Below are 124,809 nucleotides of genomic sequence, written 5' to 3'. Positions count from 1 at the left end.
AGGGACAAACATCCTAATGCGACAATTCTTAAGTAAAACGTCCTAAAATTTTTCAAAAGTTAAAAACTAAAAAAATCTTCCAAAGAAGTTGTATCAACTTTTTTGCTTTTTATTTAAGATAGCTAGCCGGTTCTTTTACCAAGTAGTAGATGTAAAATTTTTCATAGAATTCATATATGCAATCGGTTTTTTGTAGACCTCTTATTTTTTAAGTAATTTAAGTTTTTTAAAAAAATAATTAAGTCGGTTTTAAGGTACTAAAACGCAACAAAATAAAAGAAGAAAATAGCCAGTATGAACAAAAATAGTAAGATCTTTAATTTGACACCTTACTTTTAAAATTCTGTTGAGTAATTGTTAAAAAAATCTATTTTTTTAACCTCGGTTTAATCAAAACATTAAACCTAAATATTTTCTCATACAGACATAAAAAATATGGGTTCATATATACCATTAGAATGAGAAAAATAATATGAATCTATTCTAAGCAAAATTGAAAAAGTTTAAAAAAATTGTAATAAAAAATAGAAAAAATAAAAAGTTTATTTTAAGAATTGTAACTTCTAAACTAGCCAATCACAAATCGCAAAAATTGACGAATCGGGAAGCTCAACCTATAAAATTAACCTATAGAATTGCCAGTAAAAAAGGAGAACGTTCATACAATATATACAATAGATACTACAATAAATATAGTGATGTTAAAGAACATGTAAAGAATGAAAAATTATGAACAAATATGCATCAGTCTGTTTATAAACTTCAAAACAATGCAGTTAAAAATACATTATTGTTTCTTGTGTTTTAAAAATATCTGCTACATTGCATTGTCTTTTGTTTAGGTTTGGTTCAGGTTTGGTTCAAGCTAACCCTTTAAAGCCGAAAATTATGATTCTTAAAATAAACTTATTTTTTTATTATAGTTTTATAAAACTTTTTCAATTTTGCTTAGAATAGATTCGTAATATTTTTCTGATTCTAAAGGTATATATGAACCCATGTTTTTTATGTCTGTTTGAGAAAATATTTAGGTCTAAAGTTTTTATTAAACCGAGGTTAAAAAAATAGATTTTTTCAATAATTACTCAACAGAATTTTAAAAGTAAGGTGTCAAATTAAAGATCTTACTATTTTTGTTCATACTGGCCATTTTCTTCTTTTATTTTGTTGCGTTTTAGTACCTTAAACCCGACTTAATTATTTTTTTTAAAAACTTTAATTACTTAAAAAATAAGAGGTCTACAAAAAAACCGATTGCATATCTGAATTCTATGAAAAATTTTACATCTACTACTTGGTAAAAGAACCGGCTAGCTATCTTAAATAAAAAGCAAAAAAGTTGATACAACTTCTTTAAGGACAAAATCCACCACTGCTGTTAAAAAAGTTGAACAATAAAATCCAATATGGCGATAAAACACACAGGGACGAAATTCAAAACCGAAATTTCTTTCTTGAATAACTTTGTCCACAGGGTGAAATTTAAAAATCCGTCCGACAGTTGTCCCAAAGTCTGTGTTGGCTACCCAACGGCATGGTTTCGAACAACCTTGCATTAAAAATATCGACCCTTACCTCACACTTAATAAATGTGATATCACTTGAAAAGTTTTTAAGAGGTTTTACTTAAGAGATGTCGCATTAGGAGGTTTTTCATTTAGGAGGTTTGTCGCTTAGGACGTTTGTCGTTTAGGAGGTTTGTCGGATTAGGAGGTTTGTCGCATTAGGACGTTTATCGAAGTTTTACATAGGCGTCCAAGGGGGGGGGGGGTAATGGGCCATTTGGAACCCCCAAACGATTTTGGGGGTACCGTAGGCACCCCCAAAATTTTTTGAACAATACCCCCCCCAAAAAAAAATTACCCCTACCTTGGGGGTGCCGTAGGCACCCCCAACGATTTTGGGGGGGGTATTTACCCCCCCAAACGATTTTGGGGGGGGTAATTACCCCCCCCCAAAATAAATGTTCTTTAAAAAAATTTTTTTGAGGGGGTATTTACCCCCCCCAAATTGAATGTTCTTTAAAAAAAAATTTTACTGAAAATTTTTTTGGGGGGGGGATCTATGATGTAATTGTAAAGCACTGAAGATTCCATAAAATAGATACCTAACTAAATTAAATATTTCATTAAATAATGAAAAAGAATTTCTATAGGCGATTTCTTTTGGGAGGATGTCAGGGTGTCTCAAAACTAGTTATAAAACTTACCAGGACCTATAAGACGCTTCACTTTAAAGTATAATCATATTGGTTCATTGGTTAGTGAGTTAATTATTGTATTTTTATGTTCTAAAGAATGAGATACTACTATATATTTGAATAGTAGTGGCGCCCTTAGCATCTAAGAACTCGTGTTTTCTAAAGGGTAAAAAGGGAGGAGAAAAATAGCCTAAAACCACTCAAAGGATTGACCTATAATAGTGTGGAACCATCATGGGATCTATGTGAAGCTTTCCTTAAAAGGAGAACTCAGTATTAAAAGTAATGAAATCTGAAGCTATAGTCAAATAAACCTTACTTACTACTTTATGTTATAGGATAGTACTTATTAACTTAATAGATTAGGTAGGTGCTTTTTTTACATAATTAAATTACCCCCCCCCAAAAATTTTACCCCCGGGGTAAATTAGTTTGGGGGGGGGTAATTACCCCCCCCCCCAACAGATTTGGGGGGAGTATTTACCCCCTCCAACAGACTTTAGGGGGGGTAATTACCCCCCCCCCCCAATCAAATTTTACCCCCGGGGTAAAAATTTTGGGGGGGGTAAAAAAAAATTTCGGCGTGCTTCGCGCGCCATTTTACCCCCCCCAAACACGAATTACCCCCCCCCCTAAAATTTTTTACCCCCCCCCAAAAAAAAAAGCTTGGACGCCCCTGCGAGGTTATATTTAAATTTTCTGATAACTTCACTTATGGGTGTTATCATACACCGGTGTCCTGGATAGGAAATAGGTTTTTTTTGAGTTACGTATGACAAGACCTATATTTCTATGACCAGGCGTGTATGACGGTTCAGCACATAACTTTCATTAAATCACAGCTGATCATTTTTGTGGATTTTTTTGAAAATTACTTTTTTACCCATATTTTAATAGTTTTTCCAAAAAAACAATCACAATATTCTCACATTTCCAGCTTAGTTATTCTAAATTCATGCAAAAAAAGTATAATAGATGACAGCTATAACAAGATCAATAACCTCAATTGACTAATCTAAGATTTGTAGGTAAAACATAGATCCTGGATGTGATACAAGGTTCCTCTGAGGTTCCACCAAAAAATTTTAAACAAATCAGAATCAGCAATGATTTTGTACAATGTTTTCATTGTAGTATTGACAAGTAAATCACTTCTAGACAACAAGCATATGGAGGACTGGTAAAATTATTTCATTACTGAAACCAGGGAAACTTGACAATTAGGGTTTTAGCTACTACCCTGTCTCACTTCTTTATCATGCCTGCATGATTCGTTCTTACCTGAATGATGCTGACCAACATAATGGCTTTTAACACAGGCAGGTTCACCACCACTGCCTTACAGAGTATTAAAACCTTAATCAACAACAGCCTAAACAATAAGAAACCAGTTATCAGAACAGTGCTAGTTGCCATTTGTCTTTCAAAGGCTTTTGACACTGTAAACAATGAGGTACTACTGCATAATATTAATGCACTAGTATGCACTATATGAATGAGTACATGTAACGTTTTTATGTGAATACCTAAGAGGTAGACAACAATTTGTTGTTATCAGAGGATCTAAATAGTCATACAAATCTGCCAAACAGGCTGTCCTACAAGGGAGGGTCCTATACCATATACTATTCGAACTGTAATTTTCATAAATGCCAACACCTAACTCTAATTACATCTAGTTTCCTCTGCTGACAACTCCAACAGCATAGGTCCCCTTATTTATCCTTATGTCAAGGACATAAAAGCTTACTTAGCAGTTCTTAATGATTGGTTTAAAAGTCAGAACCCATTCATTTCTCCAGCCAAATCATCTACAATAGTCTTTACTCTTTACCACCTTTTGAATGAAGCACTGTAGTCATAGTTGAAACAGTACCATAAGTCAGACATCCTAAGTTCTTAGGTGTTACATGTGACAATCTTTTCTATATCGACCATCTTGTTAAGGAGCCTAGAAACAAACTAAAACCCATAAAAATGCTTTAAAAAATGCTTTAAGCTCTCTCCACTAGGGGGAAAGAAAAGTAAGTCATAGTAAATACATAAAAAGCAATTTGCAAGTCCCTGATATTCTACTGCAGTTCCATATTTAGTAATGCCAGCTGGGACAGCCTACTGTTTGCTGGAAAAACTGCTCTGAGAACAGCCATCTACTCTCACGTCATGAACCAAGAGCATTCGTTATCAGAAATATTTTACCATGGACTGCAGTAGATCTAAAATCATTACCCAGACCAGCTAAAACCACCCTGTCCAATACTATTAGGTTACAATGTTTACCTAAATAACTTAAAGGCCAGAGTAAACAAGAATCTGTTGCAGTTTGTGTCTGACACTAGCAAGAATTTCACACAACCACCATCATTTCAACTGCAACCACAGCCCATCTAAACCTTTAAAAGCAGCCACAATACTGAACTGACTGTTTCAAATGATGATGAGCAGGAACAAACAATAACACAGGAACTATTTAGACATCAAGTCAGCAAGAAACCAATATTGAGCAAGATAACTTGTCAATATTACAAGGAAAACTTTATACAGAATCATTGCTGATTCTCAAGCATGTTAGTTTAAATTTTTTTGGTGGAACCTCAGAGGGACATCTTATTACAGCCAGGAACTATGCTATAACAATTCATGAGGCATTCATGAGGGACTTAACAAGTGAGTATTTTTTTTGTGTTAACTACCAAAACAAACTTAAGTTTTGTTTAACTGTTTAGACATTAATTCAAATAACAACTTCAAATAACTTTTACCCAACTTCTAGACTACAAATCTTAGATTAGTTAGTTGATTCTGATCTTGTTATTGATAATAACATAATCTTTGGTTCAGCTGTCATCTATTATACTTTTTTTTGAATAAATTTATATTAACTAAGCTGTAAATATGAGAACATTGTGATTTTTGGGGGAAAAACTATGAAAATCTGGGTAAAAAAGTAATTTTCAAAAAAATCCACAGAAATGATCAGCTGTGATTTAATGGAAGTTATGTGCTGAACCGTCATACACGCCCGGTCATAGAAATATAGGTCTTGTCATACGTAACTCAAAAAAACCTGTTTTCTATCCAGGACACCAGTGCATACTTTCCTAAATCTAAAGCTTTCAGCGGAATAAGAAAATCTTACATAATATGTAGTGATAAAAAAATCAGGGAATTCCTCAGCTTTTTAGCTTTCAAATTAACTTTTAAATTAAGAGTCACATTTTAGAGCACGTTTTACGGAAATCTGAATATTTTTTTGGAGGACAGTTACTATATAATTTACATTGTCTTTAAATCCGTAACACTATAGTGAAATGAGATTTTTTCTGCTGCTATTAAGATTGACCGCTAGTTTTGTTTGTTTGTGAAGATACACCTTACCAAAAAGCAACCAGTATGTAACATACTTGGTTAGTCTTTAGATTTTGCTAAAAAAGGCTCCAATATTCATTAACTATTTACTTCGCCTTTAGCCTCTAGAGGAGCAATGAAGAGGTCAGAAAAAAGCATAAAACAAACTTCAAGATTGTAATAAAGCTTTCCTGAAAAGTACAACCCATTGGGACCAGCCTCTTCTGACACCTTAAGCTTTACTACTTTTTATTATAGGGTATGTGCGTAAAGGTTTCGTGATCATATACTTTTCTACCTTTTTTTATTTTATTTTATAATTATTTTACATTTGATCTATAACCTTGACGTTTGTTAATCCACATCTTTTTTTATTTGCAACTTATGAATGTTTTCATCCTTGTTCATTTATTAGAAGGTACTGCATTGAAAAGGATAGATTTAACTTCTTTTGTGAATAAACAAAAAGTGTTTTGTTAAAGTTAAATACAGGGTGGGGCACATAAATCCGGACTTTTTTTAAACCACCATAGCGTCAAGACTACATGACCGATCAGGACGTTTGACCCCACTATAAAAAGCTTAGGTAATGACCTTTTTACCCATAAAAATCTTTGAACGATGTAGGACGTGTACTCCAAGCTGACCGTGCATATGTTCAACCAGGCAAATTAAAAATGCGCACGTTGCTCATGAAACTTGCTAAAGGTACTGTTAGATACATAAGTTAGGTACTAGAAATTACTAATGCTCTCCAGCCATGTTAGCTTGGCCGTAGTACTTTGGAAAATTGACACATAGCAGATTGTGAGATGTCAAAAACGTTAAAATCTTGAAAATTTCACGATTCTCCTCTTCAGGGGCCCATATGGAACCTTGATTCTCGTTTTAGACTATAGGTTGCGTTGACAACCCTAGCTAAATCTTCATGCCATTTCCAAAAATGTAAAGAACGTCGTTTTAGCTCAACTGTGGCCCAAATAAGAGCCGCCGTGTAGAAGGGTAGCTTGAAAGATATTAATTTGGATCCTGCGATTACTCACCTCCCTAAGGAAATGTGGCCTCCCAGCAGCCCGATCTTAATTCAATGAACTTTTGGGCCTGGGGCTACTTTAAAGCATGCACCAATAGAGGTGCTCATACCACAAAGAGCTCCCTCATTGCCACTATCAAGGAGATCTTTGCCAGCTTGGACAGGTACATTTTGACCTGGGCCGGCCGGCGGTTGAGGAGGCGGGTAGAGGCGGCGATTGATCCTGGCGGCCATTTTTTAAAATAATCTAATAGTCATACACCTATCCTGCTTCCCAGTTTTTAAAATTCAATAAAATCTTTAAAATTGACGATTTTATGTTCATTTGTTTAAAAATTAGCAAAAGTCCGGATTTATGTGCCCCACCCTGTATATAAAAACAAGGATGGCAACATCCATAAACGCGAAGCTCTGACACTGTAGGACAAACGGACATTAACACTTGTATAGTGTCCGAACTGAATAACCATAATATATATGTATAAGAGTCAAAGAAAAATTATAAGTAAATTTATTGAAAAACTGCTTGATACAGGATAATGTTTATGGACATCTTTACATTTTTAGGACTTGATTATAGAGTTACTTCACTTAGAATATTGTACTTTGTTGTCCCCAAAATTCGTAAAACATATTTATAGCTGACTCATTATGCGAACAAAATGAAAAAATATGCCTTTTCCTAACAAAATCTGTACACAATTTCCACCAATAGTATGTCTGGACTGTACCTCCACTGTTAACTGTTATTTGCTGATTTAGAGAATAAGAGTTAAGACTCTAGGGGGCTAGGTGTCGCTTCGGGTACTAGGTAACTAGACCTCTCTCCACGCACCTTGAAACATACATACAATACTTATAATTGCGGTGTAAAGCGTCCATTCACCCATCAGACAACATACTCTCTGAGATGCACGACCTTTGTCTGAGAAGTCCCAACTGTGCATGGTAGCGAGCTGCGCCTGTTTTGGGCCAAGGCATTCCCCCCACTCTAACTATTTACATCTGACATAGTAGCAGTGGGAACCATTTTTAACGTCTTTAGTTATGACGCGGTGTCGGGCCGAGATTCGAACCGACGACGAGCGGATGCGCTACGTGTTGAGCCACGGTCGCGGGTTGATTTAGAGAATACTATCTAGATTATCTAGGTTATCTCTATCGTCCTAGTTCTGCAAACAACAGACGATTAGACACAATTATAATGTTAAAATAATTAAATACTTAACATGATATTGAAATATATAATTTATTTCTGTATTGGATTTTATTAAAATATGTGATATTTAAAATCATGAAAGTGAACAAAATAAATTGAAACATTTAACATAAAAATACAGTTTTTAAGGATTTCAAAATTTTTGAGAAAACAGATTATTATCTTATTTTTTTCGTATAATCCCATATGTTGGGTTGTAGTTAAATAAAGTCAAAGTGTTCTTAATTATAACCAAATGTATATATGGTTCATAATTAAGAACTGTTTGATTTAATAGGAACCTTTAACTACAACCCAACACCCAACTTTACAGAAATACGCGAAAACTTCAGATTATAAGTTTACTTATTTTTAAATATATGATTGTCCATTTTAAAACATTATTTGTATAAATTAAAGGGCTAACTCCTTTGATATTTTTCAGATAGCCTAGAAGTTAGGGCTTTCTAAGTTTTACATATTTCTATAAATCAATGCATGAAAGGCTAATGAAAACATTACTTCTATATGCTGGCCTAGGAAATTTGTTGGATAGGGCCTATTATTTTTCATAAAATATACAAAAAGGAGAATTATATTCATAACTAGTAAAGCAACTATTTGTAGAAAAAAATTTCCGAAAAAAAGGCAGCAAAAAGATTGTGTGCATGTGTGTGGTTTGCACTGGTATCTACGAAATCTAAAGAATAAGGACATATTGCAGTTCACGGTAAAATGTTCTTTTTAACGATTTTCTCAAAAAATCCATTTACTTTAAAGGCAGCTAGCTAGGGAAAACTTCACTCAAGAAATAAGCGTAAAATAAGTCTTTTTTTGTGCGATTACTGTGCATTATTATTGTGCGAGCATAATCTACATGTTTTGTCGTTTAGCAGCCTTTTAAGTTCTCAGACTTTTAGAGAAAATCGTTACCAGGATCATTTCACCGTGAATTGCTCTAAATCCACCTATAATGTTTGGTTACAGAGTAGCTCTTAAAATTATGATATGATTTTAGAAAAAAAACCACTAACACACGAAGAATTAAAAATAAATTCCATTATTTAATTACAATAAAACTTGTATTAATAATGAAAAAGGTTTCAAACAAACAGAATACTTTAATTTGAAATAAAATGATACATAAAACAATTAAAATATAACATTATTTTAGTATGTTTTTCTTTTTTTTTAATGCATATAGTTACTTGATATTAGTTGAAATATAAAAAATATGTTTAAAAAAAAGTTTTTCATTGTTTTTTTTTATAATAAAAAATCACTTATTATCAGTACTAATTGATGGTTTTTAAGCATATAACTGTTTTTTGTTTGCATATTGTGCTTTAAATTTTATGCGTCAAAAAGAAAAGGCGTTTGGCAAGGCGCTTTAAGACTATGTGATATAAATGAATATATAATACATGGATATTGTGAGAGATTCTCCCCCTCCATTCCTCAATTATGAATTTACCCCATCTCCCCCCTCCTTACCAGGAGGGCCATGGACAAAAAAGAATATTATTTGCTACATCTTATCCCCACAAAGTTATTCCTAACAAGTTATCATTAAAATAAAAGGCTTATATTACCCCGTCCCGTCCTAGAAAATTTTTGGCCCATTTCAAAATATGGTTGATTTATGCAAAAAAAAAATGGTGGCCGTCTAAATTATAACATATGAAGGATGAAGGTGTAGCAAGTAATCTTCCAAAGTCAAAATTGCCATATTGCATACATAAATAATAGGGTTGGGCCAGATTGAGTTATAATGCCGGATATTCGGTATTCAGGTTTATATCGACACTTATAAAACAGGTCTTTTTGCATATTTTTAAAGAAATTGTACCATCTCAACTTTAAAGATCTTAAAGATACATAATTTCAATTCTAGTGTGGCGATATAACCCTGAATTCTGGGTATCCGGCATTATAACTCAGTCGGATATCCGTATCCATCCAATCTTGCCCAACCCTATTATTTATGCATGCAATTTGGCAATTTTGACTTTGGAAGATTACTTGCTATAGATTCTTTCTTCATATGTTATAATTGAGACAGTCCCCATTTTTTTTTGGTAAATTTTAGGTTTATATCGACACACTAGAGTTGAAATTTTGTAAAAATCTTTAAAATTGAGATAGTACAAAAGTTTTAAAACAGGTCTTTTTGCAGATTTTAAAAACTTTGCAGTGCTTGTACCATCGCAATTTTAGCATTTCAGAAAAAATATTTTGCATGGGTCATTGTTTGCATAAATCAACCATATTTTGACTATCATATAATATATTATTTTTCACTTTAAATGTCTTTTTAAACTTTATTTACTTTCATTTACTGCATAGAAGAAAATAAACTTTTTTTTCTGTCAATATTTTTAAACTCTTTGAGAATATAATTAATTCAGTATTATATCAATAGCATCTAAAGTTTTAATTATTATGATGAATTTCTTTTTATAGAAATGGGTTGAAGTTATATGATTTGTTTATTTGTAGACGTCTTTCTGACAGCTTTTCTATCCATATATTTGTAAGATATGAATGTTTAGAAATAAGTTCACTTGGTATATTTAAGATTGCTAGATAGCAAGCTTCTCTTGATATCTTCAAGATAGATATTTAGCTAGCAATTAAATAAGTTTACTCCTTAAGGGTTCTTAGCTATCTTTGTTTACTAGAATTGTCAACTAGAGATAGCAAACTTCGCTAAATGTTTTCAAGATATATAGCTAGATAGCAAGAAGATAAGTTCACTCCTCATGGGTGCTTAGCTATCTTTGTTTAGTAGAATTGTCAACTAGGGCTAGCAAGCTTTTCTGGATATCTTTAAGAACGATAGCTAGCAAGCAAGTAGGTAAGTTCACTTCTCATGGGTACTTAGCTATCTTTGTTTAGTAGAATTGTCAACTAGAGATAGCAAACTTCGCTGGATGTCTTCAAGATAGATAGGTAGATAGCAAGTATATAGATTTACTCCTCATGGGTGCTTAGCTATCTTTGTTTTGTAGAATTGTCAACTAGAGCTAGCAAGCTTCGCTGGATATCTTCCAGCCTTTTGTCAATATGTCCGACCTAAACATAACAAGGATGACATATATAAGCAGCGAAACACGCTAAAATGTAAAGACAGAGAGGGTTCAAGTAAGAGCAGATGTTTAGTGATAAAAAATCAAGAATATATTTATACTTAAAAAATCACGAAACTTTTACAGATGTCTAATATACTTTTTAATATTTTTCGATTTTAGCAAGGCTGATAAACAATGCTATTTTAGATAGCAGTCTAGAAAAACACATTTTCCAAATTGTGTTACGGAAAACTTTTATCTGCCGAAATTAGGAATATGTCTATGTACTTTTTGGAAACAAATAATCTTCAGATAAAAAGCTGGACAACTCCCCAACTGTGGGAAATCAGTGCTCCTAGATGCATCTTAGGGCTTATTTGCTAGAAAATGTGAAATCAATCATTCTTCAAATTTTTTACCTGGCTTTCCAGCCTGTGTAATCTGGCACCAATAGTTACAGGCTTGGCATGAGGCTTCTGAAATATATCTATAATACAAAGTAGAACGATGTCTGTCTGTCTGTGTGTTTGTGTGTTTGTCTGTTTGTTTGTAGCGAAGGATCTCGCTAACCGCTGAACCGATCGGGTTCTCCTTTACAGGGTAGCTTCTCATAGTTCCCGGGAAGGTTTATAACTATTTTCTTGGGGGTGGGACACCCCTAACCCCCCAAAAAATGAAAAATCCCCCCCCCCAAAAAAAAATAATTTTTTTTTTCTTTTTAAAACTAAAATTAAAATAGTGGGGTCGACTACCCCCCCCCCAAAAAAAAAAAAAAATCTCCTCCCCCCAAAAAATTTTTTTTTCCCTTTTTTATTTTAAATCTAAAATACGAAAAATTGGTTTGATCAAACCTCTTGGGGCAAAGCCCCTAGAGGCTAGGGGCGAAGCCGCTAGTAATATATAAATAGTTACAGGCTTGGTAAGAGGCCTCTGAAAAGAATAGATAAATAGTTACAGGCTTGGCTAGAGGCTTCTGAAATAGATAGATAAATAGTTATAGGCTTGGCATGAGGCTTCTTAAATAGATAAATAAATAGTTACAGGCTTGGCATGAGGCTTCTGAAATATAGTCATGGATGCATTAATAAGAATATATAAGAAAAAAAAATATTATCACCAAATAATAAATTATACTTTAAAAACTACATACGAAACCTCTCTTCCAGAAAGATATCCAAGTATTACTTAATATAGCGGCTACGCCCTTAGAGGCACTTGAGGGAAGTGGGAGGGAGAAGTCGACCCACCACTTTCTATTTAAGTTTTAAAAATAAAAGTAAAAAAAATTTGTTAAAGAAGCCTTTTTTCCTAAGGACGAATTATAAAACTCTTCTACACCCATAAGAAGCTTAACTGTAAAGAAGAACCACAATGGTTCAGTGGTTAAAATAATTTGTAACCTTATCTCCACCATGATGATAAGTTCCAGGTTTTCCCAGGGTTTGATCCAAGCGGCGCTGTAACTCCTAAAAAGAACAATAAAGACTGATAATAGTTATTTCTCGCATCGTATTATAAACGGCTTTCCAAGGATATAGAATGTACAATTATAAGATTAAAACTAGTTTTTTAGCCCCGAGGTGCCAAAGGCACCGGCTAAAAAACTGGTTTTAATCTTATGATTGTACATTTTTATATTCGTAGAAAGCTGAATATAATTCGGTGCTAGACATAGTTTTTTCGTATGGATGAGAACCGGTTCCTATCCACCGGATTCGAATGAATACGAGAAATTATTCTACTATTTTTTTCATAGAATTTTGGTTCGTTAACTACATCAATACAATTACAAAAAGGGTTTTCATTTAGTTTTTACCTAGTTATTTATTTCTGAAATTAAAAGTTCTTCAAGTTCCCTTTTCACTTAATTTTTATTTTATGATTTTTATGAATTTTTACACTTCATAATTACATAGACATTTTTACTATAGTACACTCTTCTTTGGGAGCCATATAAAATCCTTTCATATGTTACAAACTAATGATTTTAAACATTCAAGCTGTGCTGCCATGGAAAACAAAACCTTACCTTAATTCTGACCATCATGTTCAGATGTCCCTGGGAATATTGTTCTATGACATCCCTTACATCATACGGTTTTCTTGCCTAGGTAGATATATATACATCTGGATTGATAGATAGATCCAGATAAATATAAAGAAAGATAGGTATATTATTGTACAATGTACAGTACATAGATAGATAAACAGATAGATAGGTAGGATAAAAGTTATAAGAAATATTTTTCTGGTATTCATATGAAAACGGTGGATTAGAACCGGTCCTCATCCCTACGAAAAAACTATGTCTAACATCGTATTATACTCAGTTTTCTACGAAAATAAAAACTGGTTTTAATCTTATAATTGTACATTTTATATCCATGGAAAGCTGTTAATTATACGATGCAAGAAATAACTATTCTATTCCATCCCTCAAATCATAGAGTCTTCTTGTCTTCATCGATAGATTAATAGGATAGATTAGACAAATATATAAGTACAGAGGCAGATAGATATGTAGATAGATCGATAGACATGATTAATAAAAAGCACTGACATCATTGGGTTTTATAGATAGATAGTTAGATAGATAAATAGATAAGTAGATAGATAGATCACCTGTTGAAACTTTCTTCTTGATACAAAGTATTTAATTTTGCGGATAGCTCGGATAGCGTTCTTGTGAGCACAGGTTAAACTAAAATAGATAGATAGATATAATTATAAATACAACTATAATTCCAGTGTAGGTATAAACACAAATTTTATTTTTAGTCATTTTTTTGTTTTATTTTATTAGATGAGATGATATTTTCCCTTAAATTACCCATTCGAGCAATTTTTTTTTAGTTTATTTTTAAAGGTGGGTAAATGGTTTCTTCAGTGCTTTATAGACACTTTGAGGGAAAGTACCCAAATAGTTCAGTAGCATGCAAAACTAACACAAAACAATTAATATACAATATCAAATACATGTTGCTTCACCCCTAGGCTGCAGGGAAGGACGAAATTAAAACCATAACAAAACATATATCAAGCTTCCATGAAAAGTGCCACTAATACAGATTAGCGTGCAGAAGGGGGATGTAAGCACACCCCTTAAAATATATATTAGGAAAAAATGTCGTTGCCCTTTTTTTACCCACTCAAGGTTTACTCCCTACCCCCGTCATTGACACGCCCTTGTTATTAAAAACGAAGCATTTCTATAATAAGTCCGTTCGAAAATGCTGATTTTTAAAACTTTTGGAAACTAATTTTTGTATGTTAAAATTATTTGATTCATCTGATTTTTGGTATACTGATTCCTATTATAATAAGGTACAATGTTATAAGCGAAGCATCTCTAAAAAAAGTCCTAAAAATGTAAGTATGTCCTCAATCTTGTATTTAATCAATTTTGCAACAAATTTTCTTACAATTTTGTTCACACTTTGCATTAATATTCTGCAAATTAAGTTCTGACTCTCTAAAAGTGTCAATGTTCATTTGTTCTACCATTTCAGAGTTTCTCTTTTATGTCATTCTTGTTATAACAATAATATTCAGTGAAAGCTATCTAATCCAATCACTTACATAACAAAGAAAAGCATAAATACTCATAAAAATAAAATACATTAAGAAAGTATTAATACACTCCTATAGTATTGCTTTGAAAAGATTACGTAAATATTTTAGTGGTTTCCCCCTAATTGTCTGGTCGAGCACAGAAACACTAACCCCCCATTATTTTGAAGTTAACTGAAAATAAAAATGTTTTCGTGTTTTTGTTTAGGTAAGGTTTTACTGGATGCTCTACAGGGTTATAATGCACCGTAGGTATAGGCTCCTCTGGGTTAGAAAGAGCATCATTTTGATAAATTTTAATTAATTCTATAGTCAAAATTCAATACCTCACGACCTTACAATACCCAGCACTAAAAGAACATATAGGTTTTTTGTTAACCCCGTCAGCTAATTAGCTTTATGATCTCAATCTCGAAGGTTAAATTTTGTTAACCCTTACAGATCGGGCCCCAATTCCCACCTTAATAGATCGGGGGGGAGGGGGCTCAAAGAGCCCCCCCCCCCTCTATCTCGGCTCCTGGTACAGATAAAGACGTAGAATTTTTTTATGGTGGTTCATGTGTATTTTTAGAGAAAATTACTTTTTCTATTCATAGCAGTCAGACCGCTCCTTAGCCGCTTTTTAGCGGCCGGCCGCTAAATTTTAAAACAGCTGTAGAGCGGCCAATTTTGCAGCTAGGATGACCAAATTTTAGGACGAACTTTTATTTTTCATAACAAAAAAATTACTTTTTCTGGTCATCGCCGAAAAACGGCAAATAACGGAAACCGCCATTTTCGGCGGTTACAGCGGTAAAACGGCGGTTGGCGGCGCAAATTAATATTTCTATCTGTTTATTATTGCTCAAGGATTTACCAAAAAAAATTATAGGTCTCTAGCTGTAATAGAAGCCACGATATTCATGATATATGTATGTAGTAAAAGCCGGACAAAAATCGGTCATAAAGTCGGTCAGGGAGCGGTCAAACGGTCATAACACCACTTTTCTCAGAAGGTCATTGATATCTAAGTATTCACCAAAAATTTTTAGGTTTCTACCTTATACACAAAAGTCATAATGTAGAAATTAAGATTTATTTAGAATTTTTCAAATTTTTTTTGCTACCCAACCGACTTTGACCGGACACCACGACCGACACAGACCAGATATCCTAATAAAATCAACTCTTGCCGACGTATAATTACTAAACTTAAAAAGTCATGAAGTTACAGCTCTTCATCTTACCTCTTTGAGCCCCCCCCCCCCCCTGATCTGTAAGGGTTAACATAGAAATATCTTATGAAGATTATATGTAGTAAAAGTACTATATATTCTAAGTTAAATTAATTATGCTATAATATGACAGGAGGACGTCAAAGCTTTTTTATTGGAGGAGATGGGGGGGGGGGGGTGATTTGTTAAAAAAAGACAATAACTTTGTTCGTTAGCAGAATTTAACAGGGATTTTAATTTTTACAAAAACATGACTTGGTAATTAACTGTTTTATGGAAATTTAAACATTCACTGATATAATTATTTTAGAAATATTTTTCTAGCTTAATGTTGCTACGCTACTTATAAACACAATGATAGTTTTTTTTTATTAAAATGTTTGATCAAAAAAACCTATTGTCTTTTTATGTTAATTTGTATTTGTCTCAAGATTTTTTGTCTTACTCACATCCCTTTCAACATTTTTAATTAGTGAGACTTCTTTATAATCCCTTTTCTAGCTAGGTGGACAAAATAACCCTACCCCATTCTTTTTTGACATCTGAAAAAACTGTTTTACCTAGATCCTATGTGTGCCCTAAACCAAAGGGGATCTCCTAACCCTTTATTATTCTATCCTAATGTAAAAGTGAAAGGACGTCTTTCTGTATGTAACGAAGGATCCGATATGGTTCTGCTTCTTATAGGTTCAGCTAAAGATTATAACATTTTAGGAGAGTGTACCTCAACCCTCCCCAGAGTGTACCTCAACCCTCCCCAGAAAGTACCTAAACCCTCCCCAGAGTGTACCTCAAACCTCCCCAGAGTGTACCTCAACCCTCCCAGAGTGTACCTCAACCCTCCCCAGAGTGTACCTCAACCCTCCCCAGAGTGTACCTTAACCCTCCCCAGACTGTACCTCAACCCTCCCCAGAGTGTACCTCAACTCTCCCCAGAGTGTACCTCAACCCTCCCCAGAGTGTACCTCAACCCTCCCCAGAGTGTACCTCAACCCTCCCCAGAGTGTACCTCAACTCTCTTCAGAGTGTACCTCAACCCTCCCCAGAGTGTACCTCAACCCTCTCCAGAAAAATCAATCCTAGATAAACTAGCCCAACCCCTACAAATTTTCTTTTTCTTTTAAAAACTAAAATTGAAATTGGAGGGTCGATTCTGGGGGCGTAGCCGCTAGTCCCAAAACAACCAAGCAATAAAAATATTCACGTTTATAAATCATAAAGTGTGTAAATGGTCCAATTACAATTTGCGGGAAATTGCTGGTACATCCTTACAAATTAGGTAGCTAATATACTTTTTTTTATTAAATTGAAAATTAATTTTACAAAATAGAATAAAAATTACTATATCATACAACGTTTAAAATAGCGCAGCTCCTATTGTATTTTCTATTCACTCGTCATTCTGTTCGTTTATCTGACAGTGTCTAGTTATGTTAAATTTTGAATTTAATGAAAATTCATGGTAAAAATTTACTTTTCTGTTATTTTTTCATCAATATTAAATATGTTGTTGTTTGTTCTTGCTGTGCTACTTCTGAACAAAATTTCTGAAAAAATTATTCATACATCCGAAAAAATAGATCTATCTAAGCAGATTGTAAATCTGCTTATTCGGAGCCAAATCAAAGTTTCTCATATTTTAAGGGATAAGATAAATTTGGACGATAAATTGATGTTCATCCCAAATTACGATAGCAAAATTACTCCATTTCTAATATATTGATGAACTGAACACCAACCATTAATGAGTTTAAGATAAAGGTACACTAAGTTATACGCTAACGAATGAGGGAACGTGTTTATTAAATCTTGAATACAATTTTAGTTTTAACTCTTCCCCTCTGATTAAAGCTAAAATTGACCTTTGATAAAAATCAAATCAAATGTTTTGGTATAGTCAAACTGATACAAATAAAAAAGGAATAAACTAAAATAGATATAAATATACTAATTTCTTCGTAATCATAGAATGGAAAAAGTAAAGAAAATTACGGAAAAATAACATTAATTTACTATTAACAATAAACCGAAATAATAACAAAAATTGTGTTTGTTTGAATCTTTACAAAACTATATGATTGATTACAATAATGTATTTTTTTACTTTAGTGTATAGTTGATAAATAGTTATGTTATTTACTCTAAAGGCGCACATAAAGTACACTCTGGAGCACTGAAACACCCCCCTCCCCACGGCCCTATCCAATATTTTTAAAATAATCTAAGTTAAGGGGGTAGTTTTTGTTTTTTTTGTTTATTACTCTAGATCTGGTTAGCTCAGGTTATATAAAGTACTGGATATGGAGTTAAAGGCATCAAAAAAAAACTATCCTCCCTTTATTTTTAATTTATTTCAAAAATAAGTGGCAAGGGTGGCTTAATCGGCCACTGTGGAAAAAACCACTCTCTACAATAAGTAGCGCACTAATAAGTAGTTTAATACTCTTTATAGTAAATTAATCAATTTGTCTATATGTGTGGGTTTTTTTATCTATCTCTAATTCAGCCTTGTTTTCTTTATACTACATCATTATAAAACTTTTACTTCACCTCGAATAGGCACATTTAGATTGCCCAAAATATTTTACTGTTTTTTTTTTATGTTCGGCTGCCAAGACAGGCTTTTATTCCCGTTTTCATGTTATACATATTAAATTTACTTTGTTTATATGATTTTTAGAATGGTGATTTCTTTGACGACTGGGTGCAAAATGTCCACGAATTTAGGCTTTAATCAACATTGAGTTCTTTGGTTCTCGTTGGTATTACCTAAAAATATGTTTTGAACATGAATTTTTGTTATTCTTTATTTAAAATTGTACTTTTTCAAGACAGCACATCACTTTGAGGTTTGGAAGCATTGATTTAATTGTTAGAATATCTTGGTGCTTGTGGCCAGGAAAGAAGGGATAGTGATTCCCGACCAATTTTAAAACCTTTAGTTCAAATGCCTTATGACTTTAAACATCACAATAACATAAAAAAAATAATAAACAAAATTAAATCTTTTTTAGACCTTAAAATAAATGGTTTATTTGGCCACTTCTAGTTTAGGACCAGCCAATCAAAATTCAATAAAAGAATCCCAAGTTTTTCAGCAAAGAAAAAGATAACTCGATTATATTTTTAGTCCAATGTCCTCTCCATCAAGGAATTATTGGCAAAACTCTATGCCTTTTCTTAAATAAAACGCAAAAAAGTATACACTAAAGATTTTATGCAACAATAATTCTAAAAATCAACAAAATCGTAAAGCATTCCTTTAAATTTGGGGAATTATTTGTAACTGCGAGTAGAATATTCATCCCCCAGAAATCTGAATTTCTAACAGTTATTTCTAAATGTTGAATTTGTTGAAAGCTTGGAGCCAATGCCTTTAGTTGAAGTCAAAGAGAGGTATGTCAAAGTAAAAGAATGAAAAAGAAAGAAAAATTTCTACATATTAAAAGATATTACCTCTCTTTTACCATTATCTAATATCATGATGTGTTACTTTTGTTAAGGGGGGTGGGTAGGTATTTCCTGCACCCCTCCCTTAAAATATTCAGGGAGGGTGTAATGTTTCCTAAAGGTTAACTTCTTTTTGGGTGGATTGGCTTAACATCCCCTTTAACCCTATCTATGGTTTTAAGATTTGCAGTGATGTAATAAACTAGATAATGGTTGATAAATTTATATACAAATCAATCAAAATCACTACAGAATAAAGTGATTGGTGGAAAAGATGGTACACTGCTGGTGTGTACCAACAAATCAAGATTTGAAAAAAAAAATTAGTCATTGAATGAAAGAACACGGTTAAAAACTATGGGTACAAATATAATTTACAGTCAATGGAAATCCCCCTTTGATCATTAGTATAAAAAAATGTAATATCTTCTCTTTAATTTTCTGGACAAAAGTTAAAAATTGATCTTCCCAATGAACACCCACATCATTTTCAAGTCTCAACTTTTCTATACAATTATATTCCAATAATTCTTTAATTTCTTCAACATTTGTAGATTTGTTCAATTTTAAAATTAATAATTTCTCTTTTAAAACTCGTTGAGAAATTTCAAATAGATTATTTGATATTTTTGATGCATTTAAAAGATCTTTTGGTGTAAGATAATAAAGTATTTTAGTTAATATTTCTGGGGGTAGTTCTTCAAATAAATTCATTATTACTTTAATATTCTTTAACTCTGAAAAATTATAATATTTCATTTTTAAGCAAGGTTGATAGTTAAGTAAATACGTCAAAGATTTGAAAAATACATTTTTTTATCTGATTGTATAACTACCAACAATTTTTATTTTGAAACCGACAATTTTATCTGAAATACACTATATAATTTTTCTGATGCTTGTTGACCTAATATGATCAACATTTGAGAAAGCGTCTCAATTCTATTTTGTTATAAACAAGCTTTTTGTATTAAAGTTTTTAGTTGTTTTATTACTTTAAAGTGTAAAAATGTTTTGTTTTGAACTTGTTGGCTACGAGCCAATATTGTATGTCAACAATAGTCAGCTGTTAGCAATGTAATGAAAAAAGGATATTTACTACTAATTCAGGATTTAATTTTTCATAGGTCCTTTAAACCTTTAATACTACAGAGCACAGAATTCACAGGAAGCAAATATAAGAAGAAAAAATTATGATTTTAATTAAATTATAATTGACCATTTTTATTTAATATTTGGTGAATATTTTTAAAAATTATAAAATTAAAAAAAATTTATTAAAATTGTATATTTTTATAACTTGAAGGTCATGTCTGCCGGACTCTTCTTGTTTTATCTATCATTAATATTTTTTTGAGTACTTATGCCTTGAAGTGTTTGTTTTTATCTCTTTAATTTAAAAAATTAAATCTTTAAAATTTACTATCAAAATAACATTAATTACTATCAATAAGTGTTTAAGTAATTTTATAGTATCTCCGAAACGGCTCGGCTGAGGGTTATACAATTGTTAGCAGATTATCATACTTTATTGGAAGATAAATCCGATTGGGTCTAACTCAAGGACTAGAAACGATAACATTATGGGAACTGGTTCTACCCCATACCTTATTTTCTTCCCAACATTTCGTCATGAGTCATGTTGGAAGGGTGACACAAATTTCATATACCAGATTTTACGATTTGAAAAAAATTATCTCTATATTATAGCGAATTAAACAATCTTGCAAGCATCGCTTTTATCTTTTAGAGAAAAATAGTAAAACTGAGATATGAAATTTGCGTCACCCTTTCAATATGACGCATAACCGCTTCGACCGCAAGACGTGGCATTACTTTGTCCACTATCATAAATCCACCCCCCCCCCCCTCCTTGCCAATATAGGGGAATCAACAGTTGCATTTTATTGGAACTAAAGATGTCCATATATATATATTCCCATTGATATTAGACAAAATTACTCCTTTTGAAGTGAAAAAATTAGACACTGCTAGTTTGTATAACCCAAATAAGGTTTGATAAAAGTTCCCAAACATTTTAAGCCAACAAATGAGAGAAACTTAAAAATTTGTATGTCCCCTCCATTTCGGGTATAAGTTATTTTGATATGATACAAAGATTATTTGATTATTTACCTTAATATAAAACTTTTTTATTCTTTTTCCTATTTTTCTTTCTTGTAAAGAAATGTATTTGACTATCAATCTAAAACCAACTTGTTTAGACGCAAGAATAAATCAAAACACATATGGTTTTTACTAGAAGAATTGTACTTTGACTGATTTTTGGAATTAATTTAATTTTAATTTATAATAAGTAGCTATACACTAAGACTTCTTTTTATGAAAACATTAAAAATCTGAGGGATCTTGAGTGATTAAACAATGGACAATACATTGATGAACATCCTCTTTGATGATAAACAAAAGTAAACCATCTGTAGTAATTTTTGAAATACTGTAAAAGTACCTAAAGTTTTTAGCCAACGAAGAAAAAACATGGTTATAAAACTTTGGGTACTAATATAATTTACAGTTCAATGTCCAATTCCTCTCTGCAAAAATATATATTATCAAAAGTGGGGACATCTACACGCTTCTATTTCAAATTGCTATTTTATATTTTAAATCTAATCAGGGCCACATGAATTTGGCAATAGACGATAAATTAATCTACCCCAAAGTGATTCTTTGTAAATTTCCGATGCTGCGCAAAATGGTACAAAAAAATTGACGTCATATGATAAAATAACCAATGAGAGGCGAGTATATATTTTACCATTGGTCAATTACAATGTATACTGGCGTCTCATTGGACAACTTTATAGTATGACGTCAGTTTTTTTGTACCATTTTGCGCAGCATCTAAATTTCCGCCTTTTAAGGCATTAAATAAGGGTTGAAGAATAATTTGCACCTATTGTCTTTCTTCTCATTGGCAATTTCCCTCAAAGTGGCTTGTCGAGTACTGAACCTCCCCCCTTCCCCCTTATTTTGAGATAAATTGCAAATAAGGAGGAGGGGGAGTATTACGCATCTTTGTTTGTTACGGTCTTGTTAGGAACGAATATTTTGAGTACTGGGTACCCTACGAAGGGTTAGGGCCAACCGTATATTTTAGCCTGTTAGGTATAGGGATAAAAAACTCCCTCCAAACTCTAAAAAAAAGGGGGGCGGGAAGGTTGCATCTCTTGAATTAACCACATTGTTAAGTACTAAAAACTAAACTAAATACTTTTTTCATGCATAACATGATAACATGCATAACTTCGAATCCATTTCCAAACAAAACGCTCATAAAGAAAATCCAAAAAGTTTGGCCACTGCCATATTTGAAAAATTACTAAAGGGTGAGCAAAAAAATATTACGCTTACCGATAGAACCGCTTTTAAGTCTATTTTTTGGAAATATAAGAACGATTCCTCTGCTACGTATAGTTAGGGAGCTACGTGTTAAAATGTCTCAACTGACTTAAAACTTGACTTGCGAGTAAAATTTATGCCATTTAGCTCCTAGATCATTTGTAACACAGGAACCTTCTTGTTTTTCCAAAAAATATAGTTCAAAGCGGTTCTAACGGTATGCGTAACATTTTTCTACTATTAACACAAGCCGCGCAATTTGAATTTGAAAAATGTACGCAGCTCTTTTTGCACATCCTATTCTATAATATTAAGTAATATACTCGCAAGTCAAGTTTTACTTCAGTTGGGACATTTTAACGCGTAGCTCCTTACCAATGTGTAGCACAGGAATAGTTTTTATATTTCCAAAAAATGAACTTTATGGCGGTTCTAATGTTATGCCTACCTTTTTTCTACAATTAACACAAGCCGCCCAATTTGAATTTTAAAAATGTACGCATTTTTTTGCTCACCCTTTAATTGATAACTTCAAAAAATATATTTTAATTGTACAAACTTTTGGAATCTTCTAAACAATATTTTCCAGGAGATGGAATAATGCATCCGTAAATACACTTTTTTTCTCCAAATCTTTAAACTTTGTTTATTTTAATAACAATTATATGGTGCAAGATCAAATAAAACCCAAAATGCTGCTTCTAAAAGTTGAAATAATATTTTGTGTTAAAACTCTTTTTGTTTAGTACATTCTAGTAAACAAATTTAAGTTTAAGAAATTTTTGTTACACAAGAATTTATATATGAGAGTTCCGCTATGGTACTTTTGGTTTTGCACTTATACTAGGGCTACAATAACATGATTCATACCGGTAATTTGGAGAAAAATAATTATTTTTGTCGGGTGCAGTATTCCCCGCGTTAACTAATGTGCAATATAAAAAAACTTACTCCTCCAAGTCATAAAGTCTGAACCCAGAATGAGGAGAAGCACTGAACAAAAAATAAGAAAAGATACAGAATATCAAGAAAATCAAGAATGACAACAGTCATAAATGGCGTAGCATAGTGTTATGACATAGACCTTAATTTAGGAGTTTATTAAAAGATCTATGAAAAATTATTCTTTCATTATTGACCTTAGCTTACAAGGTATATTTTAAGTTAATTTAAATTTTTATCTCCTTTAATTGTTCCTATTTTTTGAAACATTTTTAAGCCCTATTGTTAAATTTCAATTTATCATAATATAATTGTGACTATGCCCCCCTGGAGGCCTCTAGGAGCACTTGAGTTAAAGGAGGAAAGTCAATCCGTCTCTCATTCTTCAATTTTAATTTTTAAAAAGAAAACTAAAAAAAAATTAGGTGGTTGGGAGGTTTCTTTGGGCGATTTCTCTTGGGAGAAGAAGAACCAGATCGGTTCAGCGGTTAGCAGTACAGACAGACAGAAATAATTTAATCCTAACAATAAGCTTAAACAATTAACTTATTATTTGTTATCGCTGTGCTACTTTTGGACATGATTGTCTTTGTTTTAAAATTGACATAAGACAAGTGGACAAAGATAATTATAGAATAACAAAACTTTTAAGATTAAATGTAAAAAGATGAAATTGAAGCAAGAATCTAAAAATAAATAATTAAATATTTTATTTGTTCTCATATTCTTGCAATTAAAGATAGTTAGAAAGTAAACTTTTTAAAGTAAGATAGAGAGGTCCTTTTTATAAAGGAGTTATAATAAGACAAATAGCTGTATAGCCTTTAACATTTTTCTTATAAAGTCGGAAATACAAACAGACTTTCCCTTTCCTTGTCTAAGGACAGGTACACAATGAAGGAATAGTTATTCATCATATTGTATTATAAACAGCTCTCCGCGGATAGTGAAAAAGAATCCCAGTTTTCCTAGTCCAAAGGGACATAAAGTCAGGGCCAACAAAACTAGTTGTATTTTTTTTAATATTTTTGGAAAATTGTCTATGATACATGATTTTTTTCATTATGGTTAAGAACCAACCAGTGTGCTAATCAAGTAGATATCAGTCAGTTTCGAAACCTTTTTTGTATTTCCGTCTTTATTATTAGAACCAAAATTGCTACATGAAGAAAACAGTGATAAAAAAAAATTCATGATATATATAGATTGGTTTTGAAAAGAAGTGTCTGATAGTTTTCATATTTTAAAACCAGCAATAAACAGATTGTTTAAAGGGAAAAGACTATTGAACATCAAGTTTATTTTGACTCACTTTTCCCATAAATTATGATAAATTAAATTATCCCTTATGTAGATTTTAAAGTTAATAATTGGCAAATCATGAAACTGGTTGACCAGTATAATTTACAGTCCAATGTCCCCTCCATTCCTTGATTTCTGCTATATCAAGAAAATAAAGACAAAAAAGAATTAAAAGTCAAATAACATCTTTTTATATATCTAAACTTTTGGAATGTTAAATTGTTTTTTGAATAGCTTTTAAGGGCAGAATATCTTCTTAGTCCAATGAACTGCAACAGGCCTCAGTCAAATTGAAAATTTAAGGGCAATATATAGACGCTCTCTATAGTGCCTATAAAAATGACGTCATACAATACAAATGACCAATGAAAGGCTAATACACAGACTAAATTACCAATAGCAGACCAGTACACATTGTTGTGGCTAATGGTAGGCCAGTATGACGACATTTTTATAGGCACTATAAAAAGCTTCCAATATGGAGTTTTTTTTTATGGGACTCATCGGGACACAATTTAAGAAACTTCAAATAAAAAAACAATCCCTTTATTTCTGATTTTAAAAGATAGTAATTTATGTTGAGTTGCCCTACCTGTGTAACCTGGAGGGCTCGTCGTCCACATCCAAATCTGGCTCGGATACTGAAATACAAAAAAAATATGTAAATCTAGCGGATAGGCCCCATAGAGGCCTCTAGTGGCACTTACAGGGGGAGGGGAAGGGGGCGAATAATTAAATTAGACAGTTATAAACCCTACAAGGACCTATGAAAAGTTAACCTGGAAGGGAGAATCATGTCGGTTCATCTGTTAGCGAGATCCAGTGGTACAGACAGACTAACAAACAAACAGACAGAGTTCCTGTTACTTTTATATAAGGATTTTCATTACTTATAAAATTTTAAAGTAAAAACCAGAGAAGAATTACACAATAAAATTTGTAATTTTGCTTATCCTTGAGAATGTATGTCGATTAATCTCCATTGTTTTATCTTTTAAGATCTCCATCCATATTCTGTGCAGATTTAGAAGGAGGAGTGTCCACACCCCGTCAAAAATAAGATATTTCAAAGAACGTCCTTTCCCCCTTTTTTTTTACATATCTCTGAAAAATTCTGTACACACTAATGTATCGCCGCTGCGAAGGGTTCTAAACCTGCTGGAACCTTTTTCTATAGGGATCTCGTAACCGTTACGGTAACTTAACCTAACCTAAGATAAGCAAAAGAAAATTCTTTTTGTAGTCCATATGCGAAATAAGGGATAATCTTCTTTACTTGATGTTTTTACAGAAACAATTTTTAAAAAAAATTAGTATTTTCTCTTAAAGTGACTTTCGAGCACATAATCCTTAAGTCCCATATTTTCAACAACAAAAAAAATGGGTGGGAGTTGTTTTCTTTCTTTATACTTTATGTCAGGTCAGGTAAGGTTGCTTTGGGTACTATGCTCCGCAGGTTCAGGCACATTAAAGGAAGGCAGCAAAGATATGAAATTTGATTAGTTTATGTTGATTATATAGCATCAATTTAAAGAGAAAAAACAAAGGGTTTTATTTCTACTGGACCAATCTTCCTACGAGGATCTCTTAACCCAAATATAAATAGATTTTTGTTGTTTTTTTTTGGCGAAAATGGAATTTAATCTTCAAAATATGATCTTCTTTATTTTATGCTTTTATATAAAAAAAAAACAATCCACTAAAGAATTTTTAATTGTACTCTAATATTTGGTATTTAAACTAATGACATGATACAGTTACATATTTCTTTTTCTCAATAAATGAATCAGTTTTTATACATAAGATTATTTTCTCAAGTGAATGAATTTATATTTGAAAATATTTAGGAATTAAAAGGGATGATACATTAATGTAGCCCCCCAATTATGCTAAACTAAGTAACCTCTTGTGTAAATTTAAATAATTGTTTGGATACTGCTACTTTGTTCTTCCCAATATAGATTTTGTATATTTTTATGTAAGAATAAATTTCCGCAAACATTTAAAATATATAAATTGTTTACACTGTAAATTTAATGGTCTTTTTATATCCTTTTTAACCACTCATTTTTCTGCCTTTTGTATATTAATTTTATGCTATTCTATTATATTTAAGTCGTAAGATGACTTTAGGATAAATTTCTTTACTTCTTAGTATACAAAAACAATAGTTTCTAGAATACTTCTATTTAACTATGAATATTGTACAATTAAATGCGTAAATTTATCCAGCCCCTAGCCTCTAGTTTTTTACACCAATAAGGTAATGAGAGATTTCATCGGATATGGGGAGTTCATAAGGTCATACCTTTTGAGGGGACCTATACAAATTTGCACTATAAAGGAGAACCATATCAGATCCTTCGTTAAACACAGACAGACATCCAGTTACTTTTATATAAGATTAACTAGTGTCTGCGCCCCTAGCAGTAAAAAATTTAAAAGCCTACAACTATCACAGGAACTATGTAAAGCTTGCTTATAATAGGAAATGAGTTCAGTAGTTATTGAGATCTTAAGCTTCAGGCAAAAAACTTACTACCTTATATAATTGTTGGATATGATATGTACCTGAGTTATTGTCAGTAATGCTGAAGGAATGGAGCAAAGTTCTCGGATCTCTCAACCGTCGGGTACTTCGGGATCCAAGCCCTAAAATAAATCTTATATATATTGGCGGTTTCCCTCAAATTACCAAGTTAAGAACAGAACCCCCAACCCCTCCTCACTATAATACTTTGGGTTAAGTTTGGTTAAATTGGGTACTGGGTAGACCCTCAGTGTTATGGCCTCCAGCAGAGGATAGACAAATGAAGAAAAAATAACACTTATTTTTAATATTTTACAAAATAAGGAGAGGAGGATGGGTTTAGTGTTTAATTCCGACCATTCATGTAGCTCAGCTACTCTAAAATAAGGTTGATAAGGTCCGCACGTCCATGTTTAGATATGTGGATAATCTAAGCTGGACATGTACTCTAAAATCAAAATTTATTCACAAGAAAAATACACCTATATTCAATTTTTAGTGTCGAACGTAAATCAAATATTTTTCCATATTTTTTTCCATCGTAGTTTAATTTTAGCAAAAAAACATTTAATGTAATCTAGACTTAAACAAAGCACGTGATGGACATAATAACAATACAATTATCAGGGAGGGATGAGACAATAGAAATAGAAGAGTAGAAGAATATTCTGAACCCTTTTTTCGTCAAATCTAAGAGAGAACATTCCTAGCAGACAAAAGTATTGTTTACTTTCGACTCAAGCTGATGTGGATTCTTAAAAAATGATAGACTCGCTATTCGATAGTGAGGCAAAATTATTTTTGTGAAAAATCATCCAAAAGCACATTAAAAATCTACAAAAATTAAACAAAATCATATGTTAATAACCCTCTTAAGATTTTATTTCATTTTTGTTAATTTTTTTATTCGATTTTGGAGGATTTTTTACAAAAATAATTTTGCCTCACCAGCGAGTTGCCAGCCTAACTTTTTTTTTAAGAATCCAACTTTGTTTCAAGCTTTCAAATTGTAAACGAAATTTTTGGGCAATTAATTCTGATTCCGCAAAGCTTTCTACTAAGAAAATATACTGTTAACAGCTGACTTTTATGTATGTATGAAATGAAAAAAAACATGCCTTCGTAAGAAAATGTGTACATAATTTCAACCAATGAGATCCAATGTAAATTCCGATGCGATTCTCCTATTGGCTCAATCAGACATTCCCTCTCTTTCTTAGTACCTTTATTGATGAGACAATGGCGGTTAAAAAAATCAACAACCCCTACTTTTTTGGAATATTTACCATTGTAGTATTTTATTCTACTTAAAGTTACTAAGTTGTAAAAGCTAGGGATGTGGATTAACTTAGGTGCCATTATCCGCTCACTCCTTGTAACAACAACACAATTTCTCTTTTATATAAAAACAAAAGATGTTTTGTTTTAATATCATAAAAATATTTTTTTTCGATAACAATTAATATTTAAGTGTATTATTAAGTGCTCCTACAACAAGTACGATAACAATAATAAGTAGCACAGCTATGATGAGAAAATTTGGCTGTTTTTCACCCTTTCTTAGGGTGACTTATATAAATGCCCATGAAGTGAGAGAAATATTAAAACAAGACAGACGAAAATTTTTAGGAATACATCTGACAAATAAACGGTTTGCCCTGTAGGAATAGTTGAACTTAACGGTGGATTTTTGTCCGCCGATTTTCCGCCCTTGACAGTGACAAACACCTTTATCAAAAAAATTTCAATATTACTTTTTTTAGCACTTCTTAATATCTGGTTAATTGAGAAAATTCAAGGAAGCGTTATCAGTTAAAATATTTTTTCTACTTTTTGTTTTTCTATCGATATTGATGTTTTTAACGTTAACTAACGGTGTTAAGACGTTAAAATTAAATTCAATCTACCTTATTTATATTCGAGAAATTTGTTTTTTTTTAAATTTGTTTTGAAATGGTTTCCGAGATATGGGGGGAGGGATAAAATACCCCCCCCCCCTCCCTCCTCCCACTGAATGATAGTTTTTAGAAGGCACCCTCGAAACAGGGTTAAATAAATCGTAACCAAGGAAAAGAAATATATTGCTATAATATTTCCAGGAAAAAAATGGAAAAAATTCTTATTCTATTTTTTTGCTAACTTGAAAAACAAAAGTTATGGATAAGTTAAAAAATTTCCAAACTTTTATGATGTATATTATCAGAGTTATTCTATAAATAAATATATTACTCTACATTTATTTTTATCTTATTTTTGATAAGGGCCATATTTGATGTGGATGTTTCCTAGGGAGGGAAGGGACATTGGACATTTAATTAGACTTGTACCCAAACAATCGTAGCTGCGCTACCTTTAATAACAAGTTACAACAAAGTTACAAATATAAATCAAGGCTTACATCACTATTAAAAAAACAAGGATGAAAACATCCATAAAAGCGAAGTTTAAATCCCTTAATATCATATATGTCTTCATTAATACATTATGCCCAATCATTATAAAAACCACTAAAAACTTGAGGTTAAAATATCCAAATAATCAACATGTTTAAAATGGACAAATGAACTTTTTGGTAATGAGGTAGCAATTTCTAAATTATACTATACTGTCCAAGAAATCATCATAAACAAAAACATTAAATCGATTAGACGATTCTACAAAGTCTAAAATAACGATCCAAGTTATCCGTTACGGACGTACGGACCGACCGTAATTGTAGATAATCTACCGACGTGAAAGATTTTTTTCCCACATCTATTCACATTTGAATATTGAAAAAAAATAGTGCATATAGAATTTTTAAAGCAAATACATAAAGTGAATATTAAAAGCGGTACTTGCTTACATGTGGTAGACTGGAGCACCGAAAACCCCCCCCCCCCCCGCTTAGTTTTGACAAAAATCAAAAATAAGGGGGGGGTAGTTTTTTAATGTCTGGAAAACGGCAAGGAGGAAAAAAGCTCAGCAAGGCAAAGACTTAACCCCCCCCTTAATTTTGAAGAAAATCAAAAATAAGGGGGGGGTAGTTTTTTCACTGTACAACACGCCAGAAAGTTGAGTGAGGTAAATCAAGTAAATCCAGTATACCAGAGGGGAAACCTTATTACAGGGATATTCATGTTTTGGGGTATAATTTCCTTATTTATTGACTGATTTTAGTAAAAGGTTTTAATTTTGCGCAAAATTAAAACCTTTTACTAAAATCAGTCAATAAATAAGGAAATTATGCCCCAAAACATGAATATCCCTGTAATAAGGTTTCCCCTCTGGTATACTGGATTTACTTGATTTACCTCACTCAACTTTCTGGCGTGTTGTACAGTAAAAAAAACTACCCCCCCCTTATTTTTGATTTTCTTCAAAATTAAGGGGGGGGGTTAAAAACTACCCCCCCCTTATTTTTGAATTTTGTCAAAACTAAGCGGGGGGTTAAAAACTACCCCCCCCTTATTTTTGATTTTTGTCAAAACTAAGCGGGGGGGGGGGGGTTTTCGGTGCTCCGGTCTTCACATGTAAGCAAGCACCTTAAAAGCTTTTAGTATGTTTTAATGCTAAAAAGCATTCAAAATCAAAAGCTATGTTTGATTCTATTTAATCTTTAAATACATGATTTATACAATTTTTATTTTAATACATAATTATATACTTGTAAATGGGAAGCTTTTCTGTAATTTATGTATGGCATTGTGATTCCTGTAACTGTAAGGTATGATACAAAAAGCGTACAACTCAATAGTTAATACCAAGAATTCCATAGGCCCATTTTAAACCAGCTATTTTTTTAAATTCTAACAATTTTGTTTAGACTTATACAGTAACATTCTGAATATTACGTTCTGACGCTCAATATTATCAATATTCACTTGTCCAACCGTTTGATTTTATAACTTCGCTTTTATAGATAATGTCATCCTTGTTTAGTAAATATTAACTTTTGATGTCAAATTTAACAAGATGTGGCTTTAGTTAAGTCTAGATCTAAATAAACTATTTCTCTTACATTTAATATTTTATATTAGAAATTTTAGTAAATTTAATATTTAAAATAAGTATCATTTAATCCAAAACATTGGTATTATTTTAGAAGAGCAGTAAATGCATAACTTTGTCACTATACCTTGTTGTCCCTGAAATTGTTTCACATAGAAAGTTACATACAATGCAATATTATTAATTAATTAGTGGATTTGTTTGTTAATTGATTTAGAAACCTGTCAAATATAAAAATTTTAATGGCTATAATGTAGGATTTATATTTAGTGACCGATTTAAACAATTCAAAAACAAAAATATTGGAATTATATTTGCCTATGGATAAAGTCGTCCTTGTTTCTTGTGAAACATATAATAAAAATACATTAGACAATGGCATAGACGATAACGCAATTTTTAATTTTTAAATTTGCCGCCAAAATGAACCAACCACGCGTCTTCTTGTCAAATACCGGAGTGTTATTGGTTGACTTTGATAAAGTAAGCACGTGATTAGATAATTTTAGCGGCAAATTATAAACTCGGAAATTTAAAGTTGTGTTTTTAGTGCAGACATAAATACAAACAATGATTGGAGTATAGACGGAACTTTTAATTTTTAAATTTGCCGCCAAAATGAACCAACCACGCGTCTTCTTGTCAAATACCGGAGTGTTATTGGTTGACTTTGATAAAGTAAGCACGTGATTAGTTAATTTTAGTGGCAAATTATAAACTCGGAAATTTAAAGTTGTGTTTTCAGTGCAGACATAAATACAAACAATGATTGGAGTATAGACGTTCTAATTTATTTTTAAAATCCGTTTTTTTAAAGTCAGGCAATAAAAGAACTATTCTACAACCCATTTAACCCTCCAAATATTCAACAGCTACAAAAGCAATACATTATGATATGTTGGAATAGGGGGTATTTTCTTGGGAGAATTGAGGTTCCCGTTTCTCCAAATAGTTATAAACCATCTCTGGACCTATAATAAGCTTCACTGTAAAGAAGCACCACATACACAGATAGACATCCTGTTTCTGTTATAACATAATAACAATTCAAATTAAGAGTGAACTATGCAAATAAATTTCAGATTAAGAAAAATACTTAAATTTTTTTAAAAATAAATCCGCTAATCCATGTTTGTAACAACTAGTGTGTAAATAAAATCTATTTGTCTTCCATCCATACCTATTCTTCTACAAAACTTTAAATTTCTTACAAACAAAAGTTTTTACTCAACATATAATTTATATTATACTACAAATTACAACATAAATTTAAAGTTTGTGTAGTGGTTTTCCTGAAAGTGCCTAGTCGAGCACAAAAATCCCCAATCCCCTTATTTTGAAGTTGATATAAATATGTGTTTAATTAAGTTTTACTTTAGGTCGGTTTAGGTTAGGTTCATTAGGTACAGGCTAGCCACACCGGATTTGGACTCCCCGCAGAGGTTAGACGCATAAAAAATTAACTACCAACCTCCTTATATTCAATTTGTTTCAAATTAAGAGAGAAGGGGGATTCTTTGTTCGCTGGGCACTTTGAATCAAAGAACATTTGTGTTTCGTGTTTACAAAAACTGATATTACATTAAAAAAATAGGTATACCTATCGTGACAAATGAATACAAAATAGGTATGCCCTTTGCCAATTAACAACATAACTGATGTTGTAAAAAAGTATGCATAAATACAACATTTATTTAAGCATTTGTAAAAAACAGCAAATCTCTATACTAATGTATATTATATTAACAAGAAGTCTATGTGTCTGTCTGTCTGTGGCTAACCACTGGCTCGTTATAATTATCCTTTACAGTTAAGCTTCTTTTTTTGTTGGGGGAGGGGGGGGGGGGGTGGAGGAATTACCTCTGGACTTTAAAAAAAATATATATAAGGTGTGAGTATTTGCTGGTGCGAAGTTACTAAAGGCTAGGGGAAAAGTCACCATTTGTCTTAATGAAACAAAGTAATTTTGTATATAATAATAATTGCAGCAATAAACAGGTGGCTTTAACGAACAGTAAATAGTAATATAATTAAAATATAGAAGAACCTATATCTCAAACACAATGAAGAGACTATTTAGACTCTAATTTAGTTTTTGTTTAAGTGTGTGTGTGAGTGTGTGTTTGTTAGTGTATCGAAAGTAGGCAGGTTAATAATAATAGGAAAACTGCTTAAATAGAAGCTAGGAAGATGTTTTGAGGTTGACTTAGAGACAAACAAACTTTAAACAGTTGTAGAGAAGTACTAGATTTCGTTTTGTTTTTAACAATAATTTTATCCCGTGAGGTTTGGTGAATAACATATATATCTATATAATATTGCAACAATTTTACTACATAAAGTGATTATGGCTGATAATATAAAATTTACTATGCTAGCCTGAGAGTTAGTGTTTCCTTAGCCTTACATATTAATCTAGAGGAATATGTAGGACTTAGGAACCCCTAAATCCTAGGCTAGAAATACTGTGTTTACAAATAACTGCACAATTTATACGACAGTGGTACAGTGACTTACTCCAACTTCTGGCCATGATCTGACCGTAAACACTTGTCCTCCTCGCCTCTTTATTAACTTTGTTTCTACTCTCCCCACTGGAGGACCTAGCAGTAGGTTAGGTTTACATGTTAAAACCGCGCAATTTTTGGTTGTTTTAAATTTCATATAACAATTTTTGTAATGTAATAAATTAAAGTAGAAAATTGAATTTAAAAAATGCCTAAAAGCATTGATTTGCATTTGAATGGGCCAAAATTGTTACCCCCCTCAAAAAAATATTCCATTTTCAATTGGAATAAAATTTATCAAAGTTTAAAATGCCACACCTTACCAGACAAATATTTGCACGTATATCCAAGAATTCGAAATTTTTATTAAACATTTAAATTTTAAACGACTTTATTTTGTAAGAAAAATATGTAATAATTGCATAAAATGACCTTGAGTAGACATTGTAAGCAGACTTGCTCTTGTTTGATGAGTGGAGCAGAGCTTGGGCGGCTTCGGCTGTAGCCTATTTGTACCAGCGCAATTTCCCAGGGGGTTTAATATTATCATTAGTTTTGTGTACAATTCTTTATTATTTATTATTTTTTTCCTCTGTCGAACCCTGTACAGTGTACAGCTACATGGTACCCAATGTTTCCCGTCCCAAAGTACAAAATAAACACTAGATAAACTACCACCCTTATTTTCAATAATTTTCAAAAGAGGGGGGGGGGGGTTCTGTGCTTGACTAGGCCATTAAAGGAAAAAACGCCCTACGACTGAAAGAGAAGGTTTGTTTACCATGAAAATTCAGAGAGCTAAAGGGATAAGACAATGACAGATAGAAGAACATCCCCAATGAAGATACTCAAAAATACCCCTTCAGAAGATTAGAATTAGTGGTTGAAACGTTTGGACACTCACCCTAAAAAACCAACCAATAAAGTCCCCAAAGTTACTTTGCTAACGAAAAAAATTTAATTATAAAAATGTGGGTACCAGTGTAATAACAGCCCAATATCCCCTCCCTCATTGATAAAAATTACATTAATGTGTTTATTACAATAATAAACAAGGATGAATCCCCCTGAGAATTAGCGCAGCCACCCACCCATTCATCATTTTGCAGAGACATGCACCGTCCGCGGTCCTGCATCTTTCCGGCGGCAGGAATCGGCGGATTCAGTCCCATCAGCGGCGTGCCCTGCCGCCGACGGACAAACGAGGCGGTTGAGGCCCGCCGGATATAGTTTGGGATGATGCTAAAAGAGCGGATGATTCGTTCTGGGGCTCCCTCGGCGCCTGAACCTTAAGATCTCGGGTCATTTGGGAACATTTTAAAATCAGTACACAACATATAATATTACAGATAATACTCAATATAAAAGTAATAGTATCAAATGTTACAGATCAAATTCTACAGCAAATACTTTTTAGCAAATATAGTTTTCATGAAGCTACTGCCTTTTTTTTAAATGAACAGACATACAAACACTGAAAAACGTCTAGATATTGTTCTATGAAACTTACAAACAGACAAACTTTTTTTTGGAAACTACTGTTTTGGAGGTTCCAAGGGCCATACAAACGACGAGAAAAATTTACAATTCTTTTTTTAATTAGTGGAAAAAGTAAAAACTATATTCCTTTTATTAAAAAAGTCAACTATAAATAGTAAAATATAATGTTAATAAACGCCTACAACTAAAAATAATGAGCTTAAACCATACAATAAGAGACATTTGCGTTTTATAATTATCAACATTAAAAATATAATTCATACAATGTGATGATTAAAACTTAATAATAAAAATATTTCATCATTTCTATATTTTTAAACACACAATTTTGTATGTATTTTTACTAGTTTATTCATTAACGTCAACGGGCTATTGTCTTTAATGATACGCTGCATAGCGACTGTGTTTTCCAAGGATCTTAAGAGGTAAGTAATAATAAAATGATAAAAATATCAATAATTTACCACTAATAATTTGGGGGAAAGTTTGGACATTGCTAATTTAAACCATCTAATGAAGCTTTACTTAAAGTCCCATAAGTTTATATGCCAGCGGAAGAGAGAAATTGGTGATAAAACTTGAGGTACAAGTATGATTTACAGCACAATGCCGAGAAAGCCCAATCTGTCCCGATTTTGTATCACTTTGAAAAGTGCGATTCCAGTTACGTCATATACGTTTCGGGAAAGAAAAAGGGAAGGGGGGAAGAAAATCTCTTCAAAAGAGATGGGAAAAAGGGAAGAGATTTTCTTCCCCCTTCCCTTTTTATATGACGTCACTGGAATCGCACTTTTCAAAAGTGATACAAAATCGGGACAGATTGGGCTTTCTCCACAATGCCGCCTCTCTTTCCTTTTTATTTTCAAATCGGGGTTGGCGTACGGAATAACAGACCCTAAATATTCTGTAGCTGCGGTACTAAAAAATATCAAGATGAATAGGAAAACTAACATTTCTTTTACCTTGGCTCCTGTTATCAATATGTTGGTCTGATTTAGAGTCAGAGGAATCTAATATCTCCACATTCTCACTTCTAAATACAAACAAGGAAGCTTTTTAAAATGCCTATAAAAAAATGACGTCATACTGGCCTACCATTGGTCAATTTAAATGTATACTGGCCTGCCACTGGTAATTTATTCTGTGCATTGGCCGAATCAATAGTTATTGTATTGTTTGACGTAATTTTTTTTACAGGCACTATAAATAACTTTATAAGCGAGATTGGTTTGTTTGAAAACCTATGCCTTTTTCAGGAGAATAATTATTTATTGCATAGTATTATAGACAGCTTACAACTGATATTAAAATAAAGACCCGGGCTAACAAAACTTATCAATTTAATAATTTTTATTTTTTTGGGGAAAATTTTCAATAATTCGATGCTATACATGATTTTTCAGTATGGCTGATAACCGGTTCTAATCCAGCGGATATTAATCGAAGCAAAACAGGAAATTCTTTTTCTGATACTTTAAGCAAAAAACTTGCTTTTAAATAGAATAACGACAGTTTTGTTATTTATAAGAATTAAATTTTGTAATTTAACAAATCTACATTCTTAAAATTAAAGGTTTTTGCAAAATATAACAATTAGATAAGAGATCCATATTAGCAAATTAATCTATTTTATCTAGAAAAAGAACCACTTATCTTAATTTTAATTCAAACCTTAAATTTTAGCTAAGAACATTAGAATACGAAGATATTTCATCCTTTAATAAATTTAATCTAACTAAATGAAAAACCGAGCCTAAAAAACCTTGACTATCCTAAATACATGTGCTAAATTAAATAAAAACATAACTCTTCATCCAGGGGCGTCCAAGCTTTTTTTGTGGGGGGGGGGGGGTAAAATTTTTTTTTACCCCACCCAAAATTTTTACCCCGGGGGTAAAATTTGCTTGGGGGGGGGGGGGTAATTACCTTCCCTGAAATCTGTTGGCAGGGGTAAATTTTGTTTATCCACCCCAAAATTTACCCCCGGGGTAAAATTTTTTGGGGGTAAACAAAATTTGATTAAATATTTAGTATTAAAAATTTAAATGGAGTGGGTAAAATGAAAAAAATTTTGGGTTGCCTACGACACCCCCAAATTCGTTTAGGTGGGGGGGGGGGGGGGTAATCCCCACTTTACCACCCCCCCTTGGACGTCTATGTCTTCATCTGATAGAAATTCATTTTTAAGTTAGACGGATTATTTTCTCTGTTTGATTTTTAGAATACTAAATCTATTTATGATGGTAGGGGGCTTGGTGTCGCTTTGGGTTCTCGACCTCTACGCGCACCTTGAAACATACTCTGCATCTTATAATTGTGGTGTAAAGCGTCCATTCGCCCTATAAACAACCAACCCTTTGATTGCAAAACCTATGTCTAAGAAGTCCTAACTGTTCTTGGTAATTACTTGCACCTGTTTTCTGCCTACTGTTACTATGTCGGGCTCTTGAAACCATTTTTAAAGTCTTTAGCTGAGACACGGTGTTAAGCCGAGATTCGAACCTATCACTTCCCTGACGACGAACGGATGCGCCACGATCGCAGGTTAAAGAAATCTATCTATGCTAGCAATACCTTGTTTCTGTATGATTAGGTGTTGTTATATTAGATGCTGAGCCACCCTTTGACCTTCGGCGTCTAAAAAACTTAGAGTTAATAACTTTTAATCAGTTACGTGCGTGAGCTGTAAAGTGGTGTTAGCCTCCCTTAAAATTTAAATTGGGGAGGGATTAATTCCCCCTTTTTCACTCCCTGATAATTTGAAACCTGACAGTGCTGTGCACGACACTGCTTGTAATGTGTTCTAATTTTGAATTGGTGTGTTATGATTCATAAGTATGGCTCAGAAATGGTTCTAATCCAACGGATATTAATCGGTTTGGAAGTAGTAGTGAAAAGCTATTACCTGAGTACACTGGCCCGTTTGGCCACACCCTTCCAGTTCAACGAAGTTGTAGAGGAACAGTCCTGGAAAAAAAGATTTATAATATTTAAAAAAAAATAAAAAATAACAGTTTGTCTGATTGACTGTCTCTAGGTTTTTTACTAAAAGATTCCGCTTGCCGAATACCCTCTCCATTTTTAAATAAAACTTTTCAGCTCCCCGGAGTGTTTTATTTAACACCCTCCCCCGGTAGAAAAACCCTACCGAAAATTAATTGCTGTGTTTTTTTTTTATTTAAAGTTTATTTATAGTGGAAGGTCGACTCCAAAACTCCCTCAAGTGTTACTAGAGGCCTCTATAGGCACGGCCACTCTTTTTAAATACAAAGTATCTGCGTTGAAGGAATAAATGTGTAAATATAAATCTAATAAATAAATTACGTTTTTGTTTTATTGTGTTTTCCTATAATATTTTCTTAGTATTAAAGATCATGCAAAGGAAAAGCAAATTGTGTGTCATAATCAAGGAGGGAGGGTATATTGGACTGTAAATTATACTGGTACCCAAAGCTTTAGAAACATTTTTTTCCTAATATTTAAACATGTTTTCGTAGTTGTCACATTGTATTTGGACAACAAGATTTTGAAGAAAGTTATTGTTTATGCTTTTGTATGTTATGTTAGGTTAGGTTAAGTAAAGATTAGAAGAGCCCTACAAAAGAAATATATGGGGAGGGTTTCTGGTCGTAAAGACAGGTTTGAGTAAATAGCTTAAAAATCATTGAATGATGAAATGTTTTGTAATACGATTATTTTATTTACTGTGTCACAAATATATATATGACAACAATAGTTATAATGACAAATCATGGATCTTAAGGGAAAAGACATTGGACGAAAAATTGATGTATATACACTGTGATGAAAAACACGAGGAGTATGATCATTTGAAGAAAAAAATTTCAACTGCTATTTTGAACAAACTAATCAAGATTTAACAAAAGTATCTAAAGTTTTAAACAATGAATGAGACATCTTGATTATAAAACTTTAGAGTATAAACAGGGGCGGTCGATGACAAATTAAATCCACGCTGTATCACGGGTTGGGGGCGTGATTGAAATGTGAAATATACTCCTTTGATTAAACTCAATTTACGAGTTTTTATATAATTGCAACGTAGTTATAAGACTTTTGGTAGCAATAAATTGAGACGTTGGGTATCCCTCTAACTGAACCGATTTTTGATTAGTCAACGGTCTAAATTTGACTCGGCCAGGATATGATTAAAAGCCTAAATCGGCCAAGGAATAGCCGATTACAATATTTTTAAACTTAAAAAATTAAAAATAAAGAGCTAAATGATTTATTGCGTCTTTCTCTTTTTATCGACAGACGCACTTGGATATATTATTTTCATAATTAATTATATGTATTTCCCATGTTAACGTCACCTTATGTGTAAATTTGGTGAGCTACGTTATTGAGTAGCGTTGTTAAGTTAGGATGGAAGAATTTTGTAATGAAAGCAAAAGTGGGGTAGAGGATAAGGGGAGGGGTAAAACGGGTTATCATAATGTTTTATTTTCTTGACTTTAAGTTAAACTCTATCAACAGGGGCGTCCAAGCTTTTTTATTTGGTAGGGGGGGGGTGAGAATTTTTTTAAGGGGGGGGGGGGGGGGGGGGTAAAATGCCGCAATTTTTTTTACCCCCCCAAAATTTTTACCCCAGGGGTTCGTTTTTTTTGTCACATTACAAACTTTCCCGATTTTGTATTACTTTTGAGGAACATGATTCCAGTTACGTCATATTTTTCTTTCCCGAAAAAGGGAAGGGGGAAAGAAAAAAAAGGGAAGGGGGGAAGAAAAAAAAGATGGGAGAAAAGGGGGTTTTCCCCATCTCTTTTAAAGAGATTTTCTTCCCCCCTTCCCTTTTTCGGGAAAGAAAAATATGATGTAACTGGAATCATGTTCCTCAAAATAATACAAAATCGGGAAAGTTTGTAATGTGTCGTTTTTTTTTGAGGGGGGGGGTAATCACCACTTTACCCCCCCCCCCTTGGACGTTCTTGAGTATAATTTATAGTTCATTGTTCCCTCCCTTCCAACAGTCTACGGCCATACCATGTTGAAAGCACCAGTTCTCGTCCTTCCCTTTCAACATAGATAAATCTTGATGGACCTCACTATTTTCATTCATTCCTTCATCTATTACGCCACTGTCGCGGGTTACAAATATGATATGATATGGCCTCTAATGAAATTTTTTTGCCCTCAGCTAATACTATTAATTCAACATAATAACAAAGAAGAAAATAAGGGTATATTCCCTATCGTGGCAACGCACCTTAAGGGGCGATTCTTCGTATTTTTCACAGTAACTTTTCTCCTATTTCTAGCCCCTGCGGGGGGCTCTAACCCTGCGGGGCCAATTGCCGAACCCTGTGGGGCAATCACTTAACCCAATAGAACCTAACCTAACCTAAAAGAACCTCTAAAAAGCCATTTTAAAAATACGACGAATCGCCCCTTAAGGAGCGTTGCCACGAAAGGGACTAATCCCGAAAATAACGTGAGCCATTTTTACAAATATATTAAATTTTACTTTTTCTTTCAAAATATAAAAATCTGTTCTGCCAAAAATACAGCCATAGGTAAAATAACTAGCATAATTATTTAACACTGACAATTATACATCCCTTACATCATATCAAATGGCAAAATATATTCAATGTTGACAAAAATACATCAAGATTTGACAAAAACAAATAAGATTTTGACAAAAATACCTCAAATTTATCAAAAGCAGATTCAAATTATGACAAAAATATATCCACTAAATTTTTCCTGGTTGTAAAAATGTCATGTGCATCTACAGTTTAATTAGGAAAATGTTACACTTTGAAAAGGCAGGCAATAAGGGGCAATAAATTTTTCAGAACCTAGTAATAGTGGCTAACTTTTTATCTTTGTGACGTAACAAAAATCGAAGGATGAGAGGGGAGGTGGGAAAGGAAACCCCTAAAAAAGAGATGGATTTTTGTTACGTCACAAAGATAAAAAGTTAGACACTATTACTAGGTTCTATTTTTCACAAGGGGACATATCTCTGTGATTTTTTCCAGAAAGAGAGGGGAGAATGTGCTGTTTATTACACTAGTCCCCAAAGTTTTATAATAACGTTTTCATCGTTAAGGGACTTTTGATTAGTTTATGCATTTATTATTTAGTTTAGTCAACCACTTATTGAATCTAAAGAAGGGGAATTTTTGTGTATCAACATTGGAGATGTACGTCAATTTATCGGCCATTGTTTTATCCCTTTAGTTCCCTGGATATTTTCTTACATGTTTTGTGGATACCTTGAGATATATTTTCCATGTTGCGGTACTGTTGAAACTTTTATCTGCTGCGTAGCATCTCCACAAGTTCTGAAATATATAATATGAGAAGCCCTTTATAGTGCCTATAAAAATGACGTCAAACAATATGAATGACCAATGATAGTCAAATACACAGACTAAATTACCATTGGCGTGGCCAGTATACATTTTAATTGACCAATGGTAGGCCAGTATGATGTCATTTTTTTATAGACACTATAGAAAGCTTCATTTATTTTAAAATATCTCAATATTTAGCGGTTTCCCAAAAGTGCCTAGCGACCACAGACAACTTCCCTCCTCCCTATTATTTAAAAAATAGTAAGTAAGGGATGGAGAAAAGTTTTTTTTCTATATGTCTAACCCCTGCCAGCGCTCTAACCCTGCGGGGCAGCAAAGTTCTCAATATAACCTAACCAACATAATAACTCCTAAAAAACCCAACCAAATTATTTTGAACATAAAACAAAAAGAAGATTTTCATATACTTTGATGGAAACCATCCCTAAGCATAAAAATTTCAAATGCATATACCTGAATTAAAGCGGCTGCCGCAGGAATCTGGCGGTTGAAATGCTTCTGCCGCTGTTTTTGCTGTACCTTCAATGCGAACCCGGATCCAAGAATACCCTGAATTCATATGCCTCACAAGTTTAAGTTATTTATTATATAAATTTTATAAATTATCTATCTGTCTATCAATCTATCTATCTATTCATCTATGTTTATATATTTACCCAACCTTGACGGAAATTCTGGTGCTGCTATTGATATTTTTTTTTAATTATTATCTACAAAAAATTTTCCAAAATATTTGTAAAAACTTTTTAAATTTAAATTTATTTTAAACTTTAGTTTTACATTGACATCTGAAGAGTGTAAACATGCCCAAAACAATTTGTAATGTCTGAATAAATATGTAAAATTCATATTTTGTTTGTAGGTTAACCTCTTATATATATATATATATCTGTTCATACCGCTGGGAGAGCAAAGAAAGAGATAGCAAACACAGAGAAACAGGACGCCACAATTTTGCCCATCCAAGTTCTCGGCACTGTGTCACCATAACCAATTGTTGTCACCGTTATCTACGATTATGAATACCAATTTTGCAAGCACTTACTCAATGTTTGGTTTTATCCGTCTATCCGTCTAGAGAGATTGGATTTTTGTATTTAATTATCTTCTCTAAGATAATTACTTTCGAAATTTCTGAAGAATATTTTCCTGATTATCTTACAACTTCGCAACTATTTACTTTGTTGAAATTATTAAAAGAATAATAAAAAACTTACTACTCCCCACCAAAGAGCATCTGCATAGCTGTTGAAATCACTCTTTCCATTTGGGCCAACTGCATCCTACATAAAATGTGTCAATCACATAAACCTGCAACTACATACGTAGTGCATCCGCTATTTGACGGGTAGGTTATCGATTCGAATCCCGCCCCAAAATCGCGTCATATCTATAGACGTTAAAATTTGTAAATACTTGTGCTGAGTCAGATGAACAACATAAAAAGTAATTATGTGAAGAATGTCTTAGCCCAAAATAGGTGCAAATCATAACCATTCGCCAAGGTTAAGCAATTAAATAGTTGGTTTTCTGTTCTATTTTGTTAAGAATAACAACATTTTACTAAACATTATTCAAAAAAAAACTTTAAATTTTTGTGATTTATTATTTACCGCCAAAACAAACCAATCTCTGTAAAAAGAAATATAATAAAATTTTTGACAAAGAGACACATAATTGACGCGCTCATTTAGCGTCAAATTAAGAAATTCGGAAAATCAAAGTTTTCCATCGCAATATTCCCTTTAAAGGAAATGCCTAACATACAGAAGGACATAATGACTTGTTCACCATCTTCAAATGGAAGCAATAATAGGCCATTATACGTTTTACCATTGAAATTATTCTGGCCTATCATTGGTCATTTGTATTGTATGGCGTCTTTTTTTACAGGCACTATAAGATTCTTCCTTCAAATTACTTTCCTTTAATAAAAATTTAGACAAACCCCAAACTGTCCCAGTTTTGAGCAAGACGATTCCTGTGACGTCATATAAAAAGGGAAGGGGGAAGAAAATCTCTTCCCTTTTCTCCCATCTCTTTTGAAGAGATTTTTTTTCCCCCTTCCCTTTATCTTTCCCGAAACGTATATGACGTAACTGGAATCGTCTTGCTCAAAACTGGACAGTTTGGGGTTTGTCAAAAATTTAAATTCGAATACCTTTTCACTGAGATAAACAAAATAAGAAGAAAATATGAGGCCAAGAAATCCAATGTAAAGTGTTGTGATCAGTTCCTAAAAAATAAATAGTTTTATGTTAAGACCTTCAAAATGTCTAAATTAGCAGGTCTTTAAATAGTTTTTTTTTGGCGTAGTTGATTTTCTTAAAAGGGTTACTTCGTACACTCCTAAAAAGTAAAGAAATATCAGTCTGGAATGAGAGTTTTCCTAAAAGGAGAATCATATTGGTTAAGCGGTTAGTGAAAGACAGACAGACATACATTATATCCTCCTCTCATATAAGGGAGTAGGGCTATTTAATTGGTCCGTTAAGATCTCGAAAACCAATTAAACAATTTAGTTCTCCTCTTTAGGGAAGCCTAGATAAGTCCCAGATAATTTTAGCCTACTTTGAATATTTATCTTGGGATAGTTTAATGCTATTTACTGCCCTCCCTCCCTCCAATTTGAAATAACTCTCCTCTGGATGCTAGTATTGAAAATTAAATAGTGAATAGGAACTTTATTTCACAAGTTCATAAAACTTTGTAATGGCTGCATGAAAAAATAGATCCAGGGAAGTAAGGAACATTCGACTGGAAATTGTCTGGTACCTATTTATTTGAAGGCTACATTAGTTACTTATCTTATATTGAATTTTAGATAGTTAATTAAAACTAGCAGAAACAAACTTTTCAACCTATAAACTGCAGGAGGGGCAATTTTTATCATTATTTGGGTTGTAGTCGGTACATAAATTTTATCTTTCATTGTCTTATCCCTTAAAATCCCTGCATTGCCTAAATGTCATTTGAATGCCATTTATTAATATTTACAGGAAACTGTGGAGAAATGTATTTTCATACAATAACTTTTCTCAAAACTTTAAATATTCATTGAAGAAATACAGATAGCATGACGCAAATATTGTATTTAAATTTAGTTAAAATATAAATAAATAGCAAAATAAGAATGACAACATACAAAAAATATCATAAAAGTCTCTCCTTGACAGATAGTTTACCTGTCTATGTATAAATACAACAGAACCTAACAGCCTCCAGGTACCTCCTTGACAGATAGTTTACCTGTCTATGTATAAATACTAAAGAACCTAGCAGCCTCCAGGTACCTCCTTGACAGATAGTTTACCTGTCTATTTATAAATACTACAGAACCTAGAAGCCTCCAGGTACCTCCTTGACAGATAGTTTACCTGTCTATGTATAAATACTACAGACACAGCAGCCTCCAGGTACCTCCTTGTTTACTTGTTTTTGTATAAATACTACATAACCTAGAAGCCTCCACCTACCTCCTTGACAGTTTACCTGTCAATGTATAATTACTACAGAACCTAGCAGCCTCCAGGTACCTCCTTGACATATAGTTTACCTGTCTATGTATAAATACTATAGGACCTAGCAGCATCCAGGTACCACCTTGACACATAGTTTACCTGTCTATGTACAATTACTACAGAACCTAGTAGCCTCCAGGTACCTCCTTGACAGATAGTTTACCTGTCTATATATAATTACTACAGAACCTAGCAGCCCAAGGTACCTCCTTGACAGGTTGTTTTATCTGTCTATGTATAAATACTATAGGACCTAGCAGCCTCCAGAACCACCTTGACACATAGTTTACCTGTCTATGTATAATTACTACAGAACCTTGTAGCCTCCAGGTACCTGCCTGACAGATAGTTTACCTGTCTATGTATAAATACTTCAGAACCTAGCAGCCTCCAGGTACCTCCTTGACAGATAGTTTACCTGTCTATGTATAAATACTATAGGACCTAGCAGCCTCCAGGTACCTAATTGACAGATAATTTACCTGTCTATGTATAAATACTACAGAACCTAGTAGCCTCCAGGTACCTCCCTGACAGATAGTTTACCTGTCTATGTATAAATACTATAGAACCTAGTAGCCTCCAGGTACCTTCTAGACAGATAGTTTACCTGTCTATGTTTAAATACTATAGAACCTAGTAGCCTCCAGGTACCTTCTAGACAGATAGTTTACCTGTCTATGTATAAATACTTCAGAACCTAGCAGCCTCCAGGTACCTCCTTGACAGATAGTTTACCTGTCTATGTATAAATACTATAGGACCTAGCAGCCTCCAGGTACCTCCTTGACAGATAGTTTACCTGTCTATGTATAAATACTACAGAACCTAGCAGCCTCCAGGTACCTCCTTGACAGATAGTTTACCTGTCTATGTATAAATACTACAGAACCTTTCAGCCTCCAGGTACCTCCTTGACAGATAGTTTACCTGTCTATGTATAAATACTACAGAACCTAGTAGCCTCCAGGTACCTCCTTGACAGATAGTTTACCTGTCTATGTATAAATACTATAGAACCTAGCAGCCTCCAGGTACCTAATTGACAGATAATTTACCTGTCTATGTATAAATACTACAGAACCTAGTAGCCTCCAGGTACCTCCTTGACAGATAGTTTACCTGTCTATGTATAAATACTATAGAACCTAGTAGCCTCCAGGTACCTTCTAGACAGATAGTTTACCTGTCTATGTATAAATACAACAGAACCTAACAGCCTCCAGGTACCTCCTTGACGGTCAACATGAAGCATCCGAAGAATCTGAAATAAAAAGAATATTATACATTAAATTTCATGTTGGGTTTTATTTAAGAAAAAGTAAATATGTAAACCATATCATTTTTTAAAGTGTCTTATAACCGGCGGATATCAATCGTTTTCAAAGCCATCCTGAAAAATAGATTTTACAGATTGCTTTTCCTACCTGAAGAAACCTGATGCCTCTGATGGCTGAAGTAGCAAAAACCTGACCATTGCTACCCACAGACAGAACAACTATGGATGCGGTAACCACTATCAAATCTGTAATTACAAAATTAAATTATATTTTTCTTATTATTTAATCTTTTTGTAAATATTTTAAATCAAATATCATTTAATTCAATTAATAAGAAAGGGACTTAAAGAATTAGCAGCTCATGTAAACCTTTAATTTTGATGCATTTACATAAAAAGTGTTGCTTTAGGAGAAATCAAACACTAAAATATCGAAGCTGGTCAAAAGAAGCAGCTTATGATGCCTTACAATACAATACAATTGATCAATGATAGATCAGTATACATTTATATTGACCAAGAGTAAAATGTATAATGGCCCAACATTTGTCTTGTATGAAGTTATTTTTTAATAGGTGCTATTAGCTGCTTCGGTAAAAATGTCTTCCAAAAAAAAAAGAAGACAAATGTTACAACATTGGCCAAACTTTTACGGCTGGCGTCATGTTAGAAGTAATTATGATGTAAATCAGGATACTTCGGTTAAAATTTGTAATTTTTTATATGAAACTCCCTTAACTGTTGTACATATTCAAAGACATAAAATGAAACATCCTTACTTTTATTTCATACTTTTCATTTTCTATTAAAATTGAGATTTATTATGGGAGAAAAATTGAGATACTAATTTTTACTACAATCAAAATACTTTAACCTTTGTCCAGTTGCATACTAGCTTAGTAGCTGACCAAATATCATTAATAATCAACATACAAATATAACACAAAGTTAAGTACTAAGTACATGCATATGGGCGTATTCCCTCAAAGTGCATTGTTGAACACTGAAACCCCTTAATTTTAAATAAGTGTTGGGGGGGGGGGGGGGGGGGGTAATGATTTTTTTTATTACTTTAGGTTAGGCGTGGTTTGGTAAGGTTATGTACTGGGTAGCACAGCAGGGTTAAGTGACCTAAATTTATTTGAAAAATAAGAGAAGGCGGATTTCCAGTGATTAATGTGCTTTTTGAGGGGAAGCACTTGACACAAATTAAATTACATGCATTTCATAAACATAAATATGTACACATTGTGACATTATAATTACTTATTCAAGTAAGTGTTGTTATTAAAAAATACCCACTATGAATACTTGTATTACTAAAGCTACTCTATAATTTGGAATAGCCGTTTGTCTACTATTTGATAAAGACATTTGTTTTTAAGTAATGATTTCCAAGACCATTGGGCTTCTACTCTATAAATATTTTTCTCCATCCATAGCACATTGATCAAAGATATTGAATTTTCCGAATTTTGTATTCTGCTTTTTAAGATAGCATAATTTCTTTGATAGCCCCTACCCAATAAGCATATCTTTTATCATTAAAAATATCTATCCACCAATTAAGTTTAAATTTGCTTCGTATGAATGTTGCTATCTTTATACCTTTATAATTATCGACAAGTTTTTTTTTTAACTTTTAGTCTAACATAAAAGTTGTGTATTGTAACCTTTGTAAAGAAAGTAATTAAAGTTTGCCACTTTATTCGTCATTGTTATTAAGCAACTAGAGGTGGCGTTCTAAAATTATCCCGCTATAATCTAGATTGAATATTAATCTTTTTCTTCCATTGTCCTATCCCTGTTTAAAGTATTAAAGTATTTATAATTTTGCCTCTCTTTCTTTAAAATATTTTAGGATCCTAATATTTTTTATTTTTTTTATTTAATTATTTTAAAACTAAGTTTTCTTTTATTTACTATATTATAAATTTAAATTTTCTGTTTTGTGAATATAAATTTAATACTTCAATATAACTCAAATAGCAACATGAAATAAAAGAAGAATTTATTCTTCATGTAGTAAAATAATGGGTCATATCGTTCTGGTCAATGAGAGTTTATTATGGATTATTGGAGCACTATGGGTTTTAAACACTTAATATTTGGAAAACTTGAGCTCATATATAGACATTTATTTCCTATATAAATCTTTCATGGATCTTGATGCAATAAATCAGGCCGTTTTGTACATGTTGAAAATTGGAAGATTTCATTAAACAAAAGTTCCCGCAAATATAAGTATTAAATAAGGGAAATTGTGTTCATAAGCAGCGTAGCAATAACAAGATATAAGTATCTTAGATAAAATTTAATTATTAAGTAAGATTAAAAAACGTCATACTGTACAAACGACCAATGATTGGCCAATACACAGACTAAACTACCAATGGCAGGCCATTACACATTTCATTTAACCAATGGTAGGCTAGTATGACATCATTTTATAGGCACTATAAAAAACTTCTTTTTTCTTAGTGGTCTAAGTTGTTATATACAAAAAGAAGAAATTTAATCAAATGAAAGGGATTTAAATAAATTTGAATTAAAAAAAATATACTTTTCATATACAAGATTGGATTATATTGATTATAGAGTTGCTACGCTTTCTAAATTGTACCTAGCTGTTCATTACATCATGACATCTTTGAAATTGATAAGATGATTTCAACGATAAAAATATAGCACGAGGAGACCAACCCTAATTGTAAAATGCTTTACTTCTCAAAATATTTTAATACCAATAAAAAGTAAAATAATTAGTGTAAGTTTGAACTTAACAAAACATTTAAAACAAATTTTATTACTTTTTTATTTTTTATATTTATCAAAGATGTTAAACTCTTTCATTTTGATACACTTACATGCATTAATATAATCATCATATCTTATAAACGTTTAATATTAGAATTAATAATCTAATGGCAGTTCTGAAATTCGATAAAATTGGTTTCTAACAGCCAACTGTCTATGAAACGTTAAAATAAAATGTTTAATTACACTAAAACACATACATGCTTATTAGTATCTTGCTTCTGAATTTTAAACATTTAATCTAACATTATTTCTGTATCGTTTTTAGATTTTTATTCTAAATTATTTTTTATTGAATTGATACATTAAATTGATCAAAATACAAATATTACCATTAAAGATAACAGCCCAGTTATTTCAGATACTCCAACCTATCCGCTTGTTTTGGGCCAAGGAATTTTCCTTACTATTACTATCTTGCATCTGACATAGCAGCAGTATATAGATTTTGCTACGTTTTACGCATATACGGGTATAAGATAACCTTACTGAGTAATTTCTTATTAAAACTTTTTATTTTATTAAATGAAATATATACATTATACATATAATAATGGTTTAGGCCAAATAATTTTATTTATCTCAACTTTTGCTTACTTTATTATAATACTTTATACACTTTATTTATTGTTTTTCAATAACAAAAACAATATTATACCAGATATAATTTTCTCTCCATAGAATGTAGGACTTACTTATAGATGTAAATTAGTCAAATGATCAGGAAAGCAAAGATTATTAAATAAACAAGGATGACAACATCCATAAAAGCGAAGCACAGAAACGGTAAGGCAAACGAACATTAATACTTGTATAGTGTCAGAACTGAATAATCAGAATATAAATGTATAAGAGTCAACGCAAAATTGTAAGTAAATTTGTTGAAAAACAGCTTGATTCAGGATAATGTTTATGGACATACTTACATTTTTAGGACTTGATTATAGAGTTGCTTCGCTTATTACATTATACTTTGTTGTCCCAGGAATCAATACACCAAAAATCAGATCAATCGGATGATCAGATCACATAAAAATTTGTTGTTAAAAAAGTAAAAAAATCAACATGTTTAAAATGGACGTACGGACATTTTGGTGATGATTATAGAGTTGCTACGCTTTCTAAATCGTACCTAACTATTAAAGGAATCACCATGCAAAATTTAAAATCGATAGGACAATTCTAACATGCCTAAATTAACGAAAAAAACTATCCGTTACGGACGTACGGACGGACCGACCCTAATTATAGAAAAGCTTCGCTTTTAAAAATCAATAATAGACTATTTGTGTTTGCGATTTTGAAAAGTATACCCACTGAACTCACTACAACAGATGATCATTGACCGATTCGTTGTGATTAAAGAGTAGCTTATTTACATAAAAATACTTTATATATCAAGTATTTTATAACTCTTGTACTTTCATTAAGTACCAATAAAAACATAAATAAAACTCTTAGTTACATCAATAAAACAAGTTCAATTATGTCTATAGGTAGAATAGGAGAAAAAACGTCATTAATTTAAAAAGAATATAAAAAGTTAGTTAAATAGAAAAGAAAATCTCCCTCCTTACAACCTAAGGGTATCTCAGGGAAGGTTGTGAGATTATATTCTGACAAATTGCGACAGCAAATGTCAACAACGTAAAACTTAATTATTTATAGAGTTGTGACCTCCTCAGATGAATAAAATCACTGATAAGATAATTAAATATTTATTATATTTCAAAATATGTAACTTTTAATTACATTTGGAGAACTATCTTCCTTTCTTTATTTTATTTATTTCCATTTTTTTTCTTATTGTGTGAAATATTAAATACTAGCGGTTATGCCCCTAGAGGCCTCTAGGGGTAGGTAAAATATTTTCTTTTCAATCTGCTGTTTCCAAAATATATTTTTTTGCTACTAGATGGGGTTAGTTATATTTTTTGCAATTTCTCCTGACAGGGTGGTGATACCCTCCCACAAAATAGCTATAAACCTTTCCAAGACCTATAAGAATCTACACTCTGAAGCAGAACCATATCGGTTTTAGTTGTTAAAGATGATTGCTGAAACGGAAATATATCTTCATGTCTTATAGTAATTCTATATAAGGAAAGCCTTATGTAGGTTTTTAGGCTTTTTTGTTAGGGAGTGGGAGGGTGGGTTACCCAAGTACAACTCCCTCCCCCCCTTCCTTTATGATTTAAGGTCGTTCTTTCTTTAGATTATTCCACTTACATTGTAAACATTGTATTATGCAACAGTCAGAGAAAATAAAACTATGCACAGTTATGGAATCTCGACGACAAAGATTTTTTTATCCAATCTTGACAAGTGAGGTATTTTTGGAAAGAGGAATATATATAGAAAACGCCTATGAAAATTAGAAAATCCGCAGAAATCATATTTGCAAGTTATTTGCAAAAATCTGCAATGCTAATTTGCAAAATTAATTTTATGCCTTAAATGACTTATTTAGAAAAAATCTTTTTATGAAATGTGATTATCTATAAGTTTAGAACATACTTAGGGCAAAAAAAATTTCTTTAGTGTTACTTTTTCACCTTATATATGAAAAAAGCAGTTTCTCACATTTTATGATAAAAAAAGGTATAGGAACAAAAAATATGTTTTTTCTTGTTGTAAACACAATAATTGGCATAAAATCTATCATCCTAAATGTAAAAATCAGATATAGAATCCTTTTTAGAGCAAAAATAGTGCAAAAAGTAACCAAGACATTTTTGCAAAGTATGAAAATCTGAAGAAAATAGTTCTTTTTGATTTTGATATACATATCAGATAAATGTATATAAAATTAGTGATCAAAAACTATAAAAACAAGTTATAACTTTTTCAACCCTATCATTGATTAAAATGCACTTTTAGGTTTACTTATTACCAAAGTAGCACATAAAAACTCTTTTTATTAAGTTATTAAACAAAATAAATTCAAATCAACAATTAGGCGTTTTTTATAATGCAGTAGACCATTTTGTAGTTGGTTTTTTGGCATTTATTTTGTTTAATTACATCATAAAAAGAGTTTTTATGCACTACTTTGGTAATTCTAAAACCTAAAAGTGCAATTTAATCAATGACAGTGTTGAAAAAACTTATAACATGTTTTATAGTTTTTGATAACTAATTTTATATACATTTCTCTGATATGTATATCAAAAGCAAAAAGAACTATTTTCTTCAGATTTTCATACTTTGCAAAAATGTCTTGGTTACTTTTTGCACTATATTAGCTCTAAAAAAGGATTCTATATCTGATTTTTACATTTAGGATGATAGATTTTATGCCAATTATTGTGTTTACATCAAGAAAAATCATATTTTTGTTCCTATACCTTTTTTTATCATAAAATGTGAGAAACTGCTTTTTTCATATATAAGGTGAAAAAAGTAACACTAAAGAAATTTTTTTGCCCTAAGTATGTTCTAAACTTATAAATAAACACATTTCATAAAAAGATTTTTTCTAAATAAGTCATTTAAGGCATGAAATTATTTTTGCAAATTAGCATTGCAGATTTTTGCAAATAACTTGCAAATATGATTTCTGCGGATTTTCTAATTTTCATAGGCGTTTTCTATATATATTCCTCTTTCCAAAAATACCTCACTTGTCAAGATTGGATAAAAAAATCTTTGTCGTTGAGATTCCATAACTGTGTATGTAAAAGTTTTGACACTAACCATGAAAAAAATAGTTAATGAGGTTAATTGAGAAAAAAGACGCATATAGTTTTACTGGAAAATAGAATAAAAAATCGTTAAAACAATCATTTTAAGATTGATAAACTGGAATGATATTGTCCTATGTTGATCCGCAAACATTTTTATGTAGAAATACAGCAGAGATATGAGGCCATATTAAAATTAAACATAGCCAAAGACATGCTGAGAAAAGCAAATAAAAAAAAAATAATTAAGGTTGTTATATAAAAAACAACATTCACATTAAGGGATATTAAGGGGCAATAAATTTATATCTTCAATTATAATAATCAAATTATAACAAAACATAATTAAGTTTGAACACTTTTAATTTTTACAACCCAATCAAAGGTTGTTTGCTATATGAAATTAGAACTTTTGGAGTTAATATGATTTATATGCTACTAGCGGCTTCTCCCTAGCCTCTAGGGGCTTTGCCCCAAGAGGTATTTAAAAAAAAAAAAAATTAAGTATTACTGGTACTGCTGCCAGTAGTTTTATGTGAACTAACTTCCCCATAAACAAAATAAAAAAATTGGGGAGGAATTTTTTTTCGGGGGGGGGAGGGGTGTCCCACCCCCCAAGAAAATAGCCTAAAACCTTCACAGGACCAGTAGGTATATTCCCTGAAGAGTAGAATCCGATCGGTTCAGTGGTTACCGAGATCTTAAGGAACGGACGGACGGACAGACATCATTCTACTTTGTATTATAGGTTGCTCCTTCCCTCTCTGTTAAAAACTGAATGGCAGTTTTGTTTATAAAATCCTCTGCTAACATAATAAAATGCAAAGTTAAATAAGAAATTTAAAACATTTTGTACAATTAGCAAATAATTATAAAAGGTATATCATTTACAAAAGTTAAGTCTAGAAGAAGAAGAAAAACAATAAAGCTAATCACAAACGGTTTATTAGGGACCCCTTAAAAATAAGGGTATCTTTAGCCTTACTTTAGTTTAGGGGAGATAGTCTACCCTTAAAGGAAGCCTGTAAGAAATACCACGCTTTGACTGCTGAAAGACTGCCACAAGTAGACCCATCACCCCAAATTTGAAGCCTTCAGCTTCTATAACAAAAAAGTTCTAGGCATTTTAAATTGACATTTTATATACAATGGAAATTTTGAAAGAAATTCAATGCTAATGTTAGAAATTTTGAAATTAAACTACGTGGCCTAGAAACAAAATTATAAGCTTATTTTTGTCAGAAATTTAGGTTGCCCGTAACTAATTATATTTTTACAATAAAAATACCCATTTTTATAGTCAAAATCATTAAAAAAAATTAAGTTTAACTTGCATTGTACCGAATGTACTGTAGCCAATCAGAAGGCTGAATCAGCTAAACAACCAATCACAGCTGAGCTTGTATAAGTTTCCCCCTTTGTGTCCGCTATGATTTTCGTTTACAAATGCAATTTAAATCGATTTTTTTTCATAGATTTTGACTATAAATGTAGTGTTTTTAATGTAAAAATGTAATCAGTTACTGGTAATCTAAGTTTCTGACAAAGATAAGGTTATAATTTTGTGTCTAGGCGACGTAATTTAATATTGTTTTTTCTTTTATGAGCATTGGAAATCTTTCAAAATATCAATGTACATAAAATACTATTTTGAAATGCCTAGAACTTTTAGGTTATTGAAGCTGAAGGCTTCAAATTTGGGGTATTGGGTCTACTTGTGGCAGTCTTTCAGCAGTTAAAGCGTGAGAGTTCTTGCAGGCGTCCTTTAAATTTAGTAATGTCAAGCTTAGGTAAAGATTTTGATAGGAATACTTTAGCCTTACATAAACCTATCATATCAATATCAGGTACTCTAAGTTGTCTTCCTTTGCCAGCCCCCCCTCCACATCTATCCTTTTCAAACGATTCCCCCCCAATGAATAGCCGCCATAACACTCACCATTCCCCTCCCCCCCCCCGTCCCTTAGTGTTCTTTCAATTGGGGTTATATAAGAAAAGTTTCATTAGACTTAGAGGCGTTAAAAATTATCATGAGGCTGTATTTTCTATTTTAAGTTTTCTACATTTTTTCCCTTAATCTTAATCTTGTTTTTACTAATTAAGAGATTTTTTAGCTGATTAATAAAAACTCTTCCTATCTTTTAAGTAAAAGATTTAGGAATCCCTATCATAAACCCCTCTCCCTTTATGATGCCCCAGCCTTATAAATCCTCCCTTTTCATATAATTCTCCACCTAGGTTTACCTAAGGGTGTCGTTAATTTATTAAAAAAAAATAATGAATAAAATTGTTTCTTAGCTTAACAATTTGATATATTTTTTTAACAAAAAATTTTGTGGATTAAATTAAACTTTAATACAATAGAAAAAAATCTTATAGATTCATATAGAGCTAAAAGCATACTCTTTGTAATAAGTTTTAAATATAACTCTTTGTAGAATTTAATTTTCACGTCGCCATAGTTGTTCATTCAATTTAACAAAAAAGGATCAAAGATTCAGCACTTTTTCCATTTCAAATATTTGATTATGAGTCATGTGATTTATCTATATTTCATGTAGTGCCTGTATACCAAGCAAAGAAATCACTCTGTACAAAAAAAATTAAAATCTTTCTTTATAAATCTTACATCTTTAAAGTTTAGAAAAGTAGCCGCAATTATGTATAACAAATATAGGATGTATGTCTGTGTGTGCATGGGAATTAAATAGAAACTTTGAAGCTATTTAAGGCCATAATATTTTTTTTTAATTCAAGCTAAAAGAACGATTTGCTGTTTTTAAAAATAACCAAAAAAATAATAAGGAAGTACAGCAGTACTACAGTATAATTAACCAATAGATATAATAGAACTAGATGGTCAATCAGGATCCATAATTTGTGAGACTTAACCCTTAACAGTTGGGCCCCTTGCCGCACCTTTATCAGTAGTTCAATGCCCCCCCTTCCCCATTATCTCAGCTCTTATTAAAGCTAGAGGGCTAAAAAAAATTGTACATGTCCCCTATTTGATAATGAATTTTCGCTTCCTCCACACTTTTATTCAACAACCTTTGTTTTTACATCCTTTTTTACTTAGGGGGGGGGGGGATCACCAAAAAAAACATAAAAAAAAACTTAAGACAAAATACAGCTTTTTGGGAGATATATTTTTCATCCCCTCCATTTTATTTTATTTGGGGGAGGGTTTCCTGAACCCAATAAAACATCCCCCCAAACCTGTAGTAGTACATCCTCATCCTTATACTAAAGTAACAGGAAGTTTGTGTGTCTGTCTGTGTATCTGTACTGAAGGATCTCGCTAACCGCTGAACCGATTGGGTTCTCCTTAACAAGGTAGCTTCTCATAAGTCCCGGGAAGGTTTATAACTATTTTCTTGGGGGGTGGGATAACCCCAACGCCCCCAAAAATGAAAAATACCCCCCCCCACAATTTTTTTTTAAAATTTTTTAACTAAAATTAAAAATGATGATGGGGGGGCACGCAAACCCCCCCAAAAAAAAATTTTTCTACCCAACAAAATTTTTTTTTACTTTTTCTTATAAAATCTAAAATAAGATATTGGGTAATCAAATTTGACTCCTCCTCCTCAAGTGCCCCTAGAGGCCTCTAGGGGCATAGCCGCTAGTAAGAAATATAGGTATACAAGTCAATTTCAGGTTCCATGTATAATTCTGAAGGTCCTGATCCTCCAGGCATAGATGTCCAAAGAGGGGGTGAAGTGGGGATTAACCCCCTCAAACAATTTGAGGAGGGATAAATACCCCCCCCCCCCAAATTAAAAAATCTCTAACAAAAAAATTTTTGGCGCGCTTCCAGTGCATTTTTAGTACTAAATATTTAATAAAATTTAAATTACCCCCCAAAAAATTTTACCCCAGGAGTAAATTTGGGGGGGGGGGGTAAACAAAATTTACCCCTGCAAACAGATTTCAGTTGGGGTAATTACCCCCCCTAAGCAAATTTTACCCCCAGTGTAAAAATTTTAAGGAGGTTAAAAAAAATTTGCGGCACGCTTCGCACGCCATTTTTTCCCCCTTTGACAAGAAAAATCCTTTTAGTGAGTGTGGAAGGTCACCCCTTTTCAAAAAAAAAAATTAATTTGAAATTGAAGACAAAACATTTTTTAAGAGGGTCACCCCATCCCCAGAAAAATTAAAAGTGGAAGAAAAAAATATTTGTACCGGGGGGTGTGGGAAGTCACCCCATTTCATGGAAGAAAAATTTTAAAATGGAAGATAAAAAAATTTTAGATAAAATTTTTTTATGGGGGTGTGAGAGGTCACCTCACCCCAAAAAAAATTCAAAAATAAAAGAAAAAAATTAAAAAATTGAAAATGGGAACCCAGTATTAGTGTCAGACTGATTATGACGTAACAAAAGAAATTAGCCAATGAGAGGCCACTATGAATTTTACCATTGGTCAATAATGTCCTGTCATTGGCTAATTTTTTTTGTTACGTCATAATCAGTCCGACACTATTACTGGGTTCGAAAATGGAAGTTAATTTTTTTTTAATTTAAGGGGGTTTGGGAGGGTACTCAACCCCCAAAAAATATAAAATAAAAGAAAAGTATTTTTTTAAAAATTTAAGGTGGTGTTGGAGATCACCCACCCATGAAATAAAAAAGTTGAAAAATTAACAAAGGGGTTTGTCTTATAGGAACCGCTTTATATGTATAACAGAATTTGATGCCAGATAGACCATCTAGATCTTAAATATCTATTCATTGGTTGTCAAAGGTGTTTTAAAACAAGTTAAAGAAGAAAGAAAAATTACCTGCTTTCTCATACCTTTAAGAATACCTTAATTTATTTAGGTGTCCCTAACTTTTAATGTAAGCCTACCTTAAAGTTTTACTAAAAACCTTACATAAGTTTCCTAAGTAACCTTTATCAACCCCCCCCCCCTTCCCCTCTCTTCTCTCCTCTACCTGCTTTCTTTCCAATTAAGTACCCTTTAGCTATACCTAACTCTTTATGTAAAGCTAGTCTAATCCCCTCCCCCTTTTCAATGCCCCTAACTCATATATCAACCCTTTTGATCCACTTCTCCAAGCCTTACTTATGAAAAATAAAGGTTACCTTAATTAATTTTAAAATAATAAGAATTAAAATTCTTTCATATGCAGACAATTTGATGTCGACTTTGTGTGGATTATTTTTAATTTTACTACAATAGAAAAAAATTATAAGGCAAGATCTTATAGAAATAAAAGCTACTCTTTGTAACAAACATATCAAATTTGATAATATGTGACTCTTTGTAGATTTTAATTTTAACATCTATATAGATGTTCATTCATTTTAACAAAAAAGTACATAGATTCAACACTTGCTTATTTCTAATATTCGATTATGTGTCATGTGTTTTACCTATATTTCACATGGTGCCTATACCAAGGTAAGAAATCACTATATAACAAGGATGACAACATCCATAAAAGCGAAGCTCTGAAATGGAAGGACAAACAAACTTTAACACTTGTAGATTGTCAGAACTTAATTAGCAGAATATTAATGCATCAGTACAAAGAATATTGTAAGTAAATTTGTTGCAAACTGCCTTAATGGATGATACTGTTTAAGGACATACTAACATTTTTGGGACTTGTTTATAGAGATGCTTTACTTATAACATTTTACCTTGTTGCATAAGAAATCAGTTTTCAAAAAAATCTGAAGAATCGGATAATTTTAATATACAAAAATTTGTTGTCAAAAAAGTTAAAAATCGACATGTTTCAAATGGACGTACGGACATTCTGGTATTGATTATAGAGTTTCTAAATTGTACCTACAGGAATCATCATGCAAAGTTTGGAATCGATAGGACAATTCTAACCTGTTTAAACTAACGAAAAGAGCTAACTCTCTGTGACGAACGTACGGACGGACCGACCCTAATTATAGAAAAGCTTCGATTTTAAAAAACGTTTTTTAACATAACTTAAAAATCTAACATCTTTAAATATTAGAGGGGTTGTAGCTATCATGTATAACAAAAACAGGATGTGTGTCTGTGTGTGTGGGACTTCTTAAAAACTAATGAAGGCTATAATTTTTTTTAATTTTTAAGCTAAAAGAACAATTAGCTGTTTTAGATAATAACCTTTAAAAAAATATTCTACAGAGAAAGTACAAAAGTATAGTATAATGAACCAATAGATATAGTAGATCTAGATGGTAAATCGGGCCCAACTTAATAAGGAATTTCCAAAGAGTTATCTTTATCCCAAAAAAAGTTAACTATTTAAAGATGATTTCTTATATATGTTATGTTGTATGCTTTACATCATGTGAGGGAAGAAATTTTTTAACCATATGATTAACCTAAGCAAAGGCTTATCCTAAGAAAGACTATTTATAGCTGATTCATTTTGCGAATGATATGAAAGGATAATTGCTCTTTCTAACCAAATTCTGTTTACTTTCCAACCAATATATGGCAGATTGTTCCTCCCCTGTATTCCTATTGGCTGAATTTGGGAGTATGTATCTATATTATACCTTTTAATAATTCTTTCTTGATAATTTCTTTATTGGTGTTCCTTTATTTCTTCAAAACTTGAATGACAGCTTTAAATGACTTATTTTTGATTAAAGTATTTTCTGGCAATGCTTCGCCTATCTATTATTAAGTGTTGATTTAGGGAAAAGAACACTGAAAACTTTTTTTACTATAATAAGAAAATTGCTAATAAAACATCACATGTTTTATTTTAATAGAGAAAGAGGGGACAATGGGCTATTTATTACTAGCTTATACCAATAACGAAATTAATTTTTTTTTAATCACAAACTTGGTTTTCAGCTTTATTACATTTGTCCCCAACATTTCAAAATAACAATTTCTTATTTTTTGGAATAACAACATTTTGAAAATTTGATTGGTTGTTTCATTAAGTTGAGTGTTCAAACGTTTCAACACTCAATTTTAATTTACAGTAGGTGTATTTTTGTGTATCATCATTGGGGCTGTACATTAGTCTACTAGCTTTTGTCTTATCCCTGCTAACTTTATACCTGAGCTTGATCTTTAAATCATTTCAATGGTGCACGGGGTGGTTTAGCGCACCATTGAAATGATTTAAAGATCCAGCTCTGATTTATTTCATTTGTCCCCAACATTTTAAAATAATGTTTTCTTATTCGTTGGCTTAATAACTTTTGGGACTAGTAAAATTTGATTGGTTGTTTCATTAAGTTGATTGTTAAAATGTTTCAACCATAAATTTTAATTTACAGTAGGGGTATTTTTGTGTATCATCATTGGGGTTGCACATCAATTTATTGGCTTTTGTCTTATCCCTTTGGATGCCTGTTTTTTTAACCTTTCTTTGTGAATCTAATAACTTTTAAGTTTGAGGGGTAGCTGCTATTTTAAATAACAAAAATAGGATGTTTGTCTGTGAGCTGGGACGTCCAAATGGGGGGGAGGGGATGTAAACCCCCCCTCCCCACCTTCCCCCAAATAAATTTAGGTGTTTTTAAATATGGCTACGGCATATAACTAGGAGTTGAAAAAAACCTTTTGAACTCTACTCTAAGGTTTTTTGAAAAGATTTTTTAATTCCGACCATAAACAAAAAAGTTAGCATTTTGGGAGTTTGTGACCCACCTCCCATTTTCTGTGGGGGGGGGGGGGGGGGGTGGAAAATATTCCTCCCAAAAAGTTGTATTTTGTCCTAAAATTTTTTAAAAAAAATTTTTTAAGCTAAAAGAACAATTAATTTGCTGTTTTTAAAAATAACCAATTAAATTCTATTTGTTTGGCTTTAAGATTGCTTTTTTTTATGTAAAGTTGTACTTGTCATGAAAACCGTACATTAATTTGTAAGTACTTCTTGTCAACCCCCCTTCCCCTCTCCTAACATTTCTTCTTTTTGAATTTTTACCTGCTTTCTCTCCATTTAAGAACACTTTAAGTATACCTATTTCTTTATGTAAGCCTTCCTTAAAGTTATACTTACATTAATTTCTAAGTAACCCTTGTCTACCCCCCTTCCTTTCTTTATTGTCTACCTGCTTTCTCTCCAATTAAGAACCCTTTTAGTATACCCTATCTTTTTATGTAAGCCTCTCCTAGCGTTTCTTCATTTTGAATTTTTTTGGTTAAATAATGAAGTTAATTTAGAAAGTTTATGCTGAAGTTTTTTATGCATGGAAACTTTAGGCAGCTTTGAGAACCTGTTTTCCTTGAATTTTTGAAATTTTGAAAATTGTGTATTGCAGTTAAGAAATTTTGTTTTGGCTTATTTATAAAAACGTTTCCTAGTTTTATATGTATGGCTAAGCTTAACTAAAGTGTATGTAGCCTTTCTCAATGTAAAATTTAGGTAAGCCTTATAAAGTAAATTAAAATTAAAATAAAAATCATAAAATTAATGTTTTATGGACCAAAGATTTTTCAAGTTTACTAAAGTAAAAAAAAATGATTTAAGAAAGATCATGAATTAATAGTATTATACTCATTGTAATAAGTTTTTTTATATGTCTCTTTGTAAAATTTAATCTTAATAATCTTTTTTGTTGTTTATACATTTTAACCAAAAAGGTTTTTTAAATGTTTAGCATCTGCCCATTTGATTATAATTCTTGATTCGGACCATGCTAAGCAAATTGCGAATAAAAAAAATTATCCTTTACAAAATATTTTGAAGCAATTCTTATAAATCTACTATCTTTAGAGGGGTTTATGTATCTTTAGAGCAGAAAGATAGAATGTATGTCTGTGTGTGTCTGGACTAAGAACTGCGCATGAAAACAGTTTGTTTTATTTTAAAAAGTTTTTTTAAAGCAAGAATAACAGTTTCCTTTTTTTACAAATATAACAAATATAAGAAGCTTCCATGAAAAGAAACCGATTTATTCCAGAAGCTAGCGAGATATTTTAGACACCCTTTATTATATCTCTTTTTAATGGCCCTTGAATTTTTTACACTTTACTTTATTTTTAAATTTTGGCGTATATTAAGGAACATCTATGAACATATCTTTCATTTGTAAGTAGAGGAAATCAGGGATCTAAAGGGATAAGACAATAGTAGATAGATTGATATTCCGTCCAAATTGAATTTGGGGATGCCTAGGCAAAATTTTTGCATTTTAATTTTTACACCCCTTCCCCCCCCCCCCAACATAAAAAAGCTTGGACGTCCTTGTCCTGTACAATTAGTTATTGAAACGGTTGGATATTAAGATTAATAAACATACCACTTAAAATTTTGAAAAAAATTCCCAACAGTTATTAAGCTATTGAATAAGAAAGGGTTATAATAAAACTTTGGGGACTAATGTAATATTTTAGAAAGCCCAATGACCCCTCCCTTCCTGGATTGAATGAGAATGTGTACTTGCTTTCTAACTGACTTAACTAGATAAGATACCTTTTATATTTTAAGTATACCTAAGTAATTTTATGTAACCCTAATTAAATAATTAAGAAATAAAATTTAAAAAAATATGAAAGACAAGTCTTAATTAGAGCAAAGTTTTTTTTGTCTACATAAATAGAAAAAGAGAAATATTATAGATAACTAAAAGTGTACTCATTGTAATAAATTTTGAATTATGCCTCTCTAAATGTAGAATGAAATGATCACATATATTTTGTTGTTCATTCGTTTTAACGAAAAAAATAATTTGCAAATGTTTAGGACACCTGCCCATTTCCAATATTTGAATATGATTTGTGTTTTTTATATATATTTGGGGAGGTTAATTTACCATATTTTCTATTAAAAAAATCACCCTATAAAAATATTTTTAAGTAACTATTCTTTATAATTAGAAAAATCAAAAATATCTTTAAAGAGGCCTTAGATGGTTACTTGCTATTATTTATAACACAGATAGAATGTATGTGGCGGAATTTACAAGGAACCGTGCTCAAAAACTTAAAAAAGATAGGAATATTTTTCCAAAATTTTAGTTAGAAAAACAATTGGCTGTTTTAAGACATAACCCAAAAGGTACTCGTATATCATCAAACCTGCTTTTTCTTGACATAGCTTAATGTAACTAAGAACAAAATAGGAACCCCTAGTAAACTTTATAAGGTACCTTAAACCTTTCCTAAGTCTTACTTGACATTACTACATTTAGGAATACTTAACAATAACTAAGAAACTCCAAAGGTATACTTAACTAAAAGCTTACATAAGCCTGACATAAGAAAATACCATTAGGGACACTTATCTTCGTTTGTGATTCTCACTAATACCTCTTCAATTGTACTTGGACCATCTAAATATAAACCCTGATTTTGTTAATATACAATAAGAATTAAGTAGTAATGTTTTTTGTCTGTCCGTTTAGATCTCACTGACAACTGAATTGATTGAGTTCTCTAATTAAGGAAAGCTTTATATAGGAATAGGCAAAGACGTATAAGCTTTTTGGGGGAGTTGGGGGGGGGGGGGTAGAAAGGTTAAAAAGAGTCAATAAAATATATCCCAACCCCCAAAAACATACTTAGAGGGGAGCAATCACCCCCCCCCCTCTAATGTTTTTTTTTTTTTGGGGGGGGGGGGTATCATAAGAACTTTAGTTGATTCGAGTGAGATGTTTCCAAAAATAATCTTGTTGTAAACTTTTTATCATGAAATGTTGATTCTAAAACTATAAATAAACTTATACACATAAGAACAAAAGGAAACTTCGACCTTTTTGCCTATAGTCAAAAAATATGTAGGACAATATACAAGCTGTGTCTTTGATTGCACGACTCTTGCCTAAAATTAGTTTTGGTATGAGGTTTAAATTCATGTGGTGCATTTTCGATTTTAACGTCTTTAATTATGACTTGGCTATAGCCGAGATTCGAACTCATCGTCTTATATGTAACCAGCGAAGATGCTAAGTTTTACCCTACAAATGTAGATTAATTACGTTAGTTATCAAGAAAATATTTTGCTTTCTAAGATGGTTTTAGAAAATTTTATTTATAATCTATAACTCTCGGATGGTTTTAGGCTGTTTTTCTTTCCCCTTCCTCCCCCACTGAAGCAATAAGTGAAGCCACTAGTATTTTAAAATACTGTATTATCCTTTCTGTGAAAACTGTGTATTAGGATGATAACATGCAACTTAACTTTATAAATATCATATACTTTAGTTTCAGGGAGGGAGAGGACATTGTCAATTAATCTTTTTTTAAACCCCAATTTACTATCTAGAATATCATACTTAAAATTGGGAGAAAGAAAATTCATGTTGTCTATTATCACATCCCTTCATTACTGATATTTCTTAATTTAGAATGGCACTCCTCTGTACTCTCATATTACTAAGTACTTGTAGGCACTCAAATTAATTAATCGATAATTCTTAGGAATCTTAAGGTATGAGATACTGGACGATAAATTATTATAGCCATAATTATGATCAACAAAATTACCCCAAATGTACAGTATGACCCTCGAAAAAGTATTTTTTAGCATTTGCAGCCAATATTTCTCAATAAAATATTAAAAGATGCATATGTACTTGTTATCTATAAATTTTCACATCAGAGGATATCAAATTATTTTTTTTTTGCATCAATTAACAGCCGAGATTTTGAAAGCCAAAGTTTGGAAAATGCAGATGCTAAAAAATACTTTTTCGAGGGTCAATCTGTATATTAAAAGTTTGGATAGACGAATGAAAAATAAATCAAGATCCTCAATAATTTTGAGAATTTAAGAACGTGCGTTTCAACCAAAGTCTTTTAAAGGCAGAATTCTTGTGGGATAAGACAATGGATGAAAAATTTATATACATCCCAATTGAAGATCAACATAAAAGCTGTAGATTAAATATTTGTTGAAAAGTTTGGCCAATATTCGTTTGGAATTAACCAATAAGAATTCAATATATGTATTCAAAGTTCTTGAGCCAACGAATAAGATAACGAATAAAGGCGAAATATATAAAATGTAAAAAAAGTATAAATTAAATATAAAAGGTACTACAGATTTTTAAAAAAAATTCCATGCTAAATATGTTTAATATGATAATAGAAACAAAGACCACTGTCTTTTAATGGTCTTGTAAAAAAATTAAATATTAAAGGAAGCCTGCAAGAAATAACACGCTTTAACTGCTGAAAGACTGCCACAAGTAGACCCAATATACCAAATTTGAAGCCTTCAGCTTCAATAACAAAAAAGTTCCAGGCATTTCAAAATAGCATTTTATGTACAATGAAAATTTTGAAATATTTCCATTGCTCATAAAAGAAAAACAATATTAAATTACGTCGCCTAGGCACAAAATTATAACCTTATCTTTGTCAGAAACTTAGATTGCCGGTAACTGATTACATTTTTACAATAAAAACACCACATTTCATAGTCAAAATCTATGAAAAAAATTCAATTTTAATTGCATTTGTAAACGAAAATCATAGCAGAAACAAAGGGGAAACTAAGACAAGCTCATATGTGATTGGTTGTTAAGCTGATTCAGCAATGCACAATGCAAGTTAAACTTATTTTTTTTTAATGATTTTGAATATAAAAATGGGTATTTTTATTGTAAAAATATAATTAGTTACTGGCAACCTAAATTTATGACAAAAATAAGCTTATAATTTTGTTTCTAGGCCACGTAGTTTAATTTCAAAATTTCTAACATTAGCAATAAAAAACTTTCAAAATTTTCATTGTACATAAAATGTCATTTTAAAATGCCTAGAACTTTTTTTGTTATTGAAGCTGAAGGCTTCAAATTTCGGGTATTGGGTCTACTTGTGGCAGTCTTTCAGCAGTTAAAGCGTGGTATTTCTTGCAGGCTTCCTTTATAAATCTTTAAAAGATCATGCTAAAAATGTTCAAAAGAAAAGGGGGGAGATATCTCGCCTACCTATAATACAAATAGGTTTTCTAATAAACCGAAGTCGGCCGATAAAGCCGAGGTATTTGGACCGACAGCCAGCCGACCACAGACGTAACACATATTCCACGCCGAAAAATGTTACCAAACATATTTCCTAGAATAAAAGTACTTCTATAAAGTTGGATGTGATTATAAAACATTTTATTTATAAAAACCTAATTAATATCTAATCTATTGTTTAAACTTTTAATTACGAAAAAATACTTTTTTGGCTACTTAAAACGATTGGAATCAGTATCCGGAACCAGGAATAAGGTATATCGAACAAGCGAAATAAATCTAAAATAAAGGGGAATTAATTTCGTTGTTGGTATAAGCTGATCTGGAACCGTAGCCGCATATTCAGATGCATTATTTTTATCAGTATGGTTGTTCAACCTTATCTTAATCAATAGCTGCAATAAGGGCAAATATCTACTTTTGCAGCCAAGCCGAAAGTCCTCTTACAATCTCTAGTTGCAGCCGAGTTAGAATAGGATTTACAGCCAAAATATTTCCAAACAAACTAGTTAAATCCTAGCCGCCAATTTGCTGCCTTTAAACCGCCCAATAAGTGGGTTTCTGATTTCTATTATTCTAAAAAAAAAAATGATTAAGAACAATCTAAGAAAATTCAACTAATTTAAGATTTCATAAAAAAAATAATTAAATGTTTAGTTACAATATTAACAAGGATGACAATTAACTTAAGTAGAGATGCAAATGAATTAAGACAGAAAAAAAATTAAAGTAAGAAGAATCGTCACATCTTGAATAGCAACCAAGAAATTCACATTTCCACAATATAAATCTTATGACCTCTTGTGCATCGCCGACAAACTAACAAAAAAATATGTTATAGACTTGATGTCAATTATTCAGCCTTTTTTTCTTTACTAGTAGCATTTAAAATTACCTTTTACCCTTATCAGACCAGAAGGCACAAAACTACAAACAACACAAAGTGCTCAGCTACAGACTAACATTTTTTAAGGGAATTTTTTACACTTTAATTGACAGGTTTTAAACCATATACTTATTACAACCATAAAGGTGCTCCTATTTTCTAAACATAAAACATTTATTTATCTAGCACAATCTTAGACAACACCCCATGAAACAAATAAGGATTCTATAAAAAAAATGGTCGAGTAATTAATAAAAAGATTTGTTTATAATTTTTTAAAGAAAAAAAATCACGTTCTGCTTATCTATCTACGGAAAAAAGATAGTTAATGTTGGCAGAATCTATCACTAAGTAACTTTAACATAAACAAATAAATTTTTGTCAATAACACCATATCAAATATTTTGGCGGTTTCCCTGAAAATGCAAAGTCAAACATAAAATAACACGCCACTCAAAAATGAGGGGTAAGCAGATTATTACTTTAGGTCAGGTTATATTTGGTACTGGGTAACCCCGTATGGTTAAGGAAAAGAAAAAAGTACACACCCCCTTTATTTTCGAATTATTTTAAAATAAAGTAAGGGGGGATTATATGCTCGACAATATACTTTGAAGGAAACTGCAAATATTTTATAGAATCCTTATTTCCGACAACAACAACACAACAGCACATGAAGGACTAGTATGACGCGCACCTACTAGACAAATGAGCCGCCTGGCAAACCTAGTCCTGCCCCTCCAGCCCCTATATTTGGACCTACACCCCGAGCTCCACACTCGCACCACGTACTCTAACCCAAAAAACAGGACGAGATATATTTCCTGAAAATTAAAAGATATTTGGAGCAATTTTTTTTAAATAAAAATATTTAGCCAACAAGAACGAAAATGTTTCTAAAGTGGTGCAGCAATAATTGGATATTAACATTTTGGGGGAAAAAGTCAAGGAAAGATCAAGAAATTAAAGTTTTCAGTTAGATATTTGAGATTATAACAAACCTGTCTAAAAGAGTTTTGAAAGTTTTTTAAAGCACCGATATGGCGAAGGCACGGGCTAAAAAATGGTTTTAATCTTATGATTATATATTTTTATATTTGTAGAAAACTCTGGATATAAAAAGATGCAATATAAAAAGATGGCTGAAAACCAGTTCTAATCCACCGAATATTAATCGGTTTCGAAGCTATACTGGGGAAAAAAATTTCTCATTTAACAACAACAAAAAACTATAAAACGACAGAGAGGGAGATAGAGTGAAAGAGAGTGTTGAGGGAGGAGAGATAAGGAGAAACTAAAAATCAAAAAAAAATAAACAATTTTTTTATCAAAAAAAAAAAGATTTTACTTACCATCCAAAACAGGGTCTCATTAGCAAACCCGGCATATTCATCTATTGTGGATAATACACTGAATATCAGGCATATAAGCACAACCATAAACCTAGGATAGATAGATAGATAAATAGATAATATTGTGGATTATACGATAAATATCAAGCGTATAAACCTAGATTGATAGATAGATATAAAATTAGACAATTAATTGGTAGGATAGATAGATGATAAACTGAATATCAGGCAAATAAGCACAACCATAAACCTAGATTTATATAAGATAGTTAGTAAGATAGTCAGATAGACAGATAGATAGATAATACGCTTAATATCAGGCATATAAGCACAACTATAAAAATAGAAAGACAAATAGATAGTAAGATAGATAGATATATATTACATTAAATATCAGCATATCAGCGATTCTGCATAAAAGCACAACCATAGATATATAGATAGAAAGACAGTTAGATAGATAGTTAGTTAACTAGAAAGATAATCATTAAGAAAGATAGATAAATAGATAATTAGTTAAGCAGATAGTTTAGTAAGATTTCTATTACCAAAAAGCAATAATCAAAAGGTTAGATTACTAAATAAGAAGTATAAAAGTAAAAACAAGTACAGATAAATAAATAAAAAGGACAAATATTTCCTTAATCAGCAAAGCAACTTCCTTACTACTGAACTAATTCTGTTATAACTTCAATTAGGTCCCAAGATGGTTTTAAGTTGTTTTACTGCTACCATCCCAGCGGAAGCTTATCATTTATTCCAATATGGGAAGGGGGTTAATAAACATTTCTAATCAATAAAGAAAGTATTATTGCTACTGACAGAAAAACAGACGAACAGAAAAACTGTGTTAAAGAATTGCTGCGCTATAAAAAAAGAGTCATGCAATAATTGAATACTAGCAGTGAAAAAAGGTCAACCTGTCTTTCATAGAATATATAAACACTAGCGGCTACGTCCCTAGAGGCCTCTAGGGGCACTCAGGCTGGGGGGAGGGGGGGGGGGGGGTAAAGATTACCCATACCCACTCTCAATTTTAGTTTTTAAAAATTGTAAAAAATATTTTTGAGGTTTGCATTTTTTCTAGGGCCGATTTCTCATCGGATGGTGGTTGTACACTTTCCCAAAAAAGTTAATACCCTTTCCAGGACCTATGAGAAGCTAAATGTAAAGGCTAGTCAATTCATTTCAGAGATCATCTCCAAATAGACATCCTATTACTTTTATATAAAGATAATCGAGGGAGGGGACATTGAACTAAAAATTATTCTGGTCCGTAAAGTTTTATGATCACGTACTTTCATTCAAGGGCAATTTTGTGTATCATATCATTGTATTTCTTATTTGTAGAATAGTTGCGATACTAAATACTAATGTGCACAGTTATAAAACAAGGGTAATCGAAAGAAACCATAAATTGTAGAAAATAAAGTTAGCATAGATTTTCATTTTCTTGTTTTATTGCAGGAATAAAAGAATTAAATTAAGTAAAAAATATTTAAATTGTTACAAACATGAAACATATATTTTTAACTAGGTGTATCATGTATGCATATTGTCTGCCCCTTGAAATCTCAATAATTATTAGTAGCGAAGCTACTCTATAATTTGAAATGTCCGTCTGTCTTAGTTTGGGGGAAACGTGATTTTCTCGGCTCCTAAAAAGGTAAAAGGCTGAAATTGTTTGACAACATTCCCATTATTAAGGAGCCCAATTAACTATAAAACATCAATGGGGGTTGTACCGCTTATTAGCAGGTATTAGGCTATTTTTGTATTTTTCACATTTTTCTCCATATCTTTGGTGTTTATGGTCCAATTTCCAAAAATTTTTCAGTTTTATATATCAAAATAACATTTCCTGTCATTTCATGAAAAAACTATGACGGTCAGACTGCCTTTAAGCATGTTTTAGGCTTTTTTTTCAGTTAAAGATATCAAAATTAAATTTCCTGTCTTTTCAAGAAAACATTAATGACGGTCAGACTGCCTCTTTGGTGGTTTTGGGGTATTTTTATATTTTTCTCTTTTCCCTCATATCTTTGGTGTTTATGGTCCGATTTCGAAATTTTTTAGTTAAAAATATCAAAATTAAATTTCCCGTTGTTTTGAGCATCCAATATGTAATTTACTTTGACCTCAGTCTGTTAGTCATAGTACTGATATATAAGTATTAAAAAATTAAAAACAAATGTTGAAAAGGTTTCGTGATTTTTTCCCAATATACATGTTTTTGACAACTAATCTTTAAATTCTTATACATAATTTTTGTGCTTCGCTACTTATGGATGTTGTCATCCTTGTTTTTTAAGACAATTAAGCTTCAGAAAAAAAAACAATTTTAAAGAACATTCTTCCTTGTTGAGAATTGCGGACAGATTTGATTGTTTCTTAAATGTACCCCAAATAATTGAAATTAAATAAATTTATATCCTATTGCCCTATACCTGTATATATATTACGAGGGGAAAGTAAAGAAACCAGAAACACTTTCTAACTTTACAATATAAAGGTCATAAAATTAGTAAACAATGTCAAAGATTATCCAGTAATAGCGTAGCAACAATTAGTTTTAAAAAAGCTTTTTGTATTTAATAAAAGATTAAATCTATAACATTATTAAAGTAGCGAAGCAACTCTATAATTAACTTTGCCTGTCCATCCGTCATTCAGTAAAGCTATAAGGGAAATGTGATTTTCTTAATTTTTATTGTGAAGTTACCACTTACTAAGCAGCTTCCCTTTTTCGTCTGCAATTAAATTGTTTTCTGTAATTTAGCTGCGTCAATAAAACCGATACCATTGGTTGATGATCCAATTGAGAGGCGTCACAAGGACACTGCGATGGGGAGATACAGTTATTTAACCCCTTACATCTAGTGTTTTACTCTAATGTCCGTCCAAAATGCTATGTGAAGGTTTGATATTTTTTTAATTTTTATCTGATCCTTTTTCAAACTTTTGTTCTATAACTCACTCTGTCAGATAGTCCATCCATTTTTTTGTGCATCACTTATTATGGATCTTATCATCCTTGTTTACTTGTAATGTAGAAAATGGATATATTATTACTTGGAACTTACACCAGATTTTCATGTTCTCTAATAAAGTGAAACTTGCAGTGGGCTAAAATACGATTTCCCTCCTTCTAACCCTTTTACCCGATCCCCTCCCCTTCTACTGAATCAACTAACTGACCAATTAACGAGTTCTATGTTAGCACGCTAAATTGCCGATAATTTTTTCTTCTGTCATTTTATCCACGTATATTCTACACCCATTTAGAAAGTACTTTTTTGGGCTTTTATCATAGATACTCTACTTTATGGACTCAATTTTTACCTAAAAACGTAGTTGCTACGCTACTAACGAAAATTGTTAAATATAGAGAAGCTGCACTACACAGGAGCAAGTTGCTTTTTCTGTCGCCGTTTAAAAGTTTTACCACAAATTAACTTCTCAACTTTACAACATGGCTTTCTTATGTAAGGATAATATATATAATTAGCGGATACGCCCTCTAGAGGCCTCTAGTGCACTTATGAACAATAAAAAAAAATTGGGGATTGGAGGGCAATTTTTATTGGTGCTAATTCCCTTGGGAGGTTGAAGGTACTGGTACCATATCGTTTAAGCAGTTACCAAGATCCTTCGCTACCCACTGACATATATACATCCTATTACTTTATACATATACTAGTAGCTACGCCCCTAGAGGCCTCTATGGGTACTTTAAGTGGTTGGGATTGAATTATGCATTTTTTGTTTTAGTTGTTATAGAAAAAGCAACAAAAAAACCGCAACTCCCACCAAAAAAAAAACTTTATATGGTGTGGAAAACCCTTTCCAAAAATAGTTATAAACCTTCCCAGGACCTATGAGAAGCTACATTGAAAAGGAGAACCATTTCGGTTTAGTGTTAGCGAGATCTTTCACTACAGACAAAAAAAAAGCTTATTACTTTATATAATAGGATATAATGAGAGGAAACAGAAAAATATAAGCACGTAAAGAAACAGAAAATTAATGAGAATGACGATAGAAAAATTGGATGCGTCCAAAATTGCTTACATACAAGGACATATTTGTATTGGTAAGACTTGAATTTCCAATGTAACCAATCCTTCTAAGAATCAATATTCTAAAAATTGATATGATAGTTACTACGCCTTATAACTTATGAACAACTGCTACAGGAGTCATCCTGTACAGTTTGAGATGTATAAGATTATTCCAACGTGCTTTAAATAATTATCATAGCTATTTTTTTGCTTGTAAGAAGTACAAAGATATAGGCATTACCAAATCAAGAATGACAACATTCAAAAGCAGCAAATTATTAAATGTAAAAGTAAAAGCAACAAAGCAAACTGAAGAAAAAGAAAACATAACGGACAGACAGACATATTTAGTAAATAGACCTTGGATCAGACGAATCTTCACACAAAGTTTCAGCTAATTATCTTTAGAAACATATGAAAAAAATGTATTTAGACCGACAGACAATGTAATTTATAGAGTAAAAAATCAGTCTCCTAAATCAAATAGCAAAAGAGAAAATTAGCAACCGAAATCTGACAGACTGGCATTTCGTATTCTAGAGTAGCTTCGAACTAAAAACATAAAATAAACAGTTTAATTAGTGAATGTTAGTATTGATTTTCTCGTGTATACAACTAAAGATTAAATGTCATGCAACAATTACTAAAGAATATAGGAATGACAACATCCATAACAGCAAAGCTTAATTTACGACAAACGAACGTTTTCATTTCATATGAAAGAATATTAAGTATTACAAAATTATTATATTACAAACAAAATTGTAATTTTTTTTTTTAAATAAACACAATTAAAAGGAATACGCAGACTTCAAGAAACCACTGAAAAATATATTTCTAGCAGCGAAGCTACTCTATAATTTCAGTGAAGATTCCTTTGGCCTGTATCAATAGAATGGCTACGCTATTAATTATTTGCTAGACATAATTATCAACAACAAATATAAGATAGGACAAACAGACACAAATATAAATATAGAATAGCTACGCTATTATTTATTTGTTAGACATGATTATCAACAATAAATATATCATAATATTGCAATACAAAATTTGTCGATATTACTTTGCTTAAAAACAAAACACCAGGGAATTGACAATGGGTGATAGATTAATATGCACTACTCGACCCAATCATGACTTAATTTTACCCCTCCCTCCCCAAACTTTTTACCTAACGAAAAAATGGCAAAATTCAGAGAATTGAAGTAATATGACATTGATTAAAAAGACTAGTTGGAACCAATCAATCAAGATTTAATACAAGTACCCAAATAAGCCCACGAATAAGAAAGCAAGCCTATCAAACATTGGGCACCAATATAATTAACCCAAATCTTACTCTATTAGTATACATATAAACTTTGGGTTGCTATATCAATTACAGTCCAATGTCCCCTTTCCTCCCTGCTTAAAAACGTACAATATGACCTTATAAAGGGTGTATAAAAAAACTAATAGCTCACAATTTGAACCACCATAAGTACTTCAAATCTTGGAGATAGACCCCATAATGTTTAGAGTTTTTGGTGAGGCATGTAAAAATCTTTCTTTAGACACCTTAAACATATTTTTAACTCAATCTATGCCAATTTGGCATAAAAAAGACAGACCCATCTAACATTGAGGCATGACGGCTCTGTCTATTTCCAGTTATTGATGATTGCCAGGTCTTTCTTTTTGATGCCAAATTGGCTAAGATTGTGTTAGAAACCTTGTTAATGTGTCTAAAGAAAGGTCTTTACATGCCCCATCAAAAACTTCAACCATTATGGGGTCTATCTAAAAGATTTCAAGTACTTATGGTAATTCAAATTGTGAGCGATTGGTTTGTAAAAAGGCAACTTTTTAAATAAAATATGCAGTTTCGGCGTAGGGCAAATTTCTCTGCAAGGGCTAGGTCTTAAGCTCTAGTCTCTGGAAGGGTGAGTTGATTAAAAATTCAATATTGTTTACTCATTGTCATTGCTTGGGCATAAATTGTATTATTTTTTATTAGTTTTGGACCAAAACTGTAAGGTTTATATCGAAAAAAGTGAAGCGATTGTTTTTTTTAAACACCCTTTATATCAAATGCTTTACAAATGTAAAACATACAACAAATAGTGAAAAATTTAACCTAAAACTACTTACTAATATAAATGTGGTAAAAAAAACATATTTAATCTTTCTAAATATGAAACTATACAACATACATAGACCATAGAGGCCTCTAGTTTAACTTTAAACAGACTTCAAATCTATTGCTCTCAAACAAAGGTCGTGCAATTAAAGGAAGGATTGTCTGTAATGCATTTGGCCTCGTAATCAAGCTCTAAATTTTCATTATTTGGTTCCATAAAAGACCTTGTAGTGTATCCCGTCCTCTTTATCTAAAATTAATTATCAAGAGCTATCTGCTACGACGTAGGGACGGACGGTATTGCCAACCCTTGATGTAGAAAAGCTTTGATTTTAAAAACTAAAATTTAAAACTTACACAGAAATATGATAAATGAAGCAGATCCAGCCAGACGGATGTTCTAGAAATATGTAGGTACGCTCCTGGATGGTTTTACCACGCTTTGCCAGGTTACGATGGTGCCACATGTACTTGGCCTACAATACAATACATTAACTATCCTAGATGGCCAATAAGACATAATAATTTGTCCAACTTAAACAAGAAAGAGTTATTTTATGTGTGAGATGAAATACTGTAAATGAAGAAGTACGAATTAATGTTGACAATTTTAAACTTACAATGGGGTCGGATTGTGTTCTTAGTGGTCTAATTTTGGTTTATCTGGTCTTTTTATATATCAATTTTAAATAGATACAATATACATTTATATGGCATCGTATTATAGACAGTTTTAAAAATTATATGAGTAATTCCTGTTTTGTTAGACGTAATGCAGTTTTTACGTTATATCAGACATATGAAACTTTGTGTAATCATAAAGTAATCATAAAGGCAGGTTCAATCTAATATACAGGGCTCGGCAGTCGCGCGTCAGTCGCGACTAAGCCTCAACATTAAAACCATTTGGATGCATTGAAAACATTTTTTGAAAAAAGAGATTTTCACATTTGGGTCAGATTTAGACTTCCAGCTGAATTTCCCAGAGGGTTACAGTCTGCTGACGGGCGGCTGCCGAGCTCTGCTACTATCTTACTAAGTCGAGCTGAAACTGAAGCAAAAAATGTTTTATAATTTAAATTGATTTAAAGTAATTGATAAGCAGCAGTCGGCTACTTAGTTTTCCTGTTATATAGTAAGGTTTTTTGTTTAAGTTTGATAACTACGGAACCGATTCAGTTTACTAGGTCTTTCGTTTTGTTTTTAAAGTCTTTGGATAGTTTAAGGCTATTTTTCTGGCAATTTCCTTTACATTCCATTACAAAGTGCCTTGGTGCTAGGTAAACAGCCGCTATACTGAACATTGACATAAAATCTTATGAGCTGCCCTCCAAAAAAAAGCACACACTAAAATACAGGAACATATTTACGGACAAACATACATAATCACCTTATAATCTTGCTCATTAGGAAGATAGGAAATAGTTGTGTATTGAGGAGCTCCTGTAGATTCCTCCTCTGTGGGATGCTAAGGAAAATATTCATACAAATTGATGGACAGATATAAAGGGTGTTAAAACTGCTTAACATTATAAATTATTAACCCTAAAGTTGTAAAAATTTAGTCCAATTCATTCTCAAATAATGACAAAAAGAAAACAATGATTACATGATTTTTTCAAAATGTGCCTCCAAAAATATGACGTCACACAATAAAATAACCAATGATACACCAGTATACATTGTAATTGACCAATGGTAAAATTTATACTTGCCTCTCATTGGTAACTTTATTGTGTGATGTTATATTTTTGGTGGCACTTTACACTGTCTCAATTTCCTCCTAAAAGTGACTGGGACTGGGAAGTAAGCATTATTCAATATTTCTTTTATTGTCTTTATTTGAGCATGAATTGGATAAATATATAACTTACGAACAAAACAGTAGGGTTAATATTGAAAAATGTGAAGCGTTTAATTTTTTTAACACCCTTATAAGCGAGATGAAAGAATAGATAGTTACCTTAAAGTCTTGGTCTATAGGAAGATAGATAGGATAGTAAGCCTCCCCCGTAGATTGGTCTTCACTGGTTTGCTTTCCCCCTGTTGTTAGATGCTTTATTTTTCAGCAAAGGAAAAGAATATAAATTCAAATACACTACATGTATAACTGTTGACTGGGTGGTGATTTTATGCACACAAGCAAGCATATAATGTCAAAAATGATGATGAATTTGACAATATGTCTATTGTGTATACTAATTTTGATTTTTGACTTTTTAAACATCATTTTAGCTAACCCTAATAGAAACTGACTCTAAGTAGAATATCTGTTTTAGCATATGCTGACCAAATCATGAAATAAAGATATCTTTCCTGCTGGATCTGGTGTCTGTTTTTCCACATCCATCCCTTTCAACCTCATAGAGGTCTTGGAGGCCAGCCGTAGCAAAGGGTTCTTAGGGAGAGTCCGTGCTTTCATACCACCTAATAATAAAATGTAATTTTAAAACGGGTTTTAATTCAGTAAAATTAAATAATTAAAAAAATTCTATACGTAGATAATACGAGATTTTGTTCAGTCTCATAAATATTCAAAAATGGCACCAAAAAGGACGTAATAAAATAAATTTGTCCAATGAGAGGCAAGTATACATTGTAATTGACCAATGGTAAAATTTATACTCAACTCTTATTGGTTATTTTATCATACGGCGTCATTTTATTGGTGGCATTTTGCGCTCTCTCATATAGCACAAAAAGTGGATGTTATTTCAGTCTTTACCACCCTATAAAACTAATAATATATAGATAGATCTACAAATATATGTAGATTGTTATTAGGTAGTTATAAAACTTGTTTTTCTATATAACTAAGCCATCTTAGATGAGAATATGGTATGAGTGAGAATAAAGCAATTAGCTTTATTATTACCATGTGGTTGCATGGCTTTAACTAAGAAGCGCAGATATGCCACGTCGAGCTATGAAATGCGTAGATACCGCGTCGAGCTTTATAAAATATGCATATATATACCACGTCGATCTATCAAATACGCAGAGCAGTGTAAATTTTCAATCAATCAATGAATACCTGGTGAGTTTGTAGATTTAGAGGCGTGGGCTGGTGACAATCTTTAGGAGTAATTTAAACATAAATAATTATTTTGAGAAAATGATTGTTAATACTGATGAATAACAAATCATCAAAGAATTACATTGATTTTGAACAAGCTAGTCTATAATAATGGCAAATATCATGTTTGAACTCTTGAAATTGCTAAATAAGTAGGATGTGGCAAAGTACATTAAATTGTCGTACACCACAATGAATTGAAACAAATTTATCCCTCCTTTAGATTAAAATTATTGGTAGGAAAGTTTAAATACTGATAGTTAGTATTACCCGAAACATTTTCAGTAAACGAATGAGAGACTGTATGTATAAAACACCAGGTAGTGTACCAGTACAATTTAGATCCAATGTTCCATCCCTTCAGTTAAGAAGGTGTATTTAATTTCAGATTTTGGATCTACTATTGATATTTGATAAGCCTTTGCATTCCCTCCAAAGAACATATGGATAAAGTACAGTTATAAAATACCTGTGCTACTTATAATAAAATCTGTGTATAAAACTATTAAGTGTGTTAACTGTATATTATTATTGATATTCAATAAACCATTTTATAACCACTCACTCCCTTTCCTTTACACTTCCTTAAAGTCAATTTACACTCTAGTATATTGTGGGTGTGATAAAACGAGGATGACAACATCCATAAAAACGAAGCTTAACACATCCCACAGCCGAACATTAACAAATAACAAGAGTGGCAGCGAATCTCTTCTTCAACATTATCTAGAAATGTGAACAAAAACTCCTTATTAATCTATCCCAATTGATTAAATACAAGACATTATATTCTTTATACATTTTAAGATTTGTATTCTCTTCCAAATTGTACAGGAATTATCACGCGAATTATAATTTGGCTAAATTAACGACAAGAGCTATCTGTTAAGGTCGGACGGACGTAAGGACCGATCTTAAATTTAGAAAAGCTTGTGTATGAAAAACACAATGGTGGACATGATAGAATTTAGATTGATGTAACTAATTAATTATGAATTATGTTTAATTTTGAGTCCTGTGGGTGTTGTTGGGTACCAGTTGGACCATCTCATTACATACATCTGGCTCCTCATCTTTCACTAGATAGATAGATAGATAGATAGATAGATAGATAGATAGATAGATAGATAGATAGATAGATAGATAGATAGATAGATAGATAGATAGATAGATAGATAGATAGATAGATAGATAGATAGATAGATAGATAGATAGATAGATAGTTAGATAGATAGATAGATAGATAGATAGATAGATAGATAGATAGATAGATAGATAGATAGATAGAAAGATAGATAGATAGATAGATAGATAGATAGATAGATAGATAGATAGATAGATAGATAGATAGATAGATGTAGGTATAAAGTACATAAAAAGTTAAAATTACACCTATTAAATTTTAATATGATTCATAAATATAATATGCAACATGTAACATTTGCCTAATTATACATTATTTTAATTTTGCATGATTAGAATTATAATCAGTTTTGAAATATTAATGTTTAAATATATGAGCAAAATATATCAGTTTAGAAATATATTGTACATGTATTCATATAAAATTACATCATAAATACATTCAAACATACAAATATATGTATTAGGTATGCTATCACTTCTGCATATTGTCATACCCACAAAATATTTTATATTTGCTCAAATTAATAAGTTTTACCAGGGGGGTGAAAAGTGGGGGGGCAGTTATAGATAAAATCATATTTTACAGGAGTGATGAAATGGACTTCATTTATTGGTCAGTTCCTTCATCCAATGGAGGAGATAGGGTAAAGGAGGTTGGTTGGGGTTATCCTTATTTTAGCCAGATGCAAGTCCAACTTTATTAGAGTACATAAAAATCTGGTGCAACATCCAAGCAATAATATATCGGTTGGTGTTATCATGTACCATTACTTTGCAATTTTACTAACTTGATGTGCTGATATATTATGCGGAAGGTAAGGTACACCATGTAAATTTGTACACTACGCATTGGTGTTAAATATCCACTTTCGATTTTCTTGTAAGAAATATGAATATGTTGTAATGTTTATTTTTATCGGGAATTTTAAGGGAAAATACTATGGAGGATAATATATACACACATCCAATTATAATAAACAAAATTACTTATCCTGTAGATAACAATTATAAGTAAAAAACTTTGAAAACTGTTAGTTTTTACCAACCAATCAAGATTTGATTAGAACCCAAAGTTGTTAAGGTAACAAATAATTAAATAAGTTTATAAAAATTTTGGGACCAGTATAAACTACAGTCCAATGTTCATTCATGCACAATCCGACAATGTAGGAGCAATCCCACAATATAATTGGTTAGAAAGTGAACAAATTTTAAAAATTTCTTCACTCACATAATATGTCAGTTATAAAAGATTAATTTTTAGTTTCTACATAGGTTATTTTGTCTAATTAAATGGGCCTCTAGGGTTATATATACATTATTAGATAAAATAACAAGGACAGAAACATTTAAATACACTAATTATAAAGTAGCTACGATATCAATAATTACATATTACTTTTATTATGATAGCAAAATCAAATTAAAGAAAATATAATTACATTATAATTATCTTATTTGCATGTAAATCATAAATAATAATGGTATTTCATATTTTCCATGCATTATTGTATCTATATGTATTCATATAAAGTATCTTGAGAGATAATACAATGGAAGATGATTGATGTACATCCTCAATAGTTATCAACAACAGGACTTCAACCTTTTGCAGAATGGTTTAAACACTTATAATTTGAACCAACCCATCAAGGGTGAATAAAAGTACATATAGTTTTAGAATAGTGAATGAGGTGTTGTGTCCCATAGCGTAACTTGGTTAGCGCACTACGCTGTGGTTGGGAGAAATATAGATATATTTATAATTAGAAAAATATAATTACATTGTTTTCCATTCTTAGCCGACTCTACTCCTAAATGCTTCATATTTCACTGTATGTACACACAGGGATAAAGGGATTGGATAACGCAACATTTACGTGTGACTGTCTTTAGAACTTTAGAATATATGAAATGTTTCAATCACAAATTAAATAATTTGTAGGTTACATTCTATTATTTAGATATTAAGGTATGGTAAACTACTTTTAAACACTTACACTGCAGGATATTAGCCCTGTAATATATATTTGCTCTTAATAAACCTAACCTAACCTAACCTAAAATATGATTACACATCAAATTACTTTTTTTTGCAATAATTGTTTTAAACTTTTTATAGTGCCTATAAAAAATGACGACATACTGGCCTGCCATAGGTTAAATTTAATTACTACTGGCCTGCCATTGGCAAGTTTATCTGTATATTGGCCTATTATTGGTCATTTGTATTATATAACGTGATATTTTCATAGGCAAAATAAACATCTTCGTGTTAGAGAGCCATATTTTTATGTGTTTCTAAGAAGGTTTTTCAAATGAATAGTCTAATTGCCAATCCCTTATTGCCTGAATTCCTTAGAACCTTTTAGAATACCATGTTACTAGAAATTAATCATTATATCATTATAAACATTTTATATTCTTAATTAAAGAAACATTCTAGTCAAACAAGAATCACAAATTCAATAAAAGCAGAGTTCAAAAAATTCGGGAAATTTATTAATAAGGAAGTTCTTATTTTCGGAGATTTCCAAAATAAAAATACATTAAGCAATAAAAAAAGCTTTCTGTTAAAAAATGTATGTGTTCAATAACTATGACCCAGGCAAACTAAAGTCTTATTGGTCCAAGCCACAAATAATCCATGAATTGGGCTTTAATGAAATATTTACGACATATAACACTGAAATTATGTTTACTATTAAATCCAAAGTTATTATGAACAGAGTAATAAATTTATGAGTACACCAATACTTTTAAATGAACATTTTTAAAAACGTTTGGTAGATGGTACTTCTTATAACATGTAAATCTTTTCACAATTTAACTTGTATTTAGTTTGAAGGGGACATAAGAATTAAATAAACTGATACCAAAAGTTTTAAATACATGTATTCTCACTCATTTGTTGGCTTAAAAACTTATTAATTCTTGATTGATTGACACAAACTAACAGTTCTAATTTCACTAATAATTTAAATTTAAAGATTAGTTCATTGTATTAAGCACAATTGGAAGTATAATTTGATATATTATCCAAAGTCTTATGATACAACAAATTGTATTGTCAAACACTTTACTAAAGTCCAGCTGTAGTAAATTACCAATAATTCTACTATTACATGAAAACTTTGAAATTTACAATAACAAAAAAACTACTTGTATGTTTGGTTTATAGAGTATAGAGGGGGGTTCAAGTGACAATTGTAAATATACAACAGTGTGGTCTTCAGAAACATCAAGGATCGTAAGCGATAAATTAATGTACGTAACCAATAATGATAAACAAAATTACCACTAACTATTATTGGTTCAAAAGTTTTGAACCAGCATATCCGAATTTAATAAGAGAACCTAAACATAGACGTCCAAGGGGGGGGGGTAAAGTGGCGATTACCCCCCCCCCAAACGAAATTTACCCCTCCCAAAATAAAAAATCTCTAACAAAAAAAATTTTCGCGCTTCGCGCGCATTTGTAATACTAAATATTTAATTAAATTTAACTTAACCCCCCAAAAAATTTTACCCCGGGGGTACATTTTTTTTTTTTTGGGGGGGGGTAAACAAATTAACCACTGCCAACAGATTTCAGGGAGGGGAGGGTAACTACCCCCCCCCAAGCAAATTTTACCCCCGGGGTAAAAATTTTGAGGGGGGGTAAAACAAATTTACGGCAAGCTTCGCGCGCCATTTTACCCCCCTCCCTCCAAAACCGAATTACCCCCCCGTTAAAAAAATTTTACCCACCCCCCCAAAAAAAGCTTGGACGTCTATGGACCCAAAGTATTTGTGGCGGAGAATAAGATAATGTTGTTTAAAACTTTTGGTACCAGTTTGAAGACCAATATCCCTTTCCTCCTTGACCAACATAGAAGCATCTCTATAACAAATTGTCTGTCAAAACGTCAAAATGCCACTTTGTTATAGCTAGATTAGTAGCCTTTTATCAATGTTTACAAAGTATATCTCTCTTTATCTATGCAATAAACAAAAAATCACATAGGGGTTGAGAGGGTAAGGTATTTCCTTTCTTTGGGTCTAAGGATAGCTGATTATTGAAAAGTTCTACTGTTAAAATAAATATATTGGCTTTTTTACTGCTATAATTCATAGGTAGGAATGTTTTCTAAATAACTAGGAAAAAAATTCACAATCTAATCCTAGAAGCATAAAAATTAAGTACCCTATCTTATAAAAAAAATAAGCAGCACCTAATCGGTCCAGCGGTGACTGAGAACATAAGCTCCATAGACATACATGTAGACAGTTGATTAACCGTTTTATGGAAACATTTCATTCTACAGGTAATTTAAGCTTTTGTATTTATATATGTATGTTTGTGTGTGTGTGTTCGTGTGTGTATGTGTGTGTGTATGTATGTAATTTTCAACTGTATACTTATATTGGTTGGTGGATTTTTTTCAACCATTACAAACTATTGAATCATAATCAATATAATAAAGTAACAGGATGTCTGTCTATCTGTTTGTTCGTATCGATGTATCTCGATAACCGCTGAACCGATATGGTTCTCCTATACAGGTTAGCTTCTCATGGGTAGGTTTAAAACTAATTTGGTGGCGGGTACTTTCACCCTTACAAGAGAAATCGGCCCTAGAAAAAAAAATTCCCCCCACAAAAAAAAATTAATCTTTTAAAAAAAATCTAGAATAAAAAAAAGGTTCATCAAATTCAAAATTCAACTCCCCCCTCCTCAAGTGCCCCTACAGGTGCGTAGCCGCTAGTGAGAAGTTGTAGCCCAGAATGGTTAACAATATACAAAGTTAGATATTTTGGACATCTTTAACTTACAAAAGGACTATTGAAATATCTTGAGGGGCATTTCGTCGTGTTTTCACTATTCCTAGCCCCTGCGGGGCAATCACCTAATATAGCTTAAACTAACCTAACCTAAAATAACCTATCAAAAGGTACTGTGAAAATATGACGAAAAAGGAACAATACCCAGAATTATTAGTTAAAGATTTTTGTCCAAAGGGAGTTAAGCTATTCTTCTCCAAAATAGTTTAAAACCTTCCCTGGACCTCTAAAAAGGTTTACTGTGAATGAGAACCATATTGGTCTAGCGGTTAGGGAGACCTTAAGCTAAAGACACAAAGAGAGACAGACAGACATCCTGTTACTTTTATATAAGGATTAGGTAACATATAAGTACTTTTGGTGGAAGAGATATGTAAAAATTAGAAAAACAAATATAAGTATTTGATTGTTCTTTGCTTACTATTATTTTTACTCCGCCAAAATATAACAATATGCAAACTCTAGAGTAAAGGAAAGGTTCTATAGTGTATATTATAGGATCGATTTTTATTAAACTTGTTTCGTAATTTTTGTTATTATGAACTTCTTTAATATATCTACGATATATATTTTTATAAAAGTAATAGGATATTTGTCTGTTTGTCTATCTGTAATGAAAGTACTTGCTGATTGCTTGTCCGATAAGTTCCAAAAAGTTTGTTTTATATATTTTTGGGGAGGGACCCTACAAAAAAAATGCACCTATACTTAATCTAATTTTTAATTTTTTTTTTAAACAAGGGTGAGCAGTAGATCTTTTCATGAAAATACCCTTTTTCGAATTTCAATCTTCTGCTAACCTAAAAAGTTACTTTAGGGGCCTAGAAATATATGTACAAAATTTCAGCTCTCTATCTCTACTGGCGACCTAGCGCCAGGCATGTAAAATATCAACAGATAACGGTAGCACGGCGGTTTTAACAATATCTCAGTAATGTGCAGGTTATCAGCTCTTCTGTATATTTCAATTTAAACACATAAGTCCAAAGATATTTTATCCAAAAAATCTTTTGTCAAAGTCTACTCTAGACCTAGCGCCAGTCAGTTTTCTAAAATCATGCATTTTATACCTGTGAAAAATGAAATCGCCAGCGCTAGGTGTAGAGTAGACTTTGACAAAAGATTTTTGGGATATCATATCTTAGGCCTTATGTGTTTAAGTTGAAATATGCAGAACACCTAAATTCACCTTCCAAGCCATTCTCTAAGCATTTTGATTTTTTTTTGAAATAACGGGATTTCAAAACTGCCTTTTGAAAAGGCCTAAAAAATATCTTTTTTTGTCCCTTTTTTCACTGTATACATATAGTTACAACTTATTAAGATATTATTCTCAGTTTTAAAAAATTGGCGCTTCCAGCACCAAAACCGGCAAAAACAGGCAGTTAAACTTCTGAACCCCTACTTAACCCCCTGACAGACCCCCCCTCTATCTCGGCTCCTGTTACAGATAGAGACGTAAAACTTTTTTCTGGTTGTTCATGTGTATTTTTAAAGAATTGCTTTTTTTAGTCATAGCGGTCAGACCGCTCCTTATCCGATTTTTTAGCAGCCAGCTGCTAAATATTAAAAAAGCTGTAGAGCGGCCAATTTTAAAGCTAAGAAAACCAAATTTTATGACAAGCAATAATTTTTCATAACAAAAAAAATGCTTTTTCTGACCATCGCCTAAAACGACAAATAACGGAAACCGCCAATTTTGGTGGTAAAACGACGGTTGGCGGCGCTAAATAATATTTTTATCTGTTTATAGTTACAACTTATTAAGATATTATTCTCAGTTAAAAAAAAAATTGGCGCTTCCAGCACCCAAACCGGCAAAAACAGGCAGTTAAACTTCTGTATCCCTACATAACCCCATAACAGACCCCCCCTCTATCTCGGCTCCTGTTACAGATAGAGACGTAAAACTTTTTTCTGTTGGTTCATGTATATTTTTAGAGAAAATTACTTTTTCTAGTCATAGCGGTCAGACTGCTCCTTATCCGCTTTTTAGCAGCCAGTTGCTAAATATTTAAAAAGCTGTAGAGCGGCCAATTTTAAAGCTAAGAAAACCAAATTTTATGACAAGCAATAATTTTTCATAACAAAAAAAATGCTTTTTCTGACCATCGCCAAAAAACGACAAATAACGGAAACCGCCAATTTTGATGGTAAAACGGCGGTTGGGGGCACTAGTTTTATCTGTTTATGATCACAATAAAGACTACATACAAAAATTGGCTGGTCTAGAGCTGTTTTAGAATTCCACTACTGGCAGCTTAAAAACGGCAAAACTACAGGTAGGAAATAAAAAATCAGTTAAAAATTGGTCAAGGAGTGGCCAAACAGTCATGGCCTTACTATTCACGGAAGTTTATTATTACTCAAGAATTAATATATTTCAAAATTATTTGAAGACTAGGAGGATTATATCCTGCTGGATCATACCTGAACACCTAATTTTCATCTTATTTTTTACTAAGGTTGATTAAATATTACAAAAGTAATTACAAGAGAGTTGTCCTTACTTCTGATCTTAGAGCTTTGTCTTTATGAATGTTGTCATCCTATTTTTTGTCTGTATTTAATCACTTATTAATGTTGTCATCATTGTCATATTATTTGATAAAAATATCAATGCTTTACAAATAAAATTTATAGAGAAGATCATCTTGATGTTTTTAATAATTAGATTTGTATATTTTGATTTTGTTGTTAACCCTTTGTAGACAAATTGATAATATTTCTAAATCTTATTTTTTTTTAATTGTCTGCGTCTGGCATCTGACTAAAATAAAAATCTATTACATTAGTTTAAACAATTAACTGTCTTGACCCTTTCCAGACCTTAATCAGTCAATTTTTGTATGTAGTCTTTTATTGTGATCATAAACAGGTAAAAATATTAATTGGCGCCGCCAACTACCATTTTACCGCCGAAATTGGCGGTTGCCGTTATTTGTCGTTTTTTGGCGATGGTCAGAAAAAGCATTTTTTTTGTTATGAAAAATAATTGCTCGTCATAAAATTTGGTTTTCCTAGCTTTAAAATTGGCTGCTCTACAGCTTTTTAAATATTTAGCAGCTGGCTGTTAAAAAGCGGATAAGGAGCAGTCTGACCGCTATGACTAGAAAAAGTAATTTTCTCTAAAAATACACATGAACCAACAGAAAAAAGTTTTACGTCTCTATCTGTAACAGGAGCCGAGATAGAGGGGGGTCTGTTATGGGGTTAAGTAGGGATACAGAAGTTTAACTGCCTGTTTTTGCCGGTTTGGGTGCTGGAAGCGCCAATTTTTTTAAACTGAGAATAATATCTTAATAAGTTGTAACAATAAACAGATAATAATATTATTTAGCGCCGCCAACCGCCGTTTTACCGCCAAAATTGGCAGTTTCCGTTATTTGTCGTTTTTCAGCGATGGTCAAAAAAGATATTTTTTATTATAAAAAATAATAGTTTGTCATAAAATTTGGTTTTCTTAGCTTTAAAATTGGCCGCTCTAAAGCTGTTTTAATATTTAGCGGCTGGACGCTAAAAAGCGGAAAAGGAGCGGTCTGACCGCTATGACTAGAAAAAGTAATTCTCTAAAAATACACATGAACAACCAGAAAAAAGTTTTACGTCTCTATCTGTAACAGGAGCCGAGATAGAGGGGGGGTCTGTCAGGGGGTTAAGTAGGGGTTCAGAAGTTTAACTGCCTGTTTTTGCCGGTTTTGGTGCTGGAAGCGCCAATTTTTTTAAACTGAGAATAATATCTTAATAAGTTGTAACTATACACAGTGAAAAAAGGGACAAAAAAAGATATTTTTTAGGCCTTTTCAAAAGCCAGTTTTGAAATCCCGTTATTTCAAAAAAAAATTAAAATGCTTAGAGAATGGCTTGAAAGGTGAATTTAGGTATTCTGCATATTTCAACTTAAACACATTAGGCCTAAGATATGATATCCCAAAAATCTTTTGTCAAAGTCTACTCTACACCTAGCTGGTATAAAATGCATGATTTTAGAAAACTGACTGGCGCTAGGTCTAGAGTAGACTTTGACAAAAGATTTTTTGGATAAAATATCTTTGGCCTTATGTGTTTAAATTGAAATATGCAGAAGAGCTGATAACCTGCACATTACTGAGATATTGTTAAAACCGCCGTGCTACCGTTATCTGTTGATATTTTACATGCCTGGCGCTAGGTCGCCAGTAGAGATAGAGAGCTGAAATTTTGTACATATATTTCTAGGCCCCTAAAGTAACTTTTTAGGTTAGCAGAAGATTGAAATTCGAAAAAGGGTATTTTCATGAAAAGATCTAGTGAGCAGCTGCTAGAAACCTTGAAAGTAACAAAAAGGATAATTACGTTACAAAAATAATGATAATACTACGTTCTAAAGTAGTTTGACATAAATACTGATATACAGGCGTCAGGGGCTTCTGCAAAAGCGTTGCAAAACTGGAGTGTGTGAACAAAATGGTAAAGACCCCACCCTTCAGCACGCCTTACATAGAAATTAAATGTGTCGTAGATTTATGCGTTCTTATTCATTTTTGATGTCTCTAGTGACTAAAACTTTCCAGTAAAAGAAAACAAGGATGATAAGAAATCAAAGCAGTATAGCTTTTTTATAAGAGAAGATAAGGAAAACTTTTATTGGCAACAGGGATTAGAACAATCAAAAGGAGTATAACTTATCGAAGGATATAGTACCAAATAAAATTAATTTTAAAAAATGACAACATATATAAATAAAATCAATATAAATAAAAAATTGCTATGATCAATTAGACTCTAGTCAATATTTTGTCAACTATGGCCACTTTTATAAACACCAATAGAGTCAACAGAAACAGCTTATACCAACAACGATATTAACTCGAAAAAAAATCACGAAATCTATGCGTGATTTTTAGCTGTCGTTGGGGGGCCACACATAGTATAAGAGATGACCTTTTTATCTGCTCCCCCCCTCCAAATATTATTTTAGATATATTTTGCTTGTTTGTTATACCTTATTCCTGCGGCAGAAACCATTGAAAGGGGAAATTTAAATCTTCTTTAATAGTATAACACACTATCAGTGGACACAGTAGAATAGTATAATAGATTTGCAACCTAAAATGTTTCTTATTAATGGAAAAAAAACTATACTGCTAAATATGGAGAGAGAGAGAGAGAGAGAGAGAGAGAGAGAGAGAGAGAGAGAGAGAAGGAGAGAGAGAGAGAGAGAGAGAGAGAAGGAGAGAGAGAGAGAGAGAGAGGGATATTGTACTGTAAATTACACTGGTACCCAAAGTTTAAAGCTCTTCAATCCATGATTTTAATCTATTGAAGGGGTAGTCTTTTTTTAACAATATTTAGGATTTATTTTTCATTGTCTTATCCTTGAGATCCCTGACTGCTAAACTATTTGTTCCTGGAAAAGTTTTCCAAAGTAATAATCTAAACTATTACAAATTAACATAATAGATTTATAAGCTAAATAATAAATAAACAAGAGACAAAATAAAAAAATGGTATTTACAACTTTAAATTTTGTTTATAGGGGAGAAAGTCACTCAAAAAATCAGCCACGTGACGTCATAAAAATGAGGGATTTTCCATATCTTTTTGGGGGTTTTCTTTCACACTTCTCGTCCCATCTCCCTCATTTTTATGACGACACGTAGCTAATTTTTGAAGGTGAATTTCTCTCCTTACATTTTTAAAATTAAATTATAGGGTATAAGGTAGTTTTTTCTTTGCCTAACCCTGCGAACCAAAGATAACCTAAACTAACCTGACCAAAAGAAATAAACAAACACACAAAAACAACCCCACCTCATTTTCTTATTTTATCTTAAAACACGGTGGAAGGATTTTCTCTGCTCAACTAGCCATTTTTAGGGAAATCTTACAAAGAACAATTTAAATATTTTTTTTAGAAAAAGAAACAGTTAAATTACAACCCTTTCATCCCCTTATTTTTACTAGGGCAAATTTTGGACCAAAATAATAAGTAGAATATGTCTCTATTTCTGATAACTTTAATATAAGCAACCAAAAAAATAGAAAATAACAATATAAAATAAAAATGATTATTCCCTCGCCTATTAATCTACATTTTTTAACCTTGACTCCTATTCTAATGTGGTTTTTCAAAATGTTGCTTTCCCTCATTGTGACTAACGAGCATTGAACCCCTCTCTTATATTTAGATAAATAAAAAATAAGACGGGGGTAGTTTTTGCCTAACCCCTTTAGTGGAGGAGGATCCTACCATGCGTGGCTTATACTTGCAGTGCTCCAACCCTGTGTGGCTACCCAGTACCAAATAAAATCCAACCTAACCTACAGCTAAAGTAAGAAATAGATAAATTAAGCGTGGTTGATTTCTTTGCTCGACAACTTTGAGGGAAATGGCCAAAAATCCTTTTTAAAATTTTTTTATGTTTGGTTTTTGGTGTTTTAGGACATTATAGATTAATGAACTTATACATATTTTAGATTATTCCTTTAGTATTCATCTTTTCTAAAATTACTAATCATCTTGTATTTCTTAGCCTTATACAAATTTAAAGACATTTGAGAATACTTTGAAACTAGAATAAAAAAAAGTATATTTAATTTTAAAATTTGATATTTGGAATCAATGAAATGATATTTAAGTTAACTAATATGATAATTAGAAATAGTTAATTGGCATCGGAGAATTATATTCCATTTAATTTATATACTGGGTCCCACATTAAATTTTAAATCAAATTTTAAAAAGGTTCTAAATAACTATGATCTTTGGGGATATGACAATGGGCGATGATTTTATATACAAAATAATCCCTTCCGCAAATTAAAATTATTGGTGAAAAAATTTAGACACGACCAGCTTGTAAAAAATATTCAAAATTAAATAAAAAGTTCACAATGGTTTCAGGCTTAAGAATAATGAAACAGGTTTATAAACTTGGGAACCAGTAAAATTTGTGTCCATCCCACTGTCCCACATGTAGGATCTCGCTAAACCGATATGTCTCTCCTTTACAATGTAGCTCCTCTAGGTCCTGGAAAGGTTTAAACATTTTCTTTGGGAGGGTACCACCACCTTCCGAAGAGAAATCGTCACTAGAAAAACTAAATAAAAAATGGGCTTCACAAGAAGTGCCCTAGAGGCCACTAGGGCGAAGCAGCTAGTATAATATCCTACAAATCATATTTATGTAATCATATCATTAGAACAATGAAGATTGTTTTATAATTTGTAACATTAATAGTTTGTAAGTAAATCGTTTTGTACTATGAAATCTATTATAAATAATATACCTTTTATAATTGATGAGCAATATAACAATAAAAAAAAAGTAAAGGAGTTTAGAAAATTTGAAAATCTGATTTTTAAGCTTTATTTAGGAGGAAATAGAGTGCTTTCATACAGAGTGGCTGTTGATCACTGATACTCACCCCCATTTAAAAACTATTTGAAAATGAGTTGGGGTGTATTTTTTCCATATGACCAACACTATTTAGGGCCCAAGTAGGCACTTTGAAGGAATTCACATAAAACTCAGATATGTTTTAGAGGAAAACGACCGTTAAGAAAATCCCCGCGGGGTTAAAAATGTCACCTGCAGTGTTCCAGGCAGACTCGGGTTCATCTAGACTGATGGATATCCCCACAGCGTCGCTTTTCAACAATGTTGACCTTCTACCTCGTAATCTAAAGTAATAAGTTAGTCAACACAGTATACAAAAATTCAGGTAGGAAGGGATGAGACATTGGACTATAAATTAGTAGCCTATGTTATTTAAATTAAATACTTTTTCTCTTGTAGGTTCTAAAAAGATTTATCTTAAACTGAGTTACAAGTTTTTTTTTCTTTTTTTTCTGAATGAGTTAATTAGGATTATAAGGGATAAAGCAATGGACGATAAGTTGGTGTACAAAACTTGGCCTTTTCCCTTACTAATAAAGAACTCTAAAATATAATTAAAAAGTAAAATTCTATACCTATAATACAAAGTAGAATAATGTCTGTTCGTCCGTCTGTCTGTCCGTCGTCCGTCCCTTAAGATCTAGCTAGGTAACCACTGAACCAATCGGATTCTACTTTTCAGGGAATATACTTACTGGTCCTGTGGTGGTTTTAGGCTATTTTCTTGGGGTTTGGGCCACCCCCCCCCCAAAAAAAATGAAAAAATCCCACCCTAAATTTTTTTTTAATTCTTTAAAATTAGTGGTGGAGTGGGTGCTTCTCTTCAGGTACTTAATTTTTTTTATTATTTAAACTTTTGTGGGGGCATCTCCAGAGGTAATTAGTTTTTTTTTAATTACCTCTTGGGGCAAAGCCCCTAGAGGCTAGGGGCGAAGCTGCTAGTATTGTAATATGGGAACATCATTATTCTGTTTTTGTGTTTTTAACAAACAAAAAATGTCTTTGACAAAACGTCTAATTTAGCAATACTTGACCTTTGTGAGTTGACCGGACTGCCCATGTAGCTGACATTATCATCATTCAACATACCATCCTCTACAGTTTAGTACATTTTATTAGTAGATAATAATTTTTTCTAAAATTCATGACAATTTGTTTTCTACATTTACTATTTTAGTTGATTTTAGATAGGTTTTCTTAATCCTTTAATATTTACAGGAGGGCGATGTCAACCTATTCTAGGGATCTTAATCTAAAATAGAAGTGTCCAAAATTTAAGACCAAACCAATCAAACTTGAATGAAGTACCCAAACTTGAATGAAGTACCCAAAGTTTTTCAGTAACTCTCCCCCATTCTCCCTTGATATATCTATGAATAATAAAATTAATTCCTTCACTGTTAGCACATCTGTCAATATCAGCATCCCCACTATCACTCTCATCAACTCCGTTGTCTAAGTTATCCTCATCATCTAGATAGATAGATACAAAGATAGATACATATATATATAACTAATGAATAAGATATCTAACAAGCTAAATAAATAAAAAAAAATATTTGGGGGCAGATAAGAAGAATATAACTACATGTTGCCCCCCAAACGACAGCCGAAAATCACGTATAGGTTTCGTGATTTTTTTGTTGTTGTTGGTTTAAACTGGATAAATAGATAATAAGTAGATAGATAGAAAAATAAAATGTATTACTACTGTGTTATGTATATGAAAAGCCAAATATATTCAAATAGGAAATATATTTTTGTTTGAAAGAGCATAATATATTTATAAGATTATAAGTGTAGATTTTAGATGTACAAATGAATAAATGATATTTGTTCTTCAATACATTTTGATTAATTTTAAGTACCCTTAAGCTTATATTATGTAATTTTTTTATTATTTATTTAGAACTTATTTAAACTTATTTATTAAAAACAAATTTAGTCTTTTCGTCGGCACTGAAAAATAATGTTAAAAAAATATTGTGTTTCCTTGAAAGTGCGTTTTTAGCACAGAAACCAAACCCTATTTTTAAAAATAGTAAGCTGTAGTTTGTTGGTTTGTTTTTACTTTAGGTCAGGTTTAATTGGTTATATTGCTCGATAGGCAATTTGCAGGAAAGCACCTTCTTAAATCTAATCTATACAGGATTTCTACCACTTTGAAAATTTAAAAAATGTATAAGAAATGCAAATAAATTATTTTTGAAGTTTATCTTATGTTTAATGCTTAGTTAATTTTAAATTCTAATCCTAGCGTTATATTTATATTATAGACAATGACGTCTTATGGTATTAGGTTTAGACTCTGATCCAATGCAATGGGATAAACCAATGGCCGATAAATTGATGTACATCCCCAATGATGATACAAAAAATTGTCCCCTTTGAAGATTACAATTGTAAAACAATTTGGCACTCATCTTAATGAAGCAACCAATTAAATTTCTATAAAGAAGCCTAAAACCATCCCTGGAACTATTTAAATCCAGTCTAAAATCTATAATAATATCATGTCTGACGTATAGCCATTAATTTACATACCTGACATTTCTTCATCGTTCTTCAATGAAGAATCAGCTCTGCTTTTATAATAAGTCATTTTATTATTTAAAATCATAGTTTAATATTCTTATATTTTTTTTATGTCCTAAGCCAAATCCTATGAAATTTCATAGGCTAATATAGCCTTACAAAGATTTTAAGTAACATGTAAGACTTTAACCTTAACTCCTAGTTTAGAAATTTATTTGGATTTTGCCTTATGTCTTAAAAGTTGCTGTTTTATCTGTAATCAAATTATTTTAATTTTTTTGAGGAAAAAGAAGTTTCACCAATATAGCTTTAAAAGGAATCAAGACTGTAAATCAATAATATATAAAAGTGCCCTCAAAAGATAAAAATTGATTATTAAATTATGAAAAACAATTTAATAAATAAAACATTTATATTTCCTGTACATAGTTTCTTCTAAGCAGCATGAACAGTAATCTAAATAAAATTTATTACTAGATTTTTAATCTTTTAGTTGAGGATTTTTTATTTTGAATGAATGTTTTAGATTTAAAGGCATTTTGTTTAATTACATTTATACAAAAAAAATTAATAAGCATTATCTCACAAGATACCTATTGATATTTTTAAACGGAGCTTTTCTATAATTAATACAATACTGAGCTAACAACGCCAAAAATTTACTTACAGTTAGGATTCCAGACAAAGGTCGTGCAATCAAAGGATTGGATGTTACTCAACCTAATATCCCATTGGAAGTTAGGGTATCGCATCCCATTGCAAGCGAATGACGGCTTTTCTAGATGATCACTTTTAAATCGAAGGAAAATCCCGCCCAATCGAGGTAATAATTACAGAACTTGCTACCCTGGGTGATAACGTAACTTTAAACGTGCACTTTAAATGAACGATGCCCTAATATCCTAAAGTCAAAGAGGACCCTGACTTGACCAGGTAATGAAGCCTACCAGAGTTTTATAAACTGAACTAAAAAATATATTAGATCTAAAATCCTAATCATTTCATTAGATTAATAAGAATACAGATTTTGTACGCATTTTGGTTTGAAAGGGTAGTTAGTTATATTTTCCTTTAAAGCATATTTTGAAAAAGTCAGCTAAAGATAATTGAATTTCCTGGGATCAAACAACTAGCTCTTCTTGGATTATAAATATATTACTGACCTGTTATTTCTGCACTATTGAAAGACTTGCTAAATGAGTTACACCGATCACAACGTTCATCTTCCATTTCTAAAATTATTTAAAGAATTTAGTACGCTTTTTCAATAAGTCACACAGAGAAAACAACTTATAGAATTTATTTACAGATTACTAGTGGATACGCTCCCAGGTCCCCCTAGTGACACGTAGAGGGGGAAGGGGGTATGGGAGGATTTGCCCTTTCCTAAGAAAGTTTTATGTACCATCTCTGAATATATCAGAAGATTCACTGTGAAGCAGAACCTTTGCTGCAGACATAAAGACATCCTGATACTCCTGTAAGGATATATATTTATGCTTAATTTTCATGCCCACTTACTTTTGTTGACATCCCAATTTAGGTTTTACCCCAAGCTTACCAGGAATCTTAAGGAAAAGGACAATGGACGATAAATTGATATAAATCCTAAACAAATAATTATCAATAATTACTCCTTTTGTAGATTGAAAACTTGGGTCACTGCTAGTTTGAACCACCCAATCAAGACTTATAAAAGTGCTTGAAGTTTTTAAGCAAACAGATAATATTGAGTGATTTTATTCCATCCCTTTTCGTTCATTATAGAAAAGGGACAATTTTATTAATATTCATTTAAGGTTAATAACAGAGACTTACTATACCGAAAATGTACGCAAGTTTTCAAAGTACAATGGCATAATAGCAACTACTAAAATAATACTTTCAAAATTGAAAGTAATATATAATATATAATTTAAAATTGTTTGTTTTAAATATCTTTTAAGTAAATATTTCAAATAGTATAAACTGTACAAAATTCAGCCCTGAATTAGTCTGTCATATTATTTATTTGCGCTAGATTTTGTAAATGTTATTAATATTCATTTGTATAAACAAAGATAAAAACAAAACACAAGGTTGACAATCAAACGAAAAAATAATTAAATTGGCGGGTCATTTTTTTGGGAGTGTATAGGTACCCTCCCCTAAAGTAAATCTACAAATGTGCCGAGACCTAAAAAAAAGCTTAACTGAAAATGAGGGCCATGTACGTTAGGAATAATTTATACCCAACAAGCGAATCAAATCTAAAATAATATTTTGGGAGTCTTTACTACTTTGTGTTGCCCCCCAAAATCACGAAACCGTCGCGATTTTTAAAAATAAAATAAATTCAGTTGTTGATTACAGCGGCATACACGCACAGCACATAGATGTAGCGAGATCTTTTGCTGTAGACATTATAACTAAAACTAAGTGTTACAACTTTTGTAACACCTCCGAAAAATATAAACCACAACCATGCATACTGCGCGTGCGGACAACCAGACAAGAAGGAAGCACAAACTACCTGTAGAAGAAGCCAGTCTTTTTAACACACTCAAAGTTTAACCATATATATATTCTAGTTGAAATGTCAAATTAGTGAAATATACCTTGTTGATAAAATATCTTAGTTATTTAAGCACGTAAAAGTGTAAAAAGGAGGCTTAGCCACCGTCGACTTTTTCGAACCGGTAAGTTTTATTCAATTTTTATATATTCATTTTATATAAAAATTTATTTTTTTTTCCCGCGGGGTACTGTCCTTACTCAGTCCCTCACAAAAAGACTCATTTTAGTATATATATAATATCTAAAGTCACAAATCCCTTTTATAACCTAACCTTTACACATTATAATATAGCATCACACTGCTATAATTGTTTGTAAAAGTTATTGTTAAACTAATTCAATTAATATACCATATCTAAAGTCACAAATCCCTTTTATAACCTAACCTATATATTGTACTATAGCATCACACTGCTATAATTGTTTGTAAAAGTTATTGTTAAACTAATTCAATTTATATAATTCTGTACGATTTTTTACATATTACACATAGCGTCATACTGCTATAATTGTATGTTAAATTTTGTCAGTTATTATAAATATATATTTTTAACAAAAATATCCGTTTTGAATTCGTCCCTAAATCCATATAAATATTTAAGGCTACATACTGCTTTTAATAAGTCATGGATAGGAACAGAGATTATGACGTCAGCGATGACGAAGGTTCTATAGGAATGAGGGATAGATGGAGAACTTTCGGACGAAGATTTGTAAGAAACACACCTAGAGCACCTTTATTAGTCCCTTCGGCCCCTACTCCACCAGTTAATTCCCAAAACTCCAATTCTAATAATGAAGATCAATTAAATGCTTTAAAAAATAATATGGGAGAAATGGTAAGTAGTCTTAACAAAATGGCAAGTGACATATCCAAACTGCAGGTTGGTTCTAGTAATGCAATAAGGAATGATTTTAGCCAACCCCCTCCTAGCCTAAACCCTATACTTAGTTTTGGCCCTCAGAATTATCGCTACGCTACAACTGATATTCCCGTCTACAGGTCAAACCAACGAGATTTGTCTCCTACGGGATTATCCACAATTCATGCTAGGGAACTTCTCTCTTCAATAGAGGACCATATAAATAAGGCTAAAGGGTTGGATAGAATAAACAAAGAATTACTATTAGATCAAACTAGCCAACAAATTAAACAAATCTTTAAAGCACAAAACACTGAGAATACTTACAACGCCCCTCATTTAAAGTGTAACACCTTTAACAACCTTGAGCCCCCTTTCTTAGCAAATAGAAAAAACACGTATAATGCAGATAAACTTTTCCAAAAACAAAGGGTTATCCATCGTCAATTGATGTCCATAGAAACAGTAGGGCTTAAAGCCTTTTTAAATCAGTTGGATAGTTTTGATCTTTCGGACTTTAGTCCATGTGAATACAATATGTTAATTCACATGTCCATATCTAAGGAAATCAAAGAAAAATTGGAAATGGCTGGGGGTAACCCATTAGATCTCCCTACTAGCGAATATTTGAATAAACTTAATCGTCTTCTCAATGGGTCTATTACAAATATGCTAGACATCGATGAAAATTTTGCAAAATTTAAACCTTCTTCTAAATCCATTATGTCTATTTTGTATGAATACAAAAGATATATAGAAAATATTTCTGATGCTATAATTTCTGAAAAAGAAAAAAATAGGAGAATTATTAGTGCGGTATACAAGTACATCCCTTACGGCTTACGTCATTTTCTCAATTCAACCGCTGCCATTCAAAATGGCCAAATTACCCTTGCGGCTTTCGAAAATTTTTTGCGCACACATGAAGCTTCGATCGACAGTTTTCTTTCTAAAGAGTCTAGAGTACATAAAAACGTCGTTAAAAGGGTCGATGTAGACTGGGAGCAGGTAGACATTTGCGCAGAAGATCTTTACGATCACCTAAGTGATGATGAATGCAATTATGGCCCTCAGAATGTTTTTAAGTTAAACAGCTATCAAAATAAAGCTTCCCTAAAATGCGATATTTGCAAAAGGATAGGACATAAAAATAGTCAATGTATTTTTAACCCTAATGATAGCCTTAGAGTAGCAAATCTTCAGAATGTGAAAATAAAATTTTGTCTCCTTTGTAGAGATAAGGCTCACACTGACACTAAATGTCCAAACTTCCCTAATGTGAAACCTATTCCAATTGCTTGTCCCAATTGTCAAGATGCTGGATTTTATATGTATAATCACCCTGTAGATGCTTGTGTAAAGAATAATTTTTTAGAGAAGTTAAAAAGATCCGAAGTAAACACATAAGAAAACGTTGCAAAAAACTTAATACTTATGATACTGAATATCTTTCTTCTTCCTCTTCTGATAATGAAGATATTAATAACAAATATAACAAAAAACCTGTTACAGATTGTATGGAGAATCATATCGTCACCACAGATATGGAATCTGGTTTAATTATATACAACGATAAAAATATTGCCAATACAGATATTATGTTAAATAAATCCGTCCTTGTCGAAAATAACGATAACAATATCGCCAATACAGATATTTTATCTAATCAAACCGCGTCTATTACAAATGTATCTAAATTAATAAATACAAATATAACAGAAAGTAGTAATGTATTGACAAAACAAACACTTTTTATGGAAAAAGATGATTTAAATGTGAAATATACTACTACAAATGCTCCCTTTATTAAAAATTCTTATATTACAAAGAATTATATACAACCTTCCCTGTCAAAGTTTATAGAAAAGACATCTTTTATGTGTTCTAACCTTTGGAATATTATAATTAATTTTAAATTTATTTCTCAAACAGGTTTATATTATCTAATACCTTTCCTACTATGCGTCTGCTCATTAAACCCTGAACTAGCAATATATATTTTTGCTTTATGTGTTAATATAATATGCGCCAGTAGTTTAATGTTAGGCTTATTCCCACTGTATAAACTAAAAATAATTAGTAAATTAACGTATACTATTCCTAATAAATTTAAAAAATCGAAATTGAACAGGAAATGCAAATCTTCCAAAACTAGATTTAAACCTGCACATTTTAGCGGCCCTTTAAAGCGTATTTATAGTAACCTAATAAAAGCGCTGAAAAACTCAAAAGATTACATTAAACAAGTGGATCATAGAACTGGTTTAGAGCCTTATATTTTTGAAATTTATCATAACAATACAAAACTACTGTTCGAAATTGACAGTGGTGCAGGTTCTAATCTCGTATCCCGTGAGTATTTAGAACACTTAATCCCTAATTATAAGGAATATTTTTATAAAAAGGCTAAAAATACCCTTCAGTCAGTAACTGGCCATGATATAAAATGTTATGGTTTATTCAGAATCCCTTTTTATCTCCCAAATTATGGTGATATAGTCTTGGACGTCCTAGTGACTGACAATGTTATTGATAATTGCTTCTTATTAGGTAGGGATTTTATTAAGGCAGCCTGTGTTACAATAGTATATGACGATAGCATAAACAGTGCCAGGCTGGAGTACAACAGAAAATTAGCCCCTAAAGTTAAAGTTAACGACCATTTAACGTTTCTTCCGTTTGAACAAAAACTAATAGTAGGAAAGATTGTCAATAACAAACAAAACACTTCTTATGAAATTAAAAACAGTTTTTCTAGCCCTTTGCTATACAAGCAAACTTTTAAAGAAAATAATGATATTTATATCACCGCTACCAATAAACTAAATATCCTAGTTAGTCACAAAATTTCCTCTATTACATTAATAGAAAAGCAAAAACAACTTTGTAATAATAATAATAAAAATAATGCCATTTTTATTTTTGAAAAAATTATTTCAAAGAATTGCTTTAATTCTATTTTTCCATTATTAGCCTATCTTTATACACAATTCTGGATAGCTTTGATAAATATTAAATTTACTTTGGATGATATTATGACAATCTTACCCCTAAATTTTATATCAAAACAAATGCTGTTATTCTTGAATAAAACCATTTTGCTAAATAACTTAATTTCCCATATTTTAATATTGTATACTGACAAATATACAACTATTAATAAAATAGATAAAACAATAAAAAAAGAGGTTGAACCATCCCCAAATGTAATAGATGAAAATGAGTTTTTTCAATCTTTTCAAAATGATTTAGACATCGGACTTAACATCTCAGATGTTTTAGAAACAAAGTTGTCTACAGTACAAGATATAAAAGATTCAATTACATGCCAATTTGAAAAGGTTAAATCAAGAATAGCTAATTTAATTTATGATCTGCAAGTTTACTCAAAGCATACCTTTGATTGCGGATCCCTCAATGAATCTTTTATACCCAAAATGTCAGTAAAATTATCCAGCCCTGTATATCGTAATACAAAGCCTTATAGCCTTAAAGCAACAGACAGAGAAGCTGTCGATAAATTCTTTGATCTACTTCTTCAAAATGGGTATGCTGAGATAGCTCCCCCACACATGTCATTTGGCAACCCTGTCTTTACTGTCCCTAGCCGCAGCGAAGATAAGTCAGAATTACCTCGCATCATAATAGATGCCAAATACAGCAATGAAGCTGCTTTTGGGGGAACAAGTGCCGCACTCCCTGATTACAAAAATCTGTTAAGCCCAATCATTAAAAAATCTAAATATATAACCACAATTGACCTGAAAAAATGCTTTTATAGCATTCAGGTAGACAAAGAAAGCATGGATTCTGGGGCGATGAATGTTTTGACAGAGAAAGCAGCATACATAATGAAACGCGCTCTTACGGGATTCTGCCAAACACCGTCCTACCTCGTTCAGACCATGCAAAAATACTTGCACTTAGACAAAAATGGTCAATTAGATTTTATTCAAAATTTACTTATTTTTATGGATGATATTATCTTATATTCTGAATCAGAGGAAGAATTACAAAATCATATTCTAGAAATAGAAAAACTTTTAAACAGGTTACACCTGATAGGAGTAAAAATTTCAACTTCTAAATGTACACTTGCTTTTGATTTAGATAGTTCAGATGAAATTCATATTCTTGGGTATAAAATTAAGAATAGAAAAATCCTTTGTCCTGATAAAAAACTTAATGAAATAACAACTTTAGGGGAACCTGATTCTTTGAAAAAAATGCAAAGTTTGTTAGGCAAAATAAATTACTATAGATCTATTTTTCCCCTTTCTGTTCATGAACAATGTAATCTATTATATAAAAAATTAAACCCTTTTATTTATGATTCAGAAGCTAAACTAGCTTTTTCTAAAATTAAAGAGTTATTATCAAAAACCGAAAGGTTTATTGATGTCCCTAGTGAAAACAGCGTTAACGTCTTACTAACAGACGCGTCACATTATAGTATAGGATCAGTACTGCTGAATGTCAATATGTCAGAATGCGTTAAAAAATTCCCTATTACTTCGCACAAAATTGATCCCAATATTATTCATCCCTATCCTAAAGATACAGAATATATATGTTTAAATGAAAACATTATAGAAAGTATTTTTAAAACAGCAAGAAAACTTAATCATAGATCTTTTCCAGAAGATTTTACTAGCGCCATGACACACTTATATACCATCCTAAATCTCTATGATTACGATTTTGTAGAGTTCATGCCTTATACCAATAAAAAGGAATGTTTGTCTACGCTACATAAGGAAGTTTTCTGTAAAACAATTCAGCAATTAAATACTGATTTTTTGATTAACAATGATCATATTTTGTATTACCTATTATATGGGTGTACAAAAATGTTTAAAACAAATATAGTATTTTCTACACCCTGTAGTACAATTAAAATCGGAAATTATAGCGAAGATATATGTTTCTTACTCCATGATTCCTTAATTTATGGATTGAATGTAAAAACACCCAACATTCTCTGTAAAAAAACTGTGCTACGCTTCGGACCTAATCTTATGACATTATCAGAATTTAAAGACTATTTTATAAATATCATTAAAAATAACACATATGAAATGAACAAACATTTGGTTAAAATAGTTAGCTTTTACTCTAAAGCGATTCCCTTAGGTTGTCTAGAAAAACAAGGTATAGCATATCTAGAAATTTTTAGTGTATATGCTAGCCTAAGATATTATGAACCTCAAATTACTAACAAATGCACTTACCTTTTGTTAGATTCAATGGTAGTCAAAGGAGTATTAACAAGACATAAGTTTTCATCACGAAATGTCAAAATTGATAATTTAGCTAATAAATTATACTTCTGGTATAAAGGTACGGCGTTATATTTCATACATGTAACAGACAAACAAAATTTGGCTGATGTTTGGTCACGCCTCTGTCCAATCGAAATTTCAACTTTTAATAATAGTGTAAAGCCTTATTATACTGATGATTACCTAACTATATCAGAATTTCCAATTTTGGGTAATAATAGCAATGAAAAAGAAGGTTATTCAGTAAAAAGAGTACATACTAAATTTCCCAACGTAGGAAAATACTTTTCAGATAAATTTAAAGAGTATTTGTCTACGCCAAATTTTATAAAACTACAACTGGCAGAAAAAAACTGCCCTGATTCCCTCCCTCATACAATAAAATTTATAGATGGTAAAATTTTGCTACCTCAAATACTATATTTACCTTACATTTGCTTTATCCATTACTCGCTGATGCATATGGGAAATCAAAGGCTCTGGAATTATGTAAACAATTATTATTATTTCAATAACAGAAAATTAGCAAAACTCATTTGTGATAATCTAACTGCTAACTGCCTACTTTGTATTCAGAATAAGCCAAACTCTTTGCGCCTAAAAGAAGGATCTACCTTTAATAACTCCATTAATTCTCCTAATAAGCTCATTTATTCTGACCTTCTCGAGCTACCTACCTTTGAAAATAAGGTTAGAAAACAAGACCCTAAAGCATTGCTAATAATTAAAGACGTTTACTCAACGTATACTAGTATATATATTCTTCAATCTAAAACATCTAGAGCTATTATGAACTGCCTGAGTAACTACTTCTCAGTTCATGACATACCTGCTTCATTTATTAGCGACAATGCTTCAATTTACAAAAGCAAGTTAATAATGAATTATTTTAATAATCTTAATATTAAAGTTCTTAACAGCTCAATCCTTAAATCTAAATCACGTGGATTTATCGAACGCGCCGTCCGTACCACAAATGAAATGTTGCGAATTTATAGAGAAAAATATACTACATTAGATCTTAGTCATATCTTGTCTATAAGTTGCGCAATGCTAAATAAAATCCCCTTTTTAAATGAAAAATTGTCACCATATAATATTCAATTTAATTCTTTAGATGGAATAATGGATGGTGAATTTAAGGATCCGACCGAAAATGTTTTTCAGTATGTGTTGAATGATAATTTAAATCTATACTCAGAACAATATAAATTAGAGGTCCAACAACTAATCAAAGATTGTAGAGATAGAGTAGTTCAATACAAAATGCGCAATTCCGATAAGAAAAATAAAAATAGAATAGACCATAGTTTTCATATTAACGATATTGTTTTTACCAAATTAAACGACAAAAGCTACGGTTTTAAATATAAGCCACTGTTTGGCCTTGTACCTTATAAAATTGTTGACCGTAGTGATCAAACAATACATATTCAAAATCAAATTTCCGGTCAAGTGGTTATGCGTCACGCAAGCGATTTAAAGAAGGTTAATTTTAATAAACTTTCTAAACTCGATATTGACAAATCATTGGCAGAAGCCTTTAAACTGCTTTCATATGACAATATAAATGAACTGTTTAAAGGGCGAATATAGGTTTGATATAATATGAGCTTATTTCAAAGGTGCCATTATATAGATTATAAATAACTTAAGGATATTGACATATCTAATTGTATAAGTCTGTTTATAGCTTAAAACCTTTCTAACTCAAGATAATATTATGTAATAAGTGTGGTTCCCTAAGAACTCAATTACCCTAGCATCACACAAGGCTTCGTAGCAAGGGTGAATTAAAAAGCTTTCGTAAAGGATAGTCGTAATAACGTGGAAACCAATTAATCAGGGGTAAATATACCCATCTTCTACCTTAATACAAATTATATAAAGTAAAATATTTAAAAGTTTAAAAAAACATCAAATAATGTAAAAAGTAAAAAAAAATAATTGATAAAATTTTCTTGGAGGAAGAATGATTTCAAATCCCTGTTTTTTTTAGGTTCGTGTGTGTGTGTGTTAAAATTGCGTACATCAGGGTTTTTATATTTTCCAGAATTAACCAATGATCTTTGTACAGAAAATAAACTTTAAGACGTATTATTTACCCTAGTCAAAACTTTTACGCAAATTATTTCTACGCTTTTTAAAAATTGAATTAAAGAGTATATTATCTAAAATAATAAACATTTAAATTATCATTTAAGATGCGTGCCATTGTAATAGTCAATCAAACTTAAGCAAAATAGTCAAAAAAAAGTCTTGTAAAGGGCTAAAATAAACCGTTTGTTGTCAATCTCATTTATCATATGTTCAATTGAAACAGAAAATTGCAAAATCTACTTAAGGATTTTTTTGAATTTTTAAATTTGGCATAGATATTCTAAAAGTATGAAATGGCACCTTTCATATAAGCTCATATCATATCGAACCTATATTCGCCCTTTAACATACCAGTTTTAAAACCGAGGAATTTAGATAAAAATAAAAACCAAGATATCCAAGAACCTAATTACCTAGATTCTTCATCTAGCGAGGATGAATTATACAGTAACGAAAATCACGATTTAGACAACAATGAAAATAGCATAAATGATTTAGAAACTATATTAGAGGAATAAAGAAATCAATCTCTTTCTTTTCCTTTACCTTTATTTACACAAGAAAATGTCTTTCATACTAGATATTTATGTGTATATTACTATATAATGTATTCCCCCTTTATTAAAGACCCTTTTCGATGTATATATCTTTCCATACTAAGATATTTATGAGTATGTATCCTATTATTATATCTACTGTACATAATATCCCAAACATTGTGACTTATGGTTTATATATTCTGAATGTTAATAAAAAATAATTGTAAAATTAGCAAACCTCATAAACATTTTTTATAAAATTGCCTTTTTCTTTCAGACGGAAGGATAACGCATTCATCGAGTTATATCATCAAAATAACACACATCCTATACTATTAAAAGACTTAAAGGTAAATATTTAACGGAAATTATTTTCGCTCAATTTTTATATTGTTATATTTTAAAAGACAACCATCTTCATGTCTGATATAAAATCTTTTCTCCATGTTGAAAAATGTCTCTTTAAAAAATGAACAATTAAATCTTTAATGTTAATCTTTTAATATTATAGGAACCTTGAATACCCCCGTGTCCTACCCTATCTTGTATAAAGGCAAAAAACTACAAAAACATAAAAAGGTAATTATTAAAATATATTTAAAATACGCTAAAACGATATTTATCAAACATAATGTGTAAAAGTAAAAATTTGTAGTACATCCATAGCTAGCCTAATGGTTTAGTGGTAAACCTATCCGGTACGGTACGCACTTTCTAAAAAGGCGTTTCTGTACCAGGGCAAGCTATGCAGAACCGCGGTATATTATTTTTTGCAAATGTTTTGCAAAACTGGCTAAAAAGACTTATATACCAAATATTAGTATTACATCATTATACTAGTGTTTTTGTATTTTAAATCGTTATACAAGTATATTTGTTCTAAAGCCAATGCAAATTCTTTTACCAATTATTTTACACATAATTCCATCCTTTATATTGTAAATTAAACAATTTGCGGAAAAAATAAGAACACCTTCTTGTGCAAAACAAGATATTCTACCTAGCACGAAATAGCATGACAAAGCAACATAAAAACTAGCTTTACTAGGCTTGGCATCCGGGTTAAACTAAGCCCTACTAACGTTTTACAATTTCCGCAAGTTAAAAACAAATTTGCAATATTATTTTATTTTTAAATTTTATTACGTGTAATGAATTTTAATAACATATCAATAGGTTGTACATTTTTATAATAGATAACAATTAATGATTGACATACAAGAAAAACGTCAATTACAAAACAGTTATTTTATTATTATTACCTTTACATCAAATTAACATTTAATAGTTATTTTTTCCTACAAACAATAAGGATTTGTTAAGCAATGAAAGAATCTAAGCAAAAACGGAAATGATAACTAACCACTACATATAAAAGTCCTACCAACTTGCGCTATTGAGTAAAATACTAACAGGTTACTAATTTCAAACATTAAGTTAATTGTCATTTACACTGTCCTTAACATTGTCCTTACTTACAGGATTTACTGGGTCATCGCACATAGTAGATACAAAATTATAATCAAGACCTTCATTAGCCTTTTTCTGTTCATAACAATGCGCCCTAATTTTATTTAGTCTCCATTGGTGGTCAAACTCCACCAATTCCTTAGATTCAGAATCGGTGTCTAACAAATGTTCCGGCTTAACCGACTCAGCCTTGTAACTTCTGTTTAAAGTGGACGCGGCCCTATGGTTTTCGATTTTCGCATCTATATGCTCGAGTTTTTGTAACAATGTTTTCCCCTGCTCCATATGTTCCAATTTCTTCTTGCGTCTCTCGTTAGCCCGTCCTTGATAGTACTCCTTACATCTCTTCAGGCTGAAAACTACAGCTGCTAAAACAACTGCAGAAACCTAAATAAAAATTAAAATAAAAATAGAATTATTTAGACCCTATTTTTCTAACTTGTTAGTATATTATCTTTTGTTGTTAAACAACTAGTTCCCAAACTTCTTTGTGTGTGTAAGAAAATAAAGGCTTGAAAAATATTCTTTGTTATGTAACATAAATAATATATAAAACTTAGTTAGGAAATTATGTTACCAACATTATAAAAAAGGGGGGTAACTAATCACGTCCGCGATTGCGGCAAGATAATTGAGTCTTATAGTTTCGCCTAGCCGTTGAATGAAAAATTTTTCTCCCCTTTCGTTCACAAGGTTCTTTTTTTGCTTGCGGAATTGATTCTTATCTACGCAATTAAACTAAATCAAATTTCTATTCTTTGTGATACATAAATAAACGTTTTTATTTGCTTATACCGCATCTTTAATATTTACACAACAAAATGCTTATTAATTATTTATTATGAAGTAAAATAATAATTATAAGTATTTGCTTTTGAAGCCAGTAAAAGTGTTTTGTAAATTATCTTACCAAGAAACATGAAAGTACAAAAACAATCAGAAGTAACCATCCGTTAGCTTCATTCTTGCAAGCATGACGTCCATCGAGTCCATAGGTTTCCTAAAAATTAACTATTAAAAACTTTTTCATAACAAGTTGTATATTGGATATAAAAATCTCTTGCAAGTCCATCGAGTCCATAAGTTTCCTAAAAAATTAACTATTAAAAACTTTTTCATAACGAGTTATATATTGGATATAAAAATCCCTAAAAATATTCTTATTTTTCAGGATCGACCATCCTCCATAAAACATCGCAGTTTGTACCTAATATTGAAGAATTATATAAGGTAAAACTCACCTTGAATCCCAATAAAGCATTGAAGACCGCTTGTCTAGTATCCGAGGTCAGATTCATCTTGTTGTACTTGATCTCATCACCGGTTTCTTTTTCCCTTAAAAAATACGTAAATTTATAATATGTATCTAAAAAATATATCTATATAAAGACGGATGTAAATATATATATTACATAACCAATCTGCATTAAGATATATTATTTTATATTTTTATGTCTGCACAATACGCAGATATGGAATAAATATTTCAGAAAAGTATTTGTCTACACATTACCATAACGATCGATATGGTCTTATATTTGTATACAATTTGTAACGGTTTTTAGTTGGGTTTCGTGAATATCGGAAAATTCAAATCTCAAAAGTGGTCAATGTTTTTACACTACTCACGCAAACAATAAAGTGTGCGCTCATAAAATACTATCTTCCTGATTTTTCAAGTAAATAGTGTTTTTATGCTCAAAAACATACCAAAAAATCGCGAAAAAGTAATAGAAATTGCACATTAATGTACACAAATTATATTTTTGAAATAAAAACCCCAAAAAGTTCCAGCCCTTTAGGTATAAAATTACCGGTTTTTCGAGTGCGCACTACGTTTATTGGAGCGCCAATGTCAAGGTACATTATGAAATACAACAACCCCTTTTTGTGACGCAAAATTACATACATATATATACATACATACATATATATATATACATGTACATAAACAATTTAAATATATTTTTCTTCTCATTTCATATTATTAAACAAAATTCAGCGCCTTATTTAAGCATTTCAATTCAAACTTTAATAAGTAATATTTGTACTGAAGTGGTTTAAATTTTAAATACTATAAATTTACCTTAATAAGTCAATAATGGAGGCTAAAGAACTTTCAGACTTAACAAAATATTCGGCTGTCCTTTTGGCCAGAACATCCTGGCACTCGGTCACACACGACTCTTTGTCGCGGCAGGAAAAAGTCACATCCAACATTCTTGCTATATGGCTATTAAAGAACTAAAAGTTTTTTTCATATACTGCTCTGAAAATAATTAAAAAGCCTTACTCTTAATATTAAATTAAATTAGGACAAATCAAAAGAAAAAGAGGGGTGATACAAGTTATACAAATTAAATAAAATTAAAATTGTATTCAGGTACACTCTGATTTCACCTTCGCTCCCTCTTCCTTCACAGTAGGAACAGACAACTCGCTCATTTCAATACTGGTTTGCTTCGCAGGTAAATCATTCGCCTTATCAACTTTACCCTGCACCATCAATTTTCTCTTACTGTTTAAACCTGAAAAGACATTAAATAATTAACTTTACATAGCTAAATCCCTAGTTAAATCATTTTAGACCAATATTTCCATGTTGTTTTAATATTCCATAGCACAATCATTACTGTTTAAGCCTGAAATGACATTAAACAACTTTACATAGCTAAATCCCTAGTTAAATCATTTTAGACCAATATTTCCATGTTGTTTTAATATTCCATAGCACAATCATTACTGTTTAAGCCTGAAATGACATTAAACAACTTTACATAGCTAAATCCCTAGTTATATCATTTTAGACCAATATTTCCATGTTGTTTTAATATTACATAGCACAATCCTTAGTTAAAATCATATTTTCATATTTAAACCTGAAAAGACCAATATTTTTAGACCAATATTTCCATGTTGTTTTAATATTACATAGCACAATCCTTATTAAAACAATATTTTTCATGTTAAGGAATTAAAAATGAATCAACCGCCAACAAACATCGGAATCCCCATGGACAGCCCAAAAGTTCATCAAGATTTCTACCGAGAAGAAAAAAAGGATTCCCCGGTTGACCCTTATATAGCTACTAACCCAAACCGAAATAAAATATTTTTGTCCCTTCCTGCAGCCGAGCCTGATCTGTGCTCGGCTAACACGCTTCACGTCATATCAAAAACTGGCGGTATGTTTGTATCTAGCCAGCACAATGCTAAACTTCCCAATTCCTTAAGCAACAATTTTTTCATAGTCAAAAAAAAGTATAACCTTGCTCCTAATGATCTAACAGCTCTCACCCAACAAATTGTAGCCCATGTAAAAAATGCTGGAAAAAATCAAGTAGTATTTTCATCCCTCTTATTTGATATCAATGTATTTAATTTTAGAAGAAAGATTGTTGATAAAAAGGATGTTCTATCGAGATTTAATTTGCCCAGCAATACCCAATCGAACATAGTTGTTGACTATATAAAAACTGTGTATGAAAAAGTTTCCCCTTTTCTTTCGAATGAAAAACACCTCGAAGTGGTGTACCTTGAGTCCCTGGAAAGCAAATCTTATTACACAAAACCCCATACTACTCGTTCTGTACATCTGATTGAAAAATTAGTTTTTAAATGCGACGAAGTACTAAAATCTTGTTTTACCAAACTTAAACATGCCCTTTTTAATTGTACCTCATTTAATGTAACAACCAGTGACACAATTCTTGTAATGTTAGCACATTTAAGCCGCAACCTTTGCGATGAACTTGAAAACCTATATTCCGCCAGAACTGGTATCGTGTATTTGCACGGCTACTATGTTTATCAGGAATGGTTTAAATCCGAAATAGCAGCTCAGTCCCTTCTTATAACCTTTGCTTTGATTAATTGTTCGGCGATTGCATATTTTATGCACAATGTCTGTTCCATTGATTTAATGAATCTTGCTTTATTCAACAAATGTAAATCTCATTTAAAAATCAGTTATTTGCAAAGCCACCGCTATGTTGGCAAAGAGGGTTTCAGATTTGAAATCAATACAGACTGCGTTCATTGGCTGAGAAACAATAAGTTATACCCATTACCACCCCACTTAATTGATCAGTATGAAAAGCGATATAACATTCAAACCATCCCTTCCTTAATGGATCTTAGCCCTGTACCTACAGTGTGTACTAACACCACAGTACCTGTAACCATACCTGCGGCAAATGTTGCGGTCTCTGTAGCACCGCACAGTAGCTTTGCTGTCTCTCATGTGACGTCAGCACCTTATGTAGCTACCTCAAATTCAATTTCCCATTCTCAAATAAATGTCCCACCTCAACAAAATGTTCCACTTTATAACCAACAAATTTATCAGCCTCAACAAATGGTTATATCAGGCCCATATGTAACATCTACTGCAGAACAATCCCAAACATTGACTAGTCCATATCATTATATTCAGCCATTAGAACAAGTAGCAGGACTTTCATTTGTTAACCCGTCTGAAACAATAGCGGGACATTCTTATGTTAACCTTGAAGAAGACACAGAAATGGTTGAAAACAAAGTACTCTCGGTTAATACAGAACCAACCATTCAAGATTTTCTTGCTAATAAATTTGATGACCTGTCTAACCAATTAATGACAAAGGTATCAAATATTAGTTTTAGCTGTACACTCCCTGACAACAAAAAACAGCAACTTGAATGTGAAAAACAAACTCTTGAAAAAACCATACAATCATTAAAAGAAGAAATAGAAAATCTAAAAGTACAAAACCAAACTTTATCTGAATTGGAAAATGATTTGCATGTTGCTAGGCAAGAAATAAGCAAACAAAATGACCAAAACTCTACTTTAGAGCTTGTCCAAAAAGAATTAGATCAACTGAAATATGATAGAGATCAAGATGAAAAGTTTAAAACCAGAATTATGAGAAAACTCAATGTTAAAAGTTCAACAGATATATTACCTGAAATTACATCCTTACAGGAGAAATATGAAGAATCATTAACAAATTATACAATGAAGGACAATCAGTACACTCATTCGCTAGAAAGAATAAAAAACATTGCAGATGATAATAAGAACTTAGAAATTAAAGTTGAAACAATTCAAAATACTCTTAATGACAAAGAACAAACTTTAAATGCTACAACTAGGCTACTAAATATGTGTAAAAAATACATGCCAGCCAATTACAGCATTATGTTCCATGCCTTTGACATTGAAAATCCTGAAAACGAAATTTTTCGGGAATGTGAAGACACTGGATTTCAATCCTGCAAAGAAAACGCTGATGCCGCACTTTCTGTGGTTAAAGACATCACGATAACATTGAATAATACCCTCAATGACCCAGAATTTGGAAAGAAAACCGATTCTGAGCAAGCCGCGGATTTCGTTAATTTAATGACAAATATTTTAAACAACCAAGTCATAACGAAAGAAATATCAGATGAAAAAGGGTTTATTCAAGCTATACAACATTTTCTATCCATAACTGCAGCCGGTCCTACACCAGCGGGAGCAGCCATGACCAATAAAAAAAGAAAAGCCCATAATTAAATATTCATATATGTCATATTTACTTATCTGTACTTGTAAAAATTTTGTAAAATATTATATGCATATTATATGATAATAAATCTATTTAAAAGATGGATCATTTGCAATAAATGATTATGAAAAGTTTTTGTAAAATGAGCTGTTGTTATTGCAATCAACATTTTAAATAGTTAATAATAAAATAACCTTAATTACGCCCACGGATTAATATGGATATTATAAAAACTTTTGGTCGCCTAGAAATATAAAATCTCTATAAACCTTTAGTCGTCATACAGACTAAAAATATAAAAAACCCTATAAACCTTTAGTTGTCATACTGACTAAAATTCAAAAATACACATAAAAATGTGAAAACTCTATAAACTTTTAGTCCTCATACAGACTAAAAATATAAATTTTCTATAAACTTTTAGTCGTCATACAGACTAAAAATATAGAATCCCTATCAAACTTTTTAGTTGTCATACTGACTAAAATTACACATTAAACAATTGATATAAAAAGTTTTGCTAAATGTAGCACTAATTATAGATCAAATAAAACTTTTTGCTTGCATTAGAGTATAACCTATTTTATCATTATTTCAAGAATCAAATTGCGCTTATTAATTAAATAAGTAGAATATGACACTTATGCACAAAAAGATTTTTAAGGATCTATTTCCCTACGTACTTATTTTGATACCATATAAACCTATAATGTATTATGCAACCATACTTGCAAAAACGTTATTGTAAACGTATAATATGTCATGCAATCATACTTGCTAAACCTTATGTATTATGCATCCACGATTGTAAAAATTATTGTCGCATAATTATAATGTATAAATGTAATAAAAAATGCAGCCAAACATGCTAATAAAAAAAATAAAATAAAAATTTGTTGTTTTATTTCTACAATATGTAATATTAAAAAATACCTTTGTATAACAAATAAAAAGTGATGATGCAGGAATACGTAGCGAAGAAAGTCAAGGCTATCAATAAAGGATAAGACCTATCTTCATCTCCTAGATCAAGCTGCTTCACAACGGCGTTGTTAAACCCCACTCCACATACATCGTTTAATTTCGGCTCGAAATCCTACGAATTTTTAATATTAAAATATCTGTTTGTCAACACACAACAATTAATGGTTCCTTGAACGCCCTAATTTAGTATTATTATTTAATAAAGTAAATTTTTGCTTTTAATTTCTCATCAGAAATCGAAAAGAAAGTTAAATTAATATTGTTCTTAATACCTTAATATTTAACCAACTTTAATTGTTACTTACTACGTCATATAATAGCCTATAAATAAAAATTTCAAAAATACCTCTGGTTTTAAAACATAATGCAAAAATAGGAAAGGGTTACCATCTAGACACTTATCTGGGTCTAGACCTAACACTATCAAATTTTGCATATTTTGCAACAATTGGTACGCATTTATTTCCATTGTTATCTATAAATATTAACGCTTTAGTAGTAAAATTAATGATCGGTTAACCCCCTTCCCTTATTTTTAATATCACATAAAACATATTAATATTATTTCTTATCACTTATTCTCTATTATAACTTATTAATTATTTTTCTATAGAAATATTAATTATTCAAGATCTGTAAAATAACTATTAAATAAATTGGTTTATATAACAAAGTTACCTTACAACTTACCGCCTTTTTCCAATAGTAATACCAGTTTTTGTAAAAAGGGGGGTGTTATTATGGTTATAATACCAATAGCGCCGTATTATACCTATTTCTGATTTAATTATAATTTTTAATTTTAAAAAATTATTCCTTTTACTTACGATTTTGTTGAGTCGTATAATATTTACATTACATGTGTAATGTTTTGTACAAAAATTATATTAATTTTTGTGGTCTCCTTGATACTGTTTACCAAAGCCGTATTATATAAACAATAACAATTATTTTAATTTTATTTAAATCATATTTTTATTTCTTTCAGACAATATGAAAATAAAATGGCTGAATATCCTTTTGCTGTTTCTTCTCCTACACCTAGATAAAGCAGACATAGAAGGTGACATAAAATTGAAACTTGGAAAATCCCACTTTTCACCCTTAGTAGTAGTAGACGAAATATTCACTGAGAGAAAAGGATTTTCATTACAAGTCCTCGCCATAAGTGATTTGATTAAAGTAAAAACTCCTAGTAAATCATTTTTTACTTCATTATTACCTAGCTCTTCTACTCCAAAATCACTTGATTTATGGAATGAGATTATCGCCGAGGCTAAAAGGGTTAAACAATCCTATAGCCCCTTTTTTGATTCCAGTCTAACTACTTGCTATATAACTAACATTCAATCAGCCCTTAAACACGCTCTAGATGAAATATCTGATGGCAGAGTTAAACGTAATTCTGATTCAGATAGTTCTAATCAAGATACCACTTCCACTACCACTACTAGTACAACAGAAACTAGTACCCCAGACCCTTACACAGAGGCTAAAATTAATGAACAGGTTAAGCGTGTAATTGATCTTGTAAGAAAATTAGATACACACTATAGTAAGCCGAAAAAATCTTCAATGCAGATTAAAGCTTCAACGTACCACGCTATTAAGATTATACTAGCTTGTTGGGTAAATAATAGGCATAGAACATATCTTGTGCACACTTATGAACAGGTATTAAAACACACTGGAGTAGCCTATTCAGAAACAACTAAATCAGAACAAGAATTTATGCCCTTAAATGAATTGAGGAGACAGCTCCTTGAACTTATAGTCATGTCTGTATCAGGTACACTCAGATTAGACTTTACAAACATTCCCCTAAGTGAACCTGAAAAAGCGTGTACTTTTGATCTTGAAAACCTTACCTATGAAGAGTTAAGATCAGTACAGGATGAACAAGACATAGCTTCTTTTTGTACTTCTACACCCCAAGTTTGCATAGAAAAGGAACCTAAAATGAACGTTAGGAAAAAACTCCTGGATTTTGGCTTAGGGGAGGCTGATGCTACCAAGCTAATTTCGGAATCCCAAACTTTGGCTGACGTATATAGTAAAGCTATGGACATTAAAGCCACTCAAAACACTTATACCTTAACTAAAACCGTAAATTACGGAGAAATGGTTAATATTGACACCACTAAATTAAGTAATAAATTTAAGGAAGGCTATAAATCTGAAGACGCTATGTTCAATATATTATCACCCATATTAAATGAATTAAAATTTCTAAATATTGTTTACGCTACCGAGCTAAAATATCAAGATAAACCTTTGTCAGCAAAATTTTTCAAGTGTGCAGCCCTACAAGATAAAACACATTTTTCTCGTCAAGGAAATAAGCTTTATTATTACCTTAATAAATTCGAAAATAAAAATGTTTTTTACCCCTTGCCTTTTTGTGCTGAAACCTGTAAAATTTTAGTCGCTGATCCTTATGTAGAATTAGATGATAATAAATTTGGAGTTATATCCACCTCCTCTGATGCTAAATATGGTTATGTAAGCAAAATAACTCAAAACAAACCTACATGTTCTATGATAAAAAAACCTAGTGATATATGTATCTTTAAAGATATATCTTATGCCAAACAAATCTCTATACTCGACCTATTTGTATACCACTGTACAAAATCGGAAGGTTGTAATTATTTCAATGAAGGCATAATAGTGTCAAAAGGTTTTATCACTATATCCGAGTTTAATCTAAACTTTATTGACACAGAAAACGATTCTAATATATCCTTTTTCCCAGAGGAAAATGAAATATTACTCAAAGGCTTAATATATTCAGCTATATCTGGCGTAGTTCTTGTTTTATTCGCTGCCGCTAAAAAATTTGTTATATTTTGTTATAACAACGCCCGCTCTATGGCTACTTGTTCTTGTTGTAAAACTAAAACTGAAAATACAAGAAGAAGTACAAGGTATACGCCAGCTAATACACAAGAACCTGTGTTTATATCTCCCCAAGTCAATCCTAATCAAGAATAATGATTAAAGCTGGCACATTATTTACCTGTCCCTAAATTAGGCATTTTATAATTCACTCTTTATAAAATTGCGTCAACATTTTATAATTCACTCTTTATAAAATGATTAAAGCTGGTATATTATTTACCCGTCCATAAATTAGGCATTTTATAATTCACTCTTTATAAAATTGCGTCAACATTTTATAATTCACTCTTTATAAAATCGCGTAAAATATATCAGCCGTTAATTCAGTCTTTAATTGGCTAATAATCAGTAATAAATCAATCAATAATCCCTTCTTTATTCGATTGAAGAAATTATTATAAACCATTCTTTATAATTAAATACTTGTTCGAATCAATATAATAACCAAGTTGTCATACTTTATTTGGTTATAATATAAAGAAAATCAACAAAACAAAAAAAAACAATAATTATGATATTCAATTCTTATTATAATTATAATCAACAATTTGTATATACTATAATTTTGGCGACATTCATTTATCTTTGTTCTTAATTTTTTATTGTGTTACATAGTACTGCAAAAATAATAAATTTTCTTTAACAATTCGAACTTTTTCGCCAGTAATCATGATACAAAGTTAATATAATTCACTGATAATTGTAATACAAAATTTATGTAATTTAAAACATTTGTTAATATGTGATCTATGTATTTTAATATGTTAAAAAACTCAAAAAGAAAAATTGAATCAACTTTTTGCTACAAAATCATTTACTTTTGATATTTTTATGCTTAATGACAATTACCAATTAAATACAAATAGTAAATATTTCCCTTTGATTAAGAAAATGATATTGATTAACATTTTTTAATATTTTGTAATATGTAATATGTAATTGCTTACTATGTAATAAACTAATCATAATGATACGAAGCAGCGCCACTTCTTCACAATTGTTCGTTGTAGTTCTCCTTCAAATTATTCATATCTTCCGCGAGCTTCTACCTTGCAATTTTGGTTGAATCATCATATTGTCACCTGAAAACAAAAACATTTACTATGTTGAAGACGACTTTTGAAAATAACTTCTAAATCTGCAAAAGATAATCCAGGTTACTGAATGATTGTAAGTTCCTGCCTCGTTGGCCTCATAAAGAGGGGGGAGCATGTTACAACTTTTGTAACACCTCCGAAAAATATAAACCACAACCATGCATACTGCGCGTGCGGACAACCAGACAAGAAGGAAGCACAAACTACCTGTAGAAGAAGCCAGTCTTTTTAACACACTCAAAGTTTAACCATATATATATTCTAGTTGAAATGTCAAATTAGTGAAATATACCTTGTTGATAAAATATCTTAGTTATTTAAGCACGTAAAAGTGTAAAATAAGGGAGTAGCACTCAAAATATAATTGCTATGATAGTAGGTGCGATCTGATAAAAGTTGACACTGACAATGAGCAAAAAAACCAATTAATATAAATTAATCTGTCACAGTTATATTAACCTTGAAGCAAAGTTACTTCGTGGTTAATTTACTTTATCAAATGTATATTAGATAGAGAAAAGGGACCTTGGACTGTAAATAAGAATGCAAATAAAGCCGATTTAGCATTCGTTAGTTTAAAACAAGGGCTCGGAAGCCGCGCATTAGCCGCGACTCAAATTTATACCTGCTTGAATGCAATGGTAATTTTTCTTCAGAAGAGGGAATACCATCTTTGGGTCAGGTTTGGACTTCCAGCTGATTTTTAAAATTGTAAAAGGTTTATTTCTCTCATGCTTACAGGCGGCTAATGCACACCTGCCGAGCCCTGCTTAAAACATTTTAGGGTAACGTTGATGACAATTTATTGTAATATATGTCCAAACTTTTCGACAAATAATGATTAAGGATGTAATGTATGTAAATTTATTGTCCATTGTCCTTTCGTTTCAATTATATCCTATTTTGTAAGTTGATAGGCGTAACAGGACTGCTTCTGTAAATAATACTGGTTCCCAAAGTTTTGTAAACACGTTCCACCATTCGTTGGCTTGATACTCCATGTATTTTCATTAAATATTGTCACAAACTAGTGAACATTTCATCAATAATTTAATCTGCGTAGATGGTAATTAAGTTTATCACGTTTGAATATGTACTTATCGTCCATTGTGTTATCCCTCAAAAAAAGTACACTCTGAAATTTTAGTGTACTTTTGAAAAAAAATCTATACAAATATTGGATCTACTGCAGTTCACGGTAAAATATTGCTGGTAACGAATATTGCTAAAAATCTATGAATTTTAAAGGCTGCTAGCTGCCAAACGGCAGTACGTACAGATCATGCCCGCACACTGTTTTAAGCGGCATAAGAAGGCCTACAAATAATCTGGAATAGCCATAAATCAATAATGCATAATTATCTCGCAGTGCAGATAAATGCGCAAAAAAGGCCTATTTTACTCGTTTTTTCTTCAGTGAAGCTTTCCCTGTGCATCATTGGATCTTGGCTATTTCAGATTGTTTGTAGGCCTTCTTATACCGCTTAAAATGGTGTGCGGGTATGATCTGTACGTTCAGCCGTTTGGCAGCTAGCAGCCTTTAAAATTCAAAGATTTTTGGCAATATTCGTTACAAGCAATATTTTACCGTGAACTGCAGTAGATCCCAAATATTTAATACTACAGATTAAATTCACAAAAAGCCTTTTGAAAATAGGAAAATATATTTTTGTATGAATATAATATGTTTTATTCAAAATATCTAACAAGTGCAATTATGCGCATAAGTAGCGCAACATCATTTAGAAACAATTTAAGAAAAAAAATAAAAAACAGAAATAGTAAATGGTAATAGTAGGTAATAGAATACATTCTTTAGAAAGTATTTAGCAGCTCTAAAGTCTTTTTCAGTTTGGCTTCGAAACCTGTTAATATCAGCTGGATTAGAACCGGTTCTGAGCCAAAATAAGTATCTGGTCGTATTTAAGCCAATTTTTCACGAATAGTAACATCATGATATCAATTCCAGTTTTGTTGACTGGGGCCTTCAGCCACTCGGGGTCAATTAAACTGGAATTAATCTTTCATTTTACTATCCGAGGAGAGTTGCCTTTGATACGATGCGTTAAATAAGTTCAGGTGATCGTACAAATTTTGAGACTTACCCAATTATGATGAACAAATTACCAATTCTGTAAATTAAATCTATTTGGTGAAGTCAAGACACTGTAAATTTGAACCAACAAATCAAGTTTTAGAAAAAGTTCCAAAAGTTTTAAGCTATTGCATGAGAGCGTAATAACAAAACTATGGGTTCCATAATAATTTGAATTCAAAAGTCTCCCCCTACCTGGGTACAACATAGTTATTTAGTTGATTTACTTATAAGAATATTTTATAACATAAAGATTTTTACAATTTCTAAAGAGCAAAGAATTAATTTTATAACACAATATTGGGTTACAACCAAATATATATTTTAAATAAAATTCAATTCAAATCAAAGCAAATTTTTGGTACAGTCACCAATTTATATAAACAAGGATAATTATGTCCATAAGCAGAGCTGCTGTAAATAAACAATGCTGAAAATATTCATAGGTTGCAAAGCGTACATTGAAAAAAATGGAGAGATAGACAAAAAGTTAGTTACAGAGCAGATGGCCTTGGTAATAATATTATTCGGTATTATCCTCTTAGGATTTTTTTTCAATTTTGAAAATTTGAGTACCCATCCCCTCCCCTTGACAAAACCATATCTCTGGCCGCGGCGCTCGGCCCCCTATCCTAACTATCCGCAGTGCTCGGCCCCCTAGCCTTCCTAGCCGCGGGCGCTCGACCCTCTAGCCTATAACCTAACCTTACATAATTATCATTCTTTGCCAGATTCATAGTTTTGTCGGGTGGGTATATGGTATATTGCATCCTTTTTTATAAGTTTTTGTTCATATTCATTTAATATTTTTAAAACTACAGGGTAAAAATTGTTTTTTTTTCAATAATTACTAAAAATTTTACTAGCAAATATAAACTTTCGTAACCTAAATATTGTTTAATTCTGTAAATTGAAACCAGAAGCCTATTATATGTATATGAAACAAATTTAATTAAGTTTCATTACAATCAACAAAATGAAACAGTGATCTGTGTTAGGATTTAACCAATTCATTGACTGACTATTTCATTAAATAACCAGCATATTTTAGTTGTCCACGGATAGAAAAATGGAAAAAGAAATAGGACTAGTTGTTCATACGTCCTTAATAGATAGCTCTGATCGTCAATGTAGGCATGTTAGAATTGTTCTATTGTTTTAAACTATTACCAGAAAGTCCATATATTCATTTTACCTTTTTACAACAATATTTTGAAATGATTTAATGGATATTTTTTTGATTTTTTAACGATTTTTTGACAATAAGTTATGATCTTATTACAAAATATTCTTTATCTAAAGATGTAAACAAAATTTTGTTTAGACTTTGAAATTATGCTCCGTTTGTATGCTTTGTTCAGCATCGCTTTAAGGATGTTGTCATCCTTATTCTACTGGATCAATAACTGACGATACCTTTTTAAGATCTTAAGGGATAAGACAATAAACGAATAAATAATTATATATTCCCAATGAGGATTGACAAAATTATCCCCTGTGCAGATTATTTTGACACTACTAGTTGGTAGCAAACCAATCAAAATGCAATAAAAGTGCCCAAAGTTTTTAAAATAGTATAACAATGACGTGGATATTAGGACAGGTCTAAAATGGTCGTCAATCTAGAATGCTAACATAGAACTCATTTATGATTCATCCAATAGGAGGAGACGGGATGAGGTAAAGGGGGTGTTTGGGGGGTATCGATATTTTAGCCCGTTGCGAGTTTAACTTTTTTAGCGAACATCAAAATCTAGTGTAACATTCAAGTAATAATATATCCATTAATATATGGTTATAAAACTTTGGGTACCGCTGTAATTTACAATTTCCCTCTCTCCCTTTTACTACTTTTTGTATGCTTTATTTCCTGAATATAACCTTTATGAAAAGGTTAATCTACCTGTATTGTAAAACCGCACGTGTAAAATGTATTTGATCACATTTTTAGATAAATTTGTTATACCTTAAAAATATACAAGGATGACAATATCTATAAGGGCCAAACAAACAATACTAAATTATTAAGAAAGATAATCAGAACGACGGCAAAATATTGGCAAATGTATCTTTAAAAAAAAGGCAGTTAATTACATTTTTTCAATTCTCAATACATTGCATTGCTTAAATCCATTTTTAACTTGAAATATTTTTTTGGTTAAGTTTATAATCGGTGTATGAAAAAATATCTGAAAAAATCTAAATACTATTCTAAAATATATTTAAATTTTAAGATAGCATCCACTTTTTTGTTGTAAATTTATGTCTTTTTTTTGATTTTGTACTATGATCATATTATGATTTTAAGTATTTAAATTTTCATTTATATCGACCTAATGATTAATTCAAAGATGTTTTAAGAACAATTATACAAATCTATTTTATATATAACTAGCGGCTTCGCCCCTAGCCTCTAGGGGCTTTGCCCCAAGAGGTTTGATCAAACCAATTTTCCGTATTTTAGATTTAATTTTTAATTTTAGTTTTAAAAAGAAAAAGGAAAATTTTTATTTTGGAGGGGGAGGGGGATTTTTCATTTTTTTTTGGGGGGGGGGGGTTGGGGGTGTCCCACCCCCCAAGAAAATAGTTATAAACCTTCCCGGGACTTATGAGAAGCTACCCTGTAAAGGAGAACCCGATCGGTCGCTACAAACAGACAGACAGACAGACAGACATCGTTCTACTTTGTATTATAGATGTGAACGTCGAGAAACTTTGGGAAATCTTGAACTCGCTAAATCTCCAACAAATAATTTTAATCTACATACATAATGGATAACTTTGTTTATCACCATTGGGTATTTACGTCAATTTATCTTCAATTTCATATCCCTTAAGATTTTCTTTGGCTTTAAACCTAAATTTTATTGGACAGCTTTAAAGTTTTTTTTAAATAAAATGTGTCTCTTTCTCCAGTAAAATAAATGATGGTTGATAGAAAGTCTTTGGAACTCACAAAATGTCAAACAATGACATTTTGGTGTTTATATTTTGTTGTGTCTTTACAAAGATCTCTCAAACAGCAAAACCATAGATGTTACGTTATTTGTATAAACTCTTGTTTTATTCTACCTACACCCTCCCCAACCCAAAATAAGATAAAAAAATTGTAATAACTGATCTTAAGTAGCGAAGCTACTAGTAAGTGATTTTGTTCGAATGTCTTTCCGTTACTCGTTCAATCTAATCTAATATCGCATCGTATTAAAGAGTGATTTCCATAAGATTAAAACAAAACTGGTATTAATTTTACTTTAATATTCGCGGTAAATTATTTGTTATAGTTTGCTATACATGACTTTTTCAGTATGGCTGAGAACCAGTTCTTATCCTGCCGACTTTTTTCGAGAAAAAAAACTGGAAAACATATTTCTTCAGCCGTAATGAATAAACACATGACATTTGTAATGATATTGTTTCATCTTACCTCACTTATAAATTTATCATACAAACATTGATGTTTAAGCTAATAATTGATTCTAAATATAAACACATTTTTTTAACAAATTATCTGAAATTAAACAAGGATAATAAAGTCTTTATCAAGCGCAGCTTTATAGTTGTATTATGATTTACAGGGAAGTGTGCATTATTTGTAGCGCAACAAGAATTTTATATAACTTTTGTATGTCCGACCGTCCAACGAAAAGATTTCATCGCATTTGAATACTTAATGGTATATAAGGTTTTAAACTATATTATATCTGCGGAGTCTGAATCATACAGTACCTATGTAGAATCCTGTAACATTAAGGTTTCAATTTGAAAAGCCTTACAACTTTTTAATAATTATTAAAAAGTCTGTATAGCAATTTGAGGATTTTTAGCTTTCTTGCAACAATTTGTTGGATGATTTTTAGATTTTAATTACTTTTTTGAGTGTTGACATTAATTTTTGGATATTTCTACGGAATTAATAATAATATTAAATAACAAATGCGTTGATACTCATATATCATAATGATTGTTTGTCTGTCTATTCAATCTGTTATTAAAAATACTTTTTAGCCGTCAAAAAAAGACGGGAAACGCACGAAAGATTTCAAAGATACCAAAAATACCGTCAAAAACAGCCGGAAAACGCAAGATACAGATGAGTTATGCTACGATAAGAAAGTATATTAAACGAGAGAAACAAGCACAAATAGTAGAATGTTATATTATTGTCTCTGAAAACATTGATTCATTAATATCACTATAAAAATAGGAATTAAGAAAATATACTAAGAGATTAATTACAAGTGAAAGGTTTTAAAAAATTAATTATTTGATATTTTTGTGGCGAAGCTACTAAATTAATGATATAAAAAAAAACATTCTTTCTAGGCATCGGTTAAACTTGATTTTTCTTTAAAAGTGTGAAAATTCCTATGACCAATGATTGTCTTTTCTCTATCCTACTTTGTCGGTCTGTGCGTAGAAGAATCGGTTTATTTACGGTGAAAAACCGTTTACTCCAAGCGGCTAAAAAACACTTTGTCAAACACTTTTGTTAAGTCTAAAATATAAAGATATTACACTTCCATATATGAAAACCTATGGGCTGTATTAAGTTTTATGACTTATCACTTAATTAACTATATTATCTGACTTTAAGAATAGATTTTGGAGCTGAATTTGCCATTAAAAATCCACGTTGTAACCTGCAATCTTGTCTTAATAATGAATATTCTCACTGGCAGAAAAGATTGAGGCACAAAAGTTTGTTTTTTTGGAAAAACATTCAAATTTTTTTTATAAAAGTGAACTCTTAACGAATAGAAAGAGGCTTTTTCAATGTTATTTCTGCGATAAGCTTCTAAAACTAATAACGAATCCCTTAATTAAATGATCCCCAATCGAATAAAAGCAGGGAGGAGGGGGATTTTGGGCTTTTTCTTAAACTAGCCCCCAATTTTTTACCATATTTAGGACTTATATTGAATTTGATTAAGTTGAGTGCCCTAACGTTCCAACCACTAATTGCATCAACAGAAGGAGTAATTTTATGTAACATCATTGTGGATGTAGATCAATTTATCAGTTATTGTCTTATCCCTTTAGATCCCTGAATAAAAGTGAGAGAAGTTGGGGAAAAGGAAAGCAATTAATATTTTCACAAGGCAATTAATTCTTATTTTTTATAAGTGAAGCTTTAACACATTATGGATTTGTCCGTCCGTTCGTTCATTTGTAAGTATTCCTTAAAATTTTGTTGCTTGATAGAGCAATAGCTCCCTGGAGGTTACCATGCTATTCTATTTCTTAATCAAAGTCTTGGATCTAAGCTATTTTCCACTCCTAACTCGATTTACCTTTCAAAGCCCCTAGATGCAATGGGTGAAGCTACTAGTACTCTTAAAAATTAGCTTCCATTTTTTATCTTTATTATTAAAATATCACCAAAATGTATTGTATATAAAAATAAAAAGTTTGGATCTACTACAGTTCACGGTAAAATATTGCTGGTAAGCAATATTTTCAAAATCTATGAATTTTAAAGGCTGCTAGCTGCCAAACGGCTGAACGTACAGATCAAACCCGCACACCATTTTAAGCGGCATAAAAAGGCCTACAAATAATCTGGAATATGCAATTATGCACAGGGAAAGCTTCACTGAAGAAAAAACGCGTAAAATAGGTCTTTTTCGCGCATTTCTCTGCACTGCGAGATAATTATGCATTATTGATTTATGGCTATTCCAGATTATTTGTAGGCCTTCTTATGCCGCTTAAAACAGTGTGCGGGCATGATCTGTACGTTCAGCCGTTTGGCAGCTAGCAGCCTTTAAAATTCAATTATTTTTGGAAATATTGCTTACCAGCAATATTTTACCGTGAACTGCAGTAGATCCAAAAGTTTTATTATTTTGATTAATAGTGGCTACGTTGTATTTAAAGATTGAAAAAATAGATTAAAAACCGAGTCTTACATCTTAAGATATAAATGCCTAAACCACTCCGGGACCTATGTGAAGCTTTTTTTAAATGGAGATCTCAATCGGTTCAATAGTCAACAAAACTTTAAGCTTCAGATAAAAAAAAACTTGCTACTTGTTATTATAGAATGAATGTCGTTATAGAGCAACTGCACTCCAAGAATAAAAGGAAGCATGTATATTTATAACCATATCACTGTGAGTCTGTAATTGAAGTAAATTGTTGATTCACCTTGTTAGGCGTTTACCTATTGTTTATCTCTCCTCTCTCTCTTTCTCTACCTATATCTCTCTCTTTTTTTTCTTTTTTTCTCTCTCTCTCTCTCTGATTCCCAAG

At 31.5% G+C, this 124,809-nt stretch overlaps 3 protein-coding genes and 1 long non-coding RNA gene across 4 annotated transcripts; all 4 read right to left on the bottom strand.

Moving 5' to 3' along the window:
• Nucleotides 1-7,816: 7,816 nt before the first annotated feature.
• LOC145319072 (potassium voltage-gated channel subfamily KQT member 1-like) lies at nucleotides 7,817-91,692 on the bottom strand. Its single transcript, XM_080160899.1, has 31 exons — nucleotides 91,633-91,692; nucleotides 90,791-90,882; nucleotides 78,264-78,325; nucleotides 77,205-77,247; nucleotides 76,490-76,597; nucleotides 76,134-76,216; nucleotides 75,561-75,638; nucleotides 74,528-74,646; nucleotides 67,988-68,078; nucleotides 65,717-65,843; nucleotides 46,514-46,611; nucleotides 46,273-46,350; nucleotides 43,727-43,801; nucleotides 42,783-42,848; nucleotides 42,465-42,575; nucleotides 42,019-42,114; nucleotides 41,464-41,532; nucleotides 38,124-38,185; nucleotides 37,793-37,855; nucleotides 36,181-36,251; nucleotides 34,810-35,006; nucleotides 34,151-34,224; nucleotides 33,729-33,814; nucleotides 27,263-27,343; nucleotides 25,284-25,332; nucleotides 23,399-23,440; nucleotides 13,473-13,551; nucleotides 12,880-12,957; nucleotides 12,251-12,316; nucleotides 11,270-11,326; nucleotides 7,817-10,854 (listed from the first exon to the last, which is right to left on the bottom strand). The coding sequence occupies exons 1-31, from the start codon at nucleotides 91,683-91,685 to the stop codon at nucleotides 10,774-10,776; spliced, it is 2,535 nt and encodes an 844-aa protein (XP_080017025.1). The 5' UTR covers nucleotides 91,686-91,692; the 3' UTR covers nucleotides 7,817-10,773.
• Nucleotides 91,693-93,552: 1,860 nt separating this feature from the next.
• LOC145318452 (uncharacterized) lies at nucleotides 93,553-122,067 on the bottom strand. The gene is made up of 3 exons (XR_013879338.1): nucleotides 121,982-122,067; nucleotides 94,297-94,365; nucleotides 93,553-93,589 (listed from the first exon to the last, which is right to left on the bottom strand). It is a non-coding gene; the product is annotated as an uncharacterized LOC145318452 (long non-coding RNA).
• On the bottom strand, nucleotides 105,586-108,615 carry LOC145319046 (uncharacterized). The gene is made up of 4 exons (XM_080160870.1): nucleotides 108,030-108,615; nucleotides 107,185-107,278; nucleotides 106,854-106,943; nucleotides 105,586-106,330 (listed from the first exon to the last, which is right to left on the bottom strand). The coding sequence occupies exons 1-4, from the start codon at nucleotides 108,161-108,163 to the stop codon at nucleotides 105,911-105,913; spliced, it is 738 nt and encodes a 245-aa protein (XP_080016996.1). The 5' UTR covers nucleotides 108,164-108,615; the 3' UTR covers nucleotides 105,586-105,910.
• LOC145319049 (uncharacterized) lies at nucleotides 108,212-113,000 on the bottom strand. Its single transcript, XM_080160871.1, has 3 exons — nucleotides 112,808-113,000; nucleotides 112,411-112,573; nucleotides 108,212-108,471 (listed from the first exon to the last, which is right to left on the bottom strand). The coding sequence occupies exons 1-3, from the start codon at nucleotides 112,928-112,930 to the stop codon at nucleotides 108,323-108,325; spliced, it is 435 nt and encodes a 144-aa protein (XP_080016997.1). The 5' UTR covers nucleotides 112,931-113,000; the 3' UTR covers nucleotides 108,212-108,322.
• Nucleotides 122,068-124,809: the final 2,742 nt, after the last annotated feature.

This window comes from Acartia tonsa, chromosome 5 (assembly GCF_053477335.1).
Source record: "Acartia tonsa isolate MP-2025a chromosome 5, ASM5347733v1, whole genome shotgun sequence".
Classification (NCBI taxonomy): Eukaryota; Metazoa; Arthropoda; class Copepoda; order Calanoida; family Acartiidae; genus Acartia; species Acartia tonsa.
The sequence above is the reverse complement of the archived record's forward strand: the minus strand, read 5'-3'. Positions and strand labels throughout refer to the sequence as shown.

Coding starts and splice junctions, on each gene's coding strand:
- LOC145319072 (XM_080160899.1), bottom strand. CDS start 91,685: ATGTTGAATGATGATAATGTCAGCTACATGGGCAGTCCGGTCAACTCA. Junction 90,883..91,632: donor AGTCCGGTCAACTCACAAAG/GTCAAGTATTGC, acceptor TTATTACTTTAG/ATTACGAGGTAGAAGGTCAA. Junction 77,248..78,263: donor TGGTACCCAACAACACCCAC/AGGACTCAAAAT, acceptor AATTACTCCTAA/AGATTGTCACCAGCCCACGC.
- LOC145319046 (XM_080160870.1), bottom strand. CDS start 108,163: ATGTTGGATGTGACTTTTTCCTGCCGCGACAAAGAGTCGTGTGTGACC. Junction 107,279..108,029: donor TCCATTATTGACTTATTAAG/GTAAATTTATAG, acceptor GTATTTTTTAAG/GGAAAAAGAAACCGGTGATG. Junction 106,944..107,184: donor ATGCTTTATTGGGATTCAAG/GTGAGTTTTACC, acceptor GTTAATTTTTAG/GAAACCTATGGACTCGATGG.
- LOC145319049 (XM_080160871.1), bottom strand. CDS start 112,930: ATGGAAATAAATGCGTACCAATTGTTGCAAAATATGCAAAATTTGATA. Junction 112,574..112,807: donor ATTATGTTTTAAAACCAGAG/GTATTTTTGAAA, acceptor AAAAATTCGTAG/GATTTCGAGCCGAAATTAAA. Junction 108,472..112,410: donor TTTTTATTTGTTATACAAAG/GTATTTTTTAAT, acceptor ATGTCTTTTCAG/GTTTAAACAGTAAGAGAAAA.